The sequence below is a fragment of the Lethenteron reissneri genome, chromosome 26 (assembly GCF_015708825.2).
Source record: "Lethenteron reissneri isolate LAM-NWPU_2019-01 chromosome 26, ASM1570882v1, whole genome shotgun sequence".
Lineage (NCBI taxonomy): Eukaryota > Metazoa > Chordata > Hyperoartia > Petromyzontiformes > Petromyzontidae > Lethenteron > Lethenteron reissneri.
The window spans coordinates 8,438,582-8,565,204 of NC_083804.1; the positions used below are offsets into that span (position 1 = coordinate 8,438,582).

The following is a 126,623-nucleotide window of genomic DNA, read 5'->3' on the forward strand; positions in this document are numbered from 1 at the left end:
TGTTTTTTTTTCCATAGGCGATTGTCCCACTACGACAACACTGGAACAGTCGACTCTGTGTGACGACAGACATCGGCTTCGTTTCCGTCCAGTCCTCGCCGTTCGCCGCAGCTGCCACCGAGCCAGTTTCCGTTGCACCACAGCGCGAACACGACCTCACTCAACACGTCAAACCCCCCGTTTGCTGATGTGCATCGACACCATGCATGTCTTGGGTCCCCTTATGCGGGGAGATTTTTTTTATCTTCCAAACGTTATGGGATGTTCTCGAAATTTGTAATAATACACCCCAACAAAAAGCGACAGTTGGGCATCGAATCGTAATTTTGGATTAACCAAGGGGAAAGAAATAACATCACTTGTAATATCTAAATTCAGCACTTTCGCGCCACCTATTCACGCGGCATTTTAGGTGATTATCACTTTTGTTAGCGCGAACACACACCAGGTTATTATGCAGTCAATTATATAAAAAAATAAAAGATATGAAATTGTCCTTAAAAGTGTTATCATTAAACACAAAACTCATGAAACGATTTGCAATGGAAATACAAAAACAAGTCCTAAATATCCCATCTGAGCAGAAAAATCGAATGAAGCAATTGATAATTTAACTCAATTTTACTTGCCTGCCTAAGACTCAACCTCATGACCGCATCGTGCGATGGTAACTCAGGCGTCTTGCAATTGGGACTGCATCTTCGAATCCTGGTGGAAGGTCAACTCAAGCCCTCTGGGATCAACGAGCACCAATTTGTCGCAAGTCACGCGACAAGACACTTGTAGCCACAGTAGGAATGTGTAATTTCCACCAAGGGCTGTAAACAGGAAAGCACGGTCCCACGCTCGTTTGAGAGGAACACCGCTTGACATGCCCCTTCACTCCTGCAGCACGAGCCGAAGAAAGCAATCAATGCTGCGTGCGGCCAGCGGTCACGTAAACAGCACGGAGGCGTTGAGAAACGTGACAAAATGCCTCGGTGGCTTCATAACAGTGCCAGCAAACGGCGTTACCCGTTGATGAATCATCGGTTCCAAACCGGAAGCGGTTGCAGGTTGACTCGGGGAGGTTAATGCCGGTGCAGGGCACGGAGCAGGCACCCGCTGAGATTCTGGGTACGAATCACGAGTTTCAGACACCCGTGGTTAAACAGGGTTCTTTCGCGTAATAACCAGCGAAACGGCTCAAATGACGGCCCAAAGACTTGTGCCATTGTTAGTGCCAGAAACGTTGGCAAGTTTTTCAGACGAAGGGAAACATTTGCGAAGCTGTGAATCTGGCCCGCTGTGTTTAGGCTTTGCAGCCGGACCGATCTGAACAGTTCTCAAGACGGTCAGGCGGCTCACAGATAAAATTGGAATACAATGAACACAAACTCGGATAAATGTGCGATTGTAATCCACTCTACACAGAAAACTAGATTCATAAAGGATATAAATGTAACCACATCTCAAGACGCTGTACAGAACACACTGGGCATATTTATTTTCGAGATAAGAGAGCTGGGAGTCATTGGCAGAGTAAAAGTGAAAGGTCTTGGGTTTTGGACTTGAACAGGGAATTGAGAGCACGGTTGGTTGGGGGGAGCTCTAAACTTTTAGGAAAGTTTCATCATTAGACCTCCTTTGCCAGTACCAAAATATAATACTAGGGTTTTTCCCCTTTTTTCTGGCAACAAAACTGAAACCTTTTCACAAGGATTCATGTCTGCATTAACCACAATACTTGCAGTCAAAATGAAAAAAAACACTGATAATATATGCATTGTCCTTGAAACTGATTAGGAAAGTTGTACACTAGAAGGGCAGCGGGGAATGAATGAGCTACCTGCCACCGAGAAAAAAAACTGTTTTCCCACCGAAACGCATCAAGCAACACATTTCATAAAGAAGAAGACAGCAGCACACTCGAAATCAAACTCATTTTTTGGAATAAACATCTTTATGTTTGTTTAATTTACAAGGCCGTTTCGCAAAACAGCTAATTGTTGTGTACGCAACGGAGAGCGGGCGAGCTCTCAATCCACACGAGGGTGGCATCTTGCCCGGCAACAGCACCATGGTACACAGGCAGGGGGGGGGGGGGGGTCTCGGATCAGGGGCACACATACAGCACAATGTCCAAGCCTGTCGTCACGACCGTGCCATGCATTTTTACCCGGAACAAGCCGAGATAGCTGTCTGAGAAAAGAGGCAAAGCGTCCATTGCACAGAGTCCCATCTCCATGTCCCATGTACACTGGGCTAATGCCAGACATTACGCAAAGGGGTCGCCGCATCGGCTAGGCGCTGCAAGTCTACTCGCTTACTTTGTTCATGCCTGGCCGTGTGTGGGCACCAAGTGACCTGCAATCACTTTTACAGATATCTACCAAAGCCATCTCCATTCATGTCAACGAAACACTTTGACACGTGAATTATGTAGTTCCCACGTAGCTAATGCACTTAAGACAAACAACACGAGCTCCCAATGATAATGTTGTTATATACTTCATGTCAATCTATCCACTGCTGTCCGCACTTAAAAATGCCAACACTGCATTGGCCATGCAAACGGACGCACCGATTCAACGCCCTGGTAACTTGAATCGAATACCAGACGCGGGAATCGATAAGGTCGTATGAATTTGGTTCACATCACCCCTGCAATTCCTTAGAGGCAGCATATTCACCACCGTGTCAAAGAAAACAAACGATCTTGAATCATGGAATTTCCACAAATAACAAGGTTGGCTTCTCCTATGCACATACCTTGCAAAACTGACTTTCACAAAAGTGAATGGAGATCCCTTTAAAACATCTCTATGAAAGCGAATTCAGGTCAACCCAGTGGCTGGTGCAGTTCCACAAATTGGCCAACCTTAAGGGTCAATTTTTACGGGGTGTAATTTCTGTCATAACGCGAGGGTTTAACTGACACACAAATCCGAATAAACACTCAACCATCAGAGTGGATTAAAACTTCAGTTGCCTGTGCACGTCAAACACGTTCGTATTTCTTTTTTACAAGCGTTTCTTCCTCATCCATGAAAGACGGACAATAATATGTACGCGAATTAAGAGTCCTAATTGGTGGACATACTATTCCCAAATGAGAAGCCGCTTTCACGACTACACCCCAACGATTCCTCACACATCTTTAAAGTGTCCGAAACGTACGTCCGCAATCGTGGAACTGCCCCGTGACTAATGGCGTCTAAGCGGTGTGTTTTGTTATCCGAATGGCCCCACACAGCAGCCCGGAGCCGACGCGAGCCAAGCGTGGGGAGGGGGGGGGTGGCGGGTGTTCTCATACGGCCTTGGCCGGCTTGATTTCGTCCATGTCCACCTCGAGCCAGCGGAAGCGCCGGTGCTTCCGCAGCACCTCGATGGCCTTCTCCTCCACGGAGGTGGGCACCACCCCCAGGTCCTGCAGCGCCAGCAGCTCCGGGTGCAACTTGTCAGTCGTGTGAAGCTGAGTCGCGGCACGGACACGAGCGGGAACATACACAACAGCCGCCAATTCATTCGCCACCAAGTGCTGGCGAGATCTGCGAGGCTCTCATGCCGCAGGGTAGGTGCCCTTTTGAGGATGCCGTCAAGTGTTGTAGAAAGCTTCTGCGTAGATTTTCCCAGTTGCGCTGTACAGCTCTCCGATGCGCATATCCCGAAAATACATTGGAGAGCTGTCCAAGGCTCGCTTGGAGGACGTAAAACACGCACGGGCGGCCGTGTACACAGGCACACGTACGCACTCCTCCAATTCACGTGTGCGAAAACATGACATGAAGACAAATGCTTTGTTTCAATGACTAGTAGTAGCTATGGTGGCACGGCACTTGCATTGGGCCAGGCGAGGTGAACATCTTAAACATGAGCACACAGGAGGCATGCTGTAAATAAAAGCGCCATAAGTTGTACTCCTTTCGTTTTTTCTAGTTTTTTGTTGTAACTTTCTGACCTGCCCCTACCGGACATCTGTGAAAAAGAGCTTCATAGCTCATCGGATTTCTCTAGGATAAAAAAAGATTCCGATTCTTAGCAGGCCATCAATAATTATTACCAGCAGAGGGCAAAACTGTTGCTATTCACTCACACCACTCATGCTGAAGGAAGCAATGTGACGAAAAGCCACCGACTCCAAAGTGAACGCCTCCCGAGTGCCAAGCACTCACAAGTCACAGGAGGGGAATGCGTCAAACTCACCCTGTCCACCTTATCCCGGGTTGTCCACGGCTCGAACGGCACCAGCTCGAAGCAGCGGGCGATGAGGCTGGGGGAACAGCGCACGCTCAACTCGGTGGCGACTCTCGCCAGCGCAATGAGGGAACACACCTCGTGTGGCATGGATCAACACCGCCAAGGGACGAGCGTCGACGCCACGGCGCTTGGTGACGCTTAAGAGGCATCGCGCGTGCATTATGCACCAACTCTGACGCTGCACGGTTCAAATCGTGCCAAGGCTTGGCGATTTAGATTTTATGCAAATCGTATAAAAATGTTCGCTTCAAAAGTTGAACAAACAAACGGGACCGACAACACACGCAAAAAGCGCAGCGAAGAAAATCGATTCTGGAATTGCATCCCCTTGAATGGTGACAAATCGTTCAGTTGTGGGGGCTGTGTGAATTGTTGCATAGCTAATTGTTCAACATAGCAACACTTGTGAGGTGTAAGGCACTTCTTGTTCATGACAAGCTCCAGGATGAGCAGTGTGTTTTCTAGCCTGACGCAGTCATGCCTTAGATGTTGTATGACGAGGGACTGACTTTGCTCGGCAATACCTTAGCCAAGAGGCAGGAAGCAGGCAATCACTCACTGGTAAAGCGGCCGAGGCATGCTGTAGGGCACGAACGGCCGGTACGCCACGGCAAAGATGTACTTCACTAGCTCCAGCAGCTCGTAGCGGCCAGGCCTAGGGGTGGGGGTAGGACACGCGAGACAATTTAAGGGGGACGAACAGAGCGCACCAGGTTGTTGCGCGACATTCATGGGCAGCGGATTGCACTGGCTGAAATTGTTATCGAATCGCAGTGGCATCCTGCCTCATTACGACAGGGCAGGAAGGGTGCGATACAATAGCCGATCAAAAGATCCGTGGGTCACATTCAGTAAGTGCTGATGTTTTAAACAGCAAACCAGATACTCAAATGTTTAAGGCCGATTTGGTTTTGAAGAGGCCTAGAACTGATTCTGATATCACTGGCCACTAAAATTTAAGCTGTGGCTGTGAATCGGGCTGATAGCGCAGGTCGTTAACCACTACGCCACCTACAGACACACGGACATGCCGTCTCATACAAGCATTCCCAGCAGACTTAGCGGACAGTCACACCTCATTCGAACATTCGCCACAGACCTTACTGAAACACACAGCCAATATCTCCTAGACACAACTGTGCTTCACAAATTTTTGAAAACTAATTTCTTCAGAACCATTTTTTGTCCACAGTTTGTCGTCCTTTCCCCGCACCTCCGATTAGCACAGTTGGTATCCATACAGTGCGAAAGAAGTTCAACGTACATATATACATTCACCACAGACCCTGGAGACACACAGCCAATGTCTCCTACAGACACAATCATGCCTCACACACATTCGCAACAGCCCCTGCCAGACACAGTCCCACCTGACACATTCACCGCGGACCCCGACAGCGTGTGCGCATGGGCGAGCCGCTACATGGACCTCACCCGCTGAGTGCGTAAGTCTTGCCTAGGACGTTTTCACTGTGCGCTGCGTTCACGATAGCTTGGGCCACGTCCGACACCTGGAGACGCAACGTGTGAATACAAAACGGTTCTCACGGCTGGCGGCCACAACTTCCTTGCACTCCTGTCCGAGTTATTCTTATCTTACATTTCACACCGTGAATTGCGGAGTGAGGAGCAGCTAATAACCAAATATTTAATACATGTCGTTTATTTTATTCGGAAGTGCAGCAAGTCCGCAATACGATAATCTGCCTAAGGTTAAATGAGAGTTAAGTGGATTACAAAGCAGGGTGGTGCTGTAGAGCGTACGTACGTAGACTGGCTGCTTGATAGTCATCTTCCCCTTTGCAATGAGAGGCAGCCCTCCAAACAAGAGCATATCTGTACAAAGACAAATGTGTTGACTTCATAAGTGGTGCGGCTCTCTCTTTTCATGGTGCAAGTGGTGGTGGTGTGGTGCAGAGTAGTGTTTCTCAACCCCGGGCCTCGCGTTTCCATGATTACCAACTATCAGGTGTGTAATCTTGATTTGAAGCATTCGTGACTGCAGGAATCCATACTCTTTTGGTTCGTTCGGTAAAGTCACGGAGGTAGAAAAAAATAATAGATCACGACGTGATCGATCAATCGTCTACAGGCGAGAAAGAGAAACAGGCTGCTTGTTTCTCTCTCCCACCTGAAGACGATTGCTTGTGTGGCGATCGAAACGTCGTGTTCTATTATTTTTTCTACCTACGTGACTTTACCGAAAGAACCCAAGAGTATCAGGTGTGTGCGGTATGCGATGGCTTCGTCTGCATGTGAATAGAATAGGCCAGTGATCGTGCAAAAGCGGATTGTAACAGGGCACATGAATGGCACCAACTCTAATCGCTGGAACGGACGCGCGTTAACGGCACGTACACTCAGTACGGGCAATAAGTGGCGACAGCAGCCCTGGATGCAAGACTCTGTCCAAATGGGGCATTGAGTTCACAGGCGGAGCAGAAAATGAAACCCACGTATTGATCAGTGGCAACCTGCAATGCTGTGTGGGCTGTGTTGCGCCATTGCCTGGAATTGATGGTGTGTAATGAACCAACCAGTGCATGATCATTTGTTGTGTGGGGCCGTGCGTCGATTTTCCCACCCTCTGGACACGGGCTTGACTGAGACGAAAAAGCAAACTGGACTGAGCGGCGTTGGGTTCGCTCACTTGCAAAGTGATTGAAGTACTTGTCCTCTCTGCCGAACATGTCCGAGGGCTTCAGGATGGTGGCGTCGGGGAAAGCTTCGCGCACGGCCTTCTCGCCCAGACACTGCACATGCGGCAAATGCGCCCGACATCAACGGTGAGAAACGACCACTGCTCGTCAACACAAAATAGAGACAGCCGCCGCCACGGCTGCCGCCGCCCTCGAAACCCCAACAAGCACAATCCCCTCTTCTCTGAGAAAACACAAGAAGAGACAAAGACCCCCGTATTGTCATACACACCGTTGCAGCAGGTGCCGTTGGCGAGTACCTATTAAAGCCGGTAGGGCACACGGCGAGATAGTGGTGTGCGGCTAGCACCACTGCTTGGCCACATTTGTCTCCCGAGTGCTGATTTTGTTAACGCCGAAACTGGTACTGATTAATGGCGAGTGAACAAAAGTGAAGGCTCGGACATAGGCAATCCGTACGACTATAAACGCAGAAACCGCTCTTCCACTCGACTCTCGAGCCCCAAACGAGCAGGGTCGGGTAGCACACAAAGAACATCAAACAACAATAAGTCATAAAACAATACGGTCTGAAAATATTCACTACGAGTTTTACATTTGTTTAAAACTCTCTTACCATTCTGCTAAGTTTAAGAAGCTTGAGGTTACCCTGTGCACGGCAGTCTTAATACGGGCTGTAATGGCTTGTAATAAAAATTAAGGGTAGGACAAAAAAATCGGTATGTTTGAAATGCAGACATGTGACAACTAATCTTTAGCAGGGGGCAAATACGGAAGCCAATGTGGATGAGGTGACCTGATGAATTTATTTCAGTGAGAGTTCTGCGATGTCATCTCCTGGGGCAGGGCTTCAAGTTCCCAGTGTAAACTTCCTTGTCACACGACGTGAGGCTGACAACAACAAACACTGAAGAAAGGGCTTGACAAATTAAGGAAGCTTCAAACACATAGCCAAGGTGTGTATCTATCTACAAGAGGTTTGTTGCTCAAGACCCTCCATTCCTACCCTGCCTCTCAATATTCCCAGTTTCTGTATGACAGCATCTTCATATGCAGCTGAATTTAGATGCCGAAAAAATAACAAACTATGGTGCATTACACTGGTGGCTGTCTCACCTTTGTGCGCAGATACTTGGAGGCGCTGCGGATGTCGGCGTTGAGGTGAGACACATGGATCAGCTTGGGAACGCCGGCCTCCTTGGCGGCCAGAGCGATGTCTCGTGCCGCCACGACATGCACATCATCAAACGAGTTGTTCCTGCCAACAGGTTCAACAGCGGCAGCAATTCACTTCGAACACTGGGATTACGCTACAGGTATTAGAATGAACCCTCTCACATTGCGAGATGACTACAGGCTGCAGGGTGGGTCCCATTCACCGCTGAATATCGGAACGCACAAGCGGTTCAGCGTTAATTGTGTTTTAGAGAGGCAATAGCGCTGTTGTTTTTAAAAGACATTGTTCTCACCGCAGAGAACTGTAGCGACAGGACTGCACTCTACTACAGCTGGCGCCAAACCGTGCCATACACCCTCCCGCATGGCCTTGTGGGAACCTTGGTACCGATAAAGTTATTGTTTTCTTTCGGCCCCGTTTCGATGACGTCATCAAACAGAATTGTAAAAAAAACTGATGTCATCTCTTTGAGCTGCTCATCAAATGTACGTCATCAGAACAAGAACGGGTTAAAGTGTGGATTTATTATCATCATCAGCAACATGGCTGGATGAAGGCCTTACACGGATTATTCAATGTATGCATGGTGAGTGTAGTAAAAGGGTTTATTCAGCCAATCAATGCACTGTTGCATCCCTAATGAAGTGCACCACCCTCTTCCCACACCTTTACCTGGTCTCCCAGCCCTGCCCACAAATGTTGATGACCACATTGGAGTGCTGCACGGCCTTTCGGATCGACTCCTGGTCTTTCATCGACCAATCCTGGAACAACCAAAAGCAAAGTTACTTCTATAAGATTTTTGTATTCACGTTTAAGGTTTGCTATTTTATAATAAATAATATTTATTCAGAAATGGAAACTGTTCTCATTATGTCTTCCCCTACTATATCACATCGGTGCCTTAAACTTTGACAATAACTACTTCATATAAATAATATATTTTTACAAATGGTTTCATTTAAAAGAGTACATTTGTAAATTTTCTTAAATTAAAGTCAATCATTCTGTTCTCCACTACTCTGAAGTTGGGGCCATTACCTGAAATCTTATCCTGTTTTATTGTGATAAGTGTTTCTGATGAACAAGACAAAAATTTGTTGATTATCTGATTAAGCATTCCAGAGCTGATAAGTAAAACGTAACAATGGTTATGATAAACCAAAGGCAAAGTGGTAGCAGGTCAACTATTGACTCGGTGGCTGACTCCGAACACTGCCACCTCGTGGCATCACACTGCACACGACACGACTGTCTACAGGGTGAAAAATAATTGCAATTCGTGCTCTTTGTCAATCAACTAATGGGTGAAGGACTCCCTAAATCGGTTGTGATAGCACCACTACACCGCCACTCCCCTCTGCTGATATATGCTACACTGTAATACGAGGCTGCCAATTAACTAACGACAGCCTGTAACCTCTGGGGGTCAGTGTGCTTGTTTAAACATGTAAGCGTACCGAGGGCACTTAAAGTATATATTCTGGTGTCACTGCTCAGGAGACTGCCTGGAATGGTATTCCAAGCTACGGTGTCATAAGTGCCAGCAGCAGCTTAACCTTACCATGAAAATCAACTGCCCCAGATCGCCCATTGGCTTAAGGTGCATCACGTCGTAGGCATCACAGCGATAGGGGATAATGATCTGCGCTCCCTCGCGACCTGATGAGGCAAAAAGGGGAAAAAAAAGTTTACAATGGACTACACCCTCGGACCTCAGATATAACACACCACCTTAAAAATGAAAGCCTGTCAATGGATCTATCTATCATCCCGCAGACACATACAATTTCTGACACTGAATACACATGCCTGTTTCTCCCTCTCCTGCTCCTTCAGATCAAGCCTGCCATCCAGCTGAGCCTCGTAAATGCTGATTGCGAGGCAAATCCTTGAATCTAATTGGATTAGACTGGAAACAGAGCTCCATACGTAACGTCCAATTAGTTCCCTTTTCACTTCGATGGGCTCTGTGCCTCTCAATCCAATTGAGATGCTGAGGAAAATTCAGACTGCTAATGACAACAATCTCCTTTGCTATGTAAAAATGGTCTCTTTACTTAAGTTAAAGGTCTGGTGTGGACCAACTTATTTTCAAGGAATTTATCATTTGAGTAGCATCTTATCATTTGAGTCGCATATAATGCCCACTCAGCGGGATGACTGACCAATGTAACAATCTCCTTGCAGTAATCAAAATGTCTCGGCGTCTTAAAATGACCAGTGCGTCTCAAAAAAGTGATCAGGTTGTTTGACAACGAAGCCGTTTGTTGGTTTAGGTCGTGGCTGCTATCACCAGCTCACCGAGTTTGTTGACGACGTAGCGCCCAAGGAAACCCGTCGCACCAAACACGGTGGCGACAACGCCGCTGAAGGAGGAGCGGCCCCCGCGCCCGCGTGGCATCACAGCCTGGTGGGTGGCACGGGACGGAGGCGACGTCCGCGGGCCGGAGAAGGGAGGCCCCGTGAGAAGCGCCGCCCCGGGACCCGCGGACACGGGGGGCCAAGCCCCGACGCCTGCAAGAGACACCCGTCCCACCCATGATGGCAACTACAGTGGTGGTGGTGTCATCACCATCAACAGGGACGGCTGCTCGGATCAAGCGGAACAGTGACAAGAACAACAATGCGCAGGTAGGCGGGCGAATAGCGTAGCGTGCTCACACGCCTGAGCCACCGCACCACCCGAGTTATGCAATATTTAATTCAAAATAAACGTTGTACAAAGCAATGTCCTCAAAGATATTCGCATTGAAATATTGGGAGACAATGTAAACTCAAGTCTTCCACTGCCGACTTGGAAATATAATTGATAACGGCGAGTTTTGTGAAAATTGTAATAAAAAGTCAAATATCTCACTGGTATTGGTGGCTGTCAAAACAGAGAGGTCTGGCTCTCATCATTGGGATGTGGAATTTGCACCACCGACCAATGGGGACGAACATCTCTCAACGCTCCTAATGAGCACTGAGATGCTGACGTGGTCGTATTGTTATTTAGTACTTGGCCAACTTTTGTGTCACTTATGTGTCGATTCACTGCTAGATGAAGGTCGCCGCCCGACGTCGTGTCGGCCATGGTGTTTGTTTCCCATATTCCCCACGCTGATCAGTGTGGGTTGGTGAACCTAGGGGATCCCAGTACTATACCGGTTTATACCAATACCCGCTATTCGCCACTAAGTGACGGTGACGTCACCACGGCGCCTGTGCCAGGCCAGGTGCACTTTGAGGCCACGTGAAGTGTCGAAGGCTCGCTCTATGGAGGAGGCTCGTGAAGGACGCTACTGGGCATTTGGAGACAGTCGCCCTCCAGCAACAACGGAGGGCAGAGGAGCGACGCCCACAACAACAAGCGAAGTGCGGCTAAAACACAGCAAGTTGGCACAGTCGGGGGTACAGCTGGTGGTGCATCTGTCAGTCATCTCAGTCAGCCAGCCCATGGCACCTGGGTCTGTCCCGATACCTCCTGTCAGCGAGCATTCCACCGGTTTATATGTCACTCACACACTGACATTCGCCGTGCACGGGAGTCAAACTCGGCTCACCGGGTTGAGAGTGCAGTGCGCTAACCAATTCGCCACCGCTTCACCTCCATAGCGAGGCAGTAGTTTGGTATAACGACGTCTACAACAAGACTGAGAGCGGCGCTCTGGGGGTATTCAGCCGTGGACTTTCCCCACATCTCGACACCAACGTTATCTCCCGCGGAGGGTTGAAAACTTCACTAGTTGCAAAACAAGACACACGTATAACGATGCAACGGCACTTACCCTACCGTTATAGCGCCGCGATAATAAGGCCGTAACAACAAGGCAACACTTTGCATGACTGTATACGGCTTGCAATGAATATCACCCGTCAAGACGACCTAGGCTTCGGTCTAAACAAGGCCCCAGGTCAGGCACAACTGAACTCCGTAACTCAACGGCGACGCAGGCCGCGCGCGACCCCTCGGCCTCAACCTCACGCAACTCAACTTTACAAGCTGGAGCCTGGAAAGGCGAACAACGACAACGAAGGCGGGGGGGGGGGCGCCGCCGAGGTGACTCTTACTTGACATTGCCCGCACGGAGCGCCCGGGAACTCGCATCACGGCGGCCATGTTGGTGCTCTCCCAGCATGCACCGCGCGGCGGGGGAGGGAGGGAGGAGGTGGGGGAGAAGGAGGGGGTTGGAGGAAGAAGGTGGAGAGGAGGGAGGGAGGGGAGGAGGGGGAGGGAGGGAGGGGAGGAGGGGGAGGGAGGGAGGGGAGGAGGGGGAGGGAGGGAGGGGAGGAGGGGGAGGGAGGGAGGGGAGGAGGGGGAGGGAGGGAGGGGAGGAGGGGGAGGGAGGGAGGGGAGGAGGGGAGGGAGGGAGGGGAGGAGGGGGAGGGAGGGAGGGGAGGAGGGGAGGGAGGGGGAGGAGGGGGAGGGAGGGAGGGGACGAGGGGGAGGGAGGGAGGGGAGGAGGGGGAGGGAGGGAGGGGAGGAGGGGGAGGGAGGGAGGGGAGGAGGGGAGGGAGGGAGGGGAGGAGGGGAGGGAGGAGGGGAGGAGGGGAGGGAGGGAGGGGAGGAGGGGGAGGGAGGAGGGAGGAGGGGGAGGGAGGGAGGGGGAGGAGGGGGAGGGAGGGAGGGGAGGAGGGGGAGGGAGGGAGGGGAGGAGGGGGAGGGAGGGAGGGGAGGAGGGGGGAGGGAGGGAGGGGAGGAGGGGGAGGGAGGGAGGGGAGGAGGGGGAGGGAGGGAGGGGAGGAGGGGGAGGGAGGGAGGGGAGGAGGGGGAGGGAGGGAGGGGAGGAGGGGGAGGGAGGGAGGAGGGGGAGGAGGGAGGGAGGAGGGGAGGGAGGGAGGGGAGGAGGGGGAGGGAGGGAGGGGAGGAGGGGGAGGGAGGGAGGGGAGGAGGGGGGAGGGAGGAGGGGAGGGGAGGGAGGGGGAGGGGAGGGAGGGGAGGGAGGGGAGGGAGGGAGGGGAGGAGGGGGAGGGAGGGAGGGGAGGAGGGGGAGGGAGGAGGGGGAGGGGAGGGAGGGGGAGGAGGGGGAGGAGGGAGGGAGGAGGGGAGGGAGGGAGGGGAGGAGGGGAGGGAGGGAGGGGAGGAGGGGGAGGGGGGAGGGGAGGAGGGGAGGAGGGAGGGGAGGGAGGGGGAGGGAGGGGAGGGCGGAGGGGGGAGGGAGGGAGGGGAGGAGGGGAGGGAGGGAGGGGAGAGGGGGAGGGAGGGAGGGAGGAGGGGGGAGGGAGGGAGGAGGGGTAGGGAGGGAGGGGTGAGGAGGGGGAGGAGGGAGGGGAGGAGGGGGAGGGAGGGAGGGGAGGAGGGGGAGGGAGGGAGGGATGGAGGGGAGGGAGGGAGGGAGGGGAGAGGGGAGGAGGGGGAGGGGAGGGAGGAGGGGGAGGGAGGGAGGGAGGAGGGGAGGGAGGGAGGGGGAGGAGGGGGAGGGAGGGAGGGGAGGAGGGGAGGGAGGGAGGGAGGGAGGAGGGAGGGAGGGAGGGGAGGAGGGGGAGGGAGGGAGGGGAGGAGGGGAGGGAGGGAGGGGAGGAGGGGGGAGGGAGGGAGGGGAGGAGGGGGGAGGGAGGGGAGGGAGGGGAGGAGGGGAGGGAGGGGAGGGAGGAGGAGGGAGGGGAGGGAGGGAGGGAGGGGGAGGGAGGGAGGGAGGGAGGGGGGAGGGAGGGAGGGAGGAGGGGAGGGAGGGAGGGGAGGAGGGGAGGGAGGGAGGGGAGGAGGGGGAGGGAGGGAGGGGAGGGAGGGGGAGGGAGGGAGGGAGGAGGGGAGGAGGGAGGGGAGGAGGGGAGGGAGGGAGGGGAGGAGGGGAGGGAGGGAGGGGAGGAGGGGAGGGGAGGGAGGGGGAGGGAGGGAGGGAGGGAGGGGGAGGGAGGGAGGGAGGGAGGGGGAGGAGGGAGGGAGGGAGGGGAGGAGGGAGGGAGGAGGGAGGGGGAGGGAGGGGGGAGGAGGGGGAGGGAGGGAGGGGAGGAGGGGGAGGGAGGGAGGGAGGAGGGGAGGAGGGAGGGAGGAGGGGAGGGAGGGGGAGGGAGGGAGGGGAGGAGGGGGGAGGGAGGGGAGGGAGGAGGAGGGAGGGGGGAGGGAGGGGAGGAGGGGGGAGGGAGGGAGGGGAGGAGGGGGAGGGAGGGAGGGGAGGAGGGGGAGGGAGGGAGGGGAGGAGGGGGAGGAGGGAGGGGAGGAGGGAGGGGAGGGAGGGGAGGAGGGGAGGGAGGGAGGGGAGGAGGGGGAGGGAGGGAGGGGAGGAGGGGGAGGAGGGAGGGGAGGAGGGGGAGGGAGGGAGGGGAGGAGGGGAGGAGGGAGGGAGGGAGGGGAGGAGGGAGGGAGGAGGGGAGGGAGGGAGGGAGGGAGGGAGGGGAGGAGGGGAGGAGGGGAGGGAGGGAGGGAGGGAGGGAGGGAGGAGGGGGAGGGAGGGAGGGAGGAGGGGGAGGGAGGGAGGGGAGGAGGGGGAGGGAGGGAGGGGAGGAGGGGAGGGAGGGGAGGAGGGGGAGGGAGGGAGGGGAGGAGGGGGAGGGAGGGAGGGGAGGAGGGGGAGGGAGGGAGGGGAGGAGGGGGAGGGAGGGAGGGGAGGAGGGGGAGGGAGGGAGGGGAGGAGGGGGAGGGAGGGAGGGGAGGAGGGGGAGGGAGGGAGGGGAGGAGGGGGAGGGAGGGAGGGGGAGGAGGGGGAGGGAGGGAGGGGAGGAGGGGAGGGAGGGAGGGGGAGGAGGGGGAGGGAGGGAGGGGAGGAGGGGGAGGGAGGGAGGGGAGGAGGGGGAGGGAGGGAGGGGAGGAGGGGGAGGGAGGGAGGGGGAGGAGGGGGAGGGAGGGAGGGGGAGGAGGGGGAGGGAGGGAGGGGAGGAGGGAGGGAGGGGGGAGGAGGGGGAGGGAGGGAGGGGAGGAGGGGGAGGGAGGGAGGGGAGGAGGGGGAGGGAGGGAGGGGAGGAGGGGGAGGGAGGGAGGGGAGGAGGGGGAGGGAGGGAGGGGAGGAGGGGGAGGGAGGGAGGGGAGGAGGGGGAGGGAGGGAGGGGGAGGATGGAGGAGATAGGAGAGGGTGGGTGGGAGGGAGGAGATAGGAGAGGGTGGTGGGAGGGAGGGATAGGAGGGAGGAAGAGGAGGGAGTTGGGAGGAGGGGGTAGGAGGAGGGAGGATGGAGGAGATAGGAGAGGGTGCGCGGGAGGGAGGGGGAGAGGAGGGAGGGGAGGAAGAGGAGGGAGTTGGGAGGAGGGAGGAGGAAGGAGGGGGTGAGGAGGGAGGGGGTGAGGAGGGAGGGGAGGAGGTGGGGGAGAAGGAGGGGGTTGGAGGAGGGAGTTGGGGGAGGGAGGGGTAGGAGGATGGAGGGAGGGGGAGGATGGAGGAGATAGGAGAGGGTGGGAGGGAGGGGGAGAGGAGGGAGGGGAGGAAGAGGAGGGGGCTGGAGGAAGGAGAGGGAGAGGAGGGAGTTGGGAGGAGGGGGGAGGAAGGAGGGGGTGATTAGGAGGGAGGGGGAGCGGGGTGCGGGGGGAGGAGGGCGGGGGACAAAAGAGGGAGGGCGGAGGGAAGGAGGTTGGGGGGGGGGTAAAGAGATAAAGGCGCAGCTCTGCAGTCGCTTGCTGACGTCACTGCTGGTGGAAGGTTCCTCTGCGGCTCGACGGGGGCACGCTACAGTGTCATCGTCTCGAGCAAGTGGTTCTTCACCTTCACTGCAGCCTTGCAACCCCTTTGGTTCTCAATCGTTAAAATGTTTTTTACAAAGTTAATAAATACACAGGCGTGATGAAACCAAGCAGCTGTGCTTACGTGGCCGTGCTTAATTTGTGTCTCGATGATTTTACCTTCTCGCACAAATCTGGCCGTGTCTCGCACGCGCGTGAAGGGCATCTCGCACCCCCAAGGGGGTGCAGCGTGCACACCCCATGCAGGTGAAGGACCACTGCTCGAGATCCAGGGGTCGGCCACGTGCGGTGAGCCGGAGGCGCATGCGGCTCTTTGAGGACTTCGTTCGTGACGTTATTTAGGGGCCGTCCATAAATGACGTCACGCGATTTTGGACGATTTTTAACCCCCCCCCCCCCTCGTCACACGGCGTCACAAAAAGTCAGACCCCCCCCCCCCTTAAATATGACGTCACAAAGCTCTGCCCCCCCCCCAAACCATATTTCCCTTTTGAAAATAAAACATGCTTCGAATCGATAATTGGCTTTTTACCCTTTTATTTGGCAACAAAACTGACACATTTTTTTTACAAGGAGTCGTGTTTGCATTGATCACAATACCTGCGGTCGGAATGCAAAAAATCACAACTCTGATAATGTATGCACTGTCCTTGAAGAAATGGATTGGTCCACACCCGAGACAGCTATTCTTAGAGCCCAGGTCTCACATGGTGTTGGACCAGATGACGCCCTACGGCGCACAACTCAAAGACAATGCACCATCAGAGTATGAGAACTCGGGGTAAGCATTTACACCATTGCAACCTCCTTTGCCAGTAGCAAAATACGATAACTGTTATTTTACCCTCTTATCTGGCAACAAAACTGACACCTTTTTTTACAAGGAGTGCGCCTTTTGGCGTTATCTGGTCCAACACCATGTGAGACTAGGCTCTTAGAAAAGCTGTCTCGGGTGTGGACCAATCGATTTCAAGGACAGTGCATACATTATCAGAGTTGTGTTTTTTGTTTGCATTCTGACCGCAGGTATTGTGGTCAATGCAAACATGACTCTTTGTAAAAAAAGGTGTCAGTTTTGTTGCCAGATAAAACGGTAAAAAAACAATTATCATATTTTGCTACTGGCAAAGGAGGTTGCAATGATGATGCTTCAAATCGCTTTAAACTATTGTCATTGTAGTGCGTATTTAATGTGGCGCTGCACTCTGATGTTGTAGGAGTGTTTTTATAACAATTAGTCTTGTTATAACAATTCTATATTTATTTAAAGTTGCGCATTTTGACGTGACGTCACATTTCTCAAACCCCCCCCCCCCTCATCACACATCGTCACAAATGTCTGACCCCCCCCCCCCAGGTGCGTGACGTCATTTATGGACGGCCCCTTATTCAGGACGACCGTTTCGTGTTCACCTTATTTTGGTTGCTGACCCCTGATCTAAACACTCGAGTGTATTCGGCCTACTCTTCCACGCTAGAGAGGGGTGGGGGGTGACCCCTGCCTTCAACCAGCACCCCCACTGAAAGCGCTGTTTCTCGCCGCATCTCTGCGTTTACGTATTACACCGTACGTGTTGAACTTCTTTCGCACCGTACGTGACCAACCGTGCGAATCGGAGGTTCAATTGTTACTGTTTCTCAGTGTTTGTTTCTTCCCGTAAATCCCACCCCTCTTGCACCATTTGCTCGGGGCTTAGTTCTCTCAGCGTTTAGACAGCGATAGTCAAGAGGTCGTTAAGCAACTCATGAATGTGTAGTGTTGTAAAGGACGGACAAATGATACCAATGTAGTGTTGTAAAGGACGGACTTCTAAACTTCTTTATGGCACACACTGTTTATTATCTTTATACACAGTCCCTACCACACTAAGGGGTATATGGTCCCCTCACCCGTTACCCTGAGGAGACACAGCCTCCGGACCTTGCAGGCTATCTAATCTCCCTGCTCTCCCAGCGTCCTCTGGCTGGACCTAGGGGATCTCTCCCCGACCACTGGTTACACTGAGCCCTAGCCCTGATAAGGGCTGGAGGGCTTGGTCCAGGGTCCTAGATGTCTTCGGCCGACTTGGGTCTTTGTGTAGCAGAACTCCTCCAGAGCTCTCACCGCTCTGGCTTTTATACCTGTTCGTGGCCGGGTTGTCCAATCCCCGGCCACCTTGTGGGACCCTCTGATTGGTCCTTCCCAATCTGGCGTTTGGATCCTACCTCACCCCATTTGACCCTGACCGTTTGATTGAGCGGGAAACCCTTGTTTACGATCCGCTCTCTCACAGTTAGCGAACAGCGAGTAGTTAACACCACTACATAAATGCAACGGCACCTCGCCTTCGCTTCCTTCCTTCTGCTAGATCCCGCAGCTGTCTCGTTAACTTGCCCTCCTCCAACCGACATGAGTTTGCCACCCATCTCACGCTCTTCATGATTACATCTAGAGTTCTTTCAAATCACATTCTATTCCCAAACTTGTGTGCTATCCTTCGTCTTGCACACGTGTCACAACCTCATCTTCATGATTCACGTTCTATTCTCAACCGCCAAGTTGCTTACCCACTCCTCCATGACAACCAACTCTGCCGGATTAGATTGTTAGTCATAATTGCCGACCAACATCTATCAACTGCGAGATGACGGTCTCCTGGTCACGTCTTAACACAAGTGTCGAGTTATATTTGAGCCACCCCTGACCAACTCCTTCACCGACCTGCACTGGAGCGTCTGTGATCCACCAGTGGAATGACAACATTTTTATGTATTTAAAATTAAAATAAAACTATCAGCCCGCAAATCCTTTGGACGTGACCCCTGCCTTCAGCCAGCAATTTTTTTTTCCAAATATAGTATGATGTTGACCTCATAACTACATTATTAGACCACATCATGAATGCAATGTGGCATATTCTGTGAAAAACGTAATAATTATACAGCTGTATTTTAAAACGAAGTGCACAAATGTGAAATCGGTCACGTATGCTCGCATGACGTTTTTGGACAATAAATCACGAGGTTTTGTCCTTAGATGTTGCAATGTTTTTTTCCAATCTTGGTAATATTATTTTCCCAACGCAAGACAGGTTTCAGCTAGTGTATGTGTTGAGTGCAAACGTTTACGTGGATTGCCAATTGCACCGTTCCACCCTGTAGGTTACTAGGTGGCAATGTGTTACCCAAGTGTCCACATGGGTTGTGGATACTTGGTGGGGTTTAGTCAAATAACTTTGAGTGGATTAGGGCGAAAGGAATAAAGGGTCAAAAATGAAGAGACACGGAGGAAGCCAAGAGTGCGACCCTTTTAGAGTCGCTGGTAAACTAGAACACATTCCTGCGGAGGGAGCTGGTAGGAACGTTGGGTTGCTCGGTCAATGGCCAGGGTCAACGGCGGCGTGGTGTATTCCGCAAATATGCCCGACTGTGAGGGCGGGCACAAGCCGGCGTGAGTAGGTTAAACGTTGAGTTTTATAAGGGCACCACGGGGTGACCAGCCCCTCCATACCTAGCCCCACCCCTCCCAGCCCCACCCTCCCCACCCAGCCCCTCCCCACCCAACCCCACCCTCCCCACCCAGCCCCTCCCCACCCTCCCCTCCCTACCCAGCCCGTACCTTCCCACCCAGCCCCTCCCTGCACGACGGACGGACACAAGAATCCCCTGTGGGCTGGTGTAACCAGGAGATCCCTACCAGTAATAGGCACGCCACTAGAATTAGCTATAGCAAGAGGTGGACTGTATATGGTGTGCCGGTTCCGTAAAATTTTTACGGGTCACTGGCCCGGCTGACATTAAGCCCTGCCCATCCCAGTCGAGCTGAAAGAAAGTTGACTCAGAGCATGTCCCGCGAGGGAAAACCACAACGGATAAATGTGATGAACGTGGAAGCACGGAGGAAGAGACCAGGATGCAGGCGAAGACAAGTCGCGGTGCCACGCGGTGAACCGGAATGTGAGGGACTATGGAATGGAAGCGGGAGATGATGGCCCAGGACAGGAATGAGTGGAGCAAGAGGACCAGAAGGTGGGAACCCACATGGGTATGGGAAATTCCAGGAAAATGTGAACGAATAAAGTGACAATGCATATTCTTAGGTTTTTTCGGTAAAGTCACGTAGGTAAAACATTAAAATTAATAAAAGTAAAATAAAATAAAAATCACGACGTTTCGGAGGCAACACAAGCTTCCGTCTTCAGGTGGAACCGTCACAGCCACGACAGCTGTATCAAGTAAATGAGAGATTGCAGGAGTTGCCTCCGAAACGTCGTGATTTTTATTTTATTTTACTTTTATTAATTTTAATGTTTTACCTACGTGACTTTACCGAAAAAACCTAAGAATATGAATCCTTGCAGTCACGAAAGCTTCAAATCTAGAATTAATGACAATGCATAGTTGCTGTGAGGAAGTTGAATTGACAAAAATCTAAATATTCTATGACAGTACCTACAATTTTAATTGATGGCACGGCTTCTTATGGCACAGCCAATTGGGCTTAAGACGATAAAATTGCCTATTATAATAACAATTACATTCTCGTATTTCCAGCACAGCCACGCTTTAATCTCGGCGAGCTAGTGTATGGTGACAGGGAGTTTTCCAACATTTGCGTGATCCACCAACCCCTACGTCCACACGTGCTGGATTAGAGGCCACGTGTGTTGCCACCACCGCCCGACATTTATATGAATTGTTTCAGTCTGAGATCTAGACTGATACACGACATTCTGTCATGTTACTTTTTGGTTGGAGTGGAAATTCTCCTTCAAATAGATCAAAGGTAATTTATAGTTTCGACAAAGTGAGTTTTAGCGAGCAGGACGAAGAGAAATGAAAGTTGAAATAAAGCGGAGGTGACATATGAGGATATGTGGAAATGTTAACCTCGATGTGTGTTGACAGCGATAATGCACAAACACAAGGCGATGAAAGCAGAAAAGGTCACACCACACACATTAATTTATTCGCAAGAAGGAAAACATGGCTTGACAGCCAAAGCATATACTGTAAGTGTAATCACAAAAATCCAAACGTAAAAACACATTTGAACACCTGCATTCATAGTCGTCATCCCTTGACCATTACCAAGATGCAAACAACACACTACCATAATTGCTGCAATCCGCCCTCAAGGTTATATCAACACAGCACCACCGAATCCTCTTTCAGCTCTTCGTCAAATCCACTGCTGATTGAAGGCCTCCCCATGCCGTGTCAGTCACAGGGGTCGTTTGACCATGTCACCACGTTGGCCATTCACCAGGTTCACAATTTATAGCATAAATCTCGGTCTAATTGGGAGTTAAATTGGCTCATCATACCTTCAAGGTCAATCAAATGAATACCACTGTGTTGACGGTAAATGGTGGTTATCCTCTGGTCAGGCTAGCCCAGCCATAGAAACGTGGAATTTCTACCACTGGATCAAGGGCCACCAACGAAGAACACCAACCACCTCATTGCTAGTTTGAACAGAAAGACAAGTCAACTTTATTAAGTAACCATTCTATCAACGATTTTTTTTTCCTTCATTCCTCTCTGAATCACTCTAATAGCAGTACTACTGTTTTATAGCAATTTATGTTCTCCACTTTCACAAAATCCATATTCCACCTACCACAAACCCTTCCATAAACATACCATGTATATATAGTACATCTGCTTCACTACGCTATATCCTTCAGCACTATATAAAACAATCTACTGTGCTGCACGTAGCACTTCTTAATTACAATTACACATTCACCAATAAATCGTTTACCTTCTGCAGCATGTAAACAAAACTGGCCATACATTAACAAGCACGGCCCGAACACTTTTCAATCGACCAATATAATACATTGAGTCGCACAGTAGTACGTTTTAGAAGATAAAGCAAATTAGTTCTCCTTTATGCGTTTTTTTTCTGTGCGGATAAATGACGGAGAAATATTTCAATGAAGACGTCTCCAGGTCAGACGGAGTTTGGCGATTGCCACCGGCGCTGTTAAGGCCCCAGAGAAAGCAACCAAGACGAATACAATTCACGAAAGAAGCAACGTTTTTTTTTCCCTCCCTACTTCGGCAAATGACTGAAATAAAATGTGACAAGACCTTGAAACCAGAGAGGAGTCAAAACCTTCAAAGGTTCTCTTGTTTAAACAAATGGAGCTGGTAAAACGCAGACCCGGGAAAAGAGGCTGCGTGCCAACGAGCTGAATTATCGTGAAATGCGGTTGCATTTTCATGATATGAAAACCCAAGTAATATTGTCAATTGTATTGTTTCATTTCAGGAAGGAATACAGTAGTCATGTTCGCCGGACAGCATCATTGCAAATCATAATAGAACGTTTGCATTGTTAAGATCATCGTTACCAAGGGGGTGGCTGAGCAGTAGGCATGTAACGATTCACACCGCTAGAGATTCAATCATCGTGAGGGTTTTGAGTCGGTAATCGGTTCTGTCTCGTTGATATGACCGCCCCGTTTGCGTTCTCATTTGTTCTCTCTCGTTGATACCGTTTTGCTTGCTCCAAAAGTCGAAATGCCGAATGAGCGATACAATTTGCAAAAATCTGAAAATAATCGATCCTCACGTGCACAATTCAATGCATGCATCACGAGCGTAAGAATCACTTTAAATAAACGAGCCGATGCATCGTTCCATGCCGACCAAACATGTTGTTTAAAATCTACTCCGAGTCAGATTCAACAACAATTGTGTACATAGCTCTGACGGCGTGTTTTTGGGGTTGTTCGGCACAATGTCTGACGTTTCCCTCCGCGTGCTGGGAGATTCCTCCTTCTTCTGGAAAGTAATTGAAAAAGCTTCCAGTGCATGGAACGGAACGTCGGACATCATGCCGAATGACACGTGACACAACCCGAAAACACATCGGCGGGCTTTACAGTGCAACCGCAAAAACTTGTGCTGTTGTCGCAATTTTATGGCATTTTAATGAATTCCACAAACAGTAACCAGACGTAAAATTAAGGATTGTACCACTCGGAATATCAACGCGAGAATCAAATCAGAGTTCAGCACCGCTCAAAGCTTGGCAACTCCTCATGAGCAGCTGCTAAAGTCCCCGGTAATATGTTTGCAACCGTACAAGGGAACTTGCGGAGTATCATCAACTTGTTAGCAACATTGCCGTGTTTCGTTGCTTGAAAAAAAAAGAACTACGTGCACAATGCGTGTATGCTCCTGAAGAGATTTTTCCTCAATTAATTTTTCCATTCCTGCACATCTGCAAGCTCGTCTTTAATGCCACATTTTTTAATCATTTTAAAAGCAATGGCTCTCAAAATATCTCTCAGGCAAAACAATTACAAATTTGACAAAACACAAGGTAAAATAAGTGCATTTCTTTAAAATATCAACCAAACGCTGAACTACATTTTCAATCACATAATGGGAATCAGTTTAAGTGTGCGTTGTTTGAAGCATAAACAGGTGGGCCACTGTGGTGGTGAGATGTTAACTGCCTCGCCTGGTATACAGGAGGTCATGGGTTTGATCCTAACCCTGACGCCTGCTGCTGCTGTATATTTGGAGTTTGCATGTTCTCCACGTGTTTGCGTGGATTTTTCCCTGGGTCCTCCGGTTTTTCCCTCCAATTTTTTTGAAACATGCATTTAGAATATTTGGCTGCTATAAATTTCCACATGATCAGCCACTTCGTTGAGCTATAATTTGTAGGCAGGTTGCTTCTGAAAAATATTTCGATAGCTTAGTGGGCCTTACCTGGTTAAATACATATAGTATATAGTTTCGTTTTTAAGTGACTTTTGATCAAACCTGGACTCAAGAAGTTTCTCACCTCTCATTCCACGCTCCAATCTGCACACACAGATATAGATACATAAGGACAGAGTTAATGAGCTAATATCTAAAACAACAAAATAACATCTTCTTGGTTCTTTCGGTAAAGTCACGTAGAAGGGAAATAATCTTTCCGACAGACCTGTTCTTCACCTGAGGACGGCTGCTTGCGTTGTGGCCGAAACGTCGTGAGAATTATTTTATTATGTTTTATTTTTATTATTCTATTATTTCCCTTCTACGTGACTTTACCGAAAGAACCAAGAAGATGAATCCCTGCAGTCACGAAAGCTTTCAATCGAAACAAAATAACATTTCCCTTAAGATAATTTTTTTAGATGGTTATTGCCTCGAAGTAATGAAGAGACCTTTAATCGGTGGTTCTTTTACAACGTTTAAAAGCATTTTTTCCCCCAATATGGCAGGACAGCCGGTGTGTTTGTGTACCCTGTGAGGTTATTGTAGCCTCCGTCTGTTCGTATCCCCTTAATTATTTATATTCAGCATCCACATCAAACTCAAGCTATTTCACAATTTTGAGTGTCTCGCGGCCGTGCAATGGATTTTCATGTTGTTTGTTTGTTGATGTTTACCTGTTGTATACAATAATTCACTCAGTCCTATCTATTGCGGTGAATCGGCAGCTGCCGATGGTTCAGGTCTTATGCAAGGGTCAGTTCCACAAGTTTTGTCTTCATTCACCGCACCTCCGATTAGCACGGTTGGCTACGTACGGTGCAAAAGAAGTTCAACGTCCATACGTAAATAGGAAAAAAGTGAAGTCTAACTATCCTAGGTTATTAATTTTATATGGGGGTGTTCACTAAGTTGTGTACATTAGCCATTTTGCTGCTGCACAAACTATTTTAATAACCCAACCCATTTTTTCATGAGTAAGACTCTCCCTTGCCCGCGTGGTTACATTATTTCTGCCTCATTTGCTTGGAATTCTCTCTCAGTTTCTTGGATTTCCATCTCTCAATTTCTTGACTCCCTCGCGTGCGCTCATTATGTATTAAAAACTGACTTTCCTGTCCTGTCGTCACATATTCTAAACGGACTCGCTGGCCGTCCGTAACACGTCCGTCGCTCAGCGCACACGCGCACGTGCGCGTGCTCGCGCATACGCACCCTTGACGTCGAGCGAGGCCGAGCACTCGGTCTTGCCGTGCGGATTCTGCGCGTGCACCGTGTACATGCCCGCGTCCTCGAAGTCCACTACGGGCAGCAGCAGCGAGCACACGCCCACCGTCTCCATGGGGCACGCGCGCTCACTGCCCCACAGGCTCTGGCCGCCCTTGAACCACGTGACGATGGGCCGCGGGCAGCCGCGCACTGCGCAGCTCATGCGGCACTCGGTGCCGCGGGTCACCACGTGAGGTCGCAGCGGCACGAGGAACGACGGGGCGCTCGCTTCGTTCCAGCCCCTGTAGCGCGGCATCACGAGGCCCACGGGCTCTGCGTGGGGGTGAGCGGGCGGCAGCGGGGGGGAGGGTCAGGGCAGCGGCGTTGCACACGACATCTTGTGGCGACAAAACACACGTGAGTGCACACTACAAAACAAATGCCTCATTAAACACCGTGTTGACGAGTCGCGGACGTGCGATCTCTGTGTGTAGTGTTTTTAGTCAACTGGGGAGGAGACCAGGACCAGTGGTGCTGCCATAGCAAAAAGGTTCAGAACCACTGGGTTAAGGGTTACATATGGGAGCAGACATGGGACGCACACATGGGACAAACGTACAAGACATAAACACGGGACACACACACATACATGGGACACAAATATAACACACACACACGAGACACACACAGAACACACACATTGGACAGACTTGCACGACACACACACACACGGAACACACACATGGGACACACACACACACAGAACACAGACATTGGACAGACTTGCCCGACACACACACACGAGGGACACGCACCACGGCGGCGCATCAGGCTCCAAGGCTCCTTGCTCTCCGAGGGGTAGCTCCTCCCCACGCTGTTCACTGCCACCACGCGAAACATGTACGGCTGCCCCGTCACCGAGTCCGTCACCGTGAAGCTGTTGTTGTTGATGTGGTCTCCGATCTCCGTCCAAACCTGACAAGGTGACGGCACAGCACCAGGGGGGGGGGGGGGGGGGGTGACGGCGGTGGAGAGGGGAGGGGGTAAACGACGACACTGGCTGCCAAATGGATTCTGACCCACGGGGCAGGGTCGCCCCCATATGTTCCTGGAGGCCCCGGGACTGGACCGCTCCGAGGCAGATTGCCACATGGGATGGACCCCTTGTTCATGCGCGACGGACCTGTGGTGGGGGTCCTCCTTTCACCCCGATGGGTGGCCCTGCCAAGGGGTCAAAATACCGTCGCACACCAGTTGCAGCCGACCGCCCACCCCTACAAGAGCCCCCGAGCGGCGTGCGGTCACCTTGTTGTTGACCTCGCGCCGCAGCACCGTGTACGTGAGCTCGTCGTCGGTGACCTCGTCCCGAGACGCGCCCCAGCACAAGGTCACCGTGCCCGGCACCTTTTCCACCAGTGACACGTGGCCTGGCGATGACGGCACGTCTACGGCGGGCAGACGCGCGGGAGCGCACACGGGGCACGGGGAGTGGAGGTGCTCGGTTTTGTCAGATATTTTTTTTCCGTAGGCGTCTAAAGATTCACCCAGACAAACCCTCGACGCTGATCTATCTTGAGTAAATAAAAAAGGTGTTAATTGAATTGTTACATGTCTGGTTATTCGTAGCACAGTTAAAATCATTGTCATCATCAGCATTGGAATTTTTGTCTTGAGGGTGTCATAATTTTCATCATCATCGTTATTGTTTTTATAATAACGACAACAAAAACATTTCTATCATGAGGAAAATAACGACAATGCGAATCCTGTAAAAAATGTGAGAGGGCCAGGAGGTATGCAGTCAACAATGCTTGACTCAGGGAGGAGGACGCCCCTGCCATGCATAGTCCCATGGGATGTTGGCTACCAACAACAAGGCAACTCCTATGACTAATTGGGAATGGGACGCAAGCGTAGGATTGATCACCCTGTCGCTGGCCGCCTTTGGGGAGGGTGTATAGTATGAAAGGCCGAAACACCCTAGGAACCAAAGGTTCACTACTGACGATGCGCTCCCCAAATTTCACCAGGCTCACTGTTCATGAACTCTTGGAAGTGCTTGCACAAAGGATAGTACCATCTCATCCTGTGTTCTTTGGAAACCGACGATGGCGAGAATGGTGACGATGGCATTGGCTGCACGTGCGTGCCCATGTACCCACGTGCATGTGTGTGTGCATGTGTGTGAATGTGTGTGTGCATGTGTGTGCATGTGTGTGCGCGTTTGTGTGTTGCTTAGCACCGGCCTTCATAGGTGCTCAACACTTACTCCGACAGTCTGTTAAGGCGACACAGGGGATCTTTGTCTTTGTCGGTTAGCGCGCTGCACTACGAACTCGGCGACCCGAGTTCAATTCCTGCTGACGGCCAACACCAGTGACGATTATCTGAACCGGTCATGGGCCTCCCCTAGGTGGACTCAGCCTCAAATGAGTACCTGGTGCGGTGTCTAAACATCGCCACTGGGGAGACAAAGGCGGCCTGGCGAGGTGCTGGCCACCCGCCCCCTTGTGTGCTGTTCCAGCCTTCATAGGTGCTACTCGCACCTATGTGCTTGTGTGCGCGTGCATGTGTGTGCGTGTGTGTGCGTGCGCGCATATACGCGCGTGCGCGCATTTCACGCGCATTCCTCCACTTACCAATGACCTTCATGAAGATGCTGTGGGTCTCGGACCCGGCCTCGTTGCTGATCACCAGCGTGTAGTGTCCGGAGTCTTTGAGGGCCGTGCACGGGATGAGCATCTGCGACGAGCCCGACGTGCTGGTGATGGCGACGCGTGTTGACAGGCGCACGCCTTCCTTCAGCCAGTCGGCCTCGGGTGCCGGAGATCCCTGCGAGCGGCACGCGCGTGTACATATGCACACGTGTGTGTGCGTTAGTTAGCACACACACACCGGTGGGCTGACGTAGTAACTATTTGGCATTTTGTTAACGTGACAAATCCCTTACTAATTGGCTGTGTCGGGTGGTTAAGGGTTTCGACACATTTATACTTATGCTATCTAACCCAAAAACCTTTATTATGAATAATAATAATAACATTGGTCGCGAAAGCCTACGTGTTCAACTAGTTAGCACAGTTGACGCCGTGGAGGGGCTGGGTGGGGGTGTATTAAAGAAAGTTTCAGGCGGTCCCAGCGTTTCCGACACAATGGTTCCTGGAAACCCCGTGGTAAATCGGACCACCGGTTTTCCCTTAAACAGTAGAAACATCACTTGGCGATGCTTTTTTCCTTTTATCGGCCATATCTAGGGTTTATTTCATAGGAAAACTAAACATAACAAATCCACAAAAGCACTCGAGAATAACCAAAGCTCCACGTCGAGTCACATCGGAAAGCAGGCCGAGTCTCTTCAAATGTGTTTTGGAGTCGTGTAGAAAGATGCGTCGTCAATCAAGTTTCTGCTGTCTTAAATAGGTCCACGGTGGCATTATTTAAACGTCATTAATGTGGATCATTGTAAATTTGACCGTCTGATGCAGGGATTGAAACCCCGTGTCATTAGTACATTCAACTTAGTGTCCTGTCCCATCGGCTACAGCTCCTTCATAGTTATTTCCCTGCTCTTAACCTTACTATGTAGCCATCATCATCATCATCACCGCCTTAGCCCTGCTCCCTCATGCCACCCGTCATCTCGCTGTGCGGCTCGGAGGGTGACGTTCTCATCGCCAATTATACAACTCCCGAGGGCGAGCGCGTGCTGTCGGAGTGCAATGCAGAAACCACGTGTGTGTGTAGTATTGTACAGACAGACTCTTGTACGTCTTTTAGTAGCACACACTTTATTTGTGAATACAGTCCCTATGCACCGAGGGGTATACGGTCCCCTCACCCGTTACACTCCGAACGTACAAGCCTACAGGCTACTCATACCCCGCTCCTTCAGTGTCCTCTGACTGGACCTAGGGAGATGTCTCCCTGACCACTGGTTACTCTGAACCCTAGCCCTTATAAGGGCTGGAGGGCTTGGTCCAGGGTCCTATGCTTCTTCCGCCGTCTTGGGTCTTCGTGTCGTCGGACTCCCCGAGAGCTCTGAGCGTTCTGGCTTTATACTCGTTCGTGGCCGGGTTGTCCAATCCCCGGCCACCTTGTGGAACCCTGTGATTGGTCGTTCCCAATCTGCTTTTCGATCCCAATTTACCCTATCTGACCCTGACCGTTAGGTCGCGCGGGAAAACCTTGTTAACGGTCAGCTCTCACAACTTGTGAGACCCTGACCGTTAGTTTGAGCGGGAAACCCTTGTCAACGATTAGCTCTCCCTGTTTGTGAATATCGAGTGGGTAACTCTACTACATCACCCTCCCCTTCGAAAGCCTCAGCCGTCCCGGCTGTTACAAGCAGAAAATCCCCATCAATGAATCAAAGTGTGTGTGTGTACCACAACCAACAAGAACAGGTACATCCAACAAGAACAGGAACACCCACTACAAATACCCCCCCATCAACAACGCAACATATGTACATGGTCAGAACCAACCACAAATAACGACATTCGCGACGCACAACGCATGCAGCATCCAGCTGCCGCAAAAAAAAAAATGATGGGCAATCAAGAAAAGCGACGCGATCTAGCCCGTGTGTATTTCGCGGGCCCGTCGTAGGGGATGGGTGCCCCTTTCCGGGCTGCAGGCTGACCAGGCATCCTGGCAAAAATGTCAGCAGGGGCAGGAGGCCTCTCTGCGGGGACCCTTGGAGCAGACGGGTCGGGCAGCCTGGCAAACATGTTGGGCGGGTCAGGCATCCTGGTAAACATGTTGGGCGGGTCAGGCATTCTGGCAAACATGTTGGGCGGGTCAGGCATTCTGGCAAACATGTTGGGTGGGTCAGAAGGTCTCTTTGCAGAGACTCTTGTTGTAGACGGGTCAGGCATCCTGGCAAACATGTTGGGTGGCTCCCGGGTCCTTCGTGCAGAGACTCGTGGCTCGCACGGCTCCCTCAGTCCCGCATCATCTGCAGGAGGAATGAGACGTCTGCGCTGTGGGTTAGGTACCAACGGGGCGACATCCGGCTCGTCGGGCATATCACACGCTCGGCCCTCGTGTTTTGAGTGTGACGCAGAGCCGCGCGGAGCAACAAATGGCTTCAGACGAGAGGGGTGCACGAACCAGCGCCGTCGTCCCCAACGTATCTTAACACACTGTGGGCGCATTACCTGGACCACCTCAACCGGACCTCGCCATGGTTTTAGGAGTTTAGCCGATGTGGACACCGGCACCTGGGGGCAATGAAGCCACGCCATATCACCTGGAGCCCACCGATGCACGGACGTGCGAGGGGCCTGCAACCTCGAATTTGCCCGCTGGCGGGAAGCGGAATTTTCGATCGCCGCAGCACGAGCCTCAGACAGCTTTTGCAGGTTGAACCGCAAATGGTCAGTGAGCTTCGATGACTGTGGAAGCTGCTCTATCCCAAGCCGCACATCAGCGGGGGGAATGGCCTCCCTGCCATACATTAGGAAAAATGGGGAGAACCCTGTCGCTGCATGTGGCGCCATGCGGTAAGCAGCGAGGACCCCTGGGATCTGCAGGTCCCAGTCTAAGTGGGATTCGTCAACCTGATGGCATAGCATAGAGGTGAGGGTTCTATGCAACCGCTCCACCATGCCATCTGTTTGGGGGTGATAGGGCGAGGTGCGCACCTTCTTAGTGCCCAACAGGCGGCATACCTCACTCAGCAGGGTACTGGAAAAATTTCTTCCCTGATCGGTCAGCAACCGTTCTGGAGCGCCCTTGTCCAGCACATAGCCTTGAACAAAGGCGTCCACCACGGCTGCTGCTGACTGGTTGGGGAGGGCCCAGGCCATAGGCCACCGTGTAAAATACTCCACCCCAACCAGCAGGTACTTGTTACCACGAGGCGTTGTAGGGAAAGGCCCCAAAATGTCGAGAGCAACCAGCTCGTTCACACGGGATACCGTGATGGGCTGCAGCGGTGGGCATGCCGGCGTCGCTGGAGGTTTACGTTGCGCACATTGGGTGCAGCCCGTTAAAATATCAGTTACGTCGCGAAGCATGCCCGGCCAGTAAAATTGTAATCTTAGCAACCCAATGGTTTTATGCACACCCAGGTGCGACAATCGCTCGTGTGCTGCGCACACAGCCGAACACCGCAAAGCCGATGGCACTACAATTTTGTACTGGCAAGAATCAGCGTCCCAATGCATGAGCAGACCGCGGCGCATGGCAAAAGAGTTCGATTTACTTGAACGTGAGGACGAATCACATGCGCGACGACGCAGAGGCAACAATGACGCATCGTTCATTTGGTGCCGACCCCATTCGTCCAACGTTATCCCCAGCAAGTCGTCACTTGCTGGCGGATTTTCGTGGTCCGCACCCGGCGCAGGATCGGAAGGAAGGGCAGCAGAAACCGTTTCAAGAGGTGCAACCGGGCGTACTATTTGCGGTCTGCACCGGCCAGAACCCGTAAAACAGGCGCATTGTTCTGACGGGAGGCGAGATAGCGCGTCCGCATTACTGTGCTGTGTACCCTTGCGGTAAATCACCATAAAATTGTAGTCCTGGAGGACTTCAAGCCATCGGGAGAGCTGGCCAGACGGTTGATCAATGCGCAAAGCGTATTGTAACGCAGAGTGATCGGAGCGCACGGTAAACCGTTGACCGTACAGGTATGGCCTGTATTGTTGTATAAAGTGAACAATGGCCAGCAGCTCGCGTCGGGTTACGCAATAACGTTGCTCTGCAGGGGACAAAACTCTGCTTCCATAGGCAACCACCCTCTCAACGCCCTCAATGATTTGGGACAGCACCCCGCCGATCCCGGTGTTACTGGCATCGGTGTCCAGAATAAACGGCTTTGCAAAATCGGGGTAAGCCAGGGGCGGTGCTGCTACAAGAGCATTCCGTAAGGAGTCAAATGCGGCCTGTTCCGCGTCCCCCCAATGAAATTTCAGCCCTTTCGCTGTAAGAGCGTGTAGTGGCTTGGCGATTGTAGCGAAACCAGCCACAAAACGTCGGTAGTACGACGCGAACCCGATAAAACTGCGAACATCCCCAGCAGAGGTGGGGGTAGGCCATTGGCTGACACATTTAGTCTTTTCAGGGTCTGTGGAAATACCCGAGCGGCTGACTATGTGGCCTAGATAGCGCACAGACTCACGCAAAAGGTGGCACTTCTGCGGTTTGAATTTAAGGTCCGCAGCTCGCATCTTTTCGAAAACAGCGCGCAACCGTTCAATGTGTTCGTTGAACGTGCGGCCAAAGACGATAACGTCATCAAGATAGATAAGGCATGAGTCCCACTGGAGCCCAGCGAGGACCAGCTCCATGAGCCTCTGAAACGTCGCTGGAGCTGAGTGGAGCCCCATGGGCAATCTATTAAACTCGAAAAGGCCCTGTGGTGTCCGAAAAGCAGTCTTTGGCTTTGACGCTTCGTCGAGGGGGAGTTGCCAAAACCCTGACAGAAGGTCCAAAGTGGAAAAATAACGCGCCCCTGCCAGGGCATCCAATGACTCATCCATACGTGGAAGAGGATATGCGTCAGCCACAGAAATTTTATTTAGGCGCCGAAAATCTACACAGAATCGAAGACTGCCATCGTGCTTTTTGACCAGCACTATCGGGGCACTCCAGGGGCTGTTGGAAGGAGAAATGATATCAGCCGCCAGCATGTCGTCAACTGCCCATTTAACATGCTGTTTCTCCGCAGGGCTGAGCCGAAACGGGTTTTGGCGGATAGGGGCAGCGTCACCAGTGTCAATGTGGTGACGCAGCAGCTTGGTGCAGCCAATATCAAATTGTGATTTGCTGAACACATCCGAGAATTCCCGCAAAAGAGCCCGCAATTTACTCTGCTGTGACCCGGATAAATCGCCGGCATCCGCGCAGAGAGCGTCAATCCATCCCTCGTCACCGTTATGAGGGCGAGGCTGCTGACTGTTCGCTACGTGTCCGACAACCCCGGTTCCCAGAGGCGCCACTGTCGCATGAGCGAGCACTGTCCCCTGTGAAATGACGGTGTCTGACAGACCGACATTCAAAACTTGTATAAATGGTTCCCTGTCGCCCGCTACAAGAGTCTGTGCGGCCACCAACGAAAGGCTGTTAACTGCTGTGTTGGAAGGTCCCAATAAAATGCCATTTACCGAGGCGGTGGGAGCGAGCGGTTTTTTTAACCGTAAGGGTACGAGCATTTGTGCCCCTGGCGGAATGCGTACAGCGCAAGCCGCAAAAGCCTGTACAGAAACATTTTCCGTCCGTGAATGCGTGGCCGCGGGTAAAAATGCCATCCGGCGGCCCGAGGGAAGTTCAATACATCCCTGATCGATAAGGATTTTAATGGGCATTTTGGCAAGAAAATCAGTTCCCAGAAGGCACGGCACCGCAAGGGAAGAAGACACAAAAACAGGGCCGGCCAATTTAATATCTCCAATGGCAATTTGCGCCCGAATTTGGCCGAGAATCCCCAGGGAACTTCCATTTGCAGTGAAAAACGGAACGGAAACCTTTTCCAAAGATCGACATCGCACGGGCAGTATATTGTAAATCAACTCAGAGATGATAGTGGCCGATGCACCGGTATCGACAAGCACGCGCACCTCTACCCCCTCGATCGAACCAACGACCACCGAGGAACCCGCCGTCGCTGCAACCACTCTATGGGCCAGCTCTGACCACTGCCCGGGTCGCAGTGGTCGTGAAAAGTCGGCCAAACGCCGCGCATCATACGCCGTGTTCCGAGCGGAGTCAATGGTGTGTTGTGGTGTGTATGAGGACCGAGCGTGTGGGGTGCCGCGACTTGCCTGGTTATGCTGCGCTGCTCTGGAAGCTCTGTAGTCCCGGTCTCGGGATCCGGCGGAGCGGCGGCGAGGTGCACGGCAGTCGGGAGAGAAATGGCCTCGGCGGCCACAGTTGAAACACGTCGCGTCGTCGCGGGGGAAGGGCCGTCCCCGCTCCCAGTCGTTGCGGCGACTGGTGCGATTTGGTGATCGCTGGGGCGTCGCGCTGAACGTCGAGAAGACTCGATCAGGAGAGCGAGCGTTGTCCCTGCTGGCAGGTACCGATGTCGTAGCCGAAGCGGTGATGGTCTCGTCCTGGTCCAGCATTAAGTGAGCATGAATGCTCCGGGCAGCTCGCAGTGAGCACATGTCCTCGTCATCCACGGCCTGGATGACAAGGCGCAGCCCCCTCGCCATCTCCAGCAGCTTCTGAAGGACGAGTGCGTCGATAGCCTCATCGTCCATGCGGGGGTAAGCCGCTCTTGCCATGGCGAGTAGCGCGGTGCGGAACGCCAATGGCGACTCCCTTGGCTTGCACCGTCTCTCGTAGAATTGGTGGCGTGTGGCGGAAGGAGGTCCGTAGACATCAGACAGCCGCTGAAGTGCTGCTTGTAGTGTCGCCCTTTGTCGCTTGGGAATGGAGATGAGTGCAGCGAGAGAGTCATCGTCCAAGGTGGCTGGCAATGCACGAAGTGCTTGTGCATCCGACCAGCCCACCATCTCCTGGTGACTGAGGAAGCGACGTTGAAATGCTGCCCAGTCGCCCCCTGTGGACGAGAATTCGCGAAAGACAGGCAGTCGCTGCTGTAGAGCAGCTGTGTCGTCGTCTTCGTCAAGCTCGGACTCGGTTCCGAACGCAGCGATGGCTTGGTCGACAACATGTACTGTACGGCGTCGCAGCCGTGATGACGCGGTGTTGTTGGAGTGTCCTGCAGAGGCAGCATCGCTCTCTGATAACGCAGTGTGTCGTGATTGGCCCCCGGAGGTCCCAGCATGCACTTGGCTTCCGCCCCCACGTGACCCATCGGCGGGAAGGACGTTCTCTTCCGGGTTTGCGATGGCGGGGACGCTCGCTGTCGGCCGCTCCTCCCCGCCCGCAGCCCCCAGGGTAAGCTGCTCCAGGATGGCTGCTGCAGCATGCAGCAGCTGGGCGAGGCGGGCGTGAGCAGCCTGGTTGCCGTCGCTCGCGGCGATCGGCTGCACAGCTGGTGGTGGGGCGGCTGGCAGCACGCCAACATCTTCAGCGCCGCCCGCAGCACCCACGGGTGAGTCGGAGCTTGCATCATCGGGACTTCGCGTGCGGTTCGTTCGTCTTGTTTCCATCTCCTGACGCCAAATGTAGTATTGTACAGACAGACTCTTGTACGTCTTTTAGTAGCACACACTTTATTTGTGAATACAGTCCCTATGCACCGAGGGGTATACGGTCCCCTCACCCGTTACACTCCGAACGTACAAGCCTACAGGCTACTCATACCCCGCTCCTTCAGTGTCCTCTGACTGGACCTAGGGAGATGTCTCCCTGACCACTGGTTACTCTGAACCCTAGCCCTTATAAGGGCTGGAGGGCTTGGTCCAGGGTCCTATGCTTCTTCCGCCGTCTTGGGTCTTCGTGTCGTCGGACTCCCCGAGAGCTCTGAGCGTTCTGGCTTTATACTCGTTCGTGGCCGGGTTGTCCAATCCCCGGCCACCTTGTGGAACCCTGTGATTGGTCGTTCCCAATCTGCTTTTCGATCCCAATTTACCCTATCTGACCCTGACCGTTAGGTCGCGCGGGAAAACCTTGTTAACGGTCAGCTCTCACAACTTGTGAGACCCTGACCGTTAGTTTGAGCGGGAAACCCTTGTCAACGATTAGCTCTCCCTGTTTGTGAATATCGAGTGGGTAACTCTACTACATGTGCACCACTCGGCTCCCTTGCCGCTTTGCCAGCCGAACGGCGGTGCCCACGCCGGCGAAGGGAACGCGGGCTTGACGCCGCCGCCGCCACTCACCGTGAAGAGGACCTTCAGTCGCACAGTGTTGCCCGCCTTCACCCTCATGTAGTTGCTGGTAGAGCTGTCCAGCTTGAAGGAAGGACGGACTGCACGTGCACACACGCACAAAGAGACAAAGATGCTCCACCCCCGCTCGCCTTGACAGACTGTTGGGGCAAGCGCCATTCGCGAGCACCTACAAAGGCCGGCACGGTACACGAGGGGGTGGTTGGCCAGCGCCTCGCCCGACCGTCTTTGTCTCCCCAGTCGCGATGTTTATACACCGCGCCAGGTACTCAATTGAGGCCGAGTCGACCTGAGGGAGGCCCAGGACCTGTTCGGATACCTGTCACCGGCATTGGCCGCGAGGGGGGATCGATCTCTGGTCTCCAGGTTCGCTCTTGCACTCCAGCAGCGTGGCCCAGCCAGCGCTCTGTCACTGCACGACCGTAAGCGCGGTCGTGCGCACGTGCGCGTTCGCGCTTAAAAGGAAGGACAATTAATCTTGACTTAAAGCTGTCGTGACTGCAGGAATTCATATTCTTTGGGTCTTTCGGTAAAGTCACGTAGATAGGTTCAAAGAAAATAATAAAAATAACAAAAAACTACGATGTCTCGATCACAACACAAGCGATCGTCATCACAGGAGGCATAGATGTAAGGGATGTCAGGGGAAGGATTCCCACCAAAAGGAGGGGGAGTGGGACGGTGACAGGGGAAGGGGGAGGAGCAAGCGAGGAGATATAAGAGAGAGAACGGGCGGGGAGAGGGGAGATCTTGGCGGGAACGAGATTGAGACGGCTGGGGACAGGTGTGGACTGGAGAAAAGGAATAAAAGACGAACCCCCTGCAACCTTGTGTCGGCTCTCCTTTACAGATGCATAGACGCCTCCTGATGACGATCGCTTGTGTTGTGATCGAAACGTCGTAGTTTTTAGTTATTTTTGTCATTTGCTTTGAACCCATCTACGTGACTTCACCGAAAGACCCAAAGCATAAGGACAATGCCGATAATGACACCATCGAGTGGTAGGTGGGCAGGGGTGGGGAGAGCTATGGGGAGGGGTCAGGGTGGGGTCAGCGTGGGGTCAGGATGGGGTCAGGGAGGGGTCAGGATAAGGTCAGGGTGGGTGCGCGATCGTCTCACCTGAGGGCGGGGCGGCGCTGACGCACGTGTCGAGCTGCGTGGGCTTGCCCAGGCCCGTTTCGTTGACGGCGGTGACGCGCACGAAGTACATGCGCCGGTCGTGAATGCCGCCCACCGTGTACGAGGGCTGAGTGGCGAGCGCCTTGTTGGCGCGCGTCCACTCGCTGCTGCCCTCGGGGCAGGTCTCCACGATGTAGCCCTCGGGCTCGCCGCCGTCCTTCGGCGGCTTCCAGCTGAGCGTGAAGCCCTGCGCCGCCAGCTTGGAGACGGCGAGGCCGTGCACGGAGCCCGGGCACTCTGGCGGGAGAGCGGGGCGGCGGCGGAGTGAGTGCAGGTGCAACGTCGCTTGCGCTGGTTCCGAGGGAATTGCCCTGCATCGTGAAACTTCTTCTTCGCCTGCCACTGGTGATTGGTCGGGTCTCACCACCGTGTCCCTTCAGAGCGACTGTCACACTCGCCCGTTTAAAGTGGTGTGCGTCACGTGCAACGCAGACACAATTCGCCACGGTGGCGAGATGTTAACTACTTCGCCTGATTTATACAAGAAGGCGTGGGTTCGATCCTGACACTTGTATATTTGGAGTTTGCATGTTGTCACCATGGTCGTGTGGATTTTTCTACAGGTGCTCCGGTCTGTCCCTCAACATTTATAAACACTCGTTGAGAGTATTTGGCTGCTATAAATGTCCACACAATAAGCCACTTCTTTGAGCTATCATTTATGGCTAGGTCGCTTCTTAAAACGAACCATATAGCTCAGTGGGCCTTCCCTGGCAAAATAGTTTACATACAAACATTCACGTAACGTGTACATGCATGTACACACAAGTATGCATATAGAAACACATACACATGCATGCATACAAAAACAACGCACAGACACGCATGTACATAGAGACAAAGACAAAGGCCCCCCGTATAGCCTTAATGGACATTAAGAGACAAGTGCTGTGAGCGAGCACCTATGAAAGCCGGCACAGCACGTGATGGGTTAGGTGGCCAACACCAGGCCCAGCCGCCTTTGTCTCTCCAGTGGCGAAGTTTACATATCGCACCGGGTACTCATTTGAGGCTGAGTAGACCTAGAGGAGGCCCAGGATCTACCTAAGGGAAGCCCCAGGACTGGTTCAAATAATCGCCACTGGTATTGGCCGTGAGCGGGAATCAAACCCGTTTCACTGGATTTGTAGAACAATGCCCTAACCGCTGCACACACATAGAGAGACACACAGACACAAAGACAAAGATCCCCCGAATAGCCTGTAACATACTGTTGGGGCAAGTGCTGTTAGGGAGCACCTATGAAGGCCGGCACGGCACACGAGGAGGTGCGTGGCCAACACCACGCCTGTCTGCCTTTGTCACCCGAGTGGTGATGTTTAATCACCACACCAGGTACACATTTGAGGCTCAGTCGACCTAGCGGAGGCCCAGGACCGGTTCAGATAAATGTTCACTGGTGTTGGTGGCCTTGAGCTGGAATTGAACTCGGGTCGCCAGGTTCGTAGCACAGCGTAGCGCGCTAACCGCTACGCCACCGCTCTACACAAGACACACACGGACCCATGAAGACGCACGGAGACAAAGACGCACGCGTGGGTGCACGTACTCAGTGGCTCCTTGGGAAGCGCCGGCTGCGAGACGGCGCTGGGCTCACTGCGCCCGGCGCTGTTGACGGCCGTTACGCGGAACTCGTACCACGTGCCCTCGTTGAGGCCCTTCGCCGTGTGCTGGGTGTCTGCATGGACGGAGACACAGGCAAGTGGTGCTACGATCAGAGACACGGGCAAGGGGAGTCACCAGATTGTCTTCTACAATGAGTTTCTCCTGAACGAACCGAGTTCCTCTATCACACCATGGATTTCTCCATTACTCGGTACTTTCACGCCCATAGTAAATGAATAATAATAACCTTGGATAGCTATTAGTTTCTGGCTTTTTCCCCATGTATGTATGTGGAACTTCTTTCGCACCGTACGTAGCCAACTGTGCTAATTGGAGGTGCGAGGGAAGGAAAACAAACTAAACACAAAAAGCAATTTAAACAATTTAGTATTCAATCTAGATTTAGAAGTGCATAGCTCCTGGTGGCTTCCTAATATCAGGAGGAAGAGTGTTCCAGACGGCCGCGGAAACGCATCTGAAAGCGTGCGATGCAGCGACCGCCTTTGCTCGATGGTTACCCAAAAGCCGCTGCGGCAAGTATGACCTCTTCCATTGTGAAAAGTAATTTCCTCCCATCACGTGCCAGCCTCCTCCTCCACCCACACTTAAATCCGGTGAAGTCACCGCCCGCGGGAGCCGCGCGACGCTCGCACCGTAGATGGCCGAGGTGGAGGCGTAGCTCCAGGCGACGGTGCCACGCTCCCGCTTCTCCAGCACGTAGCTGGCCACGGGCGCTCCGCCCGTGTTCTTGGGCTCCGTCCACATGAGCGACACCGTGTCCTTGGTGACGTTGGTGGCGCGCGGGGAGCCCGGCGCGCTCGGAGGGGCTGTAGGTGCAAATGCAACCATCATCGACGTCGTCGTCGTTATCATCATTGTCGGCGGTTGTCACCGTTATCGTAATCGGCATCCTCAGCCATCGTCACACGGCATCACAACAAAAAGTCAGACCCCCCTCAAATATGACGTCACAAAGCTCTGCCCCCGCCCAAAAAAAAAACATCCTTCGAATCGCTTTAAACTCTTGTCATTGTAGTGCGTATTTAATGTGCTGCTGCACTCTGATGTTGTAGGAGAAAACATGTATTAAAAAGTCTGTTTAATTAAGTAGAACGTGTTGTTTATATTTATTTAAAGTTGCGCATTTTGATGTGACGTCACACTTCTCAAACCACCCCCCCTCGTCACACATGTCTGACCCCCCCCCCTCTAGGTGCGTGACGTCATTTATGGGCGGCCCCTTTACACACCGCACCAGGTACTAATTTGAGGCTGAATCGACCTAGGGGATGGGGCCCAGGATCGATTCAGATAATCCTCACTGGCGTTGGCCGTGAGCGGGAATCGAACTCGGGTCGCCGGGTTCGTAGCGCGGCGCTCTTGCACTCCAGCAAGGTGGCCCCAGCCACGGCTTCATCAACACGCAGACTGGAACTGCGGTGGTGCGCACTAGTACAGGGTGCGCAGTGGATCACGCAGGGATCGTGCGCTGTGCCTTCTATGTGGAGCAGCACAACACAGTATATGACTGCCTTGTACAGTAGAACCCCTCTGAATGACCACCCATGTTAACGACTAATCGCTTAAGGACAGGCCTCCATAGAGCCCAATGTGTAGTGTATAGTGTAGTTTATAGTAGTGTAGTGTATAGTAGTGTAGTGTATAGTAGTGTAAGGCCTTCATAGAGCCCAATGTCTTCTTGGTTCTTTCGGTAAAGTCACGTGACTTTACCGAAAGAACCAAGAAGATGAATCCCTGCAGTCACGAAAGCTTTAAATCGAAAAAGAGCCCAATGTGTTTGCTTACCGACCATTCCCCTGTTTAACGACGGGGTTACGACGAGCGCGAGACGGAACATTTTTTCGGCCAATCAGCGAGCTCCAAAGTGGTCTGTCCAGGCCTCAGCCAATCAGCGACGTCCATTTATGAGCGTTGGTGCATTGGTTACATTCGGTGTCTGCTGCCCTTTGAAATGGATAACATCTCATTTAACGATCAAATCACTGAACGACTGGTTTCGTTAAGAGAGGTTCTACCTTAGATTTCCTCCCACATAGTTAAAACAATTATTGCTGTTTGAGTTATTGTTATTTCTGTGCGTATTGTTTTTATTCGAAATTTTATTCTATTCAATTTTTATTCAGATTATTTTTTACACTGTGGAAACTATTTAGCTGCCGTCACTATTATTGTTTGTGTTCTATATGTAATTTTATATATTTGTTGCAACGTTAGTAATTGTTGCTACAGTTTTGCCAATGTTACCAATCGAGCTTTGAGTAAGTTGCGGGGAATATCTTTCAAATGTGTCCGTGTGTTCATGGGTTTAAAAAAAAATCATTAGACCGGATCGGCCACACTGAAGCAACGCATCTAAAAATCCGAACACTAACGGGAGAAACGTAACGTGAGCCATTCCACTGCGGCTGCCTTATTACATCTGCATTTTAATTCACTGCCATGGCACACGTCTGCTACTGCGATGATATTTTTAACCCCGCGTTTTTAATTTACTGCGCTCGAACCTGTTCGCTCTCGTGACGTTTGTTTTGCAGTGAGGTTTCATAAACGCTGCGGGTTTAATTCGCTGCACCAGAATCTGCTTGCTTACAGTATTTTCTCAAAGAGTCCGTAAAAGGCTCCATGGGGAATCTGTGCCATTGTGTTGCGATGTATAAACGTGTCAAAATATCAAAAATAAAGGTATAAATAAAATATTAATTTAAAATCGAAATACTATCAGTGTGTTCTGTTCTATGAGTATTTCGATATTTTTATTGAGATTATTATCACTTTTATTGCAACTATTTTTACTATTATTCATATTTGTTTTGTATAAATGCGTTGCGAGTGCGTGTGTACTGATGTGCAAGTTGGAATAGTAGGGAGCAGAGGTGGTGCATTGTCACTAAATGAGAGTGACGTCAGCACAGCGCTTGTGCCAGGCTAGGTGCACTTTGACGCGCGTGAAGTGTTGAGGGATCATTGGCAGGAAGTCATGAAATAAATACGGGTGTCATTGGTGAACCGATTGAAATGACCAAGCATGGTTGTATCTATTCCTGTAGTTGTGCCGCTCGTAACACACACCAAGACAAACACAAAAATCCTCCGGATAGCCCAACAATACATTTGGAGCAAGTTCTGTTAGCGAGCACCTATCAAGGCCGGAACGGCACAAGGAGTGGGTGGCCAGCACCGCGCCCGGCTGCATTTGTCTCCCTAGTAGCGATGCTTACACACCAGGTACTCATTTGAGGTTGAGTCGACCTCAGGGAGGCCCAGAACCAATTCAGACAATCGTCGCTATTGTTGGTGGGTCATGAGCGGCATTTGAAATCGGGTCGGTGGGTTCACAGCGCAGCGCGCCAACCGCGACGCGACAGCTCCCCCGACACTTCCGCGCGCACTGGCACACACAAAGATCCCCCGTGTAGCCTTAACAGACTGTAGGGGCAAGTGCTGTTAGCGAGCACCTATGAAGGCCGGCACGGTACACGAGGGTGTGGGTGGCCAACACCACGCCCGGCCGCCTTTGTCTCCCCAGTGGCGATGTTTACACATCGCACTAGGTACTCATTTTAGGCTGAGTCGACCTAGGGGAGGCCCGGGACCGGTTCAGATAATCGTCACTGGTGTTGGCCGTGAGCGAGAATCGAACTCGAGTCGCCGGGTTCATAGCGCAGCATCGCGCTAACCGCTACACCACCGCTCCCCACACACACGCACGCACGCACGCGCACACGCGCGCACGCACACACGCGCACGTACTCGCTTGCTTCTCGATGGTCACGGTGCCCGACTCGAGCGCGTCGCTCTCCCCCTCCGAGTTGACGGCGCGCACACGGAACTGGTAGGCCTTGCCCTCGTCCACCTTGTCCGTCTTGAAGCTGGCCGCGTCGCCCGCCGCATCGCCCACGGGCACCCACGAGCGCTTGTCCGCCTGGCGCCGCTCCACCAGGTAGCGCGACACGGGACGCCCGCCGTCGTCCAGCGGGGGCTGCCATGTCATGGTCACCAGCTTGCCCGTCACGCTCGTCTCCAGGGGCCCCACGGGCGGTGTCGGCTTGTCTGGAAAAGAGTGGCAGCGTCGGTGTGGTGGTGGTGGTGGTGATGGGAGAGCGGTTGTTTTTAAATCCTTTATATTAAGTTCGCTTGCTTGCTTAGGACCGTGCAAATCTTTCGGTCGTTTTTTAACCCACTTCCCGTGATCCAATCGAGCTGACATTTCCACACAGACTCGTTGTGCGTGACAATTAATGTTCGTGAAAATTTTTGTTCCAAAATTTTACACTTTTTAGGACAAAAATATTATATTTAATTACCAATTGCTTAATGGTGCAATGCAATCATCTGACCCATAGGTGGCAGCCATCTCAAGCCAGAGGACGAGAGGACTCTAGCCGCTACGCATATAAAGGATTTATAGTGAAAAACTTTGTTTTTACTGGTTATACTTATTTTTGTGTGCGTTTATTGTGCGACCGTTGTTACCGTTGTTGCTGTCAAGAGACCCCTGAATATTCGCGGGGGGAGAGGGTGGCAGGGTGTGCGCATTCCCGGAGAACGGCGCGCGAATATTAAATACGCCGATGTTGACGCTGAAAAGTTTGAGGAAAATCGGGCGAGGGGAAGTATTTGTATTTTTTTTATTGAAACATTAACTGTACGCATATATTGACGAACAAATATATTGTGTTATTTAACTTACCTTTAGTAATGAACATGCTTAAAAGTGCAAATACCGATGAATAAATGAATACGTGAATTTTATGAAATTTCAAAATACTGTATTGTTAAGGAAAGCACTTGCGCGTGCTGTAAACAGTGCGGCAAAGGCAGAGTGATGGGAGAGCGTCGCTTGGGCAACTTTCGCGAGCTCACGATCCACGCCGCTCCCATGTCTCAACACTTCTCGTTCGGTAGCAGTGTGCTACGGCCGCGAATATAAAAAATACAACCCTGAAAATGTCAAATGTATGTATGTTGAACTTCTTTCACACCGTACGTAGCCAACCGTGCTAATGGTAAGTACGGGGGAAGGGCAACACATTAAACACAAAAGCAGTTCTAAAGAAATGAGTTTTCAATCTAGATTTAAAAGTACACACCTCCTGTGGCTTCCTAATATCGGAAAATCGCACTAGAATAAATTTGTCACAAATACGCAAAACCGCAATTACACGATCCGCGAATATGAAGAGTTTACTGCACAGTAAAACCTCTCAAAAGCCAGACTGATTTTGGGGAGCCTTCAGGCTTACCCTGAACTCTTCCTTGAATCCGGCTTCGGGAGGTTTCGCTGTATTGGAATGGTTACAGGTCACACCACGAGTAGGTAAACAAAGCGCACGCGTGTGTGGTCGCATTCATGCTTGACGTCTACAAGTCGGGGTGTAATATTGCTTTGCCTTTTCCCAATATGGTAATTTACAGGTAGCCGCAGTACCACATTCGCACGCGCACAAGTAGCCTACTCCTAAAAACAAAAACCCTCACGGGATCTTTAATGGGCACTCTGAAGGAGACGGGCGTGCATATGCGGTTCGTACACCTGCGGTATTCACCAGGGCAGCCAGGGTGAATGCAACCACGAGCCTTGGTAACAAGCGGCAAAACGTGCTAACTCTCGACTACGTCCCGCTAAGCGCGGACGGTGACGACGATGGCCATCGCGCGACTCGCTCGGTCTAAGCACCGACGACAGGAGGGGCACCTACCGATGACCTCCAGGTGCATGTTGATCTCGGCGGTGCCCATGGGGCTCTTGAGCTGCAGCTTGAGTCCGCCGCTGTCGCCGCGCTCGCACCGCGACAGGGCGAAGGTGGCGTCGCGGTCCGAGCGCTCCAGGTGCGTGCGCTCGTCCTCGCGCACCTCCGTGGCGCCGTCGTCCCGCGTCCAGTTGGCCGAGCACGAGGTGCCCTTGCAGGAGAACGGCACGCTGACCAGCGCCGTCTGGCCGGCGCGCACCGTGATCGGGTCGCGCTCCAGCTTGGCGCGTGCATCCGCGTCGATCACCGGGGCCTCTGCGGGTGCGGGGCGGTGGGGTTAAAGGTTAAAAAAGGTGAATGGTGCAGCCCTGCAATATCTTGCTCGTGCGATGCTGGCAGAAGGGCCTCCACTAGAGAGAGAGATCGAGAGAACCTGTATATCAACTATAAACTATTTATTATTTAACCAGGTAAAGCCCACTGAGCTGTATAGCTATTTTTCAGAAGGGACCCGGCCAACGAAGTGGCTTACCACGTGGAAATTTACAGCAGCCAAATACTCTTAAACACGTTTCTAAATTTGGAGGGAAAACCCAGAGGACCCGGAGTTCATGCAAACTCCAAATATACAGCAGGCGTCAGGGTCGGGATCTAAGCCACGACCTCCTGTATACCAGGCGAGGTAGTTAACATCTCGCCACCGCTTCTACGCTAGCTAGGGGAATGTTGCGTACCCAGTTATACTGCGGGGTGGACAGAGGTGGGGGGATTTTTGAAAGCTGCCTGCCTTGTTTCAAATGCCGGAGAATGAAACCAGTCCGGCGACTTCTGGATTGCATTTCCAGTATCCCAGTTTGAGGATATTGGGAGTGAAATGTTAAACATCAGCCAAGGACTTATCCACCGATGGATGAAGGCTTTCCTCCCACTGCACGTCCTCATCCACCTCCCATGTGGCTCTCAAAAGTGTTCGAGGTTGGGAGGTTAAATTTTGCTTCTCGGCGCAATAAAGATGAACCACTGCTGGATGAAAGTCTTTTTCCCAAGCCGTCGCCATCTCACATGGCTTTGGGATGCCACAGTCGATCTAGCACCTTCACAAGAGCTCATTTAATCGCTCCATCTGTCTCTTCATCCGTCAATTAACTTGTCGTTCTCCGTCCGTTCCTCTGTCCAAGTCTCCATGCATCCATTTGCCAGTTAGTCCACCTGTCCATCCATTCATCCATTTGTCTGTCATTCCATTCATATCTCTATCCACCCGTCCTTCCATCCATTTGTCAATCTGTCTGTATGCCAGCTGCCGATTCACTTATCTGTCTGCCATTCCGTACAACCATCTATCTATCTTCTGTCCACTCATCCCTTCGCCTGTCTGTACGTCTGTCTGTCTGCCTCCGTGCGTTGATGTGCGTCCTCACCGGCGACGATGTACTCTGGCCCCGCCTCCTCTTGGATACGAGGTTTCCGGCTGCTCGGTTCGATCTCCTTCGCCGATGTGTCGACGTCTGCGAACCGCGACTTGCGCACTGCACGCACGCACGCACCCGCGCGTGTCAGCGTGCAGCCCTCACCCTGATCCAACACAACACCCCGACACAAACCTAACGCGAGGCTTCGGCATCAGGCAAGGAACGATTCACCACTCCCACATTGCCACAAACTGTCGTGGTTCGAGAATGTAATTCGATCGTAGAAACTATCCTGTATTTGTCCCCCTTGGCACTGTCTTGTTTGTATTGTGTCCAACTTTGTTCCATTTTCCTGAATGGTACCATTGAGTCTTTAAGAGTTTGATATATTCTAAAGGCATTTCCGTAAGTTAACACTGCAATGGTCGCTTTGTCTCACTGTGGTGTAAATGAGTCTTCAGTGGACAATGTACAGGTAACAATCTCTTAGGAATACCATTGAATAATACGTTTATTTAATTTAACCACACCTGACATCTTTTTAATGGGATAACTGGGCAGTTGAATATGGATTTTCAATATAATTTGCATTTATATGGCGCCTAATTCAAGACGGTATCCAGAGAAGTTGGTGATCCCATCATGCACTTGCACAGCACCCACAGTGCAATTGACTAGCACCCACAATGCACTTGTGCAATACTTACACTGCTTTTGAATATCACCTACAACGCGTTTGTACAATACCCAGAATGCGCCTTCAGAGTGCCCCGCCGTGCTCCTGGCACGCTACCCACAGTGCACTTGCGCACACACCGAGGGGCTGTTTGGCGGGCTGCCGATTTCTTGGCAAGGCGGCGTTTGGGTCAGCGTCCAGTCCGTTTCGTCCAGAGTCCTCGTCACCAGTGCCGTGCAGGTGACTGAGGTCTTTGACGGGGGGAAAAGCGAATGGATAGATCACGTCAGCCGATAAAACCGTAACACACACCTCGCACTTTGTGTAGGCAAGAAATCTGCAGGTGCTCCTGTGTCCTGTAGTCATTGTTCCAGCCAAAAGTGGTACAGCCAAGCAATGGTGACTGTCTACCGGTAAATCAGTGGTGACGAAGCCTTTCCGTACTGACGGCCGAATAAGATTTTCAAATACTTGCGGTGGGCCCCGCATTAAGTGCGAGAGGCCTATTAGTGATAGACGTGACCGAGCAAGCGATAGTGAGAAACATAGTGTTGTTGCCAGGTCAAAAATATTTCTCTCTAGTACCCGGTTAAGTGTGGCTAAGATACCATACACAGTGATGGGTAAATATCACTTGCAGGCCGTTTCAATGTGGTAGGGCTCATCTGTCTGTGGGCCGTATGAAATGAAGTCATGGGCCGTAGGTCCTCCACCCCTGTGATAAATGTTTCCTATAAGATCCGATGTGAGAGACACATAGATCCTATATATGCGGATGTCTGTCTCACTGGGGTAAACTTACATACACTTCACCACTGAGGCACAACACCGAGTGATGGTGGGAGCGGATAGTTGTGAGGTGAGGTAGAGTTCCACATAGTGGCAATTTGAGCAATGGCTACAGTTTTATTTTGCCATATTCTACCGTTTTTAATTCAATTGCGCTCTTGGATTTATGTCGTCACGAGGTGAAGATATTTACAATTGGGACTCTCGCATGAAGCAGTGTAACATCAAACGGTGTTAAACAGCGGCCTCTATAAGATGACATCGAAGAACTACTTTTGAAGTCCGTTTCAATGCCGTCAAGTAAGACGAGATCGCAGTACTACCGTTGAGATCTGCTCCGTTGCTTCTCATCCTCACTAGCTGGTGTACTCTCCCACATGGCCTGCCATAGAAGTTGTCATCACGTGACAATCAACCTTCATTGTTTTTGAGTCATCACGGCTGGAATGATGTGAATAGACAAATTTAACACAATCATTGTTTTTGCGCAGAGACCATAGACTTGCTACACTTGAGGAGCCGCTTTACAGTGTAATCACAGAACAACTCTGCTTGTGTAAACACGCACTTACCTCCCGTGCTTCATTATTTCACCGGGGCCAACTTAATAAACACCCATTGATGATGACAAGTGTCATTGGACATTACCATCCACGTACATATACAAGCCTGCAACAATTACATGTCAATGTGCTATACAGATTTGATCCCATCGCACTATTGGCGGCGTTATGTCCATTTGGATTATTTGGAGAGCAGTGCAACCCATTGAAGTGGCTATCACTGGGCTCCCTCCGAGATCCCTTCAAGTGACCTCTGACCCACACAGCAGGGGGCAGCACTCTCCCACCCTCTCTGCCAGTGACAGTGATATGAGTCACATGATAGTTCGTTGCCAAGCAAATTCTTATTTTAATTCTCACTGCTGCATTTTATCCAGACTAGTCTGAGGCCACCTACTCATTACGCTTGAGAATTTGGTTAGTTCATTGACTTCTGAAACCCAGACTCAAATCGAGGATATCAACGGTGCCAGCCCAGTAAACTGACCTCTGACCAACACGGCCACCACAACATACATACTATATAAACAGTAAAACAAATACACGTTCATAATCATGCAATCATAACTTTCTGATGTGTTTCAGGCTGCATGTTGTTCGGCATCATTTAAGAACTTTGACCGTTGTTTGGAATACCACGAGGAGAATGAACCACGGACTCTGGATTACAAGTTGGGTGTGTTTAGCCGTTACACCATGGCAGTATCCCGACGACCAAAGGTAACTTAAAAAAAACATTATTTTGGCCACACTTCACACAGATCTCTTGCAGTGAGAAAAGCAAATCAAGCGTACTAAATAAAATTGGAAGCATAGTAGATCGAAAATACTCCCCTCTCGAATCCCATTAGAGCGGCTAAGATGCTGGCAGATGGACAAGTATTTGTTCGCGGGCCGTCCTAGAAGCCTCTTCAAAAACTTATCCTGAAGAAGCTGCCAGCACATTACTAAAGACGTCAGACGTTGAACCGAACAACGCGTAGCATGAACCGAAAACGCATCAGAGGGCCGTGCAACGCAACCGTGGAAATCTACACAGTTGTAATGCAAACTTGAAATTGCAAAAACAGGTGTATTCAAACTCTTGTTCCACAGAGGTTTTTAGTCAGGGGATCTACATTATACTGCCCCCCTCTCCCCCACCCGGGTTGAAATGTTGTGGGGGCGGGGGGGTGAGGGGGGCAACAGTTCCCCCTGCCCGCTATGTCGCTGGCTGTCTGTGAGCGCCGCGTGGCGCCAGCTCATGTACCCATGCCCAGGGCGTCGTGCCGGTGGTCGGTAAACTCCGACTCGTCTGAGTCCCAATCGTCGTCGTCTCCGTCCGCCAGTCTGTCCACCAGTCCAGATTTTCCGTCTGAACCTGTGCACAAACCGTCAGCGGAGTCAAGCCAAGGAGCCTAGGGGTTTGTTGCAGAGGGGGCAGTCGCCTGCCACCTGTCCTGGGGCCTGAGTACAAAAAATGCTCATAAAATTGTCACAAGTTTGGCAAGCTGCGATTGTAATAAGATCCGTAATGTCTGAAGGAAATTTGGAACTGATTTCGAAGGAAATACGGGCGGTTGTCGTGAGTTCAAAACACTGTGGGAGTGTCAGTGGTTGCTGGGGATTGCGTCATCAGAGCAGCAGCCAATCAGCTGCCAAGAAGACAACCCCCATGCAACATGGCCATCATGACACCACCCATGCAACATGGCCACCATGATATAATTGCAACCGTGTGCTTCAGCCGGGCCGTGGCTGAGGAAAGTACATTTATGTTATAATACATTTTTATGACATTTGTAAGCGATGTTATCAACAACAATGTTGTCAATTTTACGGACTATTGTTTGAACTCCATTATTGAATCGGAGTTATGACAAGTTTTTTATCGGACTTACGGCATTTCTAGAATCATGTGCATCATTATGTACTCAGGCCCCTGGTTCTCCCAGGATGGGCCTCTTTTCAAGGTACCTGTCCTGGGAAATCTACGCGTCGTCAGAGGACATTAAAAAGTGGTGAGTGGTGGGTGAGTGGTGGATGAGTGAGTGGCCGGTAAAGGGTGAGTTAATGGTGAGTATGTGAGTGAGTGGCAGGTGAGTGGTGAATAGAGTTGCCACCTGTCCTGGTTTTCCCAGGATCATTCATTTTGAGTCAGCTGTTCTGGGAACTCTGTAATTCTTCCCAGGAGATTTAGAGTCCCAGTGTTTGTCTGCTGCATAACAATACCCCACTGAAGACAATGCATTTACATGTAGTTCTCCACTCTTGCGGTACTGTGAAATATTCTTCCCACGATAAATCCCGGTGGTTTCTTTTTGTACCTTCGAGGTGGCAACCTTCGGCAGCGCGGTCCTGGGGTCTCACTTCCCAGGCGCGTCTTGCGGATTGCATTTGTATCATTGCCTAGGCAGCAGCTATCTCAAGCAATCAATGATGTCACTATGTGCAAGCGGTTATGTGCGTTAATGTATGAATACATTCCAATGTATGCAATGTTATTGGTTGTCTTGAAAACGTATTTTTGTGAACCTAAGGTCACGTGTGCTGCTACTCATGCATGGCACTCGTGCTTCTTAATTCCCGTCGGCACTTCGGGACTTGTTTTATACTTGTGCGACGCACGACATCACGTCATAAATTACGACGTTCAAAGATTGGCTATAGTGGCGCTGCCGATTGTAGGATTTGACTCACCAAATGGAATAACCACAAGTTAAAATAAAGGTCGGCCATAGGTCAACTGAGCCCACTGTCCCACCAGGGTCAATAACACTTGCCACTTGTGTGGAAGTTCAGAGTGGGAAGTTAGACTCAGTACTGAGAGATTGGCCTCTACCATAGGAGTGTGGAATTCTCACCGCGAGCTCAGGGCCTGCGCATTACAATGTGAGCTGAATCTCAGTCAACTTATCAGGAGACACTTTCACTTGTAATTCTGCGCCATTGAGGTTTGAATACAAATGTGAATAACCTAAACAACATAGATTTCATGTATTACAATCCGACTGTACATAAACAATAGCATCGCCACCATCACTGGCACCACCACCACCACCACCAAAATGATTGTTGAGCGGTTACACGGATAATTCTCTGTGTTGTCCTCACTTTTAATGATAGCACTTCATGATAAGGGCCTGTTTCTCTACCATGACAGCCACTATTGACTTCGCCCACAAAGCAGTACCCATTCTGTCTCCCCAAGATATAGGATTGACCGAGTCGACCGACCGGGATTTTGAACTCACGACCTTCCCCATCGTGACGTAAACAACGGGCCGCACCGCGCCGCCCTGCCACATGGCGGTTTTTGTTACTGGCGGTTTTTGTTACTTGCGCTTGTGCACCATTGACTCAGAGGAGAGTAACAGATTGGGTTTTTCAATCTTTAGATTTTCTTTATATTGAATCTTTAGATTGAAAAACTAATTTCCTTAAAACAGCTTTTTGTGTTTAGTTTGTTGTCCTCCACCCGCACCTCTGATTAGCACCGTTGGCTACGTATGGTGCAAAAGAAGTCCAACATACACCCAGTACATACATTGGTGGGGTCAGCAATGCTTTTTGTCTGCCTCCATTTAAACGTGGGCAATGAACCACCACCGTATGGCACCACCCTACGGGATGTTGTAGATTTTTCTGAATGGATGGTAACGGCGCGCGGGGAGAAAGTGTAATCCGTGAGGAGGACGCTTCACTCACCACTGTCGTCGAGACCGTCCAAGCCATCGCCCTTTCCACCGTCGCCCGTCCCTGATCCGAGTCCATCCAAGTCTGCAACACCATCAACACCACCACCAAAATGACTATTAGATACACAATAGCATCGCCACCATCACCAGCACCACCACCACCACAATGATTGTTACCAAATCCACTAATACCATCCCCACAACAAACACCACCGTGAATAACATACCACAACAAACACCACCACCACTATTATCCCACCACAATCAACAAAAGCATCACCACCACGTTTAACAACATGGACAGAGAGAAACATAGACACGCAGCGAGACAATGCAAGACATAGATAGACAGAGAGAGAGAGAGGCATGGAGACAGAGACGCACAGGGAAAGACACATGGAGAGACATGTAGAGTTATAGACCCTGAGAGATGGGCATGGAGAGAGACAGAGGGAGCCAGATATTCCCTGGCAGTCTTGGATCCAAGCATTAATCAGGCTCAGCTCTGCTGAGCTTCCATTACCCCATGAGATCAGGCTTTTTTAAGGGGTAAATCTGTTCATAGGCACACGCTACTGATATGACAATGTTAACGTTTTTGAAAAATGACAGTAAAAAAAACATAGTTTGTCATAATTGGGCCATTGGTCCAAAACAAATAGAAATTCCCAACCACGGGATGATGGTTTTAGCAGCAGGAGCAAATTTGTTCCTGCCACCTACGTAGCCATCTTATGTCACGTTGTACGCTCGTGTGGGTCAAACGTTCGGTCTGATTGTAACTCTAGATACACAAGGGTCACACGAGACGCCCATGAACTTCACACGCTTGCCACAGAACCCACGGCAGTCGTCCACAATACCCACAGTGCACCTGTGCACACACCGACAGGCTGTTTGGCGGGCTTCCCCTTTCTCGGCGGGGCAGCGTTTGAGTCAGAGTCCCGTCCGTTCCGTCCAGAGTCCTCGTCACCGGTCCCTCGCTGGTGACTGAGGTCTTTGACGACGGGAAAAGAAACAAAAATAATGCATAAAAACACACGGTTTAACCTCGCTTGTGAAAGCTTTAAATCGGGAAAGAGCGGCTCCTTCCGGAACGAAGGTTAGCGGTTGGCAGCTAAGTGGGTTGGCTGCCAGTCAGCCCACTCGTGGGAAGGGTCAGATTTCACAGGGTCAGCGGCGTAAAGCAGCAGGGTGTGATTCACACCGTCACTCGGGAGGGTGGGGGGGGTTAAGCATCAACATACCCAATACGCGACTTAATCTATAACGTGGATGTAAAGTTGTGGCTATGTAACGATTCACGTAACCTAACGCCTTGAGAAATTGATTCTTACGTCATGATTTGACTCACTCATTGATGCTGCTTTTGCGTCATTTGTACTGTATTGCATACTTTGTCTTGTTTGATTCGTTGGCCCAAATGTGGCAACTTAATATAATTTGTTACGTTGACTACCCACCATTAATTCTTAAACACATAACTGCCCTTAGCTATTCTACAATTATTCCTTTATTTGAATTTTTTAATATGCGTTTACAGTGCTTCTGATTGGGCCCTGAGCCATTTCTGAAATCCACCTGCCTGGCTCAGGTGAGCTCTTTGGGCTGAATAGTCCAGGCAAGAGGGGAGCACATGCGGTAGAGTCTCGGGCCTTAACGATTGTATAGTCAAGCCGCACTTGACTATACAATTGATGAATAGCGTGCAAGTAACTGCGTAGCAAAACATAACCAATGCCAATGCAGAAGTATCACCAGATTTTGCGACGCAGCGAAGTTACAAATGGATGTTACGCAATTTCACTTCAGGTTAAGAGTAGGTGACATCTTCCAACGATTTATTTTACCTACACGTGACATTTTGACTCTGAAAACCTCGGTACAAACAACCACATAGGTTACCCTGAAAGTCTACGAGTGTTACTCGACACGCCCTTGCGAAATACCCACAATGCACTTCTCAAGATACCCACAGTGCACTTGTGCACACACCGACAGGCTGTTTGGTGGGCTGCCCTTTTCTTGGCAAGGCAGCGTTTGGGTCAGCGTTCTGTCTGTTCCGTCCAGAGTCCTTGTCACCCGTCCCCTGGATGTGTCCAAGGTCTTTGAAGACATGTATCGATAGAAACAACGTCATGTGGTAATGTACACACACTTCCGATGTAAACGAATGGTCCTGTACGAATATTTTCGATCGTCAAGTGCAGAGTTGTACAGGAAGATGGAACAACAACACAAAATACTGCCGTTGTCACCTTGTACATATTTGCCCAAGCTGGGCTGTCTGAGACGAGTTGAAACTCCATTAATGATAATCATGTTGGATGAAGGTCTTGACCACATTTCACCACCCTAGCCAGTGCAGGTCAGTTAAAGGAGGATGGTTAGGGGAAGGGAGCCTGGACCACATCAGATATCACTCGCCACTGATGTTATCCATGCACTGGATTCAAACTCAAGTCGCTGGGTTCAGAGGACAGTGTGCTAACCACCTCACCACTGCTCCACCCCCTGATCCAATTGCATTGTCAATGTATGGAAGTGACATAGCAGTGACTGCACTCGGGTGCTATAATGGCACGCCTGGCCGTAACTTTGAAGTCTTTTTCTCTCATTAAGGTAGTTTCCAACTTGTGTAGGGAAGCCCGGGACACAGGGCATATGTGTATCCACAAGATGAGAACCATTTTTTGTTTTGTTTAAATAGAACTTCCATTCAGGTCAGAGTGCGCACGAGTACAGGAATATAAGACGAAATTGATCCACGGTGTATCATTCCACGCCACGGCCAAAGACATACCCATGCTTACAGGTTTTGAATGTGTTCTCTATTTTAAGATTTAATCCGATTACATCCGAAATCAGGCCTGGAAATATATATATATACGGAAACTTTGGACGCCCCGAATATTTAGTTTTTTGTTGTTGTTGTTGCGGTTTCATCCGAGGACCGCAGCAATCGTTTTTGTCGCGGCTGATTGTCCCCGTCGTTGGCGGCGGAGACGCCGCGCTAGAGTCGTACGCGCTGCTGACGGAAACCATCCGAAATGCCTGAATACGATCTGTAATCAGCCTTAAAAAAGCATCCAAACAAAAACCGAGATCAATCGTGTTGTCGTCCGGAACTCACTGCATGGTTAGAGGACATCACCGCGAGCACAGTGAGGACATACACGACCGGGGTGGCTTTCGTTTTCCACAGTTCTGGTGCAGTGAACATTGCACGGTGCCAGTGTTTGGTGCGGCGTACTGACATGTGGCCCGCCAGTTTGTGCGACCGTGCATGCTTGTTTGCTTCCTCGGTGAAGGGGTCAAGGAATTCCATCATTCATTTGACATACAATACGTGCGAGTAAGAGCCGGTTAGACAGTTATTCTTTGAACTTTTTGTGAACCAAACGATTGTCCAAAATTATAAAGGTCAGTCTGTACGAAATGTGGCACTCAACTACTCCCGACACTAAGGCTCGGTAAATTCCTGTTCAGGCAGTCAGGCAGAGGAATGTGGACATTAGTGAGCCATATGGCTCTCCGATGTCTTTGCGGGCTTTACCGCATCACATGTTGTTCGACAGTTCCTGAAGAGGCTCCTCGCATGTGGGGCGAAACTGAGTTGAATTCAATTCAATTCAGTTTCTGAAGAAGATTCCCAGCATGTTGAGCTAAATGCCAGAAATCATGCCGAACAACACGTGATATGACCCGAAAACACATCGGAGGGCTGTTTACAGCACAACCGCGAAAACCTACGCAGATGTGTTAGTAGGCACTGACCATCATGCACTTGCACAAACCCTACAATGCACTTGACCAACACCCACAATGCACTTGACCAACACCAAACAATGCACTTGACCAGCACCCACAACGAACAATACAATGCATTTGAATATCACCGGTGACACATTTGCACGATACCCACAATACACCTTGAAAATACCCACAGTGCACCTGCACAATACCCACAGTGCACCTGTGCACACACCAACAGGCTGTTTGGCGGGCTGCCCTTTTCTCGGCGGGGCAGTGTTTGAGTCAGAGTCCCGTCCGTTCCGTCCAGAGTCCTCGTCACCGGTCCCTCGCTGGTGACTGAGGTCTTTGACGAAACAATATATATTACAGTACAGACAAACAGAAAACAAGGCAGAGCTCGTTTGTCAGTGTCATCGAGTCCGCAGGAATAGGGCAAATTCGAACGCTCGTCGCACATCCGACTGGAGGGGTACAAATGCACGCGGTTTTAATTCGCAAACTGCCCTGCTATGGGATTTTGTCGAGTAAAGCACAGAATGTTACATCGGGACTCCACACACACAGGAGGCAGGCCTCCTCAGCTCTGTAATCGTAAATGAGAGGATGCAATTTCATGCTGAAACACGAGTTCAGAATGCATCCTGCGTTTTTGCGATCTCCTTGGTGTCACCTCGCTCGTGCACTAGAGCAGGTATTTCAAACGTGATTCGGGACTCTCAAACCGTCTCTCATTGCACAGTGAATGTGACAGTCCCGACCACATTAAAAAGAGTTGTTCACCACCGTATGATATTATCGTTATGGGGCAATGGTGAATGAACGATGAAACTGAACGTGCACGTTGGTCATTCATTTTACTGTGCATGCCCATTCACCTTGTCATTTGGTTAAAAGGAAATCACTGTAATTTGGCATTCTTTCATTCATCCAAACTAAATGGTTGCAAGAAAAAAGCCTCTGTAAAATGACTTAGGGCTTTTCTTTCACCATTCTACAGTCAATATTATTTCTAAAGTTGATCCTATTGCACGTGCAGTCATCCATACCTGACGTTATGATTCTGCCAATCGCAGGTGAACATCAACATGAGTAAAACCTCGCCACCATGCACTTGCACAACACTCGCAATGACCCTGACCAACACCCACAATGCATTGCAACACCAACATTTGTTCAACGCTGTACTCGTAAAGAACTTTCCACAAAGCTACGGTGCACCTGCCCCGACACCACGGTGCGACTTCATCCGCACATCACCCACAGTGCACCTGCACAATACCCACAGTGCACCTGCACGACCTGCACGATACCCACAGTGCACCTGTGCACACACCAACAGGCTGTTTGGCGGGCTTCCCCTTTCTCGGCGGGGCGGCGTTTGAGTCAGAGTCCCGTCCGTTCCGTCCAGAGTCCTCGTCACCGGTCCCTCGCTGGTGACTGAGGTCTTTGACGAAACAATATATATTACAGAACAGACGCACAAAGAACAAGGCAGAGCTCGTTTGTCAGTGTCATCGAGTCCGCAGGAATAGGGCAAAGGGCGAATGGTGAAGTTTAGCGCTCCTCGCACCTCCGAGTGGAGGGGTACAAATGCACGCGGCGTTAATTCGCAAGCCGCCCTGCCATGGAGTTTTGTGCAGCAAAGCACAGAATGTTAGATCGGGGCTCCACACACAGGGAGAGTCACCCACACACACAGGAGGCAGGCCTCCTCAGCTCTGTAATCGTAAATGAGAGGATGCAATTTCATGCTGAAACACGAGTTCAGAATGCATCCTGCGTTTTTACGATCTCCTTGGCGTCACCTCGCTCGTGCACTAGAGCAGGCATCTCAAACGTGATTCGGGACTCTCAAACCGTCTCTCATTGCACAGTGAATCTGGCAGTCCCGACCACATTCAAAATAGTTGTTCACCATCGTATAATATTATCGTTATGGGGCAATGGTGAATGAACGATGAAACTGGACGTGCACGTTGGTCATTCGTTTTACTGTGCATGCCCATTCACCTTGTCATTTGGTTAGAAGGAAATCATTTTATTTCGGCATTCTTTCATTAATCCAAATGAAATGGTTGCAATAAAAACGCCTCTATAAAATGACTTAGGGGTTTTCTTTCACCATTCTCCAGTCAATATTATTTCTAAAGATGATCCTATTGAACGTGCAGTACCTGACGTTATGATTCAGCCAATCGCGGGTGAACATGAACATTAGTAAAACCAGGCACAACACTCACAATGACCTTGACCGACACCCATAATGCATTGCAACACCAACATCTGTTCAATGCTGTCACGGTCTACCTGTCCGATACCACGGTGCAAATTAATCTGCACATCACCCACAGTGCACCTCCACGATACCCACAGTGCACCTGTGCACACACCAACAGGCTGTTTGGCGGGCTGCCCTTTTCTCGGCGGGGCAGCGTTTGAGTCAGCGTCCCGTCCGTTCCGTCCAGAGTCCTCGTCAACGGTCCCTCGCTGGTGGCTGAGGTCTTTCACAAAGAAATGTCAAGTGACAAAAACACACACCTCGTTTGTAACCGCGAGAAACCGAGAGCGAGTGAACGCTACGGTTAAGAGAGTTAGCGCATTTTCCGCGATAAGGGGTTGAACACAAACACGTTCAGTTGTTCCCACCCTAGCCTCGTACTGACCATGCATCCGGGTTAATTCAGGGCTCCAGGCACATGGAGAACGCACAGAGGGGATATGGTTCCATCAACACAGCAGCTATGCAATAAATATAAATGTCAGGTTTCGAAAGATAAAGTTTGGGGGTGCATTCAGTAGAAACCTCTCCGTTATCATCTCCAACTCCTTTTGCGCGAAAAGGTGCACCGTTAGGGCCTGGATTAATCACGTCAAACTTCAGTCGCTGTGTTAGCTGGACGTCCACTTCACATTTACATTGGCACCCCCGAGCGCACTAATCAGTAGCTCAATGGAATATGCATTTATCACCACTGAGTTGTGCTAAATTAATGTGCATGTGACTATTCACCCACTGTGCAATTTGACGAATCGTTACGATTCGTGGGCCCAGTTAGGTTCGTGAATTGATATTTTTTCCATCTCATTTGCTCTGTCTCAATCGATCCATCATTTGCAGATAATTTGTATAAATCGTACAGCAACGGAATCAATTAATCAAAGTAACAAGCCACCTGTTACATGTTGTATCTACACGAGTGCTGTTTGTTGCTGACTGTTTGGCATACCAGTCCTTCGTGCTTGTGTTTAACTTCCCACTCCTTCCACCCCACCCCCCCCCCCCCCCCCAGTTCTCCACTCCCCCTTGTCCCTTTCCTCCCCCCAGTATGTTCGTTATCTTCCCTCTTTCCGCTCCCCATATAAACCTTCATGTCGCCCGCACGTGTTCCCCACCTGTGTGGGGCAGTGAGCCTCATCTTTCGCCCTTCGTTGGGGCACCTGTCGCACCGAAATCGGGTCGCTGTTGACGGAGTTTCTGTTCCCCCCCCCCCCCCCACTCCGTTCGGTGATCGGCGTTTTGTACCGGGCTCGCATCGAGTTGTAATAAATATTTATATTTTTTTAACCGACGAATTGTTGCTTGCCAATAATAAATGAGCCACGGGACCCCGACGTGCGCATCGGTCAGCGCCTGTTTCCCGTTGCGCGCCCAACACGAGGGCACCGCGAGCCACCGCAAGCGCAGGCAGGGGAGGTGCATCGGGCCGACAGTGAGACCAACGTGCGCCTGCTACAAGACCCACACTTCGCCTGCGTACCATCCGCAGCGCAGTTGCATCTGCACGTCACCCCACAGTGCACATGGACATCATCCGCGGTGCAACGACGGGGCGCATCGCCCAGAGTGTCATTCTTCCCGACCGTGCCGAGGTTTACGTGGCAGGCTGCCGATTTTTGAAACCGTTTTACCACAAAACGATTTTGAAAATCAAAATTCGATTAGCTTTTGGAAAATCGATTATATCGTGTGAAAGAGGTTTAAACATCGGCAGCCTACCGCTTCTATTTGGTAGGATTAGCGATTATGCAGTGCACTCTCCTGATACCCACAGTGCAGCTGCACGATACCCACAGTGCACCTGTGCGCACACACCGACTGGCCGTTTGGCGGGCTGCCCTTTTCTCGGCGGGGCGGCGTTTGAGTCAGCGTCCCGTCCGTTCCGTCCAGAGTCCTCGTCACCGGTCCCTCGCTGGTGACCGTGGTCTTCAAAGAGTAAAATATATGGCAAACAAACATTTACAACCTGGTTTGTGCATGGCGGCCGCCCATCCAAGCATGAGCCAGGCTCAACCCAGCTTACACCTACAGTGTTAATGCACGCCGACCGTGTGTATGGGTTAAATCAGAGCTCCAAAACACTGGCAGGACACACGCAGGGGAGTTAAGCACCTCAGATCTGTAATTCGCCTCGCAGCACACGTCTTTTTAGGCAGGCAAACAAAAACTCATGGAGTGTTTGTAAGGATCTCTTTCTTGGACCCCTTTGGAAGAATTCACGCCATATTCTTTGGGTCTTTCGGTAAAGTCACGTAGATAGGTTCAACGAAAATAATAAAAAATAACAAAAAACTACGACGTCTCGATCGCAACACAAGCAACGACGAACGCCTGTGTTGCGATCGAAACGTTGTCGTTTTTTGTTAGTTTTATTATTTTTCTTGAACCCATCTACGTGACTTTACCGAAAGACCCAAAGCATATGAATTCCTGCAGTCACGAAGGCTTTAAGTCAAGATTGAATTCACGCTCTGTTAAGTTTCTTTTTAGTTTGAACTGGGTTAAGCGCGGTCAAGCGTCCAACGTTACGTCAACCGGTGAAGAGCAGGTGGAGACCGGGTACCACAGTTCCGGTGCTTCTCTCGACATTTGTTCTTTAGCCGTTAGCATCCCACTGTTGCCCAAAGGCCTCCACCTCCAATGTCTCGCACTCTCCGTGATCTCTCTCCACCTCCATCCGTTTGATGTCTTAGCGAGATCTCCTGTCCAACTTAATCGTCGTGACGTCATTTTAAGGATATCCTAATGACGATCTTAATTATGTCACCGCTGCCTCATCACCTTGGAGGTACCACGTCTCCCCAAGATTTCACAGTTGCGCTTCACTACTGCTTCACCAGAGGATTGCCCTCAAACCTCCACCGCAGGCCGTGTTAAATTAAACGCGAAACCTGACATGCACGGTCGGGTGACTGGCATCACCGTGCATGCCCCCCCCTGCACTCGGTTAGAAATAAGGATATTTCTACAACTACACAATCTTTCAATCTTTTGTTAATTTCATAAATCCACAGCGGGCTCTACTGCGGGCTCTGCTCGCGCTCCGCCAATTCTCAGTGCAGCTGGTCGGGCACATACGAACGTTAGTGAGCCCGAAACCATCATGCAACTCGCAACAACACCCACAATGCACTTGCAAAATGCATTTGGTCAATGTCCACAATGCATCGTCGCCGTAAACACAAGCACGGCGCACTACCACACCACCCACATTTGTCCATTGCGTGCAAAACCCCACAATGGACTTGCGCAACACCAGCAGTGCATCTGCACGATGACCACGATGCACTGATTCGTGCTATTGTGCACACACACCGACGGGGTGTTTGGCGGGCTGCCCTTTTCTCGGCGGGGCAGTGCTCGAGTCAGCGTCCCGTCTGTTCCGTCCAGAGTCCTCGTCACCGGTCCCGCGTAGGTGACTGAGGTCTTTAAAGAAATGTATTCAGTGGAAACAATAGCCAACGCAAAACTCTGTTTTTGTCTAAGATAAAACAATTCTTCTTTATCATCATCATCATCACTATCGTGTACCTTTTATCGGCGCATTAGTGATGATGGGCCAAACAAATTTCCACCATGGTTTTCTTCTTTAGCCAGTGAAAATAAATTGACGTTTGGCAACTGCTGCAGGAACGAGGTGACAGGAGGCACAGAGTTCGAGACCTATTCTATATTCCCCCTCCCTGCGTCGCGGTTTGTGCTCCGTACCGGGCTCTTATTGAAAGCATGAAAAAAAGCATGCTCTCATAAACGTAAAAAAGATCCAGTTGCAGACAACGTGATTGAGTTAAACTGGAACCCTAAGACTTGCGGAGTAATGCGCAATACTCACAATGCACCAGCACCATACTTACAGAGTAATGCACAATACCCACAATGCACTATACTTAGGAGAGTAATGCACAATACCCACAATGCACCAACACCATACTTTCAGAGTAATGTGCACTACCCACAGTGCACCAGCACCATACTTAGGAGAGTAAAGCAAAATACCCCCAATGCACCTGCATCTTACTTGCAGAATATTGCACAATACCCACAGTAGAAATGTATCTGCATATCACCAAGAGACTGGAGGGGGCTAACCACCCCCCCCCCTCCTCCGGCTGAAAGCTCAACTCCCCTTTAAATGTTTACAGTCAAGTCAAAAAAAGTGTTGGTACAATATTTAGCACCATTCTTCGTATCTTTACTCACTCCGTTCCGCACATTTGTCCAATATGTGTTTAACACCGAATGCGTCGTGTCCCCCTGAGTTTTTGTATGCCCCCCTTTAAACAAAGATCACACTGCAGGGTCTCCCACAATGCTCCTGCACGATACCCACAGTGCACCTGTGCACACACCGACAGGCTGTTTGGCGGGCTGCCCTTTTCTCGGCGGGGCAGCGTTTGAGTCAGCGTCCCGTCTGTTTCGTCCAGAGTCCTCGTCACCGGTCCCTCGCTGGTGACTGAGGTCTTTAAAAAAAAATGTATTAAATAAGAGACAGTGTCTAACGCATTCACGTCATTTATTCCAGTTTTAGTTTTTTTTCTCTTTCTTATTAAATGTGAGCCAGGCATAGCGTGGCGGTGGACGTAAGTGCTATTTGTGCTCGAAAAATTATTCAAGATTCTGTCCAAAGAAAATCTCGATATTCTCAGAACAAAGTGCTACGTTTCCAACAGTGATGTAGAAGGAGACAACAATTTGCCCAGTTAGACAAACACAATCTTCAGAAATGAGCATAATCATAATCAACTGGTACGTAATGGTAATCCGATTACACACTGAAGGCTGAGTAATAATACAGGATCACCAGTACCTGCCAAGGGTAATCAGATTACAGTTTACATGTAGTCTTGTGCTTGTGAATGCCACTGACGATTTGGAGTTAGGGGTAAGTTTCGGGTCAGAGTAAGGGGATGGTACTGGTTGATTCGAGTTAGGGGGACAGCTATGTCCAGTGAGTGGAATAGTTCTCGTGACTTGCTGGCAATTGGTGAGGTTATAGTTATGGGCTAGTATCAGTTACCGATTGGCTAGTTGGTAGGCGAAAGAATTGGCACTCGTGCTAGTCACTAGCCAACCAGCTATTCGTACCCGTACCTGGTTGTCTAGTTGTTTCAGGGTTAGTTTAGCGGTAGGATCAGCGCTTTGGCTAGTACTATTCGCTGTTTGCCGGAGCTGATTCGGGTAGGGGGGCCAGGCCAAGTGCTTGGGTGGCTAGCTGGCGACAGTAAGTCCCGAGAATTGGCACTTGTTCGGCTCGCGCGCTCCACCAAGCAAAAAAAAAACCGCTCAACCTCCACTACTCCCCTATTGCAATCGTTGTCGCCTTCTCAGCTGTGTGACCACCATTTCTCTGCCGATGCTCGCGGCGCCACCGGTTTTCCGCCCACCGGCGCGCTGGCTCGAGCGTGCGCGCACACACGCGTGTCCTTCACTCACCGGCGCCGTCGCCAAGCCCCGAGCCGTCGCCGAGCCCCGAGCCGTCCCCTCCGTCGCCCGAGCCCGACTTGTCCAGCAGGTCCGAGCCGTCGCCAGAGCCGTTGCCGAAGCCGTTGCCTAAATTGTTCTCTTCCACCGGCTCAATCTTGACGAACGGACATGAGCGATTTGTGTTATTTCGTAACGTGCAGGCGGGCGGCTGTGGCGAAAATGACCACAGCAGATGCAATACACGAGGCGCCGTGGTTACTGGGGGACAACTGGTCAATTAAGTCGGTTGAACAGCTACGAATTGGGATCTCCACGCCTCGTTAATTTGTGATCGTTTACTCGATCCCCTTTAAAAATTGTGTGGCTGCCACGAACCTCCCGCCTACACCCCCCCCCCCCCCCCCCCCACATGCCACGCCCGGCGTAACGCTGAGTGTAGCTACGCCGCTCACCATGATCACGGGGGGCGGCGGCGGTGGAATCTTTTTTTTGGACCCGTCGTCGAGCCCGGCATTGCCCTTGAGGCCCTTCCCTGCATCAAGCCCGGACTTGGACCCGTCACCCTTGCCGCCTTTGCCAGATGTGGACTTGTCGTCTCCACCCTTTCCACCATCGCCGGTGGATTTCGGCAGGGCAACCACGGCCTTCTTCGCGCGCCGCTCCTGCCGTTCCTTCTTGTTGGCGTCGTCATCGGCGGCTGGGGTGGAGATCGGCACGGGGGGTGTCAGTGTCACTGCGTTAGTGCCTGACTCTGCAGACTGCACACTGGTGTCACTGCAGAGCACGCGGCTGCAGGGCCAACACGCCGGTGTCACCGAGCGGCTCGTCTCTGAGGTCTACACAACTGGCGTCCCACCCCAGACTGAGCGTGCAAAAGCCTCCTCCTCGCTTCCTGTGCCCGCTCCCCCCTCCTCCTCCTCCTCATCCTCCTCCTTCACCCACACCCTGCTCATCCTCCTCCTCCCCCTGCCCTATCGCGCGTGCACCCTCGCATGCACGCGCACGCAGGGACCCACCTTCGACGCGGAGGAAGGTGTTGGCGGTGTACTCCCTGTCGTCGTCGTCCTGCTTCACCACCACCGTGTACTCGCCCGTGTCCGTCTCGGCCGCCGGGTTGAAGCTGATGCCGTGCTTGCCGCCGTCCGAGAAGACCTTGATGCGCCCGCTGTCGATGTCGCCGGCCGCGATGGGCAGCTTGTCCTTGAGCCACGTGGCGTTCGTGCCCTCGATGTTCAGCTCCGAGCTGAAGCTCGCCGTGTCGCCGGCGCGCGCCCGCACCGAGCGGAAGCCGCTCTTGAACTTGATGGCGCTTTCTGCCGCGGTGAAGGGGCGAGCAAACGTGGCGGGGGGGGGAATCGGTTGGGGTGGAGGGCAGTTGTTAGTTTATTGTGCGAACGCGCATGTTCGCGCGTGCGTGTATGTATGCGTGCAGGGAGCGGTAGTGGTAGCGGTCAGTGCGCTCTGCTATAAAACCCGGCGACCACATTTCGATTCTTGTTCACGGCTAGCAACACTAGTCACGATTATCTGAACCAGTCCGGGGCCTCCCCAAGGTCGACTAAGCCTCAAATGAGTGCCCGGCGCGGTGCGTAAAGATATCGCCACTCGGGAGACAAAGGCGGCCGAGCTTGGTGCAGTGACACCCACCCCTTCGTGTGCCGTGCCAGCCTTCATAGGTGCTCGCTCACAGCACTTTCCCCATCAGTCTGTTAAGGCTATATAGGGGATCTTTGTCTTGCGCTGCGCTATGAACCCGGTGACCTGATTTCTATTCTCGCTCACGGCCACCAACGCCAGTGACAATTACCTTAACCGGTCCTGGACCTCCGCCAGGTCGACTCAGCCCCCAATGAGTGCCCAGTGCGGTGTATGAACGTGGCCACGTGGGAGACAAAGGCGGCCAAGCTTGGTGCAGTGACACCCACCCCTTCGTGTGCCATGCCGCGCCGGCTTCTATAGGTGCTCGCTAAGAGCAATCGCCCCAAAAGTCTCTTAAGGCTATACCGGGGGGGGGGGGGGGGCACCTTTGTCTCGTGTACGCGCGCGTGTGCATTTGTGCGTGTATGCTCGTCCCTACTTGCGACTTCCAGCCACGCGACCGAGCTGCACCCGAAGACCCCTATCGAGTAGACGCCCTTGTCCACCATGCGCGTGTTGTGGATTGTCAGCTGGTGCGTCTTCCCACCGTCCAGCACCTTCAGGGATGGGCACCCACCGTGGGAAGCCTCTTAGCCTCGTTTGTGTGAGGTGGCCGGGTAGCAAAAACATTGGTTTCCTCCCGAACAATTAAAAAATGTGTTCCTCTGCGAATTATCGTCGCATGCATTCGATCTTTTTTCGAAGGGAAATAAGTTTGTGCTGACAGTGCATTGTCACAAGGACCACGGAGCTAGCTTACCTTGCTCGTACAACGATCGCGATGATAGCGACGATGACAATGGATGATGAGGATTGTGATGACATCATCGGAGTCGTCACTATTATGATGATGATGATGATTATCACCATGATCGTCGTCGCACTCACCTTGATTGAACGTCGCGATGAAAATTACGATTACAATGTTCACAATGTCACCGTCATCACTCATCTTGACTACATTCACGATAACATTGGTGACAATGATGACGATCGCGATGAACCACGGTATCTTCTTCGTGTGCATGCAAGCTCCTTGACCTGAGATCATCAAGGTAACAATGATGATGATGACGATGATCATGATGTCACCATCATCGGTATCATCATGACACTCACCTTCATCTCATACTTGTTGGACTCTATAAGCTCGAGGCTCTTGAAGTTCCACGTGGCGGTGGGCGTAGGCATGGTGAGCTTACACTCGAAGGTCACCGACTCCCGCTCATAGCAGCGCATCCACTGCAGCTGCCGTATGAACACCTGCTCATCTGTGGCAACAAGAGACACACGGTACTCGTTTCATCCGCCCAGGAGGGATGATGGGCTGAAATAAAGCATTCTCCGCATCAACCCACTGCCACCCCCCCCCCCCTCTGCACCATCACTCCCAACCAGTATTTCATTCGCGACAGAGTTGAGAGCGGGGTGCTCTCGGCACAGTAGCGAGAAGGCAGCATAATGACAGTTCTTCATAGAGAACGGCCACTGAAAGGCGACTTCACAGAACTACTTCTGAGGCTTCTTCAATTGCCTTTCATCCACGCGACAGGCACTGCACCATCTTCAGATGCCCTGCTTGAGAGATCTTCATTACATGGTAATCAAATCAAAGGTTTGTTTTTTTTACTTCGCATATCTGACATTTCGCTAAATTAAGTGACAAAGTAAGTGTAGCATGATGGAGGCTTTATTTTGATGCACAGCCATTGATGACAGGCTTGAGAACATCACACACTTGGAGAACCCAGTTTAATCATGGGGTAGTCAAAAATGCAGTTTCGAAGGCAGGGATCTCAACGATGCTGGCACAACGCCTAAGCTACGCCATTACAAGCCGTATGAGCCAGTGTTAATTTTCTGGATGAACTTACCGATGGTCAGTCAAACGATGACCGTGAGTGGACAATAATCCTCGTTCCCGCACCTCTGATTCGCTCGGTTGGCTACGAACGGTGCGAAAGAACTTCAGCATACAGTGAATAGATCAAGTGTGACGATGACTACAACCGCTGGCCACGAGAGACCAAATCGCGACCGACAGTAAAACGTGACGGAGTTTACGAGCCCGAATAAAAACACGCAGACCAAAGGCCACTTAGGAAAGTCATTGGAGACAGCGGTGCGCTGACGAAGACCAAATATAATAGCTGGCTATACTATACATGCGTATAAATGTAATTACTTGGTTCACCCATTGGGTGACCGGATAATAGTGTTGGGGTGGGGGGTGAATTGCACAACTCACGCACCAATGGATAATGAACGTGGACTAAATCGCCTGAGTGCCCAGAGTCGACTCGGCAAAGAGAACGACCACGTGAGCATCGACGGACCGAGCCCCCCCCCCTCCCCCCCCCCCCCCGACTCAAATCCCCCAAGCTGTCGTCAACGTGGCGAAGCTACGACGACCGGAAGAGAGAGGACGCTCACAAAGTGAATCGAACGCCACCTTCTGAGCCACCCGGCTGCGTCCCTCGGCGGTAGCGCCGTGCCCACCGCTCGCCGCCCACGTACCGGTGTAGTGCAGGTGTCCGGCCTTGATCATCTGCCCGTCGATCTCCACCGTGTACTCTCCGTCGTCGTTCGCGTTCACGTTGTTGATGACCAGGCAATACTTGTCGGCGATTTTCTTCAGCACGTGCTTCCCTTCCGTCTCGTCGATCGTCAGCAGCTTCCCGTTCTGCGGCACAAAACGTTTCGACGTTTGTCGTCTTCGTCGTCGTCGTCGTGATTTTCTCCCGAGTTTATCCCCGATCGCGTTGACGACGTAAGAGATTGGTTGCCAATTAATCGATGTGGCACTACTTGAGCACATTGGTACAAGGCAGAGAAAAGTGGAAACAAATGACTAAATGTGCAGTGGACACCTGCGGGCTGCCTGCCCATGGACCGTGATGATGATGATGACGCGGCGAACGCTGTTAAGCGATGAGACGAAGTCTCCGTTCCGAAATGTCACAGTGAACAGCCGATAGAAGCGAATTTCGCAGAGCTAGCTATGAGATGCCTTTGACGTCCTAATCTGAATATTTATGTATAGTCAGAACGTTACGGCAAACAATACACCAACCACGAGATGAGTGCAAAGTAGAGGAGCCAGCTACTTTGCACATGAGAGTAGCGTTCCATGGTATGACAGTCTGAACGACATGAATGAGTGAGGAGCTTTCTCCGGGCGCTCCGGTTTGACCACGTGTGCGCCAGCGATGTGGTTCAGATAATTAGGTTTCCTCCGAGACGAAACAAATAAATAACATCGGCCGGGCCTACACCAGACAACAAGCAGCAGTCCGCAACACTACATCATCGAAGGGAAACGTGAGCTGCTCAATTCCGTTCCCGAAGAAGCTCACAGGATGTGCAGCGAAACGTCGGACATCATGCCGCACAATACGCAGTACAAAGCGAAACCACATCGGAGGGGAAGTCACATTTAATAACATTAATATACATGAAACTGAATTGAAGTACCTTTAAGAATCGATCTCTATGAATGTGGACCGAGGTCACTCGAAGAGACGACTATGTTTGTGCACAAGCAAATATCAGAACTCTGTTCTGTGTCTCCACGCGTACATTAATTGTGTGTTAGTTCATCGGCCCATCAGCTGTCCAAAACGATACTATCCGTCAGCAGGAGCAGCATTTTGTTCAAGCAAGCAAACTCTGGACTGTTTGTGACCTTCTGGATCTCACGAGCAGAGTCAGGCCAGCAAAGCGAATACTGCTGTGTTGACAGATGGTATCGGCATGGGCCACTCCATTTAAATGATGGGACCGCTGTTCAACACCCACAAAAAATGCTACGACTCCGGTTGAATGCGGGGAAGGAGCAGGAAGGGGAGGAGTAGAAGGAGGAGTGGAATAATAATGATTTGTAAAGCGCCCTTAAACAATCGTTCTCAGGGCGCTATAAAATAACGAGAAGATAAGCGGTACGAAAGATTTTTAAACACTCGGAGAGAAGAGCAAGAAAAGGAGGAAAATGGAACAGCAAGAAGAGCTGAACAAGTGGAGAGGAGAGGCAGAAGGAGGCGGGAGGCAGAAGCGGTGGGACGAGACGCCGGCCTGCAGCGATTTGAGGAATCGTGGCGATCACCCACCTTGAAGAATCGCAGGTTCTTGCTGGGATCCAGCCGCTCCATGTAGATTTCAAACACGGCGGTTCCCTCCGCATTCACCTTCACGTGCTTTAACGCCTTGCGAAGCTGCAGCTCCTAACGGGACGAACACAACCGCCGCCCGAAGTTTGGCATCTCAAAAAGTGCAAACGCGCTGGGTGAGATCACGGGCAACAAGAATATCTCACGAGGGCGAATGCATTGTCTCGATCGGTGGACAGCGTTGCCTGCGCAACTGACACGCAAAATGGGACCTCTAATGTCCCGAATTTTCTTTTTTATCCCAGGACAGCTTCCTCAACAAGATGAGGGCCTGGGAAACTCCGGGCAGGTGGCAACCCTAGGCCAAGGACAAACACCTGTACATCAAATCCGCAGGACAAACACAGAAAAACACACAATGCCTGTCCACCCCAGAGCTGCTTGTTCTTCGGTTGCATCTTCCTAAGTCAATCGAGGAGAGGCCTACGGTAGGTTCAGATATCACTTGCAGCCGATCATTATACAGCACTCTGCCGCCGCTTCTCAAATGCACGCACACGCAGTGAACAACGACAAAGATCCCCCAAAGAGCCGTAGCAGACTGCTGGGGCAAGTGCTTTTCGCGAGCACTTATGAAGGCCGGCGAGGCACACGAGGGACCGGTCTGGCCAGGATCACGCCCGGCCGCCTTGGTCTCGCGAGTGGAAAATGTTCACACACCGCATCAGTCGACACATGAACAACAGCAGCCGCCATTTGCCACTAAGTGGCGGTGACGTCACAAAGGTGCTTGTGCCAGTGGTAGGTGCACTTTGAGACCATGTGTCGAAGGTTCGCTGGCAGGAGTTCGCGGGAGAGACCCAGGTGCCATGGGTTGACTGACTGATATAACTGGGAGATGCCCCACCTGAGATATGAACAACACACACAAGACGAAGGTCCAATGTGTAGCCTTAACAGACTGGTGAGGAAAGTGCTGTTAGCGAACACCTATGAAGCCTAGGACGGCACACAAGGGGGTGGGTGGCCAGCACCAGGTACTCATTTCAGGCTGAGTAGACCTAGAGGAGGCCCAGGACCGGTTCAGATAATCGTCACTGATGTTGGCCGTGAGCGGGAATCGAACCCGGGCTTCCGGATTCGTAGCGCAGCGCGTTACACGCGACACCAACGCTCCACACACACAAGCACAAACACACACAAATGGGTGCACACACACACACATGAGCACGTACATTTTCCTCCTCCTCCTCTTTGGCATCCTTCATGGCCTGCAGGCGACGGAGCATGCCGCGGAAGTCCTTGATGCCGTGCTTGAAGCAGATGGCCTCGTAGTCCTTCCTGTCGGCGCTCATGAGGATGTCCCACACCTCCTTTTCGTCGAGCGTCTTCTCTGGGACCTTCTCTTCTTCCACCCTGCGAGGAGGTGGCGGAGAAGAAGTGGGGTGGTTTGTTTTCCGTTTTCAAACCGCAGACGCAGAGCGCAAGGCCCACACGCCCGAGCAACAAACGGCGCAATCGAATGCGCAAGAGACAATGAGTTAATAGCAGTTTGTCGAATTGAGAAATGTTATACTGGAAAGAGAGTCGAGATTAATCGGCTGCTACTTAAAAGCCCCGCATACGGTATGAGCCACCGTCGATGTATGGCCAGGTCACCACTGAAAGAGAGCTAGTAGCTCGGTGGGCTCATACCCGGTAAATAAAATAGCTTGGTTTTATTTGGGATGATGGAAGACAATCCCAAAGTGGATCTGCGCGGTGAAGGAAGCAGAGAGGGAAGAGTTGGGACCTGCGGCATGCTGGTGGAACAGAGTACGGATAAGACAGTCCGGGTTGCGGGTTCAAATCCCAGTTGTGGAGTGACCCAGCCCATCATTCCTCCAGGTCAATAAAGTGAGGTGACAGTTTCTGGGAGGTCAACATCCCTTGTTCTCTGTTACAGACTAACCCCGGCCATACAAATGTGGACAACTTATTTGAGCAGGAACTTACTTTGACTCTTGGCCTTGTTTGGAACTCAATCACCTTCCGCCAAGTTTAAATCCACGTCGTATTTGACAGAACACCCGTTTATCAGCGTTGATTGATTGATTTGGATCCCGACAAAAGCCACCAACGCAACGACTGGACGCTTGGCCCCATGCACCCGCGCAATAGAACACAACACACCTCTGCACTGCATGCACGCGCATATACAGCCCCGTTTGTCAATGTGCGTGTACGAGTACAGCCCCCTTTCTAATTGGTCCACTGCTGCAGAGGGGCTCTTTAACGCACGCTTCACCACAACTACGTCATTGGCGGTTGGTTGAAGGCGTGGAGCATGGACGTGGGAGCACAGAAGCACAGTGCAACAATGGACAGTGCTTGCACTGCCTTCTGCTGCCCGCAATGTACATCATGCGATGGCACACGAAATAACAACAGCACCACCACCACCAAACGAGACGCTGTGACGACGTCCATATATACCGAGCACTCCAACAGTGTCTGCATGGAGAGCCGTATATATATATTGCACCGCTAATACTTAAAGCTGCCTGTACGTGGCAGGATCGCGCAGTTTGCGCGTGCCTCACCGATTCTTTCTGCGGAGCAGAGCAGAGATGACATCACACAGGTACCACGAGGGCATTGGCTGCGCGCCACTTTTTCATTGGTCGTTTGCCCAGCGTAAAGTACCACCACATCGGCGCAGTGATGGGCCAAAACTGGCCGGATATTGGACAAACAATGACAGATACAATGGTCTGGCGATAACCCAACACAGCGCACATTTTGGCGTTTCTTGTCCCAAGACTGGGCGTATTTTGGACAAATCTTGCACAAATGAGGGCACAAATACTAATTTGGTGATGGCCCAGTGCTGTCAAAGTTGTAAGGTTTCGTGTCCAAATGTCGGCCAAATAATGGTTCAATTTGGATCCAATAATGGCTAAATAATGGCCTGCTAATTGGAAAAAATCGCTGGAAATGATGGTCTAATACTGATCAAGTGGTGGTCCAACAATAAACTAGTGATAGGTCCAACATTGGCCAATGAATTAAACTATGTTGGCCTAATAATGGCCCAGCATCAAAGTTTACAGCCCCCATATTTCTAAGACGCATATAGAGCATTTGTTCGTATGAGGTCAAACGACGTTCAGAAACGTTAATGTTGCGCTGAACTGACAAAGGCCACCTCAGTGGCTGTCTGCACACGTTGTCTGACAACACGAAGGTGGGTGGCTAATCTGTGAAGACTTGCGGCTAAATTCGTGATAGTGTCACCTGTTAGAAAAACAACACCGTGGAGAAAAGCAAATGGAAACGGCTGCGACCATTCTGCCCGAGCTATGGCTCAATGACACACGTGAGGGGAACGACACCATACTCTTTGGTTGTTTCGCTAAAGTCACGTCGGTGAAAAATGCTCTTGCTGTGGTTGTCACACCTGATGATGATTGCTTGTGTTGGAATCGAAACGTCGTGATTTAATTTACTTTTTTTAATTTTTTATTTCATTTTTCACCTACGTGACTTTCCCGAAAGAACCAAAGAGCATGGATCCTTGCAGTCACGAAAACTTCAAATCTAGAAGGGGACAACACTCAAAACCATTCCGTGGATTGGTCGGCGCCAATCCACTTGCTGTACTGCCACGAGCCCCACGTGCACAACAAAGTGTTGGACTACAGGCGGAGGTCGAGGCCAGCGTTTTAGCTTCACGTCGTCGATGAAAGGCAAAGGTGCAGCTCGATTGCTTGCTCGCGTCACTGCTAGCGGAAGGGCCTCTGCTAGGGGGAGCTCAAGAGATCCCCTCTAGATGGGCATCATGGCGGCGAGATGTTAACTACCTCGCCTGGTATACAGGAGGGTGTGGGTTCAATCCCGACCCTGACACTTGTATATTTGGAGTTTGGGTGTTCTCCCCGTGGTCGCGTGGATTTTTCCTCCGGGTCCTCCGGGTTTTCCCTCCACATTTAGAATCGTGCGTTTAAGATGCAATTTGGCTGCTGTAAATTTACACGCGACAAGCCACTTCATTGAGCTATTATTTGTGGTCAGGTCGCTTCTGAAAAAGAGCTGTAGAGCTCAGTGGACTTTACCTGGTAAAATAAAAAAACATCGATTTTATTATAGTTAATTATTTGGCCTACTCTTCCACGTTGACAATACATCTTGGAAATGGTGGCAGTATCTACACTCTTCCCCGTCGCAGACGACCCGAAGACTAACGATGGTGTACCCCGCTTACACTGCTGGTTGGACAGAGGAGGATGAGGATTTAAGAAACGTGGCCCCACTATGTCAACAGCTGTGCCAATGGAACAAACCAGCGACCTCTAGGACTGCAAGTCCAGTGTCCTAATCGTCACGCCAGGGCAGCATCCCTACGATATTACGACGCCTTACAGAAAATGTACTTCGTATATGAAAGACCGAAACGGGAGGATTTCTCCACAATTCTGGCTGTCGCCTGATGATGCTGGTTGTTGTAATTACCGGTGAAACGTCACGGCGCTCAAATTGTAAATATTGTAGTGGGTTCACTCTCCAACACACCGGTTGTGCTGAACTAGTAACGAATTGTAATGTTGTAGTGGGTTCACTCTCCAACACACCGGTTGTGCTGAACTAGTAACGAATTGTAATGTTGTAGTGGGTTCACTCTCCAACACACCGGTTGTGCTGAACTAGTAACGAATTGTAAATGTTGTAGTGGGTTCACTCTCCAACACACCGGTGTGCTGAACTAGTAACGAATTGTAAATGTTGTAGAGGGTTCACTCTCCAACACACCGGTGTGCTGAACTAGTAACGAATTTGCACGATTGTTTGCGTGACAAACCTTACTAATTGTCTGTGTCGGGTGGTGGCGGGTTTAAAGAACCTCTATTATGGGTAATGTTGGTCACGAAAGCCTACGCGTTAAATGGAAAATGAGTTACCTTTTCTTGAGCTTTGCACGGAAGTCCCCCGCATCACTGACCTCCTCTGTATGTCGTGTCATCGTGAAGAACATCAAGTCAGAACATCAAGTCCAGGTTAGAGGGTTAAGGCTTGAACAATATTACTAACACGCAGAGACGAAGATCCCCCCTATAGCCTTCAACAGACTGTTAGGGCAAGTGCTATTAGCGGACACCTATGAAGGCCCGCACGGCACACTAGGTGGTGGATGGCCAGCACCACACCCGGCCGCCTTTGTCTCACTAGTGCCGATGTTGGCACATCGCAGCAGGTGCTAATTTGAGGCTGAGTCGACCTAGGCGAGGCCCAGAACCGGTTAAAATGTTCGCCGCTGTTATTGGTCGTGAGCAAGAATTGAACTCGGGTCACCGGCTTTGTAGCGCAGTGCGCTAACCGCTGTGCCACCGCTCCCCACCATGTACACACACACACGTACAGAATATACATTTGTTTGCAGTAATTTTTAATCCGCCAGTAGATGAAGGTGTCTCCACACCATGTCGCTCATGCTGTGATGGGTTTAATTATACAAAACCAATTTCTCGCAATCGTAATTGGAAGAAAGCTTGAAAACCCCCACATTGCGTGTGTATGACGACTCGCTGTACTGCCTTTCCACAGGTGGTCGCACAATGAGCCTAATCGCACACTTGCTTAATCCACTTGATCCATTCCCACTTTATAGATAGTGAGCCTGTGGGTGGCCTTTCGTGCTTGCACAGGACAGGCCTCAATATGAACCGCGATAATCGCTGCATGTGTTATGGATACTATTGAGTAAAAATGTTTACAAAATAGAGAAAGGGCCCTTACCTATTAACAAAAATAGGGCAGTTCAGCAGCGTTGGATCAGCGTGCCAGACTCTGCAACTTGAAGTATTGAATGCTGAAACCAACGCTCCAGATAAGAGACGCTCTCGGAGGGCGTATGGCCGATGGGTAACGTGCACCAAACAAAAAAAAAACTTTTTTTATTTTGGTGCAGAAACAAATATGGGGAAGGAGGCGCTGTGATTTTGCATTAAAAAAAACAATACTGCTTACGTTTCATCTGTAGTGGCGCTGACTTGCGGACTGCATGCGCCCAAAGAGACAGCAAACAAAAACAACAACATTGCAGACTTTGCAATTGTCAACAACAATACACCTGTCATTATGACAACTACAGATGAGATCACTTACCCAGAAATAGGTAAGGCAACATTGCTCAGTGGAGAGACAGTGTAGCCGCGGGGATAGGGTGTCTATTCTTTGGTTCTTTCGGTCACGTATAAAGATAAAATAATAAATTAAATAATAGCATACTACGACGTTTCGATTGCAACACAAGCAATCATCATCAGGTATAAAAGAAATAGAAACAAAAATTAACCGAAAGAACCAAAGAATAATTCCTGCAGTCACGAAAGCTCCAAAATTAAGATAGGGTGTCTCCCACCAAATCACCCTGAATGAGCGTGATCTCATCGGATCTCAGAAGATAAGCGGGGTTGAGCCTGGTTAATGCGATGCTTGGCTCGGTGAGCACCTGGGGCTTGCCACATGTGGAACTCTCTAATCCCTTTGTACATCCGCAACGTCAAATGCACTCCTGACTTTTAAGAAACATCTAAAGACCTCTCTATCTGATCATTGTTTTTTTTACCCTTCTATCTGGCAACAAAACTGACACCTTTTTACAAGGAGTCATGTTTGCATAGACCGCAATACCTGCAGTCATAATACAAACAAAAGACATAACTCTGATAATGTGCACTGTCCTTGAAGTTGATTGGTCCACACCCGAGACAGCTTTCCTTCGAGCCTAGTCTCACATGGGTTGGACCAGAGTTATGTCTTTTGTTTGTATTATGGCTGCAAGTATTGCGGTCTATGCAAACATGACTCCTTGTAAAAAGGTGTAAATTTTGTGGCCAGATAGAAGGGTAAATAACCAATTATCATATTTTTACTGGCAAATGAGATTCCCAGGGTGTAAACCTCTCTATCTGTTTGGGTCAGGGCTTTCGAGTAGCCCTGAGCTTGGCTCTGCTCCTCTGAGTTGTTGGCCTGTCTATAAAATCTGGCACGTTATAAATACCATTATTATTATTCCTATCACTCCCTGATATGAGTGGTGGGTTTTTTCTGGGGTTGTACGGGTTTCCTCCCATAGAGCCAAACGCTCATCAATGGCATTGGCCAAACATCCCAAATGAAGTTGAACCCCCCCCCCCCTCCCCTTCTGCAAAAATGTTGGACTTCGTGAAACTTGTCTGGGTAAACAATTGCAATTGTATTGGCGTAAAAAACGCAGGGCAGAGATTCAAACCTGTGTCGTGACATCGCTGGATGTCACCATGCTGTGTGTGCATTACCGGCCCTAGAGGGGCTCGTTGTACGTGGAGTGACAGCGCTGGATGGCACCATGCTGTAAGGGCGTTGCCCGCCCTAGGGGGCACGGTGTGTGTGTGTGCCGACCTAAAGGGGAGGGTCAGGTAAGGCCATGACACTCTGGTTGACCCGGGAGGACACGTGACCGGTTTGAATGACAGGGGGGCCCCCAAGAGGGGGCTAGGAGGGTCACGTGATTCGAACCCAGGTTCTTCCTGACGGTTCTGGAAGGGGGGAGTGGCCAAAGGTGGAGCCGGCCACGCCGGAGAGAATGTAAGCCGAGTCCCGAGAGGGATCTTGGTTGTCCGTCCCGGGGAAAAAACCCTTCGTCTACGATCTCCGTTCTGCGAGTCTTCCAGCACGTGGACCCAGGCAGGATGTTGTTGGTCCCGGGTCCGGAGTTAATAGTTACCCAGTAACCAGTGTAGTTAGCCAGGGTGGTCACCACCCTAGGCCGTTGTCTTGTTAAAGGGTGAAGTCACCCCGTTGTGTTGGAACTAAATGAATGCGCTGTCTCCAAGTCTAAGAGTGCGACTCAGTTGAACCCACTACACCTGCATCCTTGATTTGTTTTAACTAAGCCGCCTCAATGTTCTATCCCACTCGGCTACAGCTTCTCCGCCACGGTTCAAACTAAGCCGCATCAATGTACTACCGCTGCGGCTGCACCCCCCACGCACGTGAGATGGCAATGAGGGCCACGGCGATGGAGGCCTCGGCGTGCACGTTGCTGGCGGTGCAGCGGTACGTGTCGGCGAGTTTCGAGACCACCTTGGGCACCTGCCGGGGGGGAGGGGGGGGGGGAGAAAGACGCGGAGTCAAAGGGGAGGGGGGGAGGGGGTGCAGGAGGACACCCTTCGCCTGGACAGATGCGAACACACCCGAACAGGGTAGAGCTGGGACGATTTGTCGATGTTGTCGATTAATCGACGACCATTTTTTTGTGATCGATCGATCGCTCGAGCCTCTTTTTAACAACGGCGTGTGGCCTCCCATGTCGTGCCTTTGCGAAGGCCGGAAGCTCCCTAAAAGCTCCTGAAAGCCACGCCCTGGGTGGTGATGCACTTGATGACGCCGATGACATCACAAAGCCTCCCACCCATCGCCCCCAGTCCGGCGGCAAGTGTGGGAACAAGACGTGGCGCTCGACCTTTCATCCCAACTACGTTCGCGTTGTCCGATTCGTCGAGTAACGGGACCGATACTTCGGTACAGAGTAATGCATTCCTTAAATAATCGCTTGTCCCGGGCTATAGAACAGAGACACTCTGACCTGGACTTGGACCAGTCGCACGTGGCTCAAATTAGAGCCATGTGCGGTGGTGGCGGTCACGGCCGTACAAAAAGGGGGGGGGGGTGCGGGGGCCCAGAGCAATTCCACCATGTGCCCCCCCCCACCGCCTTCAAACTAAACCGTAAGTATTACATTTGACACCGTAAACATCGAAGAGCAGGGCCCCCCAATGCACGGGGCCCAGGGCAGTCGCCCCGATTCGCCATGTACTTCTCGGGACGGGTCTGGTGTTGTTGGTGGTGGTGGTGCACGCCTGAGGTCCAGGGCTTTGTAAGCAAGAGTTGCCGGATCAAACAGATTTATGAAACTCACCCGCCGGCTGCAAAGGTGGCCTGGAGATTGCAGTACAGCAAATGGATTGTGACTCTGTCTGTGGAGAGCTTTGGTTGTTATCCCCTTAAAAGCATGGGCTTTCTCTGGGTACTCGCTTATTTTTTATCCCCACATCTAAAACACTCTTTTAGGAAATTAGCAAAACACTCCAACGTAGGATCCTGCTGAATAAGAGTCGGGATCCGGTGAGGCTTTGCAATTTACCTTCATACATTTTCGGGAGTCATTGGTAACCAGGCTAGGATTTTAACAAAAACACAGCACAATTGAGAACCTGGCTCAATCACAAAGCGGGCTGAAACCTGGATTCAAACCCAGGATCTCAGGGATCGAACTGCGGTTGTTGTTTCTTGGTGGCGTGCGCCAGGGTCGAGACTGCTGACCGTCGTGACACTCGCCCACCCATCAATCTCCCGAGTGGTTATTAATACTTACAGAGCTAACATTGCCTCCAAGGTCAGGCTTGCCTTTTTTTTTTCTTCCATCGTTTTAGTCACGGTGGACGCAAAGGTGAGGGTCTGACGGAGATGTTAGTGCCAACCGCTGCACGCTCACTGTTTGTCTTTATTATGGTCACACGGTTATTGTGATTGTAACAGCGGCATATGAATGTTGTGGGGAATTCTATAATGTGGAATTTGGGCAGACCCGGAGTTAGGGGGTCGGTTGTCCAGCATGTTGCCTTGGCTGGGTTGCCTGCAATTGTGAATTATATAAATTATACAGTAATACAGTAATGGCCAGAAATAAGTTGGGCAGCGGCTCTCACTGCACTATAAATTGATATCCCAGTCACGGCCGACATCAGAGCTGGTTCCACCCCCTCTGCAACACACTGCATTAACCATCATGGTGAAGTATGGTCAAAGAACAACAACAACAACTAAGTGGCGGTGACGTCACCACGGCACTTGTGCAAGGCCATGTGCATTTGAAGGCCAGGTGAAGTGTCGAACGTCCGCTGGCAAGAGGTCACGGGACAGACCCAGGTGCCATGGGTCGACTGACTGAGATGATCGGCCGATGCAGTCGGTCATGGTCAAACAACCTCCATGATCGACATGGTGTGGGGAAAGTATTTCTGCCAGCAGTCAATTGACACAGATCTGTGGATTATAAGTATATAATTGATGGAAGGATACTTATAATCCTTCCGTCAATTTTGGAGAAGACATCTCACCAAATATAAAGAAACAAGGCAGGCAAATCACGCATATTCATGGATTCTGCAACACTTTCCAAACGTGTGCATGTCATCGGAAATATTAAAATAGCGACATTTAGACCACGACGAAACAACAGGCCTCGGGTAGTGGCTCTGCCAGGGAGAGCACGGCTAAACCTCTGCGTCAATTTCTATGATTTTCATCGGGTAAAATTTCATAGGGAAAATCCTAATAGCAACACAACTCTATACTCAAGTTTTGTTCATGTTGAATCACCCTTATGAGATGTATCGCATATCCTCGTTGCAGTCGGACATAAATACTGCACAAACGCTTTCAACCCGAATTGGAAAGATTCAACAAAAGGGCAAGGATGGTTTTTTTGCCAAAATGTAAAAACTAAAACTACTTTAAATACCACCAAAAATCGAAAACGCTATTCTGGATCAATCTTTTGAGCTGCAGGAGTTGATCACGAGTTAAAATTATCCCAAAAAAACAAAAAAAGTGCATTGACAAATTTAAATTTAAGGAGTGACGGCAGGATAACATCACTAGATGCCATAATGGCCACACACCTGATGACATCTTGGCCTTCTCTTCCACGATAGCCTTACATCTCGGAAAAGGTGAGAATAGCCACGGTTTACCCCACCGTATGCCACCTGCGAATTGACTGTGGGTGTCACACATTGGTACTGCTGGATTGTCAGAGATGGGGGGATTTAAGAAGCGTTCCCATTGAGAGATTCAAAACGGTGACTTCTGAATTGCAGTCTCCTGTGCTAACCATCACATCACGATGGCCCTACATGAACAAACATCCCCGTGAAGCCAAGAAGTTATGTTCGCGAGGGCCCCACAATAGGCCGGAATGGCACCGAGTTATGGCCAGCACCTACGCCCCGCTGCCTGAATCTCCACGGTTTTGTTGTTTACACACAAAACCAGGAACTAGTTTAAGGATGCGTTGACCTAGGGGAGGCCCGGCATCGCTTCGGATGGTCTCCACTGATGTTGGCCAAAAGTGGGAATCGATCTCGGGTCACCGGTTTTGTTGCACAAGCCACTGGCAGGTGGGGGGGGGGGGGGTGAAGTGGCCATTTGCCCTGGGCCTCACGCAAAAGGGGGCCCATAAGCGGGCTCTGTTTTTTGTTGTGGATTTCTGCTGCAGGCATCTATTTAACCTCATGAAGGGACCGAATCGTCACTGGTGTTGGCTGTGAGCGGGAATCGAATTTGGGTGGTCGGGTTCGTAGCGCAGCGCTCCCGACAATACATTGCATAAACACACAGACACACGCGCGCATGTGTTTCTTACCTCCATGATGTGCTCGTCCTTGCGCGGGTCATAGTGCACCTTGTAGTCAGGGCCAGTTACCACTTCCTCCCCGTTAATCCTATGCCAGGTCACCGTGGGTGTCGGCTTTCCAAAGACTCGGGCACGGAAGGTGGCCGATTTCCCTTTTCACACAAACAAATGGGGCGCAGTGTTACACACATGCACTAGAAAAGTGAATGCGCATCCCTGCAATTGCTTGCTCACGCTACTGCTGGCAGAAGGGCGTCAGCTAGTGGCAGCTACAGAGCATCCCTCTAGACTCTAGAGGATACTTCGCCTTTTCTTCCCTGCTGGCCAGAAAAAGTTCTACACACGTGTGTTGAACTTTTTTCGCACCTTACCTAGCCAACCGTGCCAATCGGATGTGTGGGGAAAGGACAACAAGACTTATCATGATTATGAAAACGTCTCTCGCAAATATTGGGACTGTTAATGTCATCCCGGGAGGACTTGCATATTTCCCAAGACAGCGGCTGCCTCAACAATTAGAATACGATCCTGGAAAATCCAGGACAGGTGGCAACCCCAGTTGCCATGGGTTTTCTTAGTCCACCCAGAGCTGCCCCCCCCTCCCCCCGCCCCCCCCTCCGGGCCCCCTCGGGCCCGCGAGCTCCTGGGCGCAGTTGCACTACGTGCACGCTCGATAGCTCCACCGCTGGCACCGTGTCGGACGAGCGCACGTCGTCTTGTCGCGTCTTGAGCGGGCGGGGGGGGGGGTAATGGGGGCGGGGGGGGTGGTGGGGCCGGAGGGGCGGGTGAAGGAGGGGTGGTGGGGTGGTGGGGGGGGGCCTCACCCTCCATGAGAGTGAGGGAGTACGGCTTGTTCACGAACTCGGGGATGCTCTGCCCATCCGGCACGGTGCCCTTCTCCGTGTGGTGGGTGTAGGCCACCATGTTGAGCGTGAAAGACTGCTTCCGCCGGGCCTTGTCTGCGCCGCGTCAACAAGAAACACAAAAATGAACAACAAAACGATCCACCGTGGGAGCTAGCGCCTACCTGTGACTGCCCGCACCTGTGGCAGATGACTGATGTTTTCACGGAGCACACCGTACGGGTGCTGGTTTGAGGCTGCGTCGACCAGGGAGATGTCCACGACCGGTTCAGATGATAATCGCCGGGAGATGGCAAAATTCGGGTCGTTGTGTTCAAAGCGCAGCGTCGCTAACCACTGCGCAACCGCTCCACCCAAGCCTTTCAACCCCCTGCCAACACTGCGTGAATGTAATTCCTTCCAGCTCGCGTTTTCTCTCTCTCGTGTGAGTTATCAATCAATCAGCTAATGAGCATGGTGGCACGGGGTGCCTAGCCCACCCCACCCCCACCTGGTGGGCAAAGCTGCGAGTTGGGGCCCCCTTTGAGATCTGTTGTCAACAACAACCGTGTCGAAGAACAAAAACAAACGCTTAAAATGCGGTGTAAATTAATTTTCATGAAAATGCTTTCATTTACGTTCCACGGTGTATTTTAATTTAATTAAAGCGGTGATGTAATATTGCAAGTGGGGCAGGCACTACGGAGCTGTAGCAGCTGCATTTTGCGAAGACGGAGTGCCCCGAGAGCGTTAAATGTTCGAGTCCGTGAGCGTAATGATATCATCAAGCAAGGGGAGCCGCGATCTTTAATTGCCTAGGTGCGACCGTGGGAGAAAAATCTAATATTGGGGTCCCACCTGACCGATCTCCGCACCCCCTGAGCTGGTAATGTCGTCACTACGCCACTGTCACCGATGCAATGAAGCCCCCGTGAATCCATTGTCACGCACCGCGTGCTATTTAGCTACCGGTTCCTTCCAGAACACTCACCCCCTGTCCCCAGCATCGCCCGTCGCCGTGTGGGCCTCTTTCATCCATCCCTTCGCCCACTCTCTCTTTTGAACCCTCATTGGTGCAATGAAGCCCCCATTAACCCTGCCGCCGCCGCCACCAAAACACAAGACAAAGATCCCCCGTGTAGCCTTAACAGACTGTAGGGGCAAGTGCTGTTAGCGAGGACCTATGAAGGCCAGAACGGTACACGAGGGGGTGGGTGGCCAACACCACGCCCGACAGCCTTTGTTTCCCTAGTGGCGATTTTTACACACCACTGTACCAGACGATCATTTGAGGCTGAGTCGACCTAGGGGAGGCCCAGGACCGGTTCAGATAATCGACATTGGTGTTGGCCGTGAGCGGGAATCGAACTCGGCTCGCCGGGTTCGTAGCGCAGCGCGCTAACCGCTACACCGCCGCCACTACCACGTGAGTCGTCACGACTGCTCCCTGTCCCAGTATCGCTCCACGCCGCCGTTCGTGGCAGCCGTCCCTCTCGAGTTAGTCGGCCCTCCACGCTTCATCATCATCACCACCATCGTCATCATCGCCGTCGTCGTCATCGTCGCCGTCGGCAATCACGGGTTGCCGTGGGGTAATATTTCTTGCCAAAAATAGCCGAGTGGCGGATGAGGGGCACCTCGGCCAAATTGTTCACGGTTCATCGCAGCGGCTCTAAACCCATCGCTGGCGCAATAAAACTCTCGCCACCACATCTCTCTCTCTCTCTCCCCCGCCGGCTAAATTAATCCCGAGGGCGCGCGCCTGGGTCGAAATAATTCGGGGCTTGCCGCAAAGAGGCACGGAGCTTGCAGAGCAGCGAGTGGCAGATGTCGGGAACTGAGTCACCCCCCCACGAGAGAGATTCTCTCACCACGCTTCCCCGAGTCGCCGGCGTCGATGCCCAGTGTTTCTCAAACTTTGTTTAGGCCTGCCCGAACCGCTCAGCCGATGTCAAAATTGCCGTGGACCGCATAGCCCCCACCCCCCAACCCACCCACCCGCCTCTGGTGATACAAACACATTCACTTCTCTCTGTAAATCCCAGCAATACTAAATTATTCATATTACCGGATTTTTTTTTAATGCAGCTATAAGGTTGTTTTTTTTAGGGGGACATTTAGAACTTAGGGTTAGGGTAGTTTACCGCACTTAATGTTTTTAAAAGTTAAATATCATAAGTAAAATATGAATTAATGTCCAAAACAAGAATAAACATCGTCATCATTATTTCATTTGCGTCGCGGCCCCACGGTACCACCTGGAGGACCGTGGCGGAACCACCTCGGTGAGAACCGCCTGCGGCTCGAAGCGACATGGAAGGGGTATTAGAGGTGCAGCGTTGCAGCCCTGGAAATGACTCTCTGTCGCAGCCGCTGCTGGCGGAAGGGCCTCCCAGCTCCAAGGGAGTTCTCGTGAGAAGCCCTCTCGCAAGAGGGGAGTGTGGAACCCCTCTCACGAGCGTGGCCGGACGACGCCTCGGATGCAGCGAGCGGTAGCCGCCGCCCGCCCCCCCCCCCACACTCTTGCCTCCGTCAGTCAACTCTTTTACACCCGAGTTGCACTTTTTACGCACCGAAGTCAGCCGATCGACGAACTCTTTACTGCCGCCAAGGACAGAGTCGTGGGGGAGATTTTCAGAAACGTGTTGTTCCTCCCACTGCCACCACGCCAGGGGGGATTGAATGGAACTGGTGCTACTCATCACCGCACGGCAGCATCGCACGAGTTCATTGAGAAATACAAATGTGATGCATGGGTCACGAGCGTAATAATACATTTTGAAGCACGTACACAATCGGCGTGGGACAAGGCGAGGCTGGGTGGGTGGGTGGTTGGGAATGGGGCACTACACCTTTTGGAGGTGCGAGGCTATTCTTTGAGACGCCATCCTTGCTCGGCTGAACGTCCGAGATGATGACGGGCGGCTTCCGAAGCATGGCTGCTGCTGCTGCTGCTGCTGCCTCGGCGAGCTACGCACACAGAGAGACACGCACGCACACCAGTCGTCGTCGTCGTCACGATCAATGCGATGTTACAATTGTAATTGCTGTCATAGCCGTAGAATGGTCATCAAACGTTCAAATAATCACAACCATCAAATGTCAATATTAACACAGCCATCATCATCATCACTAGCATAATGATCACAACCATCACCATAAGTGTCGATGACCACAACCATCGGTAGCATAATAACAGCCATAGTGATCACAACCATCTTTATCAGTGTCAAAGTGATCAGCATTACGGCGTAGAGCCTGTTGAGACCAGAACTTCTGTTTTGCTAGGAAGAGCTGTTTGGTTCAAATAGAAATGTCAAGAACGTATTACCAAGAACATCGGGAAATGTCAAGATCACGTTTGCCTGCCTCAACATTCCCGCACCTCCGATTCGTACGGTTGGCTATGTACCGCGCGAAAGAAGTTCAACATACATGCAGTACATACAACACTCACATTGTGTACTGTATTGTAATGCCTAACATGGATTCTGCTTTGCATACGTAAATACAAAGACATAGATCCCTCATATCGCCTTCAACAGACGGTTGGGACAAGTGCTGTTAGTGAGGACCTATGAAGGCCGACACGGCAGATAAGGGGATGAAGTGGCCAACACCATGCCCGGCCACCTTTGTCTCCCTAGTGGCGATGTTTACACACCGCACCAGGTACTCATTCGTTTCGGATAATTGTCACTGGTGTTGCCGTGAGCGGGAATGGAACTCGGTTTGCCGGGTTTGGAGCGCAGATTTTCGAGTGAGTGATCGGGTTAGAGCGAGAAATCTGCTTGGCTAGTGCAGTTAGGATTAGCAGTAGGGCTCGAATATGCTTTGTCTATTTTGGTAATGATGAGCTGTAGGGGCTAGTGCTAGAGATTCGTGTTATCACCTCTTATGGATGGGTTTTTTTTTTGTATTCTACAGCTACTCCAGTTTCCTGCCACGTGCCATAAAACTGCATTCATAGAATTGGCCAATCATCAAAATGTTGCACAACCCTCCTTAACAGGAGCATTGGTGCTTCCTGAGGCTTTTCCTGGATCAAGGGTTTTGGCATGAAAATTACGTTACGTGTTATTTGGCTGGCTAACGTGGTTGGCATTGGCGGTTATGGTTCGGAGTGGAATTGGAGCGTGGTGCTATGGGTCGGAGTAGAGTCGGGTTACAGCTAGAGGTAGGGCTAGCGTCTGGTTGGCTTGTGTGGTTAGGGTTACGTGTAGGAGGAATAGAGGCGAGTTGGCTAGATTGTTGAGGAATTAGTGTCGAGCGAGCATTCGGCGAGAGCGAGAGATCTGGCGACCATCTGATCGGCTAGGTTCGTTGGCGTTAGGGTCGGGCTTCAAGTTGGCTAGCGGGGTCAGAGGTTAGGGCAGAGCTACACGTGGAACGCGTGCTGAGGTCAGAGAGCCCGGGGTTTTGCTGATTGCGCGTAACACGAGCAGGTGATTATTTTAATGAATTCGAATAATTGTAAAGCAGAGGGAATGATTCATGAAGCAGCGGCTGCCTACCGCTGAGCTGTCCCGTTGAGACTGCGAGGAATTAATCAGCGGAAATATGAGGCATCCCTCACGCCACTTTACCTGAATCGGAGCCACGGCGCGCAGTGGTGTAACGAATTCAATAATTAACGTGGGGTTATTTATTTATTCTAGGGCTCGTGCTAACGCCCGGCCAGTTTGTGCTGGCTGGTCACGGGGTAGAAGCCGCGGCCAACGACTCACGAGAATGCAGAGACTGAGAAAGTGGCGACGATGATGAACGCGGTTCAGGGAGCGGAGGACGACAACCGCTCGCTGGGAATGAGACCGGGGGGGGGGGGTAGGGTGGGGGGATTCACTTGAAGGGCTGCGACACAGGAGCGGGGAAGCGAACGCGGACAAAAGACCCCGGAGTTCGATGGACGCGGCTGTGGGGTACATCAGATCAGGAGAAGAGGCGAGGATTGAGACCGAAACGAAAAGGCGGTCGAGACAGGCCGAAGAGCGAGAACCCGTGGCGGAAATGTGTTCAGCCCCCCCCACTGCCTCATCGTTCAAGAATTTCCTGGCAGAAAGGGACCGATGATGAGGGGTTTAAGTTAGAGCCAGCGCGAAGGATCGTACTCGCGACGAGTTGGCTCGCGTGGGTCTGGGCGGGTGCGCGCTTGGCCAGTTGGTCACGGTTCTGACAGAGGGACAAGTCCGTGGGAAGGCGAACAGTCACAGGCGGAGTTTGACTTACAGTATCTATATTTGGGGGGGGGGGGGGGAGGAGGTGGGCCAGGGGGCAGAGGTTCGCTTTGTCCCTCGCATTAGGAATCGCGGGTAAATTGAATTCATTAAATTTCGATTTAAAGCTTTCGTGACTGCAGGGATTCATCTTCTTGGTTCTTTCGGTAAAGTCACGTAGAATGGAAATAATAAAAATAAAACATAATAAAATAATATAATAATATAATAAAATGATCTAATAATATAATAAAATATTATGTTTTATTTTATTATGTTTTATTTTTATTATTTTATTATTTCCATTCTACGTGACTTTACCGAAAGAACCAAGAAGATATAATTCATTAATTGATTTACTTTTTAAAATCTTATTTGCGCCGTTGGGGGGGGGGGGATAGCCCCTCTCACCCGTGCCCCCCTCCCCATCGCAAACTTCACCCAACGGCTGACCGTACGAACGGATGGTCCCTCGGTCGCTTTCAGAAATTTCTCGCATTTGTCCAGCGGCACGCGCCTACGGGTTGTCAAACGTGATTCGGGTGAGAGTTGACGAGAGGCAGGTGGATCGATCGCCCACGACTCGAGGCTGCTCGGAGAGTTTGTTGAGGGTGGTGTTGGTGGTGGTTCGGGCAGAGAGGATTGGTGTTAATCAGCGGAGGGGCGGGGTGGGTGGGGGGTTTCTTTCTCCGACTCTGGCCGCTTGTCAACGTCCTCGTTCGGCGACGGCGGCGCTGGCGGCGCCCTCTGCGGCACCGCAGCCTCACCACCAATTTTGGTGCCGCGTGTCGCGGTGATTCACCCGCAATTTATTGTCTTTGAAACAAGCCCCTCGGTGCCAACGCGGAGCACACCACCCCCCCCCCCACCGCTCCCCCACCACCCCCTGCCACCCACCACTCCTACCACCCCCCAAACCCCCACGCCCCCCACCACCCCCCACCACTCCCACCACCCCCACCACCCACCAGCAACCCCACCACACCCTACTACCCCCACACCACCCCACCACCCCCACCACTCCCACCACCCCCACCACCCCCTACTACCCCCACACCACCCCACACCCCCCACCACTCCCACCACCCCCACCACACCCTACCAGCCCCCCAAACCCCCACACCCCCCGCCACCCCCCACCACCCCCATACCCCACCACCCCCACCACCCCCTACTACCCTCCACACCACCCACATCCCTCACCACCCCCCACACTCCCCACCACCCCCTCCACCCCATCTTTCCCCCCCTTTCCCCTCCTCCCCAGCAACGCTCCCTTGCCCCCCCCTTCCACCACGCCACCCATCCCCGTAGTTCGTTCTCTCACCGCGGGTTATTTTGGTTGCATTGTGTGCCACCACGGTCCAGGCGACACGTGTTTTTCTTGTTACCCCCCCACCACCCCGCGCGAAACAATTAAAACCAAAGTTTTTCAAGATGTCCGTCGACCTGCTGCAGGACTCGAGAATGAAACGAAGTTGAAGGGGTGATCAGCTACATCACGGGGACCTCCCTTGCCAGTATCGAAATCGAATAAGAGGTTGTACCCTTTCTGGCAATAAAACGGGCGTTGTTCGTATACAAGTTGAAGCGGTGTTGGGCTTTTTTATTCAACGGGTTTACTTAACTTGACTCCTGTGTTTGTCGTGGTCAAATCTTGTAATCAAAATTTCGTCCCCTTCCCGTTGTCCAATCAATTCCACATTTTGCACACGTGCTCAGATCCGGTGACAATGCATGCCTGTATCAAAATCGGCATCAATCAATTAATTAAATCGCTGCTTTAAAGAACTTTACATTTTGTATGGACGCCTTATTATTTATATATATTTGTGTGTAGGTCAAAAACGCCGCGGTCCAAAATCTCTCGAATCGCCTGCTCCGTGTGAACGAGTTACGGAAGGAATCAATTAATTGAAGTCAGCGTTGAAGTGGGAGCAGGCACCGCATCATTGACGTACTTCTCGACCGTGAGTGAAACGAAGTTGTTTTTAAAAAACTTTTCTGAAGGAGTTTATTTTGTGTGGCGCTTTTTTGAGACAGAGAGAAATATAAAACCAAAAATGTTTTTAAGCGGAGTGATTGACAGAAGGTTGAAATCCAATATTCAAAATATCATCATCACGTTACGATTTATCGATTGAAAATATACATCTGGCAGTCACCTTCATCAGCATCGTTGTGGTATTGCAGCATTGATGGATTGAGAGATGTTTGTAAATTTGTTATTTCAGATTGAAAAATATGTTTTAGATTGTAAACTCATTCTGACCATCGAACAAAGACCGTCATCGCATCTGTGCACCTTCACATGCGCTTCTGCGGCCGTCTGGAACGCGCTTCCTTCGGATGTTCGTAAGCGACTGGAGCTTTGCACTTTTCAATCTAAATTTTAAAACTTAATTTCTTTCGAACTGCTTTTTGCGTTTCGTTTGCTGTCCTTTTCCCCGCACCTCCGACTCGCGCGTCTCGGCTGCGTGCGGTGCAAAAGAAGTTCAACGCACGCGCAGAACATATGACACTTTTAAACTCGAGAGAACCCCAGAGTAGTGTTACAAGCGTGAGTACACAGCCGCTGTCCTGCGTGCGAGGCGGCGGTGACACGGTGCCAAAGGTGGTGCCACAGCTCATGCCAAGCAGCGCCGTTGCATCATTGAAAGCCACGTGATCGAAAAAAATAGTGCGTTGCGTAGTGTCGTGGTGTCATAACAAGCCTGCGTGTGCGCATTCCCATGCTATTGTTCACACCACGAACATTAAAAATCCTGGCTAGCGGTCAACTCGGTCCATCATCAATCCAGGGTGGGTAAAATGAGAACCGCTTTTTTTAGTTGGGAAGCCAACGGCGACGGTTCAATCAGAAGAGACTGTAACCCGCCATGGGATCGTGGAATGAGGGTCGCCCTAACGTTTGTTTGGAAATTAACTCTCCATTGTTTTAAATTTAAATTATCGCGCGTCGTTTCGCATGATGTCTGATTTTTCCCATCCTTGTGTAATAAAAGGACTCGAACACTTCTTTCTGTCTTCGTGTCTTTATTCAGGTTCACGTCTTTACCCACACGGCACTCTGTTATAACTCCTGTATTTGTAGCCCCCGGCTATTCACTGCTATTATAGCTTCCTCACCCCTCTGACTCTCTGCTTCATCTACTGTAACCCCCTCCCTGCAGACTTGCTGCTACCCCTATGTGCAGACCCTCTGGCTGTCACTGTATGCAGACCCGCTGCCCACTCTCTCTGTGCAGCCCCGCTGCTGACTGCAGCCTCCTCGCTGCTTCGGGTCGGTCACCGCTGGCCAACGGTGCCGATCCTCGCTCCCCCCGTGTTCGTGGCGATCTCGCCACACCCCGCTTCGCCCTTCGTGGCCTTCCTCTGTTCCTGGTTCCCCGTCACTCTCCCTGCTCTTCCGGTTCCCCTCCTTCTATACTCAACCCCTCTCCCCCCACGTGACCTAACTCCTCCCCCCCTGACGGCACCTCAGAAGGGCCGTTTACAACCGCATTACATCACCCTCCCCCCTAAAGAAAATCCAGCCGACCTCGGCTGAATTGCAACCTGAAAAGCAATGCGGGTGTAAAGGGCCAACACGCAAAAAGACACGAAGCATTGAAGAACATTATAACAATAACACAACACAACACAATCTAACGAAACGTGAGGGATTTCGAGCGAGTACGGGTAGCCGGGCCGTCCCGGACGGTCGGCGGCCCACCCGCCGAGCGGGAACGTGGAAGGGTTTTAGGGGCGACGGGCGCAAGTTCTTCCGTCGCCATTGGAGGCCCGCCACTGTCCCGCTCGCGTCCAGAAACATCCCGTACTCGCGTCCGCGGAGGGATAGGAAGAGCTGCAGGTCCCGTGGGTTCTGCGGCTCCGGTCGGCGTCCCACAAGCGGAAGGTCCTCCTCCCTGCGCTGTCACGGCCGGCTTGTCTGTGAAGGGTACGACAGGCGCTCTCGCAAGGTCAGCAGACACAGGCAAGGGTGAGTCGGCAGCAACAGACCCCGGCAAGGCAACTTGGGGAGATGACGCATCCGGCCGTGGGGCAATGTATGGCTTCAACCGGGACGTGTGCACGAACCAACGCCGTGCACCAACCTGAACACGCGCCGACTGTGGGTTGGGAACCTCAATGAGGCGGACCGGACCCTGCCAAGGTCGATGTAATTTAGGAGATGTACCTGGCCGCACCTGTGGGCAATGAAGCCAGGCCAGGTCCCCCTTTTTCCAGGGACACTCCCCCTTTGAACGTCGGGCACACCGCTCATTCCTGGCCTGAGCCTTGGCAGTAGCCATGCGGGCATTTTCCCTCGCCTCAGCGACACGCCGAACGTTGTCCTTAATATACTCAGGAAGAGGCTTAACAGGCCCCCTCGCACCGGTTCCCAACTGGTCATGAATCGGCGGCACGTTCTCACGGCCGTACATAAGGAAAAACGGCGAGTATCCAGTAGCCGCGTGCGGCGTCATGCGATACGCCGAAAGCACCCCAGGGATATGCAAATCCCAATCAGATTGGTTTTCCCCGACTGTATGGCACAGCATGGCGGACAGAGTCCGATTCAACCGTTCCACCATACCATCCGTTTGCGGGTGGTAGGGGGACGTCCGTATCTTTTTAGTTCCAAGAGCCGCACACACCTCCCCCAACAATTTAGACGAAAAGTTACGTCCCTGATCCGTAAGGAGCCTCTCCGGAGCCCCTTTGTCCATTACATACCCAAATAGAAAGGCGTCCGTGATAGACGCCGCTGACTGGTCAGGCAAGGGCCAGGCCATCGGCCAGCGAGAGAGGTACTCCACCCCCACCAGTAAATACTTATTCCCTTTAGCTGATGGCGGAAAGGGTCCCAAAATATCTAACGCCACCAACTCATTAACCCGAGATACTTTAATCGATTGTATCGGCGGAACATATGGATGTTTAGGCGGCTTACGGCGGGCACAATCGGGACACGCGCGAACGTGACCGACGACATCCGTCGTCATGCCGTGCCAATAATAGTCTCGTTGCAGCGTCAATAGGGTTTTCTGCACCCCCAGGTGTAAAAGTGTGTCACAGTGCAAAGATCGAATCAACTCATAGCGCAATGACGCAGGCACAACGAGACGCCAGTGTTCCTGTATCCCTTCCCTCCACATCAGTAACCCATCTCGGAGAGCAGTTTCCGAATTACCACCCGCACCGACTTCCTTACCCGCCTTCTCCGTTCGTTTCCGTAACGACACCAAAGAATCGTCCAACATTTGCTCCCGAATCCACACAGACCTTGGAAGACGCAAAATCCCGTCAGCCGGTCCCCCTTCAACCGGTCCCGGTGTAAGCGGAGGTTCGAGAACATCCACTGCCCGCGCGACAGGTTGAGGGGGGGGCTGAGCCGGTCCACACCTATGCGTCCCCGACGCACACGCACAAGGGGATTGTTGCGGCAACCTGGACAGTGCGTCCGCGTTAGCGTGACGCACACCCTTCCGATGGTGAATTTGGAAGGAGAATTCTTGCAACGTGTCCAGCCATCTCGCCAATTGTCCGGATGGCTGGTCCATCTTAAGAGCGTACTGCAAGGCCGCATGGTCCGTTCGGACAATAAACGACCGACCGTACAGATACGGTCGAAATTGGCGGAGAAAATACACAATAGCCAAAAGTTCCCTGCGAGTGACGCAGTAACGAGTTTCCGCGGGAGACAAAACCCGACTCCCGTACGCCACCACACGCTCAACACCACCTTTTGACTGGGACAACACCGCTCCAATCCCGGTGTCACTCGCATCAGTATCCAGAATGAAGGGATGTTCAAAATCCGGATAATCCAACGTCGGCGCAGTAGCCAGTAGGTCGCGCAGGCTCCGAAACGCCGCCTCCTCCGGCGGTCCCCACACAAATTTGTGCCCCTTCCCAGTAAGGAGATGCAAAGGCCTGGCGATAGTAGCGAAATTCGGAACAAACCTCCGGTAATATGAGGCGAACCCCAAAAACCGACGCACATCACCCACCGTGGCGGGGGTTGCCCAATCCCGGACACACGCAGTTTTCTCTGGATCCGTGGCCACCCCGTCCACACTAACAATATGTCCCAAGTATCGAACGGAACGTTGCAGTAGATGACATTTCTTAGGCTTGAATTTCAAATTAGCAGAACGCATTCTGGCAAAAACGGCCTCCAACTGCAATAAATGCTCATCAAATGTGCGGCTGAAGACAATAATATCATCTAAATAAATGAGACATGTCTCCCACTGCAACCCCGTCAATACCAACTCCATCAATCTCTGAAAGGTGGACGGGGCTGCATTCAACCCCATCGGCAGACAGTTAAATTGGAACAACCCCTGCGGCGTACGGAACGCTGTCTTTTCCCGCGAGGGCTCGTCAAGGGGAAGCTGCCAGAAGCCCGAAGAGAGATCTAGCGTTGAAAAAAACTTAGCCCCTGACAAGGCGTCGAGAGAATCGTCCATACGCGGCAGGGGATACGCATCTGCCACCGACACTTTATTTAACTTCCGAAAATCCACACAAAATCGTAATTTACCATCTTTCTTTTTAACCAACACGACAGGCGCACCCCACGGGCTATTAGACGGAGATATAATATCCGCTTTCAACATGTCTTCCACTGCCCCTCGAACGTGCTCACGCTCAGCCGGACTCATCCGACGCGAGTTCAAGCGGATAGGGGCCGCGTCCCCCGTTTCGATGTGATGAGAGAGCAGCGAGGTGCGTCCCAAGTTTAAATCGTCCGAGCTAAACACATCGGAATAGCTCGCTAATAATTTATGAATCGCACAACGCTGCTCAGCGGAAAGGGCCGCATTTTCCGCACATAATTCGGCGATCCAACGATCGTCCACCCCTCCGTCGTGTGAAACACCACCCACCAGCCCCCCGTCCGGAATGTCACTCTGAGCCGTAAACGCCGTAGTGGCGTGTGCCACAACGGTACCAGCCGGCACACACACGCTTTCAGAAGTCGCATTTAACACCTGCAAAAACGGGCGCTGATCCGGACGGACAATGGTTTGCGCCCCCACCAGTGCCAATCCGCCCGTAACAGCGGCGGACGGCGACAGCAAAATTCCACAAGCACTCTGCCGACCCGGAACCGGCTTCCGGTATCGTAGGGGAATGAGCATCTGCGAGCCAGGTGGAATATCAACTGAAACTTCCGATAACGCCTGCACCTGGGCAACCGGAGCCGGTCGCCCCCAGGTGGACTGTAAAAACGCCAATTTGCGGCCCCCTGGCAGTTCAATGCAATTTTCATTGATTCTAATTAAAATGGGCATCTTAGCCAAAAAATCCGTGCCCAACAAGCAAGGAACCGCCAGGGACCTCGAAATTAACACAACGCCCGAGGCCGAGACCCCCCCGATAGAAATATTAGCGTCCACCTGTCCCACGATGCCCATACTACCCCCGTTCGCAGCGATGCAGGAAGCGTAAGCCGGCCTCACGGCCCCCGGTGGGATGTTCAAAAGATGGAATATGACATCCGAAATAATGGTCGCGGACGCCCCGGAATCCACCAAAATACGCACGTCCACCCCTTGGATCGACCCCGGTACAGTGGACGAACCTGTAGCGGCCGCGACAACCCGCCGAGCCAACTTACGCCACTGCGTTATCGAGCGACAAGGCGCAGATACTGGCCTCCCATATTTTAGAACATCCGCGTCGCACAACAACGGCGATGAGTGAGGTGTCAGGCCTTGCCGGGTGTCTGGTGCGCACCGACTTGCCTGTGCCGGAGGGTCTTTCTTTGGGACGTCCGCGATCGAGGCCTCCTGCTGGGGCGGCCCCGGAACCCGGGCCCAGCAGTCCCTGGCATAGTGGCCCCGACGGCCGCAGCGGAAACAGTCGACGTCGGGTCGGCGCGCAGCAGGCACCCCGTCCCGACGTGGCCGCGCCGGCGGCGGAGCCCGCGGCCCCGGCTCGCTTCGAGCCGGCCACGGAGTGGAGGCGGCCGACAGCTCCTTTGGGCCGGTCGCATCCGGCACGTACACGGCCTTTGTAGGGTCCCACCCTACGGCCCCCCCATCGACGACAGGACCGCCCGTCCACGCCGTGACTTGTTTCCAGCGGCGGAGATTGAACTGGGCGTCCAAACACTTAGCCGCGGTCCGGGACGTGAGTTTCTCGTGACCGCAAGCCGGCATAGGAATGCCCAGATCCCGGGATAACTCCAACATCTTCCCCAAGATGAGAGGTTCCAGCAGGTCAGGCTCCGTCTCCGGGTAAGCGGCCATCGCGAGTTCCAGCACGGCGCCCCTGTACGCTACAGGCGACTCCTCCGGTGCGCGTTGCCGCTGCACGAAGCGGCGATGGGCGTCATCCGGTGGCTCGTACGCGTCCGCCATTTCGTCGAACACTCCACGCAATGTTTTCTTCTTCGCAGCTTTTATAGAGCGAAAAAAACGAACAGACTCATCGTCAAGGAAAGTCGGAAGCACCTCCAGCGCCTCGGCGTCCGTCCACCTTGCCGTTCGTACCGCCGCCAAAAATCGACAAGCGAACGCACTCCAATCGCCCCCGATGGAGAACTCCTTAACAGTTGTAAGGTGACGACTGCGGCTCCTTGGCCTGCTTCCGTCCGTCACCGACTCTTCCGGCGGCAAGTTCAGCAAGGCGTCGCAACGCGGTGTCGCCAAGATGGCGGACGATCTTCGTGGCGGCCCCAAGATGGCGGCTTCCCGCCTTCCGTGGTGCGCCACGCCCAAGATGGCGTCTTCACGCCGCGTAGTCGATGGCGGCGCCATCGAAGACGACCCGGGCTCCTGCCGATCACCACCATCACCTTCCAACGCCGCCCTTGGCGTGACAAGGTCACACAACTCCGTGATGACGGTTTTTAGGGTCGCCAGTTGCTCCGCCATCCGGGTCCATCTTAAATCTTCGTCCTTCAACGCAGATGGGTCGGGCGCAGCGGCAACCTCCTCCACACCCGGGCCCTCACGGATCTCTCCCTCCGCCGAAGTGAAGCCGACCTCAGGAGGAAGATCGTCGTCGTCCGATGATGAAGCCGACGCCGGAGATGGGATATTCTTCTTCCTCAGTTGTTTCGCCATGCCGTTTCACTTCTGACTCCAGTGTAATAAAAGGACTCGAACACTTCTTTCTGTCTTCGTGTCTTTATTCAGGTTCACGTCTTTACCCACACGGCACTCTGTTATAACTCCTGTATTTGTAGCCCCCGGCTATTCACTGCTATTATAGCTTCCTCACCCCTCTGACTCTCTGCTTCATCTACTGTAACCCCCTCCCTGCAGACTTGCTGCTACCCCTATGTGCAGACCCTCTGGCTGTCACTGTATGCAGACCCGCTGCCCACTCTCTCTGTGCAGCCCCGCTGCTGACTGCAGCCTCCTCGCTGCTTCGGGTCGGTCACCGCTGGCCAACGGTGCCGATCCTCGCTCCCCCCGTGTTCGTGGCGATCTCGCCACACCCCGCTTCGCCCTTCGTGGCCTTCCTCTGTTCCTGGTTCCCCGTCACTCTCCCTGCTCTTCCGGTTCCCCTCCTTCTATACTCAACCCCTCTCCCCCCACGTGACCTAACTCCTCCCCCCCTGACGGCACCTCAGAAGGGCCGTTTACAACCGCATTACACTTGTTCTGGGAGCTTCTTCGGGAATAGATCAACACCTCAGCACTCACCGAGGAGCTGTACACATGCAGCACAAAGCCCTAAAACCTACGCGTTCATTTTAATATCATCACCCATCGCAAGATTGCAGGCGGGTGTGTAATGAGGCATCAATTTAACACTTAACATAAATTATTTTAGTAACAATGCGTGCACTGAATTCCGCGTGTGTGTGTGAGAGTAAATTATTTACGAGATATATAAACTAAAACTATTGTTTATTTTAGCAGGTCAAGCCCGCTGAGCTAAATATCTCTTTTTTTAGAAGCGACCTGACCACAAATGATAACTCAACCTCGTGAAAATTTGTAGCAGCCAAATACTCTAAACGTATGTTCATTCTAAATGTTGGAGGGAAAAACTGGAGGACCCGGAGGAAAATCCATGCGACCACGGGGAGAACATGCAAACTCCACATATACAGCCGTCAGGGTCGGGATCGAACGTACGACCTCCTGTATACCAGGCGAGGTAGTTAACTTATATCTACCGTGAGAATGATACACATTCTATGCAAACAAGACGTAAAAAAACAAGAAACAATAAAAACGAGATGGTAAAAACGAGACAAAAACGAGTTGGATGGTGAGTTGATACATGTCTGGTTGCAGGACACTGCCATCGATTGGTACACCTTAGAGCAGCGATGATTAAAGTTCAGTTTATGAGAGTGCAAGGGGTTAACCAACTTCAAATGACGATATAAGGGGGCGAGTTTTATCGTGCAGCTAAATTTGATAAAGAAAAGCAACAAACAGGGTGCCAAAAGAGTAAAGTTTTCAATCAGGGGACATTGCCGACGATGAGATTTATAATCACGAAACGTGACAAAATGGGGAAAAATACTTAAAAAAGTGTGCACAGAATCATGCTGAGATGCATGCTGGGAATTACACAGAGATACAGAACGAAGAGCATAGTGAATGAGAGAACGAACACCAGTTAGAGACACCCGGTGGACTGTAGAGAAAAAAACAAGTATGTACCGTATGCATGCTGAACTTCTTTTGCACCTTATGTAGCGAAGCGTGCTAATCGGAGGCGCCAAATGTGGGCTTCGAAGGAACGAGCGTGGGCCAATGGATGAGATCAGTGACAGAATGGTAGCCAAAGGAGAGGAAACGCGTCCAAGAATACAACCGCCGTGAGGATGGAGAGATGAGATTGGCTCGCGTGCAGGAGCGAGGCGGATCGTGACACCGCGTGACTACGACGAATGGCGACGGCTTCGGATCATGTCCGTTCAGCGGCTGTCAATGACGACGGTGGATGCGCCAACTTGGAAGGAACACGTGCATCTCTCTCCCTCATACCCAGAGTGTCGCCGTTCTAAGTAATTATTTATGTTCGGAAGGAATTCGAAAAGCATCGGACCGGTTTTTGTCGCTGTCACACACAGACGTCGCACGATGATTCTGGAGAGGTCATTCGATAGCGGCTGGGGTCGCCAAATGGATCCCCGCTCCATGCAGAAGCGCGCGTGGTGGCAGTGATCGACGGTTGCGCCGTCGCGGATTTTCATTTCATCACAGTCACAATGAGTGGCTTCCCTACGGACTCACAGCGAGGCTCACAGACTCACACCGGAGACCCGCAGATACTCCGCATGCAGGCCCCGTACCCTTGATCAGGCCCCGTACCCTTAAGACGCAACGCGATGCGAGTCGCGGTTAGCCTCGCAAACGGCTCGCGTTCAGACGCGCACACACGCGCACAGAGACCAATGGACGCGCATAGAGACCCGCACTGTAGAATGCGATGTGCCGTGCAGATGATGGACTGCTCGTCACCGAGGTCACAATGCGGCGGAGGGGGTGGTGGCTGCACCTGGCACGTGCTGTCCTGACCCCAGGTTTTAGTTGCGGTCCAGTGTCTTGGAGATGAGAAGCCACGCAGTTCCGTTTGGGTAACTCGGAAGGATAAACAATCGGTTTCAATTACGGCTGCCGTTTCCTGTGCTAACCCTCGCACGCGCTGGCTACCCGGTGTCACGTGTAACGAATGACAAATGCACGTGCTTCCTCGCCACGCGTTTGACATTTTTCATTGAGCTAGGGGGAGGGGGGGAGTCACGTTTTCTCCACTGTCACCACGAGACCGTGAACTACCACCCCAGCACCAACCCCCACATTCCACCATCACCCCCCCTCCCACCACCATCACCCACCAGCACTACCGCAACCGCTAAGACTATCCACCACCCAGCACCACCAACATCATCACCATCATCACTACCACCATGAACTACTACCAGCCACCAAGGACTACCCACCAGCCACCAACACCATTTGGGGTGGTTGACAGGGCCCAGCGGTCGCGTGTCTGTCGCTTTCTCTAGAGGTTTATGGTTCGAATCGAGGAGGCCGCCATGGTTAATGTTGCGGGTGTATTGGAACTGCAAACATCCTCGCCGTGTGCTTTACAATGGGCATTAACTATCCCCTGATGTTGTGCAAGACGAGGAATAAGCCATTATGTGCTGGCGTCATGGTCCAGATTTGCCCAATTTGAAATACGTGAAACTACTTGCCGGCTATGTCTGTAAGTCATTGCGTCTTGGGATAGCTTCCAGCTGTAAGAATTGGCGCCAATAATCGATCATTTTTACTATACATAATTATTACTAATACCACCACCACCATCACTACACCACCACTACCAAAAGCCATCACCACCACCTCCCACTCTTGTATGTATGTTGAACTTTTTTTGCACCGTACGTAACCAACCGCGCTAATCGGAGGTGCCCATTTACAATGATCCCGAATGTAACAGCAGGCTACTTTTCACATCATTTGCACACATTTTTCAATAGCTCATCTGAGATTATGTTACACTGCGTCTTGAAATACCCAATTAAGCGGCGACTAAGTTGGAATTGACCATGAATAAACCACATTCTCCGCAGGTGTCCGTACAGGTACGACTGCCGCGTGTCATATGAACACGATGAACACGATGAACACGAAAGTGTGCACGGATTGCTCAGTGTGTTCATGAAGGCGAGGTCAGGGACACTGAGTGGGCAACAGTGAGACCCGAGTTCGAAATCCAGGTTTTAACCTGTCCGTGATGAAACTGGGTTCTTTGCTCGGCTGTCATAAGCTGATGTTCTTAGCTCAGTCACAAATGACCACTGACATGTACCCATTATGTCACATTAGTTTTTGTTCTTGTTGTACTTGATTCGGCAGAAGTTTTACTCCGCGATGTTTGACTGTCACGCGATGAACATTTCTCGGTCTCTCTCTCTCTGGCAGGGCGCATGAGGAAATCCGCTCCCTCGTGTGGATCAGACGTCACTTGCCGCGATCTCGGATTTGGTTCTGCGACATCTGCTTCTGCTGGCCACTCTCCGACGCGACGCTGATGCTCTCTGCACGAGAAGTCGCGAATGGGAGCGATCTCAGGGCGCGGTGCAACACCGATACCACGATGTTTTCGAGTACCCACCACGTTTTACGAGGGTGACCCCAGGTGTGTGATTGATTGTACGCAGCACGAGATGCAACGTTCGGACTCAAACGGGTTGAGATATGAGAATAGGTTTTCCCCTTTTTTCTGGCAACAGAACAGGCGTTGAGATGTTAGAACACCGAACTGAAACCTTTTACAAGGAATCATGTAAGCATTAAGCACAATGCCTGTGGTCAGAATGCAGGCTGTCTCTGGTGTGGACCAATCAGTGTGGTTACTGCAGACATGATTCCTCGTGAAAGGTTTCAGTTCGGTGTTTTAACATCTCAACACACCTGTTTTGTTGACAGAAAAAAGGGGAAAACCTCTTCTCATATTTTGGTACTGGAAAAGGAGGTCCCGTGATGGGTTGAGATATCACTGGCCACTGCTAGTCGAGGTCGTAAATCATATATCTGCGTTCGTTTAGGGAGCCCCCCAATTCCCCACTGAGACACACGCACACGCACACACCTACAGCGTACAGTCCACAAAGACAAAGATCCCCGGTATAGCCTAAACAGACTGTTGGGGCAAGTGCCGTTAGCGAGTAGCACCTATGAAGGTCGGCACGGCGCGCGAGGGGGGTTGTTTTGGGCAGCACCACGGCCGGCCGCCTTCGTCTCACACCACACCAGGCACTCATTTGAGGCTGAGTCGACCTAGCGGAGACCCGGGATCGGTTCAGATCATCGTCACTCGTGTTGGCCCTGAGCGGGAATCGAACTCGGCGCGCCGGGTTCGGAGCGCAGCGTGGCGCTAACCGCTGCACCACCGCTGATGATGACCGACGAAACCCGAAGAAGGGTCATTCCCGAAACGTCGGAGATATACGTTTTTTTTCATTGTTTTACCGAAGAAGGAGACTGGCAATGGAGCGGCACGCAACGAAGTGAAGACGCCATAAAGAGCGGAGATGGAGCAATGAAATGGGTTCGTACGGAGCAGCGCGATGGATCGTGGCACCGCGTGATGAGGGATGGCGACGGCTGGAGGTAGTCATCCAGCGGTGGCTAGATCATGGCTGATGTTGGTGACGATTTCGGCGCGTGACACACGAACCGCCTTTGTGCGCCTAAGAATTGGTGATACGAATCGTTGGTTCCCGATTGTTGTAAATTGTTGCGTCGACGTCGTCCTTACGGCTCACGGGACGAACGAGAAGAGGGCAGAGGAGGCAATACAAACGAGATGGACAATGCGAACGAGAGAGACAAAACTGAGCAAACGAAACGGACAATACAAACGAGATGAACAATGCAAACGAAACAGACAATACGAACAAGACAGTATTATTAGTTATTTCGGTAAAGTCACGTAGAAGGGAAACAATAAACACCTGGTGATGATTGCTTGTGTTGCAGTCGAAACGTCGTGAGAATTTTATTGTTTTATATTTTTATTATTTTATTGTTTCCCCTCTACGTGACTTTACCGAAAGAACCAAGAATATGAATCCCTGCATTCACGAAAGAAGTTTTAAATCAAAACAAGACAGTGTCATACGCTTTGGTTCTTTCGGTAAAGTCACGTAGGCATAAAATAAAATAAACCACGGCGTTTCGGGCGCAACACAAGCGTCCATCATCACCAGTCGAATCGGTGCGAAAGAATTCCATCGACTCATACCTCGAATTGTCACCACGACTTGTGCGACGCTCCCCATGGATGTGCGGTGATCAAACTATCCATCACACGCATCACCCATCACACCTGTCAGACGGGCGCGCGTGACACTGCGCACGTGACACTGTCCGCGTGACAATGCACGCGTGACAATGCGCACGTGACACCGTCCGCGTGAAGCTGCGCACGTGACACTGTCCACGTGACAATGCACGCGTAACAAGGCGCGCGTGACACTGCGCACGTGACGCTGCGCGCGTGACACTGTCCGCGTGACACTGTCCGCGTGACAAGGCACGCGTGACAAGGCACGCGTGACACTGCGCACGTGACACTTTCCGCGTGACAATGCACACGTGACGCTGTCCGCGTGACACTGCACGCGTGACGCTGCGCACGTGACACTGTCCGCGTGACAATGCACGCGTGACGCTGCGCGCGTCACAATGCACGCGTGCGCTCGCCCGTTCAAATGATTCCCCGCCCGACAAAGACCGCTGGGCTCTTTCTTACCCCCTGCGGCTCCACACCTCGGCCCCGTCGCACGCAAGTTTGAAACATCGTTCGAGAATGCAAATAAAAAATGTTCTCCGGTAATGTTTGATTTGTTTAAAACCAAATCAATTCCACGAGGTGGCTTAGAGCGCCTATCACGATGACGATGTAACGCAGCCCTGGTCGCGTTCTCTGGGTTTCGTCTTTGTCTTCAGCCCGTGCCAAACAACTCTCTCGTCCTCGCCACCCAACGCCGGCGCGTCTTCACCAGTTTACCAATTGCATTTTGTTGTTGTTGTTCCGTTGAAGGTACGGACACATTTCACCGCGACACGCCGAACGCGCCTGACGATTACGAATTCGTGTTGTGCACGCGAGCGCGCGGGTACCTGATTTGTGAGCGGCACGTCAACTCGACTTGACACTCGACTCCACCAATTCGCAGTCGAAAAAATAAAAAATAAAATAATAATAACGACCTCTACGCTTCCTGCGTGCGCGTGTGTGCCTCTCTCTCTCGCGCGCGTCTGTGTTTCAGCCGTGCGAGAAAGCCTGGAAGGGCATAAATAGGTGGTCGCCGATTTACGTAAACACGTGGGCCATGCCCTAAAACTCTGCTCCTCCTCTTCCTCCCCTGAGACCCCCTCCCTCCCCACTGCCCCGCCGTTTCTCACCTCCAGCTCGCTCGTTCTGCACATCTCTACCCCCATCATTGACAGCCACCGCGAGTCAAATGTCATCTCGCCCTCCCAGCGCTTTCCCCCTCCCTCCCCTCTCCTCGCAACCCCCCCCCCCTCGTCTCCCACTTCGTCCGTTAACGCGGCGAGGCACACGGAGTGTGCAATTATACTGCACGGCACAAGAGCGTGTTTATTGGGATTCGTGTGTACGGTTTAGCTTGTGTCAGCGGAGGGTTCAGATGAAACGGCGCTCGCAACAACGAGCGGAGCGCCGGGCGGATAAAACGCAGTCGGCTGGCGCAGTGGGTCGCTCAGGCGGTCCATCCTCGATGCATCTCAGTCAGTCAACCCATCACACCTGGGGTCTGCCCCGCGAGCGCTAGGTTCGTGACGGACGCTGCTGGGAAGTTGGAGGCAGTCGTACTCCAGTGAACAACGGAGGGCAGAGGAGCTCAGCTCACAACAACGAGATGGAGCGACGGGCGGATGAAAGCGCGGAGAGTTGGCGCAGTGGGGAGCACAGTTGGTGCATCTGCCAGCCGTCTCAGTTAGTTGACCCGTGGCACCTGGGTCTGGTCCGTGACCTGTGACACTTCAAGCGTTGCACCTCAAAGTGCACCTAGCATGGCACGAGCACTGTGGTGACGTCACCGCTATTGAGTGGTAAATGACGGCTGATGTTCTTGTCGCCCGTGAGTGGCACGTGTGTACACACACACACACACGTGTATGAAACCACGTGTGTGTGTGTACACGTGTGTGTGGGAGCGGTGGTGTAGCGGTTAGCGCGCTGCGCTATGAACCTGGCGACCCGGGTTCGATTCCCGCTCACGGCCAACACCAGTGACGATTATCTGAACCGGTCCTGGGCCTCCCCTAGGTCGACTCAGCCTCAAATGAGTACCTGGTGCGGAGTGTAAACATCGCCACTGGGTAGACAAAGGCAGTCGGGCGTGGTGCTGGCCACCCACCCCTTCGTGTACCGTTTCGGCCTTCATAGGTGCTCGCTAACAGCACTTGCCCCTACAGTCTGTTAAGGCTACACGGGGGATCTTTGATCTTTGTGAGTACACACGTCTTTATCAATGTTTCCATTCCGTGGTCTCGTTATTCTTCACCTGCCTCGCCGTGACGACGTGACCTGTCCCGAGCACACTTAAACAGTTTCAATCATGTAATGAACCCCCTTTGCGCGGTGTAAGAGCCGCATTAGCAGCAGCAGTATGAATGTTGGGGGGCTTGGGGGCTGGGGGGGGGCTGATTGATATCACAGGTCGGTGTCACGTGTCTCCCTCCCCTTACGTGCCCTTTAACTCAATGACGTGCCCCGGCCATCGCCTTGTCTGGCCAGTGAGACCACGGGGTCTGTGGCTAAAGTTAGAAACGGACAGCCACCGCCTGCCGAGCGATGTCCTTTTGCTATTATTTACGAGCATTATGGAAAAAAAAAACATGGGGGAACACAAACAACGTGAAAATATTCGTCTATTTAAGCCTTTGTGCCGGCTCGCGATGTGCGACTATCCCCGTGAAAAGTGAGCCTCGTTATTTTGGTGACGCTGGCTGCCGCTTTCGCTACTTCGGCAGGTTGGCGCACAAGCCCAATCGTACTGGGTGAGAAGAAGAAAGTTTTGCTGGCTGGCTGGCTGGCTCGAGGGAGGGCACGGACGAAAGGTCACGTCCACGGGACGTTCAAGATGATAATAATAATAAGCTCAGCACGCTCAAGAACACTGCCTTTAGAAGATGATGTGCCACATACAGACACATTTGCAACTGCGATTGGAAACTATCTTTGAAACTATCCACCGAAATCGATGACTTGATTATGAAGTGCAATGTAATCGACATTATTTTCTTGAATTATTGTTGTTGGTTTGCTGCTTTGACCAAACTCACCTTTGATGTTGACACATCTACAACAATTGTATAAACAGTGGTAGCCCGAACTGCGTCTCCCCATTTTACGTCGTTTCTCAAACGCGTCGTCGCTTTATCATTAATACCACTACCCAGATGTGCGTCGACTCAATCCCATACTTACGTCGCTGACAGCATCATCATCCCTCCTTTCTCGTATCAGTCGCCTCTCAGCCTTCGCCTCCACCACCACCACTTACCCTGTGAAATCGCCTTGATCGACGTCGTTTCGATATTCGTCGTCGCACCTTTCAGGAACGCATCCCGATGTAAACCTGGGTATTGCTGCACTAGTGCGACGCGTACATCCATGTAATGCTATATCTTCATTTATTTACTCTTGACGTGTTTAACCTTTGTCTTACTCTCGTACCCTTTATGCTACTTTTTTTTTGCTCATGTAACTTGCTGACCCGCCCTGACTGGACATCTGTGAAATAGAACTCCATAGCTCATCAGATTTCTCCAGTATAAATAAACATTCTGATGCTGATGTGCGTCTTGTAAGGCAGCCAGTGTACGTTTATTAAACTTCTTTCGCGCCGTACGTAGCCTACCGTGCTAATCATAGTTTTCGGGGGAAGGACAACGAACTAAACACAAAAATCAGTTCTAAATAAATGAGTTTTCAAATTAGATTTAAAATGCATCGCCCCAGTGGCTTCCTGATATAGGAAGAGCGTTCCAGACGGCCACGGAAGCCCATCTGCTAAGCGAGTGATGCAGTGGTCGTCTTTGTTGGATGGTTAGTGGCTGTTGGCGAGTGCATTTGAGTTGTTTTGCTCCTGGTTTGGTTGGATGAGCAAACGGAGCAGTGTTACATGTTTAGCTACAGAGGGGGCAGGCGTACGTGGCGATCAGATATTAAAACAATATTTAAACCAAGCATTAGTCGAGATGAGTTCCGTGTTAAAGTAGATTTTACTCTTAATTTCGAAAAAATTCTGGCTCTGGAATTTGGCTCTGAAATGTGCGTTTGAACGTTCCCGAGTGTGAGCAGAGCAAGTTGGACAGTGCTGCCACCTAGTGATGGACGAGAGGTCACTGTTAGGGGTCTCGCGAGTAGTTGGGTCATATCTGCTTCCGCGGACTTTTTTCACAGCAACGTGGTGGTGTTGTTGTTGTTGCACTGCAAGAGTTCCGAATGGATTCTTCCGTCCCGTGGCGAGATGCCGAGAGCACGAACCGAGTTTAATTGTGAACCAGATAATAACAACAATACTAACAATATGAATGCAAGGCAAACGAAACATCTCGATGGTTACATATTTTAGAAACAATTGTTTCCCCTACTCGTCGACCTCGTTGTTGACACTGACTGAGCGTCGGGCGTTAACACTGAACGCGAGGAATCATAAACCCGCTGAGGTCTCTGCTTACATTGCGAGTTCAAATCCCGACCTAAGGTTCAACTCGCGCTGTTAAAATAGGAACCGGGCTGTGGGTGGTCAACAGTGCGTATCGTATGAATAGACTGGCCCCTGTCACAGTAACGTGCCATTTCCACCACTGGCTCGGAACTACTAACAATGCTCAGCTATTGGGCGTCAATGCAATCATGTTATGGACTCATCATAAGCATCATCAGCCATGGTCAATCCACTGGTGGATCAAGGCCTATCCAGGCCTCCTCCAGCAGCATCACCATCAGCCATGGTCAATCCACTGCTGGATCAAGGCCTAACCAAGCCACCTCCAGCAGCATCACCATCAGCCATGGTCAATCCACTGCTGGATCAAGGCCTAACCAAGCCACCTCCAGCAGCATCACCATCAGCCATGGTCAATCCACTGCTGGATGAAGGCCTAACCAGGTCACATCCAGCAGCATCACCATCAGCCATGGTCAATCCACTGCTGGATCAAGGCCTAACCAAGCCACCTCCAGCAGCATCACCATCAGCCATGGTCAATCCACTGCTGGATGAAGGCCTACCCAGGCCTCCTCCAGCAGCATTACCATCAGCCATGGTCAATCCACTGCTGGATGAAGGCCTAACCAGGTCACCTCCAGCAGCATTACCATCAGCCATGGTCAATCCACTGCTGGATCAAGGCCTAACCAAGCCACCTGCAGCAGCATCACCATCAGCCATGGTCAATCCACTGCTGGATCAAGGCCTAACCAAGCCACCTCCAGCAGCATCACCATCAGCCATGGTCAATCCACTGCTGGAAGAGGGCCTCCTCCGCATGCAACCTCCAACTCTGCCACCAACTCTGACGATCATCGTTGATCTGGCCGTGAGCTAACCGGGTACCCCGTGTGACCAGTTTTGTGCGTGACTGCGATTGTCTCCGTCAGGATCTCTGTGCGAGTCTATGGATCTCTATGAAAGTCTATGGATCTATATGCGAGTCTATGTATCTCTAAATGTGAGTCTATGTATCTCTATATTCGAGTCTATGGATCTCTATGTGAGGAGTCTCTGGATCTGCTCAGAGGGGCCGCATTGATCACAGCAATCATCGCAAGAATCATCGGCGTGGGGCGATGAAAGAGTCGAAGACAGCGCGGTGATGGAACACGCGGGGACCTCTACGAGAATAGAGAGAGAGGAGGAGGAGGTGGTGGTGGGTGGGGGTAGACTCACGGGAAGAAGCGGACGGCTCGTGAACGGGGGGGGGGGGGAGAGAGAGAGAGGGAGCAAGCGTGGGTTGCGTTGGGCGCAAACAGAGACGCGCGCCGATGATGATGATGGTGGTGACACGACACGGTCCCGCATTTGTAAAGCTGTCAAGTCGCGCCCTGCAAGTGCTGCCCGCAGTCACTGTCAACCTACACACACACAAACACCACCACCACTTAGTACACACAAAGACAAAATCCCTTCTACAGTCTTAACAGACTGTTGGGGTAAGTGCTGTAAGCCAGCACCTATGAAGGTCAGAACGGCACACGAGGGGGTGGGTGGCCAGCACCACGCCCGGCCGCCTTTGTCTCCCTAGTACGATGTTTACACACCGCGCCAGGTACTCATTTGAGGCTGAGTCGACCTAGGGGAGGCCCAGGACCGGTTCAGATAATCGTCACGCTGGTGTTGGCCGTGAGCGGGAATGGAATCCGGGTCGCCAGGTTCATAACGCATCGCGCTAACCGCTACACACACAAACACCACCACTACTACACACACACACCACTACACACACACACCACTACACACACAAACACCACTACACACACACAACTCTCTATACACACACAAACACCACTACACACACACCACCACTACACACACACACCACCACTACACACACAAACACCACTACACACACACACCACTACACACAAACACCACCACTACACACACAAACACCACCACTACACACACACACCACCACTACACACACACCACCACTATACACACACCACCACTACACACACACCACCACTATACACACACACCACCACTACACATACAAACACCACCACTATATACACACACACCACCACTATACACACACACCACCACTACACACACACACCACCACTACACACACCACCACCACTACACACACAAACACCACCACTACACACACACAAACACCACCACTACACACACACAAACACCACTACACACACAAACACCACCACTACACACAAACACCACTACACACACACACACCACTACACACACACACCCCACTACACACACACACCACTACACACACAAACACCACCACTACTACACACACACACACCACTACACACACCACTACACACACACACCACTACACACACAAACACCACCACTACTACACACACACACACACCACTACACACACCGCACAAGGGACCAGCTGCCACTGGTTCGAGTGCAGCCCGGCGTCGGCGCGATGGAGACGAGCCGCTGAGAACCCTCGGGCGATCTCGACTCGAGCCACGACGCCCAGGGGAGCCGTCTGATGGCGACGCGACGTTTCGGGAGAAGACCACGTGCAACTTCACGCGGTTGCATTCGCGCGAGTCGGACGTGTTAAAAAATTACCCGTAAAAACAAAGTTTTTCACTATAAATCCTTTATATGCGTGGCGGCTAGAGTCCTCTCGTCCTCTGGCTTGAGATGGCTGCCACCTATGGGTCAGATGATTGCCTGCCACCATTAAGCAATTGGTAATTAAATAAATAAATGAATCCTAAAAAGTTTAAAATTTTGGAAAAAAATTTTTCACGAAAATACATTGTCACGCACAACGAGTCTGTGTGCAAAATGTCAGCTCGATTGGATCACGGGAAGTGGGTTAAAAACGACCGAAAGATTTGCACGGTCGTAAGCGCGCAAGCAAGTGAACTTAATATAAAGGATTTAAAAAACGGGCCTGTACTCTCGTTGTTCTTGCGCCACGGCGCCGGTTACCCTTGAGAGCGGTGTTCTTCACTAGTTTTCAGAGTGGGTGGGAGGGGGGCCCACTTTCGCCGATCGGACATCATCAGTGTGAGTGGCCGCCGCACATTTGGAAACCACTGGGGGGGGGGGGGGAGGGGTTGATAGCAGGGGCCTTGGAATGAAAAAGAACCACTGCTTTAGATAGAACTTAATCTAATGTGGAAATTCAATATTACTATGGCGGGGGGACATTCTTTCCATCAGACGACCGCTGGAACCAGAACGCAACCCTCTTTATTGTAGTGCAGTGCCCGATGCAATAGGGTTAACTTGTAACGCCGTCACACAATCTGCCATAGCTTACAAAATAAATGAATGTTTTTTAAAATATGTTTTTATCAGACAATAAATCCATTTCTCCACATTAAACAAGTCCCCCATTAGCCGCACGGCCTTCTGGGAGTGTGTCATTTCGGCAGCGTAGTTTCAAGACGAGCACACTCTGGATCGGTTTGCGTCTTTTCAGAAGTCACATTTGTATGAATCAATCAATCAATAGTGGTGAACTGCGGAACTTACTGGTAAGAACCCAGAATGCGAATCAGAATATGTATTTATACTGGAGGAATCCAATGAGCTATATACAAAAAATTCACAGATGTCCGGTCCTATTTAGACGCAAAACCATACAGTAATGTATCGTGGCACATAACTTTAAAATAATCATTAGCTCATTAGTGGTTCACCACAGTTCACGGTCTGTCGAGTAAATAAAAAAGGACACCCGGGGTTTTATTGGGCAGACTCGTAAAATTAGATCTGACCCGTTGGCTCGCGACGGCGATCAGAGGGCGGCTCGTTTTAAGCGCTCGTAAAGTGTAGAGGGAGTAATTTGGAGTTTTACTCGTCTCATTAGCGATACTAATGGGACGTTAAAAGCCACGTGGCAGGCGGGTGCAGGGGGGGGGTCCCGTAGCTCGTAAAGCAACATCTGCCGTGACTCAGGCGCCGGGAATCCTGTTCAGTTCATCATCTTCAAAAGCTTCTACACTATGGGGACCTCATTTGCCAGTAAAAATATGATAATTGGTTCTTTACCCTTCTATCTGGCAACAAAACTGACACCTTTTTGCAAGGAGTCATGTTTGCATAGACCGCAATACCTGCAGTCATAATACAAACAAAAGAACATAACTCTGATAATGTGCACTGTCCTTGAAGTTGATTGGTCCACACCCGAGACAAGGAAAGCTGTCTCGGGTGTGGACCAATCAACTTCAAGGACAGTGCACATTATCAGAGTTATGTTCTTTTGTTTGTATTATGACTGCAGGTATTGCGGTCTATGCAAACATGACTCCTTGCAAAAAGGTGTCAGTTTTGTTGCCAGATAGAAGGGTAAAGAACCAATTATCTTCAAAAGCTTGTTACGATCATCGTTGCAATTACAGGCACTCCTCTAATTACGAACGAGTTAGGTTCCAGAGGTACTGCTCGTAAGTCGATTTGTTCAACTTTACTCCTGCCGATTCCAAACATGTTGTACGGCATGTACACGAAACACGGGGAATGGCTTTAAAAGTTGTTTTATCTCCTGGAGACGTAGATTCCACTGGTTCTTCAGGTTCTGCAGATGTAGGTGCCACCACAGCTGTCTATTGCGTGGCGGTTGAACTTACGACTCTCGGTCCGAACAGGCAACTGGACATATGGACAGGATTGTTCGTATCTCTGAAAGTTCGTAAGTCGAATGTTCGTAAGTAGAGAGAGAGAGAGTTCCTGTATATAAAGCAAAAACAGGTCCTTCGTAATGATAGAAGTCGCGTCATCATCAGCTGTGGTTTACAAGTGGGGCTTGCGGGCGTTTTGCAGAGGTGAACGGGTTCAAATTTAGTGGCCGCCCTGGGGGGTAGCAACCATAAATAAAATTACTACGGCGCTGTCTGCTTGATTCATAGTTTGGCGTTGAAGATCCAGTGACGTCATTCGCAAGAGGAGGCAATTTTGTGTGCCTTCTGTCCAATGTTGAAGAAGAAAAAGAAGCTACCTGAAAATGACTCACTTGGAATACACAAAGCAATCATCGCCCCCCCTCCACCTTCCTGTGAAAACTTGGCAGGAGCCACCTAAACAACAAGAGTCATGAGACTCGACGAGGCTTTCCTGGGAAAAATAAGTTTGGCAACAACAATAATAATATCGCTGGGCTGTGGTGGCCTAAAACTTGGCCTGGAATCCAGGAACTGTGGAGGCGAGGGGTTGGAGGATTACACGCAGATGTTGTAAAAAAAAAAGCTACTTTGCCGTGAGCGTCGATAAGGAGCCGTTAACCCTTTGCTCGCCAGGAGAAGGGCGGTGCGGCGAAAATGTGGACTCGACCCATTTCCGTCTGTGTGGGATTGAGTGTTGCTCCCTCGCACGCGTGGATTCTTCTTTGCGTGCCCCGCTTTCCTTCCACATGTAAACATCCATTAATTGGCCGATAGGACGTTAATACATAGAGGACAGCGGAGCTTGGGCAACTGTTGGAAGCGCCGACTCAACGCATTGCTACCTCACCCGCTCATCTGCGCTTCCTCAACGACCCTCTGAGTCGTTCCATCTTCGAGGGTGAGCTAAATGATCATTATTGTAATTAGAAGATACGTACTTGTCGCGTGACATATAGTGCCGCCTTGTATTATTGCCGTGGCGGTCAAGATCTCTTGAAAGGTGATGCAGGTAAAATTTGCGCCTAAGGTCACTGCGGCCGACACACGCGGCCGCGGGGAGCATCGTCCCCCCCCCCTCCCAAAAAAAATATAAAACATGCTTCAAATCGCTTTAAACTATTGTCATTGTAGTGCGTATTTAATGCGGCGCTGCACTCTGATGTTGTAGGAGAAAACATTTATTAAAAAGTCTATTTAATTATGTAGAACGTGTTGTCTATATTTATTGAAAGTTGCGCATTTTAATGTGACGTCACATTTCTCAACTACCCCCCCCCCTCGTCACACATCGTCACAAATGTCTGTCCCCCCCCCCACCCAGGTGCGTGACGTCATTTATGGACGACCCCAAAGGCTCGCTGGCAGGTCTCGGAATGGACACGGGTTAGCTCGGGTCGACTGACTGAGATGGCTGGCAAATGCACCAACTGTGCTCCTCCCACTTTGCCAACTCTCTGCGTTTGAGTCGCCCTAGCGCCTCCGCTCGTTGTTGTTGTTGAGCGTCGCTCCTCTGTCCTCCGTTGTTGCTGGAGGGCGACTGCCTCCAACTCCTCAGCAGCGTCCTCCACGAACCTCGCCGCCAACACAGCACGCGCGCGTGTTCGTCCAGCCACATCAATCCCATTGATGTCGCACACGTCAATTCAACTGCTTCTGTCGCATGGCTTGGCGTAGATGCAGAGCAATAGCTACAATTTCACGTTCAGGTGGTCAAGTCGGATAACCGAGTTGTATCATCGCTGCGATGTCTCCTTAGTATGTGTGGATCGGGCATTGCGTCGCTATACTTGTACGGTCTGTTCTGGATGACCACAGTCCCACGCTACCACTGGAGGGTTTTTGCTTTTCCATTTGTGACTAGATATCCGCATCTACTGCCCTAGTTTTGCGCAGTGGATGCGATTAAGGTGGCCCGTGAGCTTCGTGGAAGAACGTACCCCGGGGATCTTCCGCGTTGGGTTTTTCACGACAAAGGCGTTCGTTTTGTGAGGACCCCTTTCGAACTCCATTCGGCTCTCCGCAGCCACCGATTTAGCGGAACTTTGAGAATTCCTCTCCGCGTAGCGCGGCGCAGCTCCCAGCCCATCGCGCGACTCGGAGCCGCGGGTGGGGGGCCGTGGTACAACAACAAAAACAACAACAACAAAAATTCTCTCCGGCGAATCGCGGCCTCCTCCTCTTGTTTAGCCCCAGTGTTTGGCTACCAAACACTCCCGTGTCTCTAATCACTGACGACCGCCACACGGGGACCCTCGCGCAATGTGTCCCCGGATCGCTGGTGACCAGTTGTATATCGGTCATGTGACTCGTTAGTCGGAGCCGAGAGGTGCATCCTGGATGCGGTGTTCCGGGGACAGCCCCAGCTGCAATTAAGCCCTTTGTCAATCAAACTGCTGAGTGAAGGATTTCCAACGCCTTGCCGGTAATGGGCATTGTTTGACCGCACTTCTCCACGCTGGTGAGTATGGGTTTGTGAGCGCGAGAACCCCAGAACTGGATCATCTAGAACAGGGGTCCCCGGCCGCGTAGCAGGAGGTGAGAGCGGTGAGTCCGCGCGTGGCCCGCCCCCATTGTTTCATTATTCACCACTTCTGTCCGCGCCTCTTTCCCGCACTGCGCACTTGTCTCAGTCACAGTCATGGTAAGCCCACGAGCTCTAACCCCGAGTAGCCAGAATGAGTACAAAACAACCGTCGCTGGAGAGCGTCTTTGAAAAGAGGGAAATACCCAATGATGACCCCACCCGGTCCGTGAAAAATTATCTTCCACGAAACCGGTCCCTGGTACCAAAAAGGTTGGGGACCGCTGATCTAGAGCTCAAGATGTAAATCCCAACATAAGCAACAATCTGTCTCCTTCACACAAATCCGGCAGTCTCTGCGCGTCCAAAATATAATTTAAAAAAAGTGTTTCTTACACAACCCATTCAAGACAAGCAACAGTCGGGGACTGCTTGCGACGCGCCGTGTCTCGTCATCAGAGTCAAGATCGAAGCTGGTGAACTGCCGATGTTACAGGCAAGTAAGCCTCCTCCCCTCCACCCCCCCCCCCCCCCCATTTAAAAATATATATTGCGACCTATACTTTGACGGAAACTGTTGAGTTATGTATGCTGTCGTGTAATTGTTCCTTGATGAGTATATTTGTGTGTGTGTGTGTGCGCGCGCCATCGCCTTTTAGCGTTGGACAGGGTCTCTCCGTAGTTGACATGGAGCACTCTTGCCAAATAATCCATCGAACAGCACCTGCTCAGCTCAACAAGCCCAGGACGCTTAAACCAATACCGCTTCGCCATACCTGATCTGCAATAGTCAATCAGTGGCTCTGGTGGATTATTACATCGCCGTCAGTTGATTTATTAACACACGTGTCCATGTATGTGTATGTATATATATGCGGAAACAGAACGCCGTTCTGTCACTGCATTTGCAATTCGTGACAGGTGACATCACATTGCACATTGGGTGAGACTCAGTGCCCCCCCCCCCCCGCCGTCCGGGCATATCGGGCAACCACGAAAATTCTACCGGTTTTAAAATAGCCCGAGTCTGCCGGGTCCCCATTGATTTATGAAAGATGCCAGTCACTGATATTTTTATTGAGGTCCGTTTGCAGTATAGCCTGCGCGGTGGCCCTGTCAGTTGATTAACGCTCGCCCTCGCCGCGGGGGTGGTAATGCATACACCATCCCTTAGTAGTCGGTGGGCGCATTTAGAACTTTGTGCAGGCTTGGGTGGGGGCAATGGAGGTGGTGGCGGGGGGGTGGGGAAAGGAATGGGGTTGTAAGAGGGGAGCGCTGTGTTCAGAACGATCGACGCACGATCGGAAATGTGAGAGTTCAAATGCCGGTCATTGGAGCCCACTATCATCAATATCATCATCTTTTTATTCAACAACATCATTGTCATCATTCCTCTAATCATCATTATAATCATATTTTTATTCAACAACATCATTCTCTTTGGGTCTTTCGGTGAAGTCACGTAGATAGAAAAATAATAAATAAAAATCACGACGTTTTTATTTTTTTTATTTTTTATCTACGTGACTTTACCGAAAAACCCAAAGAGTATGAATTCCTGCAGTCACGAAAGCTTTAAGTCAACAACATCATTGTCATCATTCCTCTGATCATCATCTTCTTTTTATTCTATAACATCATTGTCATCATTCCTCTGATCATCATCTTTTTATTCTATAACATCATTGTCATCATTCCTCTGATCATCATCTTATTTTTATTTTACAACATCATTGTCATCATTCCTCTGATCATCATCTTCTTTTTATTCTATAACATCATTGTCATCATTCCTCTGATCATCATCTTTTTATTCTATAACATCATTGTCATCATTCCTCTGATCATCATCTTCTTTTATTCTATAACATCATTGTCATCATTCCTCTGATCATCATCTTTTTATTCTACAACATCATTGTCATCATTCCTCTGATCATCATCTTCTTTTTATTCTATAACATCATTGTCATCATTCCTCTGATCATCATCTTCTTTTTATTCTACAACATCATTGTCATCATTCCTCTGATCATCATCTTCTTTTTATTCTACAACATCATTGTCATCATTCCTCTGATCATCATCTTTTTATTCTATAACATCATTGTCATCATTCCTCTGATCATCATCTTCTTTTTATTCTACAACATCATTGTCATCATTCCTCTGATCATCATCAGCTTCATCACCAGCAGCAGTGACATATCCACTGCTGGATGAATGCCTCCCCGCACGTCGCGATCGTACTTGATACAGCTCCATGCGTTACAAACAAGGCACACAGCGCACGGAGACAATTGTCTGTTATGCACAAAAAAGCACAAGAAAGTTGCGGAATTCATCTTCTTGGTTCTTTCGGTAAAGTCACGTAGAATGGATTTTTTTTTTATTATTTCCATTCTACGTGACTTTACCGAAAGAACCAAGAAGATGAATCCCTGCAGTCACGAAAGCTTTAAATCGAAAAGTTGTGGAACCACGTGCACTGTTGGCCCTCTTGGCCTTGGTGTTTAGGATCGAGACTCAAGATGAATGTGGAGCTTGTGCGAAACGACCGCCTGATAGATACAGATCATCCGCACGTACTGTATGTGTGTATGTTGAACTTCTTTCGCACCGTACTTAGCCAACCGTGCTCGTCGGAGGTGTGGGGGAAGGAGGATACACTACAAAACGCAGTTCAACATGCAGGGTGACCCAAGCGATGTACAGGGTAGCCCAAAAGTCAGGACACCGGATTATTTTATTTATTTTGACAAATCTTCAAACTGGATTCCATGAACATTAATGCATGATTTCTCTTTTCTAATAGATTTTTTTACTTTTGTTGCAAAGCTTACAGCTGTCTTCTTTAGCACACACTAAAAAAAACTAATTGATTTCGTTCGTCTTTGGTCAAATGCCTTTCCATGTTTAAATGACATCTGAAAAGGAAGACGAAATATAGCCATAACATTTTTTTATCGATAAAATATTAATTTAAGTAATTAAAAAGCTATTTTAATTACAGTGTTACAATAAAATGAAATAATATTGTGTCCTGACTTTGGGCCACCCTGTATACAAACACCTTCCTATATTTTGTATGAATCTTAAATAGTCGTTGCTACGTGTGTAAGATTTGTTTTATACATATGCTGTGAACTTATCAATCGTCATTTATCGTAAATGAATTGTATTAACCATCTTTATATGTAGAGTATGATGTATTGTATAAAATACATTAACAGATGTAAAATGTAAGAATAGGCTTTCTGGCAATAAAACAGGAGGTGTTAAGATGTTCAAACACCAAATAGAAACCTGCTGCAAGGAGTCAAGTTACTGAATTAACCGCACACAGGACTTGTGGCGAACATGCAAACAAAAACATGCTCTGATAATATATGACATTGTCTTTGAAACTGATTGGCCTACACCAGAGACAACAACCTTCTTCATGACCTCGTCTCACCAGTATCAGACCAGAGAACGCCAAAATGCGAACAGCACCAAATGGTCGGAGTGGCAGCCAAGATATGGATCGGGTCCAAGAGGAGATGGAGCGATGGAATCATTGAACGTGCAGGCTGCAAGGTGGATTGTCACGGTGCATGATCGTGACAGCCGCATGGTGCCTTCATCCAGCAGTGGATTGACCAAGGCTAATTATAATTTATGATGATGATGATAATACACCATCATCGTTCGGCATTTCTGTTGACGAAATTTAAAAAAATGGACCCGTGAACATTTCAACGATGACCTCTGACCCGGCTAAAAACAAATGACTCTCGATTGGAATACGGAGATGTGAGTCGAGCCACGCATACGAGTTGAGTCAGACGCTATCGTCTTGCCACCCACGTGCTCCACCTCCATCCACATCCACATCCTACCCGTGACCCGCACAGCGAGAAGCCCCGAGACTCGTGATGAACCTCAAGCGTGGCAGCTGACTCAGGCATCGGCGAAACACACGCGCACACTACAAAGATCACCCGTATAGCCTCAACAGCCTGTTGGCGCAAGTGCCGTTAGGGAGCACCTATGAAGGCCGGCACGGCACACGATGGGGAGTGGGTGGCCAGCACTACGCCCGACCGCCTTTGTCTCTTCAATGGCGATTTTCACACATCGCACCAGGTTCTCGTTTGAGGCTGAGTCGACCTAGGGGAGGCTCAGGACCTGTCCAGAACAATCGTCACTGGCCTTGGCTGTGAGCGGGAATCGAACTCTGGTAGCCGTGTTCGTAGCGCAGCGCGTTACCGCAACATCACCGCTCCCCTCACACACACACACGCGTATAGAGACAAAGACAAAACACCCCCCTGTAGCCGCATAGGCTGTTGGGGCAAGGGCTGTTAACCAGCACGGCACTGGTTCAGATATTACTCGTCACTGATGTTAGCCAGAGCCAGAAATCGAACTGAGGCCGTCACGTTCATAGCGCAGCGCGCGAATCGCTGCGCCACTGCTGCAACTGTAAGCAAAGATGAAGACAAAGATCCCCCGTATAGCCTTTAACAGAATGTTGTGGCAAGTTGGAGCACGTGCCCCACCCTTAAAAAAACAACACACACAATGCATAGATATCCACACACACACACGCGACACAAGACACACTCGGCTCACGGCCACCGATATAAGTGGCGATTATTTGAAGTGGTCCTGGGCCTCCCCTAGGTCGACTCAGCCTCAAATGAGTGTCTGGTGCGGTGTGTAAACATTGCCACAAGGGAGACGAAGGCGGCCGGGCGTGGTGCTGACCATCCACAACCTCGTGTGCCGTGCCGGCCTTCGAAATAGGTGCTCGCTCACAGCACTTGCCGCAAAAGTCTGTTAAGGCTATACGGGTGATCTTTATGTTTGTCTAAATCCAGCGCATTGGAGACGGGGTTGGTGGATCAGGCAAAGAACATTCTTAGCTGCCGCGGGGCCAATGAATTATCCCTTAGAGAGTGTAGAATTATTTTAATTAAAAGACTCCAGTTTCCTATGATGGGCTAATTTGTAAAACAAACAAAAAGAGGAAATGGTATTAGTTTAATATTCTGGACAGGTCAATGACAACGTCAACAAGCCACCACATCTCACCAACGCCTCCTTCCCTTTAATAGATGACGCCCTTGTTGTTGTTGTTGATGTTGTTGCAGAGTCGACACGCGGCCATCGACGGCCGCTCTCAAGGTCTCATCACCGCCATCATCTGGATCTGTGTGTTCCCCTCCGGGCACTGACCTCTGGATGACACTGCAATGCCCTTCTCGGTTACCTGCCCCCCCCCCCGCCCCGCCCCCCACCGTCTCAGCACCCGCACACGTGTTCCACCCATCACGGCCTCCTCTCTTCTCGATTGCTTCGATCAGAGCCGGCCCAGCCACTAAGCGACCCTTGCAATTGCAAAGGGCCCCGTGGCCAGCAGAGGGCCCCCTAGAGTCACTGCTAGCTCGTGGGTGAAAAAAATCATACATCAAAGGGGCCTCCAACCAAATTTTGCTTAGGGCCCCCAAAGGTCTAGGGCCGGTTCTGGCTTCGATGCATCGTTTTCTTGACTATAGAATGGGTATGAACTGCATAGTTCGCTCACCGTACCCTTCCAAACCGTTCCTCGTATCATCCGCGCGCACTTGTATAAGCTTAAGTTGTGTTAAAATCCGAATCTATAAATAGGGATGAGCGTTGTCTGTGTTCTGACACGAACAAAATGGAGCCCTTCCGTAACAGATTTCTCGGGAGAATCTGCTGCACCTTCTGGCCAAACAAAATCCACAACACCGAACCGGTGCAAGAAGACCGGTTATCCTAATACCACACGCACGAGACATTCTATAGAGACGGCGACTCGGATGGCCAGGACACGTTCTCAGAGTGGACCAGGGGACAGTGTCAGAAAAAAACTGCCCCCTAAGATGGACACCGCCGGGCAAAAGGAAAACTCTGTGAGACCCGAGTCCACGTGGCTCAAGACCGTGAAGGGATGAGCTGGCAGCGGCGATCAACCTCTCTTGGGACGAGGCTCAGCGCTGCTGGCAAGGGCAGGAAGGAGTGGGAGGGAAAACTCATTGTGGCCCTATACGTCTCACAGTGGATGAAGAGGATTGACTCTGTAACTTTGTCCGTCCGTGTTAATGTATATCCCAATGGTTAATTTCGTCTTTTTTTACGTATTTGACGAATAAAATGTCAGAAAATATATTATGATGTGGCAGTGAAGAACTCTGCCATCTAATATACGATTCGTTTCGTTATGGTCTTCCGTAAGGCTCAGCGCAGGCGTTCCATCTTCATAAAATGTTTTCATTATTTATCAATACGCGTTTATATTTAGACCTGGATTTACGACAATTTCGATCACCGCATCATTTTCCACGGAGTCAGATGCCTTTGACGTCGTCTATACACAGGCCAGGCGCAATGGTAATTGATATTTATTCGTTATTTCCTAGAATCCAATTGGTGACACGGCGTGCGCGTGTGTGTGTGTGAGCAGTTGTAGAGAAAAAAAAACCTTTCCTAAACCGTGACTTTAATAATTACAGACCCGTTAGTATTGTGTGAGTTGATCATTAAATTTGATATTCATTGTATATTCATCCTTGATGTTAATTATTATTTTATTGATTCACGAGAATTTCATTTTACATCTGATTGATGGTGTGTACGTGGTCCATGGTAAATTAGTGGGGAGCGGTGGTGTAGTGGTTAGCACGCTGCGCTACGAACCCGGGGACCCGAGTTCGATTCCCCCTCACAGCCAACACCAGTGACGATTGTCTGAACCAGTCCTAGGCCTCCCCTAGGTCGACTCAGCCTCAAATGAGTAGTTGGTGCGCCGGTTTGTAAGCATCCGTATGTATACATGTTGAACTTCTTTCGCACCGTACGTAGCCAACCGTGCTAATCGGAGGTGCGGGGGAAGGACAACAAACTCAACACGAAACGCTTTTAATCTAGGCACATTTAAAAGTGCATGGCTCCCAGTGGCATCCTAATATCGGAAGAAAGAGCGTTCCAGACGGCCACCAGCGGGGTCGGTAAAGCGAGCCGAGGGCCTAGTAGAAGAAGGTGCCAGAGATGAAATGACAGGGACGACTTCGATTCCGCTTGGGCTGCATCGTGGCCGTGTGCTCAGGACGACCGTGAACGACTGCGCGCCGCTTGAACGCGCCCCGCGATACGCTCGTCGATGCGGTCTGGTCGCCAGACGTCAAACCGTTACATCTTGCGTAGCCGATTGCTGCGACGAAGATGCCAGCAATGACGGATGAGCAATGACGGATGAGCATCGTCGGCGGTATGAAGTTGCGGGTCGATTAAATAGACCCCACCACCACTGCCCGAGTGTCCCACAGTGGGTTGTGTCCGTGGGAAGAAAAAAAACCTATAAACTGAGCCCCGCCGTGGAAAAACGTGCGAATTCCCATCGTTGGGAGCAGCTAAGGGAAGGGTTAATTTGACTCTCGTCTGAAACGCCGACACGCCGGGGGAAATACGGACTTGGCCATCGTCACTCGCAGTGTTGGAGACCCCCCCCCTCCTCCTCCCCCCCTTCCTCCTCCCCCCCCTCTACCTCCCCCCCTTCCTCCCCCTGCCCACCCTTCTGCTCCACGCGTGACAGCGAGTGATCGTGTGGGTAACTGAATAAGGAACTGCGAGGAGGAGGAGGAGGGGGTGGGTGGCAGCAGGAGGCGAGCGGGTGGGAGATTAAGTGTTGGAAAATGTTTTAAACGAACTTGACGTTTGCTTTAGACAATCCGTCGATGATCTCTGAATCTCCGTGTCCACGCCTCTCAAGGTCGTCATAGGCCCGGGACAGGTTCAAATATCCCCCCCTCCCTGGGTCTCCCCTCCCTGCAGGCAGACAGATAATGCATGGTGACTGCTGCTGCTGCTGCTATACTCGCTACTATCGCTGCTGTGGTGGAGACACGGGGTGTCTGGCCGCCCGTCCGTGGACACTTTGCACGTGTTTCCCATAACCGACAACGCCCCTAACGCCACTCGATGCCGCAGTCGCCGCACAGGGCACCAACACCGGTGATAAACTCACCACACAGGGCACCAATACCACTACTAAACTCACCACACAGGTCACCAATATCACTACTAAACTCACCACACAGGGCACCAACGCCACTGCTAAACTCACCACACAGGGCACCAACGCCACCACTAAACTCACCACACAGCTCACCAACACCACTGCTAAACTCACCACACAGGGCACCAATACCACTACTAAACTCACCACACAGGGCACCAACGCCACTGCTAAACTCACCACACAGGGCACCAACGCCACCACTAAACTCACCACACAGCTCACCAACACCACTGCTAAACTCACCACACAGGGCACCAATACCACTACTAAACTCACCACACAGGGCACCAATACCACTGCTAAACTCACCACACAGCTCACCAACACCACCACTAAACTCACCACACAGCTCACCAACACCACCACTAAACTCACCACACAGGACACCAACACCACCACTGATTTCTTTCTGGACTCCATGGACAAGGAGAGAGAGAGAGAGAGGCTCACGGAGCTGAAGGCGCCTTGAGGATCTCTGATATTCGGCGCTAATGCCCCTGAGCCTACCTGTCAGCCGGCGTCGGTTAGCCGCGTCGCCACGTGCAGTCGGAGTCTATGGAATGCCACTCTGGGTGGGGATGCGGCTGTGGTGGTGGTGGTGGTCTCTGTGTTCTCGAGGCTGGCCTCTGACACAGAAATGTGTAATTGGCAGAGGTGGCTGAAAGAAACGAAAATAAAAAAGGCATCGACGGAAATTATCGCCGTCCGATGGTTTGGTTGAGCTTGGAGAAAGTTAGACTTGGGTTTTTTAAAATTTGTGTCTGATTTGAAAACCAGGTCTCTCCGTCGCAGACGGATGCGAACTCTCTCTTCCCGTTTCTCTCGCCTGGCTAAGTGAAGGCCGCAACGAGGACGACCTACCACGGCGTTTCCACGAGCCGCACGGCTCCAGCCGCCTTAAGCATTGTTCCAGTTACGGATTCATTTCACTTGCAATCAGCACTCGGAATTTGCGCGTCTAATCCGCGTTGCGGGGTAACGGTATTCGAATTAATCGCGCTGCGTATATTTAACAAATAATTTCGGCGATGCTCGCTGCTGTTGCTGCGTTAGCAGCGGTGCACAAGCACACAACCACCAACCCGGCACATTGGAAAGTAACACTGTGGCCCTAAGAAGGAAAATTATATTAGGTGACGTTTCGGGCAATGACCCTTCTAGACAGCGCGCGGAGAGGCCAAGATGGGGTAGGCGAGCCGCTGTGCAGGTTTACGCATTCTGCTCTGATCATGGTCGAAATGCAATGCTGCAGCCACGTTAATCAATCGCAATTAGACCCACGGCATCCACTGTGCGCATTGCTGCGACAACTTTACATCGAACGCCTGACACTACACCTCCTGTACGCAGATTGAAAACTCGCCGTTATATATATATATTTTTAAAGAAAATGCTTTTCCCGTTTAGTTTGTTGTCCTTCCCCCGCCCTTCCAAATCTGCTGTCACGGTTTGTGCAGCGGATGCGGTTTCAGGGTGGCCCGTGAGCTTCGTGGATGAACGAACCCCGGGGATCTTCCGCGTTGGGTCTTTCACGACAAAGGCGTTCGTTTTGTGAGGACCCCTTTCGAACTCCATTCGGCTCCTCCACAGTCACCGATTTGGCGGAACTCTGAGAATTCCTCTCCGCGTAGCGCAGCTCCCAGCCCATCGCGAGACTCGGAGCCGGGGCGGGGGATGGAGGGAGGGGACCCGCGCAGCAACAACAACAACAACAAAAACAACAACAACAACACTCTCCGGCAAAACACTCCGCATGTCTCTTATCACGAACAACCACGCAGGGCCTAAGCTCTCAATCAAACGTGTCCCCGCGTCGCTGGTAATCAGTGCATACCGGGCATGTGTCTCGTAGTCACAGCACCTCCGATTAGCTCGGTTGGCTACGAAATTCATTCATTCATCGCGCACAGCCTGCGAGGGGCCGGTTGCGCCAAACGCCGTGCCATCTTCTTGCAGCACCGGCACGGACCGTTTATTTGCTGGCGCGTAGCGGCGTCTCGGAGGGGCGGGGGTGGTGAGGGGTGGGGGGCGGGGCGCGAGGACCCACGGGGGCGGCGCTATTCCCTTGAGGGTCGCAGTTTTCTCTTGGAACCTCGGACCTCGCCACCTGAAGGTGCGCAACTCGCTGCAGGAGTTGTGCGCATCGAGACGGGGGCGACGCGGTCCACGGAGCGACACCACAGCCGTCTCACCCCCCCTCCCTCCCTCCCTCCCCCCGTCGAACAAGGCTCTCAATCGCTCGGGGGAGCGGTCGCAGATGCGGTGGTGACACTTCTAACGAAAGTCGAAGATCAACATTCATGCGTTCGTCACGACACCTCTCCGATCCGCCGATCCACATCTGCTCCACGTGCCGAGAACTCGACTCCGCACCTGGGCTGACCCAATCACCTGCGTGCGCTGGGCCACGTCTATGGCAGGCGCTGGTGCTTCTGCCGCTGCCACTCGTGGTGAGACAGGCGAGCGAGCGAGCGGGCGAGCTCTGTGTTCACGACTTCTTGAAAGACTCAGCCTGTTTCGGCCGCAGGCCTGCACTCTCCATGTATGACCAGTGGACTCGGGACTACCTTGCAGTATTTTTTTATCCCCTAACTTCGTACACGGTGCACAGAGATCCCTGGATGAATTGCGTCTCATATAGGTCAATTATCAAGATACAAATACTCATTATTAACATCTTGAAGATCGTTTTCAGTTGTATTCATCCGTTGCAATACGCAAAAATACTCTTTTTGAAATTGAATAACACAACTGGAATGGAGTTTCTGGCATCATCGGGCATGGGTGGCGCTAAAGCAGTCCTGGGAAGGAAGTTCGCGTCTCGCCACGGAGGCGAGATGTTAACTACCTCGCCTGGTATACAGGAGGTCGTGGGGTTCAACCCAACCCTGGCGCCCGTAAATTTGGAGTTTGCGGTGTCTCTCCCCGTGATGGCGTGTTTTTTTGTCCGGCTCCTCGGGTTTTTCCCTCCACATTTAGAATCAACACGTGTTAAGACCATCTGGCTGCTGCTAGACATTTCCAGGTGATAAGCCACTTCGTTGAGCTGTCATTTGTGGCCAGGTCGCTTCTGAAAAAAGAGCTACATAGCTCAGTGGGTCTAAGCTGGTCAAAAACAAATAGTTTAGTTTAATTGAATTTACAAAGTGCGTCCCCACCTCACCAAATAACAAAACTAATTATATTCGCCACCGAGATCCCATGAAAACTCTGGTCCATTCAACTCCCACGCCCACCACAAATCCACCTACAGGTCACCCGATCTACCGCAAGGAAAATAAGGAGGAGGAGGGGGAGGGAGGGCGGGCGGGCGGGCGGCGGCGGAGGAGGAGGAGGTCTTGGCACAGTCACATTCACTCCTCCTCCTCTACGTGCCTGTCCTCCACATGCCTGCACGCCAAGCAAGGACACGCGATGCACGACCGGCGTGCATCCCCCGCCGGGAGACGGACGAGACGAGCCCCAAGGCGGCGAGGGGGACATTAGCGGGGTCATCAATCAGCGGGCGCCGTGGGTGCAGAATGCGTCGGCTCTCAGGTTCGGGCGATCGTAGCGGAGTCGTGCCCGGATTTCTCCTGCTGCTGGGAGTCTCGCCTGAACGAAGGGCCGAGTGTCGGCGTACTCTGGCTTGCTCTATCACTGTGCCCACTTGTTTCTCCAGCTTTTTCTTGGTTCTTTCGGTAAAGTCACGTTAGAAGGGAAATAATAAAATATTAAAAATAAAACATAATAAAATAATTCTCACGACGTTTCGGCCACAACGCAAGCAGCCGTCCTCAGGTGAAGAACAGGTCTGTCGGAAAGACAGCGTCTGAACGCGTCTGAACGCTGTCTTTCCGACAGACCTGTTCTTCACCTGGGGACGGCTGCTTGCGTTGTGGCCGAAACGTCGTGAGAATTATTTTATTATTTGTATTTTTAATATTTTATTATTTCCCTTCTACGTGACTTTACCGAAAGAACCAAGAAAATGAATCCCTGCAGTCACGAAAGCTTTAAATCGAAATGTCTCCAGCTTTGTTTACCGCTCAAAATAAATTAACCCCCATCCTCCCCCGCCGACAGAAAACACATCAGCGGTTGCCGAAGCAGCGCAAGCGTGGTCATCTCGCCCTGCCTTAGGTGGTCTGCACCGCCGAATGTGACACGTGACGCAGTGGCAGGCGCGAGCCGGTGACGTGTCGATGACATTGAGTCTGCGTGGGTGGGTGGAGGGCTTGAGATGGTGGGACACTTCGTGACCGCGTGGTCCTCAGCGCGCGGCTGCGCTAACGAGACCGCCGATCCGACTTCGATTTGCCGCTCACGACCAGTAACAGTGGCGAATATTTGAACATTTCATGGGCCTCACCTACGTCGACTCAGCCTAAAATGCGTGTACCTGGTGCGGTGTGTAAACATCAGCGCTTGGGAGACAAAGGCGGTTGGGCGTGGTGCTGGCCACACACCCACCCCCTCGATGAAATATATTATAATCGATTAATCTACGAGTCGTTACGTGCCTAACGAGAGTAGAAGACCGCTCATAGTATAATAAAGCTACCTACTGATTGCTAAAATAATACTAAATAAGACAAAGATCTCCCGTATAGCCTTAACAGACTGTAGGGGCAAGTGCTGTTAGCGAGCACCTATGAAGGCCGGAACGGCACGCGAGGGGGTGGGTAGCCAGCACCACGCCCAGCCGTCTTTGTCTCCCTCGTGGCGATGTTTACACACCGCACCAGCTACTTATTTGAGGCTGATTCGACCTTAGGGAGGCCCAGGACCGGTTAAAATAATCGTCACCGGTGTTGGCCATTAATCGAACTCGGGTCGCCGGGTTCGTAGAGCAGCACGCTAACTGCTGCACTGCCGCTCCCCACGACAATACTAACACGACACCTCTATAACAGGCGCTATACCAGGTTAACAACGCATCGATACATTGATTAACATCGATTCGCGCATGCGTCAATCCGTCTTTGGCATTCGCACGCGTTGCACGCGTTGTAGCGGCTTCGCGTCACTCCCCCATCTCGCCGGAGGGACCGTAATTACTCACCCACGAGCAAATACAACAGAGGACAGAGAATTACACCCACACACCCACACCACACCACACACCACGCCACACCACACACCACACACCCGCACCACACCACACCCCACACTACACCACGCATTACACCACACACCACACCACGCCACACCACACACCCACACCACACCACACACCACGCCACACCACACACCACACACCACACACCCACACCACACCACACACCACACACCACACCACACCCCACACCACCCACACACCCACACCACACCACACACCACGCCACACCACACACCACACACCCACACCACACCACACACCACGCCACACCATACACCACACACCCACACCACACCACACACCACACAACACCACGAACCACACACCCGCACCACACCACACACCACACTACACCACGCATTACACCACACACCACACACCACACCACACCACACACCACACCACACACCACACCACACACCACACAACACCACGAACCACACACCCGCACCACACCACACCACACACAACACAACCACCCCACACTACACACCCACACCACACCACATCACACACCACACCACACACCACACCACACCACACACCACACACCACACAACACCACGAACTACACACCCGCACCACACCACACACCACACCACACACCACACGACACCACACACCACATCACACACCACACCACACAACACCACGAACCACACACCCAAACCACATCACACACCACACCACACCACACACCACACCACACACCACACACCACATCACACACCACACCACACACCACACAACACCACGAACCACACACCCGCACCACACCACACACCACATCACGCACCACATCACACACCACACCACACACCACACACCACACCACAAACTACACCACACCACCCACACACCCGCACCACACCACAAACACCACACACCACATCACACACCAAACCACACCACACACCACACACCACACCACACACCACATCATAAACCACACCACACCACACCACACACCATAAACCACACCACACACCACACTACACACCACACACCACACCACACCATAAACCACACCACACCACACACCACACCACACACCACACACCATAAACCACACCACACCACACACCACACCACACACCACACCACACACCACACCATAAACCACACCACACCACACACCACACCACACACCACACACCATAAACCACACCACACACCACACCACACACCACACCACACACCACACCACACACCACACCATAAACCACACCACACCACACACCACACCACACACCATAAACCACACCACACCACACACCACACCACACACCACACCACACACCACACCACACACCACACCATAAACCACACCACACCACACACCACACACCACACACACAACACACCACACCACACCACACACCACACACCACACACCACACCATAAACCACACC

At 51.4% G+C, this 126,623-nt stretch overlaps 2 protein-coding genes across 20 annotated transcripts; both read right to left on the reverse strand.

Annotated features, from left to right (window-relative positions):
• Nucleotides 1–1,914: 1,914 nt before the first annotated feature.
• On the reverse strand, nt 1,915–12,243 carry NDUFA9 (NADH:ubiquinone oxidoreductase subunit A9). Its single transcript, XM_061560013.1, has 11 exons — nt 12,133–12,243; nt 10,381–10,593; nt 9,641–9,738; nt 8,749–8,840; nt 8,016–8,157; nt 6,890–6,992; nt 6,008–6,075; nt 5,674–5,750; nt 4,799–4,894; nt 4,186–4,252; nt 1,915–3,454 (listed from the first exon to the last, which is right to left on the reverse strand). Exons 1-11 carry the CDS (start codon nt 12,179–12,181, stop codon nt 3,290–3,292), a joined length of 1,170 nt encoding a protein of 389 aa, XP_061415997.1. The 5' UTR covers nt 12,182–12,243; the 3' UTR covers nt 1,915–3,289.
• An 8,349-nt stretch (nt 12,244–20,592) lies between these two features.
• On the reverse strand, nt 20,593–101,391 carry LOC133347578 (immunoglobulin-like and fibronectin type III domain-containing protein 1). 19 transcript variants are annotated; one of them, XM_061559948.1, is made up of 38 exons: nt 101,249–101,391; nt 83,283–83,381; nt 80,413–80,547; nt 79,598–79,740; nt 76,164–76,263; nt 74,155–74,184; nt 73,089–73,134; nt 69,387–69,567; nt 68,152–68,265; nt 66,563–66,728; nt 65,165–65,316; nt 64,485–64,602; nt 63,424–63,720; nt 62,860–63,104; nt 62,417–62,561; nt 61,333–61,443; nt 60,299–60,409; nt 58,799–58,909; nt 57,096–57,206; nt 56,039–56,149; nt 54,926–55,048; nt 52,945–53,055; nt 51,824–51,946; nt 50,960–51,031; nt 48,522–48,632; nt 46,061–46,171; nt 45,254–45,361; nt 43,842–44,147; nt 41,893–42,192; nt 38,775–38,948; nt 38,066–38,194; nt 36,457–36,753; nt 35,328–35,416; nt 27,228–27,420; nt 25,894–26,033; nt 25,404–25,563; nt 24,595–24,921; nt 20,593–23,481 (listed from the first exon to the last, which is right to left on the reverse strand). In XM_061559948.1, exons 2-38 carry the CDS (start codon nt 83,365–83,367, stop codon nt 23,465–23,467), a joined length of 5,403 nt encoding a protein of 1,800 aa, XP_061415932.1. In that variant the 5' UTR covers nt 83,368–83,381; nt 101,249–101,391; the 3' UTR covers nt 20,593–23,464. The 19 variants fall into 19 exon arrangements, with proteins under 19 accessions (XP_061415932.1, XP_061415936.1, XP_061415935.1 ...); XM_061559952.1 differs by having other exon boundaries at nt 54,938–55,048; nt 83,283–83,400; XM_061559951.1 differs by having other exon boundaries at nt 51,836–51,946; nt 83,283–83,400.
• Nucleotides 101,392–126,623: the final 25,232 nt, after the last annotated feature.

Bases quoted from the DNA above. Each gene is read 5' to 3' on its own strand.
- NDUFA9 (XM_061560013.1), bottom strand. From the start codon at position 12,181: ATGGCCGCCGTGATGCGAGTTCCCGGGCGCTCCGTGCGGGCAATGTCA. The intron at 6,076-6,889 runs GTGAGCGAACCC...GTCTTTGTACAG, and splicing joins GTACTTCAATCACTTTGCAA to ATATGCTCTTGTTTGGAGGG. The intron at 5,751-6,007 runs GTACGTACGCTC...TTGCGTCTCCAG, and splicing joins CTATCAAGCAGCCAGTCTAC to GTGTCGGACGTGGCCCAAGC.
- LOC133347578 (XM_061559948.1), bottom strand. From the start codon at position 83,367: ATGCTTCGGAAGCCGCCCGTCATCATCTCGGACGTTCAGCCGAGCAAG. The intron at 80,548-83,282 runs GTGTAGTGCCCC...GACGCGGCGCAG, and splicing joins TAGCCTCGCACCTCCAAAAG to ACAAGGCCCGGCGGAAGCAG. The intron at 57,207-58,798 runs GTGTGTGCGCAC...TCTTTGTGAAAG, and splicing joins GCCCGCCAAACGGCCAGTCG to ACCTCAGCCACCAGCGAGGG.